Raw genomic sequence first — 144,179 nt, forward strand, 5'->3', positions numbered from 1 at the left:
AACGAAGAAAAGGAGATTGGCAATGGAGAGGGCGTGATGGTAGGTACCAGGAAACAAGGAAGGAAAAATATGGAGGTGCCTTGCCACAGAAGCACTTAAAGACGGTAGAAAGAACATGGTATTGGAGGTGATCTCCAACTGATAGACTGTGAAGAGAGTTGAAAGAGTCAGCATTAGAGCTGTGATGATTGAGGGAGCATATGAGACATACAGATGAGTGATAGATAGACCGAAGACGGGCAAGAGAAAATAGGGGAGACCGAGACAATGAAAAAAAAATGGAGACAAGAAGGGATAATACTAGAGGCTAAATGTTTTGTTCCTCTAAAAGTTAAGACGGTGCTAGCTTTACATGTATATTGAAAAGATGAAAGTGAAAGGATTGCACAATGATAAGAATGTGGGAGGAGAAAGACAAGGAGGAATCGAAAGGGATACCAAGATTATGAGCTTAGGTAGATAAAGTTAGATGAGATGGAGAGCAGAGAATAGAAGGGGGAGAAATAGGAGGAGGAATTTGGGAAGAGTAGTCTGTCTTGTAAGTAAGTTAAGATGTAGAGAGTGGAAAGACATTCAAGACTGCATAGAGGAAAGACAGAGAGTTGTGTATGCAGGGACTCTGAAAAAGAAGAAAAGGAGACAAAATGTCACCTTAATATAAATGATAGAAATTATAAGAAGGGATGATAGCTGAGAGAGGAATGGCGTAAAGAGAGACGAGTAAGGGGCTGAGAACTGACCCCTGAGAGACCCCAAAAGCAAAGAGCAAGAGAAAGATATCACTGTCCAGCCCAGGAAACAGAGTAGGTACAATGAGATGAATAGAAACAGAACCAGTTGTGAGCAGTACCATCGATACAGAGTGATAGAAGTCTAGTGGATAGAAGCCTAGTGGAAAGAGTGATAGAAGCCTAGAGGAAAGAACATGATGATCGACATTGTCAAAAGCTGTGGGGTAATCTAGTAATACAAAAAGAGAAGAGAGCTTAGTATATCAGGTAGAGAGAAGAGAATCAGTTACTGAAAGCAAAGCCATTTCAGTTGAGTGGACAGGTTGAAAGCCAGATGTCATAGGAGGGAGTAAAGAGAGGTAGTTTAAGAAAAGAAGAGGCTTGAGAGTACATTATGTTTTCAAGAATTTTAGACAGAAACAGTAAGAGAGAAATTGGGTGAAAATTAGTGGGATTGGAAGAATTCTGAGAGGGTTTTTTAACATAGGAATGACTTTGGCATTTTCAAAGGAAGTAGGAAAAATAGCAGAAAAGAGGGAATAGTTAAATAAGGAGGTAAGAAAAGGAATAAGAAGAGGAAAAACTTGAGGAACAAGAGAAGATAGGACTGGGTCTTTAGGAGCGGAAACAGGATTAGCACAAGCAAGAAAGAGCATAGCATCATTGTCAGTGGGAGAGGAGAAGGAAGAAAAAGAATAAGAGGGAGAGGAGGGGGCCAGGGAAGAGAGTTTCCAGAACTGGTGAACAGGATGATTGAAGATTGACTACTTTAGTAGTAAAGTAGGAGGCAAAGTCATCATGAGAGATCGAAGAGGATAAGGAGAGATCACGTGGGGGTGAGAGAAGGTGGTTGAGTTCATTTAACAGCCTGCGCGGGGGGAATAAAGATTAGTAAGAAGATTAGAGTAATGGAGTTCCTTAGCAGAGCATAGAGAATGATCATATAATGTGTAAAGAAAGAAGAGAGACAGAAGTTCAAGAAACAAATTTGTTTTTTTTCCATCAACGTTTGACCCACCGAAGCAGTGTTCAAAACGAATGAAGGGAAGAATGGAGTCAGTGTTGGAATCTTACGAGAAGGAGAAAAGGAATGTGAGGAGTAAAAGAGATCTAATGTAGATTGAACACCAGAGGATACAGTGTCTGTAGCACTCTCTGTGGAGATGGATGAGAAATGGGTGAGAGAGAGAGAGAAGAAAATGGTACAAAGAAGGGAGAGGAATTGTGGAAATAGTGGAGCAACTGGGAATCCAAAGAGGAGCCAGATTGATGAGATGGGGGAGTCGATGATTGAAAAAGATTGTAAAATTCAATTATTGGAATAAAAGGACAAGAATTATGATATAGATTGAAATCACCAAGTATGGTGTTGGGGTAGAATATGGGACTAAACAGGAAAGACGTGCATCCAGGTCATCACAAAAAGATGAAATGGGTTCATAGGGATGATAGATAACAAGTAGATTCAAAGAAAACAGGAGACTTAAACAAATTAAAGTGATATTCAAAGCTAGAAAAGGATGGTAAATCTGGGCCAGAAAGAGATAGCGAACAGAACAGTGTGCAAGAAGTCCATCTAGAAAGAGGGGTGGACAGAGCAGCAACAGAGGCGTATTAGAGGGGGAAAGTCAGGTTTCAGTTTAACAAAGGAAGTGTAGATTTAGCCAACTAAATAGATCCAGAATGGAATGGGTTTTTGTGTATATTGAACATGCATCCCAAAGGGGAATAGAGATATAAAGCTCAAGGTGAGAAGTAACAGGAGGATTGAGTAGGTTTCAGAAATTTCAAGAGCTAGGAGAGGAGGAATAGATTGGGTGCCGCAGAGAATAATACACAGGTAGTGCAGAAAAAAGCACACGGAAGAAATAAGCGGAAAATAGCAAGGTAGAATAGGTAGAACTGTGCAAAGGATTGATGTGATAGCTGTGGGCAGCCAGACATAGATGTAACCTACTCTCTAATGGATGGATACAGAGTGTCAAGGAGTTTAAACAGTAGCAGGGGAAGGGGCGTGGCAGCAAGGACACCTGCCCAAGGAGGGAGGACAAGTCAAAGGCATTGTCTAAAAGAGGATGGTAATGATACCGTATCTGTTGGAAGGAAGAGGAGGGGACGCTGTACTTCACCAGACAGCAGTGACTTTGCTGGGCTTTGCCCCAGGAACAGACCTTATTTTCTCCGGATCCCGTTGCAGAAGGGGAGAGCTCTGATGTCAAAGGTGCATGGGGCTCTTGATCTGAGCAAGGCTGGAGGGTAGGAGATATTCCTTCAGATCAGATTTGGCTCCAGTTGTCGGAAATAGTAAGCACCTCACCCAGTCCAGGCACAAGAGGGAGCATTTCAGGTGACAGGGTCTATGGGATGGAGAAATGGGAGCAAGGTAGATCTTCTGTCCCTCTTCACACTGCAGATAGCAGTGACTTTGCCGTGGCTTCGGCATGACACAGAATCTACTGCATGCTTGGCAAAAGGAAAGGGGGGCACAGCAGCCTCCCACCACCCTGCAGGCGATGGAACAATTCTGACCACCATCTGCCACCACTGCACTCGAAAATCTTGCTGATTTACAGAAGTCCTGTTATAACAATTACTTTCTCTGCAGATTTCACAGCACACTGACAATGTAGTTCCCCCTCAATGAGTCAGCTCACTATTGCAGAGGCTTTTCAGAAATTATCATTAACGATACAGAAACTTGCTTTGTTGTGATGTTGGCAAAAGATTTTCTGGCTTGTTCCATTGTAGAAAACCATTGATTCAGATAGCTGCTTGGTCTTGTTGATCCCGGCTAGGAATTTCCAGGTTGGCACTAGTTCACTGGAACTTCAGTACTTGCCTCTGCTTCCCTATTGTGCAAGCAGTGGTTATGCTACTGAAAACCTCCCATCTTTTAGTAGTCATCTATCTTCATGTAAGCTGTACATTTTTAAGACCGGCGCTCAGATGCTGTTTAGTCTGCCCGGTTCTTCCCCACAATAGGAGAATATGTGCATGATAAATACATCAAATCAGATCTGCACCCAAAAGAAAATTCTTCAATTCAGTGCTTTGTTCTGGAATGCTGCATTGCTTATGCAGCAAGTGGCTGTAATGCACATTTCGTTAAGAAGTTTTTATTGTACTAGTAGCAGGTTAACAGCTACAGTTTACTCCTCCTGTCTCAGGAACCTGCTGTTGCAGGCAGAAATGTCTGTTTTAAATTAACATTATGCGACATGGATTTAAATAGCAGAGAGGTTTTTCCTTGGGTAATGTGCCTTGTATAGATATATGCTTCAACACATGCTAGAAAAAAGTGCTTAAGCCACCCTTATGAGTCCAACGTAAAACATTGTTTTTTTTTTCAAATGGAAGACATTCTTGTAAAAAGATGTACTGACACTGTACTATAGCATATTTTGTTTCCAAGCCATTTTTTCAAAATCACTTGGTGAAATCCTATGAAATATCAGAAACCGATGCATCCCTGTGATTCTAATTTCTCTAAAAATGTGTAGGGATTCATGTTAACATCTCCTCATAACTCATTGAAGTGCATACTTGAACATCATGGATTTGATTGATGGACTACAATTGTAAGAGAAGGATGACTACTCTATATTACACTAAGCTTCCTTAATTACATTGAACGTTTGGAAAAGAAAGACCTGTTTTTTCCCCAAACTTTTGTCTTCAATTCTACTTTCCTGAAAAGTAGAAGTCATGAGTTGTCACCAAAAGTTACAGCCCTAATCTCTTTCCACTAAATACAAATCGCATTGCTATTTGAAGACAACCGCCCTGATTTTGGCTGTAATTTACACACATCACCCATATATTGCGTGTGCAATCCTAAAATGTTATCATTGATTGCAATGTTCCATGGTTAAATAACATGTATGATAGGGGAAACATTTGTATGTCTTAGTTTGTCCCGATGTTTCTTTTTGTTGGTTTAGTTGACAGGCCTTGGCCAAGACAAAATAACACAAACCATACTTAAAATACACTGCAGTAATGATGAGAAAAAATAAGCAAAAGCATTGCTCTGCTCTAAAGCAGTGGTGTGCAAAGTAGTGGGATGGGACTTCACTATATATAAATCAAAGGATCGTGTCTTTCAGGTGTTGTTTAAGGGAACATTTTATTCCTCGGATAGTTTTGACAAAAGCAAGTTTTGCAAATATTTGTGACACAAGATGAAGGGTGCGCTACAGTTCTCAGTAAACATGGCAACTCAGGTGGTGTTCTCCTTCAAGCTCCTTCAAGCACTTTCAATCCTCATGCGTCTCTTGTAGTTGTAAGGTGCTGGGAAAAAACACTCCCCCATTACTGTAGTAGCAGAACCTGAGGGGGACTGACAGTGCAGCATTCCTTAGTGAGGTAGAGTGACCCTGTTGCTGCCCCTCTGGAGTCTGGTTCTCCCTAAATTAAATGTAACACAAAATGAAGAGCAGACTCCAGTTTTCAGAATACCTAGTAAATCAGGTGGTGTTCTCCTTCAAGCTGTTTCAAGCATCATGATCTCTTCAGGAAGGCAGTCCCAGATGTTGATGATTAATCAATCACCCATCAGTATCAGTACAGGGAATTCTGGTCCTTGTAGTTGCAAGGTGCTGAGTGGTAGGACAGTTTTTCTGAAGTCCAATTAAGGGCCTAGCAAAACCATTCTACTGAGGCAGTACAAGACTCCACTCTTAGTATAAGGCTGTACCACCTGAGTTCGGGGTAGCGTAGACAGAGCAGCCAGGCTTATCTTAGGAGGGAGAGAGGGCAGTAGATACAGTACAAATGAAATTGTCATACAAATGATCCAAAGAAACACTGAAACACTATGTATTGTAAAAATAAAGGATTTATTTAAATACAGGTAGGCCCAGATAAATCTAGGGGTTAAGTAAGTACTAACACATTATATGAAATCACAATATAAAACACAACACTATACTTGAAAGTACACAGACCCAAGTATAGACCTTATTTGGAACACCTAACAGTAGTTCTAGGGAAGTCAAAACATTGTTATACACATTTAGTATAGGTCAAGCCTATTCTTTGGCAGTAAAAGACCAACGGTTACTTTTAGATTACTTTTGGTAATACAAGGACAGTATGCCCTTCCAGTTGTATAGTAACTCTTGGAACAAATCACATAAACAGTCAACTGGACAATATACTTTTGGTGAATAGTGAAACTTATTCTAGGTGCAGTAAACACCTATAACTACTTTTGTCATAACACACAGTTATACCAGGTGAGTAAAAACCTTAGGATGTAATATACAATTACAGATGCTTTGGAAATCAGGGAACCCCAGATTGAGGTAAGCAATAACTCTGGTAACTTGTTTTGGATGGCACACTGCCAACACAAGGTAAGTAAAACCCACTTACTTTAACTTCACAAAGAAGGGGAAAGTAAAACCCAATGTCACATTTTACTGAATAGTTATTATAGGTAGGCAACAACCTAATGTAGACTTATTAAGGAAAGGCTAGCAGCAAGTCAGGGGAAGCAAGATCCGGTTGGGGGACACTCATACTGCATTCACTGCAGGCAGCCGGCGCGAGGTGAGGAAGCCCATCCGGGCACGCCGCCTATTTTTCGGGCGCCAACTGGGCCCCCAGGCCCTCCGAGCGTCCCTCTCCCACCCGCACCCTCTTCCTGATTCCCGCCTCCCAACCCGCCCATCCCCGCTCTGATTGGGCCGTGAGCCCAAGTTGAAAGGGTCTAGCGACCCTCCTCGCACCGGCCCCTGCATTCACTGCAGGCAGCCGGCGCGAGGTGAGGAAGCCCATCCGGGCACGCCGCCTATTCTTCGGGCGCCAACTGGGCCCCCAGGCCCTCCGAGCGTCCCTCTCCCACCCGCACCCTCTTCCTGATTCCCGCCTCCCAACCCGCCCATCCCCGCTCTGATTGGGCCGTGAGCCCAGGTTGAAAGGGTCTAGCGACCCTCCTCGCACCGGCCCCTGCATTCACTGCAGGCAGCTGGCGCGAGGTGAGGAAGCCCATCCGGGCACGCCGCCTATTTTTCGGGCGCCAACTGGGCCCCCAGGCCCTCCGAGCGTCCCTCTCCCACCCGCACCCTCTTCCTGATTCCCGCCTCCCAACCCACCCATCCCCGCTCTGATTGGGCCGTGAGCCCAGGTTGAAAGGGTCTAGCAACCCTCCTCGCACCGGCCCCTACATTCACTGCAGGCAGCCGGCGCGAGGTGAGGAAGCCCATCCGGGCACGCCGCCTATTTTCGGGCGCCAACTGGGCCCCCAGGCCCTCCGAGCGTCCCTCTCCCACCCGCACCCTCTTCCTGATTCCCGCCTCCCAACCCGCCCATCCCCGCTCTGATTGGGCCGTGAGCCCAAGTTGAAAGGGTCTAGCGACCCTCCTCGCACCGGCCCCTGCATTCACTGCAGGCAGCCGGCGCGAGGTGAGGAAGCCCATCCGGGCACGCCGCCTATTTTTCGGGCGCCAACTGGGCCCCCAGGCCCTCCGAGCGTCCCTCTCCCACCCGCACCCTCTTCCTGATTCCCGCCTCCCAACCCGCCCATCCCCGCTCTGATTGGGCCGTGAGCCCAAGTTGAAAGGGTCTAGCGACCCTCCTCGCACCGGCCCCTGCATTCACTGCAGGCAGCTGGCGCGAGGTGAGGAAGCCCATCCGGGCACGCCGCCTATTTTTCGGGCGCCAACTGGGCCCCCAGGCCCTCCGAGCGTCCCTCTCCCACCCGCACCCTCTTCCTGATTCCCGCCTCCCAACCCGCCCATCCCCGCTCTGATTGGGCCGTGAGCCCAGGTTGAAAGGGTCTAGCGACCCTCCTCGCACCGGCCCCTGCATTCACTGCAGGCAGCTGGCGCGAGGTGAGGAAGCCCATCCGGGCACGCCGCCTATTCTTCGGGCGCCAACTGGGCCCCCAGGCCCTCCGAGCGTCCCTCTCCCACCCGCACCCTCTTCCTGATTCCCGCCTCCCAACCCGCCCATCCCCGCTCTGATTGGGCCGTGAGCCCAGGTTGAAAGGGTCTAGCGACCCTCCTCGCACCGGCCCCTGCATTCACTGCAGGCAGCTGGCGCGAGGTGAGGAAGCCCATCCGGGCACGCCGCCTATTTTTCGGGCGCCAACTGGGCCCCCAGGCCCTCCGAGCGTCCCTCTCCCACCCGCACCCTCTTCCTGATTCCCGCCTCCCAACCCGCCCATCCCCGCTCTGATTGGGCCGTGAGCCCTTCATCACTTGTCCTCCCAGGGCAGCCCTCTGCCCGGCAGCCCCAGCGGCTAAGGGCCCCGAGGCCAAGGGCGGCTCCAACAGAGGCGGCTCCAGAAAGTGTCTGCAGGTGTCCGCAGGGGACGCCAAGGAAGCCAGCAACCAACTGACACCAACAAAAACCGTGAGTGTGGCATGGGTGGGGAGTAGAGCAATCACTCTACTCCAGAAAGTTCCTGCCACTCTAACTTACCTATCAATGGCCTAGACTGCTACAGACCTGCACCATGCATTATTAGAGAGATGTGACCACCAGCCCAAACCTATTAATGGCGGGACATCAAACACTGCCCGCAGTATAATGCTAACCATACCACGAGTGAACCACAAAGACGAGCCCGCGCCAAATCTAGACAGAAACATGATTGTTAGCATGGATTCTCAAGTTTTATGAATCCTAGCATGTCCACACTTAGATAGAATTGTGATTGTTAGCATGTCCACATTTGGATAGAATTGTGAATGTTAGCATGCCCGCTCTCAGATGGAATTGTGAATACTGGCATATCCACACCTAGATAGAATTGTGAATGTTGGCATGTCCACTCTTGGATGGAGTTGTGAAAATTAGCATGTCCTCATTTGGATAGAATTGTGAATGTTAGCATTGTCCACACTTGGATATAATTGTGAATGTTAGCATGTCCACACTTAGACAGAATTGTGATTGTTAGCATGTCCACATTTGGATAGAATTGTGAATGTTAGCATGCCCGCGCTCAGATGGAATTGTGAATACTGGCTTATCCACACCTAGATAGAATTGTGAATGTTTGCATGTACACACTTAGACAGAATTGTGAATGTTGGCATGTCCACTCTTGGATGGAGTTGTGAAAGTTAGCATGTCCTCATCTGAATAGAATTGTGAAAGTTAGCATGTCCACACTTGGATAGAATTGCGAATACTGGCATGTCCACACCTAGATAGAATTGTGAATGTTAGCATGTCCACACTTAGACAGAATTGTAAATGTTAGCATGCCCACTCTCAAATGGAATTGTGAATGTTAGCTTGTCCACACTTGGATAGAATTGTGAATGTTAGCATATCCACACTTAGATGGAGTTGTTAATATCCGCCTGCGTCGCATCTAGATGGAATTATAAATGTTAACATGTGAAAGATGCATTAAGAAAGCGTGCCCTATAGCCTCTCCATAAATTTAGAAATGTGCCCAATAGCCTGTCTGGTAAACTGAATTTAGAAATGTACCCAAGATCCTCTGTGACAGTTGCATTTAGAAGTGTGCCCAATAGACACTCTGGAAAGTTGCATCTAGAAGTGTGCCCAATAACCTCGGTATGAATTTAGTAGGGTTCCCAATAGACACTCTATGAAAGTTGCATTTAGAAGTATGTCCATTATCCCCTCAGTGAAATTTAGAAGTGTACCCATAGCCTCCCTGAGAGTTGCATTTAGAAATGTGCCCAATAGTCTCTCTAGTAAATTGAATTTAGAAGTGTTCCCAACACCCTCTCTGGAAAAGCCTCTCTGAAAAACTGACTTAATAGTGCGCCCAGTAGCCTCTCCGTAGAAAATGGAATTTAGAAATGCGCCCAATAGCATCGCTGTGAAGGTTGCATTTTAGAAGTGTAACCAATACCCTCTGTGAAAGTTGATTATAGAAGTGCATCCAATAGACGCTCTGTAAAGTTGAATTTAGAAGTATTCCCAATTACATCTATGAAAGTTGACTATAGAAATGCATCCTATAGACACTCTTGAAAGTTGCATTTAGAAGTGTGCCCAATAGTCTCTCTGTTAATTTGAATTTAGAAGTGTTCCCAACACCCTCTCTGGAAAAGCCTCTCTGAAAATTGACTTAATAGTGCGCCCAGAATCCACTACGTAGAAAATTGAATTTAGAATTGCGCCCAATAGCGTCGCTATGAAGGTTGCATTTAGAAGTGCAACCAATACCCTCTGTGAAAGTTGATTATAGAAGTGTATCCAATAGACGCTCTGTAAAGTTGAATTTAGAAGTGTCCCCAATAGCATCTGTGAAAGTTGACTATAGAACTGTATCCTATAGACACTCTGGAAAGTTTCATTTATAAGTGTGCCCAATAGCCTCTAGTAAACTGAATCTAGAAGTGTGCCCAATTAGCCTCTCTGTGGAAAACTGTATTTAGAAATACGCCCAGTACCCTCTCTGGGAAAGTTGCAATTAGAAGTGTGCTCAGTGAAAGAGCATATAACCGATCATACCACACCACCATGCTTACTCTCTCCTTACATCACCACTCAACTAGAACACAGAGATACTATGACACCATTCGGTATAACTGTTCTCATACCAACATTCCGCCGCTTACTCCACATCATTCTATGTAATCACTGCTGGTTCCACACCCCCAGCCAGGCGTTTTATTCAGGCCTAACGCAGCCACATCCGTTCCGGATAAATCCTGCCAGAACGAACACATTCTCCTGATCTCTCAACCACCACACCTACCGCTAAGAAGCAGCTATTACACGAGTACCGCACGAGCTGCACACATACCCAGTGCTCACACGCACCTTTTGACTCTCCCTACTCTCTCTACTGATCTGAACTTCGGTTCCCAAGGGCGTTCAACCTACAAGCGCCTTCAGACCATACCAATGGTATATAAGGCGCTATATAAATGCAAAATAACATAACATAACATAACATACAGTTATCCTAACAGGACTATCCTGGTGATACCAACAGTTGGAGGACACTCATACAATTACCGTACAGGAATAATCTGGTGAAACCAACACATTACTTTTGTAAAGAGGCACAACCTAATCATAGGAGAGTAAAATACCTTTACATCTACTTTCTTTTAGACTGGTAAAACAGTGGCTAAGGAAGAAAATATGTTAACCATACTTTTAAGAATAGTGCATCACGCATTCAAGATCAGTAAGAACTTTTGTAACTGTTCAATCTGAGAATTACAGTTACCCACCAACTCTTTACAAGTAAGTAAAACACTTGATTTCTTTTCTAGGCAGAAGTCCCAATCCCTTCAAAGTCTTTCCCTTAGAGCATGAGTGTTCTCAGTGGCAGAAGGTGGGGTCACTAAGACTAGGACTAGTGACCAACAGGCAGTGTTATAATACGTTCTTAAGTAGCAAAAGTCAGAGTTCCTTAGGAAAACTGGGCAAACAGGTGAGTACTTTACTTCTAGGGTTAGAAGAGGGTCCGGGGGCTTCACAGAAGTCACCCCAGCAGGATTCTAGCAGTGGGACTGGGTGTACTGGATGAGGGACCTCCCAATCACAGAAAACACCCCAAGACTACACAGAAATCCCAACAGGCTTAAGGTAAGTATATACCCAAGCCAACACAGTACCTCAGCAATAAAGAAGAGATTGCAGCAGGAGAACTTCAGGGACTGCAGTCAAATACCCCGTCAGTGGATTCCTTGTCCTGGAGACTCAACACAAGACCTCAGAAGGGACTTTGCAGCAGGGATCGATGAAGAAGGCTCTAGGCAACATTTCTCTTGTGGCTGAATGCGATTCTGTGGGGTTGGCTTCTTTTCAAGGAGCAAAGAAGAAGACTGAAAGTCGTGGTTGAATTCTCATTGTTACAAAGGTCCAGCACTCCTGTGAGGGGAAATTTTAGACTCGATTAGTGTCTCTAGAGACAAAAGAGGATGCCCACGAAGTTTCAGCGAGATTCGGAATTCAGAAGACCGGGCACTGCACAGTGGCTGGAGGTCCCAGGGTATTGGGGTATTGCAGGAACGCAAGGTCGCAGCAACCCGTGGAATGGCTCAAAATGCAGGTCTTCTTGAGTCTAGTGGGTCTCACCAGGCTCTGGGTTCAGGTCCTCGTTTTTGGAGACCCCAGGTCGATCAGAACGAAGGGCTGCAGCCGGCTCCGGTTACACAGCAGGCTCTACGGTCGCTGGAAATCATTCCCGCCGCTTTTCCTTTGTTATCCTCTTCGGTTCTCTGTTCCAGTGGTCGACACGACTTCAGATTCCAGGTTTCCAGTATTTATCAGGAACTACAACTCAACATCTGCATTCTCTCCCCGCATTTTACAAGAAAGGGGCGTTTGGCTGTCCCATCAGGACAGCCAACCCCCCACTGGGATTTGGCCCAGTTGAAGGAAGGCATAAGACAAAGGAGGGGGAAGTTTTGGACTCCTCCCCCACTTCCTGTGCTTACAGACTGACTGGAGCCTGGGTGGGGTGTCCAGGGGACTCCCGCTAAAGACAAAACTCAAACAAAGGAATTTCCCACCCTGGATGTCAGGGGAAGGAACAGGAAATGACAAGAAACACTAAAATGGCAGAAAAAGAAGACAGGGGCCATTTTGGTAAAATGAGCACCTTAGGTGCCTTTACTGCAGCTGTGATTACAGCCCGCGGTAAAGGTGCACCAAATTAGTAAAAGGTATCACTGCCAACAGCCATTAAAGGTAAGCTTGTCACTGTAACAGAATGGTTAAAGTTTTAATGTGAAAGGGGATACATTGTATCTCCCCAGCACTCCACATAAGGTTGGGTGTGTTGGTTTCACAGAATAAAATGTAAAAGGGATCCAAATATCCTTTCTACCCTTGGGAACTGTAGTTCACTCAAGGTTAGCACAAGAAGTTAAATGGGGAGCCCCTAGGGCAACCCAGCAACAACAGGCACTTATTGCCAATAAGTTGTTAGACATGATAACTTTAAAAAGACACTATGGAGAGTCTTAAAAATGACAACCATAAAAAAGAGTTAAAGATTTGGTGAGTGTGGAAAAAGGTTCCCACTCACTGAGGTATTAATGAAAAATATCCCACTAGAAAAGCAAAAATGTCTGGAGTTGAACCAGGAAAGGAAGATTTACCAGCTCTGTAGAAATCTTCCCTAACACTGAGAACAGACTCTCCCCATTACTGCAGTAGCAAAACCTCAGTGGGCAGAATGTGGGGCTGACAATGCACAATTCCTCAGTGGGGTAGAGAGACCCAGGTACTGCCCATCTGGAGTCCGGTTCTCCCAGAACAAAATATTTGCAAAATCACTTGCATGAGGCGGAAGCCATAATCCATTACTGGCATTGAAGGATTGTGGCCGCAGCCTCATGCAAGTGATCTCCAGTGACCATTACTGGCATAGGCTGTGGGGATCTGCCCAGACCTTCATGAAAGTGGTTTAAAGCTATGCCCAGTGGCACAGATGGATTGTGGCTGCAGCCTAATGCAAGTGATTTACAGGGGTGATTACTGGCATACATTGATTGTGGCCGCAATTTCATGAAAGTCATTTACAGAGTCTTAACCACTTTCATGCCCTGCAGCCCAAATCCATCAATGTCAATAATGGTAACTGGTATAGTGAGATAGTGGCTGGGGTCTCCTGCAGGTAATTTACAGTACCGTTACTAGTATAGATTGTTTGTCATCACAGCCTCATGTAAGTGATTTGAGGTGACCATTACTTCTATGGCCACAGCCTCATTCAAGCGCTGTACAATGACCAATCCTGCCATAGACATATTCTGCCTGCAACTTCATGTAAGTGATTTACAATAACCATTACTGGCATGAAGAGATTTTGGCTGCAACTTCGCGCAAGTGATTTAAAAAGCTGCTGAATATTTTTACTAATTATTGTCATATGTTACCCCGGAGAACCATTTGTAAATTGTATGTCTTTTCATCCCATTTATTTTAAATGCTGCACAATGTACCATTTTAACACATTAGTAAACACATTTTCCTGGTAGGACAGCACCCCCAAATGCCTGTACATAATTTGAGGCTCCATCGCTACGCTTTTCACTCAGGCCAATTTGAGGATATATTTAGGCACCTTCACTGAAAATGTTCATTGGCCCTGTTTGACTGTGAATCATTTTGAATCCCTTTGCCTCGTTGGTAGAGACCTGCCTTGTGGCACCAAAGACTGCCTCCCGAGGGTGCCCTTGACACTGTGATAGTCAGGGACGTATACAAAATGTAGACAACTTAATTAGGACACCCACACTCTGTTGGAACTGTTGAGAAGAGACTATCCTGACACCTTATGATTTCTTTTTGACCCAAGAGAGAACTTTTCGAGTGTTCAATGGAATGTGTTTTAACCTACAATTTGTGCTTGGCCACAATGTGGATACATTCAGCTATATGACAAAATCCTTACAAGTCATATGCTTTGCGTGACCACAAAGCTCTTGGTCGCCCACTATTTAGAGGTTTGGGTGTAGTCCTGGGCCTCTAATATTTGGAATTCATAGGTGAAGCAATAAAGGCTAATGAAAGCATGGTGATTGGCATGCTCCAGAGTTTAGAAACAAGTGTCAGCACAGACATAGTTGCTTGTGATCAGTTTATTAGTGCCACAACTCTAAACCCATGCTAAAGATCACAATTGCACTGAACTGCAGTGCATGAAATGGAGAGGTTGCGCTTGCAACCCCCAGAAAATAAACTGGAGAAAGATTCACACAAAACCTCACAAACTCATCAAGTTGTCAAGTTTTTCACAGGCACCATTACATTCCAGCAAAAACAGATTATGTGGACATTCAAGTAATTCAGATGTGATAATTAGCATGATAAATGGTGTATATCACTGCAAACAGCTGTAACCAAAAATCTAATTCTGCTAACCTATACCCTTTGAAACAAGGAAGAGGGTCTACAGAAACATTCCTGCAACACATTATTTGCTGAAAATATTTCTCATAAACCCATCACTTTCAGGTCAAGAAAGTGTGATAGACGCTAGCATGCCCGGAACTGCATGCAGCAGGGTACACATTATACCAGTTCCAACATCCTGTTTTTCTCTCAATGCTGACCTGGGAATTATGATGACTACGTTCTCATGACAGGATGTAGCTGGATGCTTCCTTTGGTCTACATTGTGAACATCATATGCTTTCATAACATACATGTAATTACTAGTCAAATTTAGTATAAATAATGAGTCCATTTTTAGTGAGCTTTGTTTACATTTGTGTGGGATGGACGGAACCATCCAAACAGGATGCAAATATGGCTCTGTATTTACTTTTCTGATCTGATGCATGCACTTTAGGAAATATGGCTATAGCCTCCTTTTCCTCTGAGACTACCCCCCCCGGCCTGCGATTGATTGTCTTTGCACTCTGGTTTCTTTGTTATGTTAGCGCCATCATGCCTCCGGGTCCATTGCTGCGCTATACAAATCACTTAAAGTAAAATAAAGTAAAACAGTGACAAATTTGGCAATTCGTCCCTTCTTCCCAAGGGTGAGCCACCAACCTTCGTGGCTTGAGAGGTGAACCTGCTAAGCAAGACCCTCCCTAGGGGTCAGAGAAAGAGGGACCTCACTGGGAGTGACTCCCCTCTAGAGGACAAGGGCTCCTATTCATACAAGGAATGCCCCGTGAAGTATACTATGTCTGTATGTATGGGAATAGAAGAGACTGATGTTACTTCTGTTTTGCATCCAAAAATTACTGACATTGATTTTATATAATTTGTTCAAGTTAATGCTGGACTCCCCTTGAACTCAGCAACTGATTAAAAGCAACACACCAGTCTGAAGTACAGCAGCAGGAATGAAAATATGAGGATCTTTGAATGGTGGGGAAAGAATCCTACATTGAGGCAAGTCTCTGGCATGCAGACTTCCTATAGAGGCAGAGCCACACTACACCGTGGAGACAGCGGTAGCCAGTAGTAGCGTGGAGAGAAGGCAGAGATGCCGGAAAGGCCAGCACTGAGAAAGGCGATACAGATGAGAAAAAGAAGGGGACGGAAGAACCATTTTACCTGGTGGTGTGACCACGTTGCAACCATGGTTGGTCTGGGACCCGCAAACTGATGCCAAGACCAGGTTACAATGGAGGAGCAAATCCTCAGCATGGAACGTGAGGACCACAGACTGTTAAATCAGGCAGAATCAAAGAAGCAGACACTTACATGCCGGCGTCGCCGAGGAGTGGGGGTGAGCAGCAACATCCGTGCTGAGACTCCATCCCGCTGGAGCACACCCGACAGTAGAGAAGGTACCAGGATTGCCTAGGATGGCAGGAAGCGAGCAGAGCCAAACAAAGAGAAGAAAACTGACAAGGAGGTTTATGTAAACCCTAGAAATCTGAGTACTAAAAGCCAGAGGGTCCTGGAGAGCCCTCAAGATTTCTGCCTAATGCACAAACTATGGCAGTGATAAAAACACTGTTGGCAGTGATAACAATTCACTAGCATTTGGATCATTCTAAGCATCCAAGTGGCCCAAAACTCTCTTAAATGTAATCCTTCTAGTTCTTTTATATAGATAGCTTTTAAAACACTCAGCATTTTCCATTTTACATTCTATAAAAATGTCACACTTTCTTGCTGCAGCCCTGTTAGGCATACTTATCATGGGACCAACAGCACCATTAACCAACAGAGCCAGTGCTCCCATGTCCCCATTCTCGTAGGGTCTTATGGGACTCAGCGGGAATAGGGGCTAACAGTTTCCGTAACCTGACTGTCCAGGCCAACCAGACTAGCAATGTCCTGCTTGCACCGGGAAGCTAGGTGCCAAAAAATAATTAGGAACCCATCTACAGCACCGCCAGGGTTACCAACATAATAAGGGCCAGTTTTATTAAGTCTTCTTTCCAATAACTCCTCCTACATTCATAGAAATGCTTCACAAATACCATATATGGGCACTCATTTTCTTCTTTCGCAATTACAGTGATCAACAACCTCCAGGAAGACAACGATCTGAAGGAAAATACTCGTCACATCCTACAAAGTAAGTGCATTACTGCAGTAGTATTCTTTCTGTTACTCGTACAGTATAGTTTTGCTGCACAGTAACCTACAAAATTATTTTTCTAAAACAACAACAATTATTTGGCTGTTGCTCACTACACCTCATGTACACTCTTTCTATTGTCACCTAAACACCATTATTATAACACCCACTATTATCCTGAAAACATTGTAATGTCCTCGCTTATTCATTGACACTACCACTGTCGTATGCACTTATGCAAGCTCTTCACAGATCTACACACACAGCTACTCTTACAATCATCCCAACCACAAGTATCAACCCATTACACAATCAGACAACCCTCTATTTATGTCTGCCATCATATTCTCACACTCATTCACAATACACACATATATATTTCACAACTTTCAAACCCATCCTTTCCCTTTTCTTTCCAACAGACAGAACGGGATGCCTACTAAAAACCAACTCCGTAGAAATAAATTAAAAAATAGAGCCAATACAAAATAAAAGCATGTCAAATACCATCCACCTCTAGCAGAATGTATAGCAAACATTGAAACAAAACTGGTGATACAATCAGTCAACAAAACTAAACCAGCAGCCAGTAAAAGAAAAAACTAGGGAACCGCTCTTCGAAAAAAGGAAAACACAAAAATGTGTAAAGAACAAGAAAACTGCTAATGACCCTACCTCTATATCTAACAATGTTAACATAGCCACAGAAAAGGATTCCAAAAAATGTATTTTTACAAAAGAAATTCCACCACAGAGTACTTGACAATCATAGCTGAGACTTCACGCTCCACCCTTAAAAATGACTGCAGAAGACTAATCCTGGAAGCTCTAATTGACAGCGCAATTCTGCTGAAAAGAACATTGTTTATATTACTTTTAAATAGAATTAAACCACTAACAAAATGAATCAGTAAATTACAAAAAGTACTTATAAACATGTGCAATGTCAAGATGCCTTTTCAAACTTCTGTGAAGGTAAATGGATTCACACAAGCAGCACAGAACCATATTTCAATGAAGAGGCTTATAAACAAGAAGAGAAAAACCCAATTGCCAAACATAGTAAGGCTGAGGGTATGAACTGCTAGAAAACACGTTATGGCACAAGAAACCCGTATCGAAAGCAAAACACCAACAAACTTCAAATCAACTGTTCCTTTCACCCAACCAATCCATCCAGTCTACAAATGCCCATGCAGCTCAATATGTAACATATGCCAAAAATCCTTCAAATCTTTATGACAATTCCTCAATCACTATGTGAAAGTGAAAGACAAAATTAGAATAAAAACTTTACAAACCATGGACTCCTGCCCAGTGCCCAAATACACTTGACTGCGAGGACATTCATTAGCCTGCATTTCGGAATTGCTTGCAAAAGCACCTTCCAACACATCAAAATGTTTGTAACACACCATTCCACTATACAGAATCTTCTGCAGAGACTGTACTGTGCAAAAAAGTCCTGCTTTGCAACTGCGACATTTTAATAACATTCTCCTACATGGAACAGCCAAAGAACTCCTTCAACAAATAGAACACATGGAAAGTAAATATTTTCAGTAACTTTAGAGAACATTAGCGAACAACATACAGACACCAAACTTCTAACAAACACATACAAAAAAGAAATAACAAAGTTTAAAAGCACATCTGCTGAAATACCAAACCAAGTATGTGTGTGTTGTCATAGAACTTTTTATAAAAAAAGCACAAAATTGTAGATATGACTTACAAAATAGATGACAATGAGGAATCCTAATAGTTCCAAGTATGTGTGCTTACGGCCTGCTCATTGGCACATATCTGTGCCCCATGAGCTGACACCAAACCCTAACGAAAGTACTCCTACAAAAAACAACAAGGTTAAATTATTCTACATATATAGCAACTTTTCCAATAAAAAATTCTTACCATCAGTGAATAAAACCTGTCAGCTTTCATATTTCAGTCAACAAAACCAAGTGGCCCAGATTCCTGATGTCATCAGTGATGTCATTAGTGAAAATTGTGATGTTATCTTTGATATCCTTGGTGTTATTCTTAGCAGTGGTGGCGCGAGTTATGGTTGCTTACCTTACCATGACTGGAAAATTTCTGGGGTTTTTCGATTTTACTTGCAACCATAATATCCCTTTAACCAAGTTTTTCCACTGAATTTGTTAGGTTGTTACGATGGCAACTTAACCATAATGGGCCCGATTCATGGAATGATTTGCGCAGATAATAGGGGGCTTGAACGCGAAATCGCGCACAAGCGCCAGTTTGTGTATTCATAGAACACAATGCAAGGGCTACCAGGGACTTGCGAGGAATCTAGGCTGGTCCAAAACGTCACTGCGAGACCACAAACGCCTTGCATGAGACTCATAGCAAAGGGGCGCTGGGTTCTGCGCAGTCACCTAAAATGGGGGCAGAACACATGGAATGGGGAAAAACAAGCAAAATATGGGCGTAACTAGGGATGTACCAAAGTAAAATCCTCACAACGCCCATACGTGTGCTAAAAACTTGCATCCATGGAATTGAACAATGCTCGCCAGAGTGTGGTAAAATACGTGCAAATCCTGAAGCACATATGCCACGCGATAGCTGGCGGATACGTCAACGTTGCCAAAAAAAAATGCATAAAAAGCCAGCGCGATCAACAAACGCGCGCATAGAGCTACAATGAATGTACCATTTGTCGCAGCAGTGATTGTGGGACACCGCAGGAGGAGGAGGATGGCCAGGGCCCAGATTGTTCTACATAGACCTGTCTTTTTGAGATGCCTGATGACCCAGTCTGTGGCAGGCATCATATCATATTAGACATGGTCACGGAGTGGGAGGATGACCTCTCATCACCCTCCCTGTGCTCCCAAGCACTGAGCCTCTTGGAAAAGGTGCTCAATGTTCTGCATTTTTTGGCCACTGGGTCATTTCAGCAGACAAATGCCATAATTGGGGTCATTTCACGGCCCACGCAGTCACGCTGCCTACACGAGGTGTTGGCAATAATGACTGCACCCCCCACAGCGCAGGCACATCTACATGCCCAGAACACCTGCAGAAAGGCATGCCGTGGTCCAGGATTTCTATGGGGTGCCGCACTTCCCTAGAGTGCTTGGTGCCATTGATTGCACCCATGTGGCTCTATGTCCACCTAGGGTGACAGTGCACATTTATTGCAATCGCAAGCACTGGCAATCCATCAACGTGCAGGTTGTATGTGATGTCAAGGGTATCATTACTTCTGTATATGTAAACTATCCAGGGTCCACCCATGATAGTTTCATATTCAGATTGTCACCCCTACACCAGGCCCTGGAAGCTGGGAGGCATGGCAACACATGACTCCTTGGTGAGTATAAATGCCTGTGCAGATGCATGCATGTCAGACACACACAAATACACACCAATGACAAGCATTTTTGCCTGTACAGGGGACAGTGACTACCCTCTGAGCACCCACATGATGACGCCAATATGGAACCCTGCCACACACCCCAGGTAAGATACAACACAGCCCATATTGCAACTCAGGGCATAGTGGAGCGCACATTCAGAGTGCTCAAGTCACATTTCCACTCCCTTGACCACTGTGCTGGTGAGTTGCTATATCCATCGCCACTAGTGTGCAGGATAATTGTGGCAGCATGTGTCCTGCACAATGTTGCAACACGGTGTGGCGTACCAGTGGACATGTTGGTGCCCCCACACCCACAATCACATGCACGCCACTTGCGGAAGGTAGGTCAAAGTGCATGTGGCGAGGCTGCCCATACCCAGTTTACGGCTACATTTTTCAGCTAAAATCCAACCCCTGTGGAGTGCACACGGCCCTGGCACATTCCAGGTACCATTCAATGATGACAAAGGGCCAATCGTCTATGCTAACATTGTGTGCATCCCATAGAACTAAAACTAATTTCATTTTGGATTTCCAAAAGAAACATATATAAGAGGGACTATGTCACTACCACCATGCCAAAATAGACATCCAATCACCTGTGTGTCACATAAACTGTCCAATATGTCATGTGAAATTATCAGCAGACTGTGCTATGGTATGTAATTTCAAAGGAGACAGATAAATGGCCAATATATAATACAGGTGTCTCAATGCGCTCAACAAAGTATGGAACAAGTACAAAAATAGCACCCGCTCATAGAGATCCATAATATTCTGGACAGGAACAGTAATTGCATACTAAACTATACTACTCTATCAACAGTGCATGTAACAGTGAATCTGTCGGACAGTGATTCATCATATTTTCACAAGTGCATCAATATTCCATTATGCAGGGACAGAGGACAGGGTGGACCAGACAGACACCGTACCTGCATGGTGCAATCAGAAGAAGCAAGTGCACAGATGTTCAGAGGGAGTGGTATTTGGAGGGTGGTAACACGTTCAGGGGGGGTTCAAGTACAACCAGTCAGTGGATTCTTGGGTAAGTGCAGTGAGATGCAACTCTCTGGGGTGATTCCCCAAGTGCAGTGATGATGACACTAGTCCACTTCATGGGGGCAACTACCCCCCAAATTTCTGGGGTTGACAGGGGCGTGTGAGACCTTGAGGCACATCGAACAGACAGTCATCAAGCAGCCAGGACAAAAGGAATGGAGAGAGTGAGAGAGAAGAGGGTTTGCTTAGCAGGGAAGAGGGAGAGAAAATGAAGAGTTTAAGATGAAACACATGGTTAGGTCATGGAAAGCAAAGAAATGAGTCACCATACAGAGGGCGGCAGGATGTGTATCCTAGAGGTTGGCCCTGCTGATGATAAAGATCCCCTGCAAAACATCTCCATTAATAACTGACTCACCTGAAGAAGGTCAGAGTAACATGATGAAATGGCTTTGGAGGGACAGCATTGAGGAATGAACATTAGCATATAGGAGGTAAGCACACACCAATAGTTGAACCATACATTTGGCACACCGAATCTGAGAAACATTCCTAATTCCACAAACCCTGATAGGGATCAGATATGCCACTCATTAGACCTGATAAAAGTTGAATGAGGCACACCTCAGCTCAAACATCTTCCCCTGCCACAGTCCACAATCAGTTGACAATGCTACACACTCACAACCAACCATGAAAGGTGTACACACAGTCAGAAAGCACAGTTATCACAATCAGTAAACAGTGTCCCCAGAAATCCATCAGATTAACAAGACCATAACCATCATTGGCATCACCCCTGGGTGAGTAAAACATCCCTCGAGCAATAGTGACAGAGTAAACGTTAGTAAAGCCAGAGTGAACACACACAGTGCCCCATTCCCATACAAACACCACCAAAGTGTCAGCAAATGCCATGCACTCACCTGTCCGTGGAACGCACCTGCCTTGCATACAATGCACACCATCGGGAGACACTCTACCTACATGGAATGCAATGCAGAGTAACAGCACAAAATACATGCACATACATGATCACAGTTGACACCAGAAAGAAAATATGCATACAACACAGAGTGCGGGAGCAACACAGGGTGACACAGGGTGAATGGCCATTGATATTGATGTGTACAGGAGTACAGTGTACCACAACAGAGAGAGGGAGAGAGAGAGTGGCACAGAGAGTGAATAACAAGTAAATGCCAGATCAAGGAGTCCATGACCTGGTTTACCGATGTACAATGACATGCTGCACAGCACAGTCGGTGCACCCATTCAGGTATCCACATAGGTAGCTTCCACAGTCACATGAGCTCCAATCAAATTAAGGAAATATAAGAGAACTGACACATGCAGCAAAGATGACCAAAAATAAAGCATGTCCAACATGCAAGACAGTGCAAATGCTTACAACGTAACTGTGTCTGCATGTTGTAAATCCCACATGACCTTCACCAGTAAGTGTGTTTCCTAATTTGTTAAAGGAACTACATTGTCTGGTGGAGGGGATGAGGAGTGTGGACTTTGAATGTGCAGGATTTCTCACCCGGGACAGCAGTCACAGCCACATCACGGATTACTGGAACAACATGGGCGAACATATTAAAAAAAACCATAGTGCAGTATAATTGACAAAGCACACACGTGCCATGGAAAAACAAAGCTATGATTACCTGCACATGTCATCCGGTGCACCGCCATGCAAACATGCTAGATTACATCACTAAGCATGCCTGCACGTACATCACTGCACATGTATGGTCCCTGAGGAGTAAATGGCACACCTCAAGGGCAGTCAATGCAAAAAATAACAAAGACCACAAACAGGAAAGGGAAAAAAAATGACATGCTAACATTTGGACAGGGAGAGTGGAAAAAAAGAATAAATGTCCATCTTGGACCACGGAGGGAGGAGTCCACCCTGGAGGGGATAGGGGCAGGGTGCATGTCAACACCCAAATGTGTGGATGTTGAAAAAACTATTCCCTCCATGGGTACATGGACTGCATGGCTAACATGGATTGGGAGGGCTGTCGCCACCTTCCTGTGTAGAATGTGAACGTGGTAGTGGCAAGGGAGGTTTTACTCCATGGCAGCAGCCAGGTGGGACCCAGATGAATGCATCTGCAACATGAAGCCTCAGAGGTCTGCATGCAGCACCTCACGGGATGCACAGAATTCCTCCAAGATGGTATGAGTCCACAGTTGCCTCTAGCACTTCCATTGAAGCTCTGAGGACCAGAAACTCTTGCCTCAGGGCTTGCCTGTTGCCCCGATCCTCTGCAAGCAGGGATGCCTGCAGAGACCTCAGTTTGGCTTGTTGGCTCCTGTTGCTGGACTCCATGTGCAGCGGCATGTGGACTGCAATGCCTGCAGCTGGTGCTCTACCTGTGTCTGTCAGGAGAACATGGAATTGACCACCCTATCCATGTCCTGAGCCAAAGTCCCATAGGAAGCACCCTGTTGCGGTTCAACACGCAACATTGACTGCTTCCACACTGTCTCCCCAGCAGTGACACATTCACCATGCGTGCATGCCCCACACCTGACGGACCCAAGGGCAAGGGAGCATGGGCCTTGATGTGAAGCCACTGTCTGTGGCTGCAGAACTGCATCCCTCCTTTGGTCATCCATCCCAGGACCGGAAGCCAATACAGTGGAGCTTGGCCTTGCAGCCGTAACCACCAGAGATAGACGTGGCCGCACTAACTAGCCCCGTGAGGGGATGTGACCCCCTGCAGACGCACGGGCTACAAGAGCTCCAACATTTGATGCACTCACCTCCGACAGCATAGAGGAATGGACATTCGGTTCACCACCAGAGCTACTGATATCATTGAAGTCGTACTCATACTGAGTCATGGCCCGGATGGACCGTAGCACCAGTGCATTCTCCTGGGCTGCCACAACATGTTCTCCACTGGTGCTCTGTCAGGGCTCTGGCTCCCGTTCCTCCTCAACCGCCTCTCCTGAATCAGGTGGCTCATCACCTGCACATGGACACATAAATGAATGAATATTCATGTTAATTGCATCTACTACATGCATGTCCTGCAACACATTGCCATGCATGTTAACATGCCATAATTTGCATACACACACTATGCACAAAAATACCTGAGATCATGGTGTATGCAGACTTGCCACCCCATCCCATGTCCCTGACCATGTAGGCACTGCACACATTGCCAACAGAGATGTATCTGTGGATGCACACCCTGTCCCATGGCACAGAAAACAGTAAACTAAAACATGACATTTGTGACTCATCAAGTGAATATGCAACATGACATTCACCTACAGGAGAACATGTGCACACCTAATTACAGCCAAATCCACTGCAATTACATCTAGCACCAGTGTACCACTGGCACAAGGAGTGCACACGATATGTAAATGCACTGCGTGTGGAGTCCCAGTTGTGTGATGTGGAGAGAGTGATTAAATGTTCTGGGAGATAGGAAGAGGGGACAGTGACACACAAGAGGGACAGGGCCATGCACCCATGGGGTGTGTGTTGAGTCTGTCATATCAACATGGAAGACTCCAGACAAATATCTTACAAGGGGCTCAGTGCCATAGCTGCGGCAGGGATTTGCACAGTGTAGTAAAATGCTATGTCACTCATGGCACAATGTCCTGCCCACTGACAGTGTTCATGGACGGTATGGGTAGCATGAAACCACCTATGGACATGTGTGGATGGAATTTCTACTACATGCAGTGCATGATGTGTAGCACGTGCTTCAGACACAAGCACTTGACTGGCATAGCTGAGTCATTAACATCACTGATTGGCATGCCGTAAATGTCTTTTAGTGTCTGACGGTTGTGGGTGACTACTGTCCGAAAGCCATGTTCAGCCGATATGTGCAGCACACGGGTTATATGCACTCTGCAGTACACTAAGCATGGGTCAGTACACCATGACGTGGTTCACTCATGGCAGTCATACAAATGCAAGCAGAAGTGCTACACAATCGTACACATTTATTTAATCTACATACACATATTCAGGATGCACATGCTTCATCACTCATCAGATGTTTCCTCGTAATCTAGCAGGCCTCCTAGGCCTTGCAGCTGATCCACATGAATTAAGTCACTCATGGCCTCTTCATGTGGCGTGAGATCCTGCTCCTGTGGTGACCCACCTCCGGTCACCAGAGCAGAAGCAAGGTTGGCACCCAGCTCCAATTTGGTTCAATGGTGGAGGTCATTCCACCACTTCAGGACCTCACAAGCGGTGCTCCTCTCATTCCCCAAGGTGTTGCTGCCATCCGTGACTCGCTGCCAGTCGACCATACACTCAGCAGGTGTATGTGTGCTCCCTGGCCACGTGCACATGTCACATTGGTGGTCGCGCATGTAGTCTACGAGGATCTTGTGTTCATCATCATCGAAGCTCCTCCTCCTCGACATGGCGGTCTCCTTTGCCGTGCTTTGGGATTGAGCATTTCTCTGTTATGCATGCTTCTGCCTCTTGGAAGGTGGTGCAGACCCTGTGTGGCTGGTACCACTCAGGGCATTAGGGGCTGGACCATGCCATCACCCACGATGTTGGGTCGGTTACTGGCCCTGCAGGTTCCTCAACATGGGACCTGGGGCCAGGGCCTTTAACTTAACATCCCTTCCCCTTGGACACACGGACTTAAGCTGCCCCTGCATGTCCGTGTACCTATGGGGGGCACTACAACAGATACTGCAATATCTCCCTGACCCAGGCAGTTGGGGGCAGCAGCTGCATCTGCAGGTGCCTCAACCTGGGTGCTCGGTAGAGCATATGACCCTGCAGATCCCTGACCCAGGCTGCTGGGTCCGGTGTTTTGCGGGGTCGTCCCTTCCCTTTGGACACGGACATCAGCTGCCCCTACTTGTTCGTGTACCTGAGGGGGACGACAACAGATACTGCTGTATCTCCCTGACCCTGGTTGTTGGGGACAGGAGCTGCCCCTGCAGCTCCCTGACCATGGGTGGTGGGGAGAGAAGCAACACCTGCAGCTCCCTGACCCTGGGTGCAGGGGACAGCAGCATCACCAGCAGCTCCCTGACCCCAAATATCAAAGATGCATGTACGCCACCCCAAGGTAGCTCCTGTGAAAAGAAAAAGCATTATGCGATACACTGTGACACCCAGCAAAACAATAAATGCATATGCAAAGTCCATGAAAGCCACTGTGATATTAATAATGGGGGTACGTGATACACAGGGGCACCCGGAGTTAGCCTCAGAAAAAAAAATACACATGCCTGTGTGCAGTGGCAAATCCCCCACCAAAATAAGAAGTTTGCACCTTCACAATAGTGAATATATTGCGTGGCACCCCAAAAATCTTCGAAATCCACACGTCCGTCTGCTCCAACTTGCATGTGCGGTGTAATATTCTTCTATGCACTCCTTTATCCCAAATCTGAACGCCAATGGCCAATGGACAGTGCGTGTCACGTAACTTACACAATTAGGCCCTTTCCTCTGAATTCACGTGTACCTTCTCATTTGCCAAGCGCAGAGGAACCGTCACTCTGTTTTCGGCTGCCCACGTGAGAAACACGGAAGACACACGCTCCTGCCTGTGAGCCTTTTTACCTGCCTCCTACTACCCTGAGATGCCTACTACGAGCTATCTGCTGCTGCCTGCCCACTATGTGTGCCTGCTGCCAACCTGCCTTGCAATTTGAGTGCCTGCTGTCAAGCCATTGTCAGTGCTCCTGTCATTGGCCCTGTGATCACCTTAGCTGATCCCGAACTCTACCAACATGCCATTCCATCACCATCGCTCCACAGCCCAGTCACAGGACCACTTTGCCCACCCACACCTTCCTCAGGGATTGCCATGTCTTAACCAACATCTTCCGAGGTTAGTGGAAACCCAATGTCAGTAAGGCAGAGGGCTGTCAACTTCACAGCTAGGGAAGTTGACATCCTGGTGGAGCATGTCCTAGGGCATTATAATGCCCTCTTCCACGGACCAACGCAAGAAGGCAAGGAAGAAAGGAAGCTGATCTGGGACCAGATTGTCGGTGCCATGAATAGGCAGCGGGTGGCACCCCATGTCTACCACCACGTGCACAAGCGCTGTGAGGACCTCAAATCCAGGACCCACAGCAAGGCCCTGCGCTTCCACCAGGCTGTGGGGCACCCCAAAGCACCTGGGAATTATTTAATGGGAAGGGGTGGTGGCCCTCTGCCCCCCCACCCAAAATGGAGTGGGGGCCATGTCGTGCAGCACTCCCTGGGGGCAGATATCTGCTCCTAGGAAGGGACCCCTGACTCCAGGCAGGAGTACATGGCAGGCAGCCCGCGTATATGCTCCCCAGGAGGGCTACATGCAAAGGCCCACCCCTCCATTTGGGGTGGGGGTAGAGAGGTTACCCATCTTTACATTATAAAATTCCCTGACAGTTTAGGGTGTCCCTCAGCCCCCCTAAAGTGCATCCTACCATTTTCAATGTTTTTCTTTGTTTACCAAACTTCCCTTGGCACAGAAGGGCACATTGGTGTGCCAATCTGCCTTCAAGGTGTCCAAACCTTACTGCCCCACCCACCGGGGGCCTGTCCCACATTTTTTGGTGGCCCTCACCCCAACCCCAAATGGAGGGGGGGCACTGTATGCAGCCGTTCGATGGAGCCACAGGGAGGCCTGCATGAGGTGCCCCCTCCATATGTTTGGGGTGGGCTAGTAGGGTTTGGGCACCCTGGGGCAGAATGGCACACTATTGTGCCCAACTGCACCAAGAGGAGTTGGGTAAACAAAGCAAAAAAGTGAACATGGTAGACAGCATTTTATGGGGGGCTGTGGGGCACCCCAATGCGCTGGGTAATTTTGTAATGGGAAGGGGTGGTGGCCCCCTGCACCCAAAATGGAGTGGGGGCCATGTTAGGGAGAATTCTAAAGAATGTGCTAATTTCCCTTACCTTTTGAGACCCACAGCAAATTTGCTGGATTTCTAGGATTTAAATGTTTACCTGGAATGAGTGTGAGCTTTTTTCCCACTTTTTCATGTATTTTGATGTGTGTTTTACTTTTGTGTTCTTTGGATATGGTGTTTTTAGACAAACTCTCTAGGCATCATCTTTTTCTTGTGTGTCACACAGCACTTCAGTGCAGTGGCACAGAGGTGTCTTACAGACTCCCCAAGTTTTAAATACCTTCTCTGGGACTGACTACCATCTGCCAGAGCATGTGAAGTTAAATTGACTTTACTAGTCCTTTTAAATTCATAGACCCAGCACACACTATCTTCCTATGGAGTGTTGGAGGGGTTGCCTAGCATCCCGTGTGTCTAAACACGCATGTAACAGTCACATGTTACCCTTTCCTCTTAAAATGGCTGGTGGCAGTGGTTTTAGAACAAACTATCTTGGCAGTCAGGTAGTTGCACCCACACATGTGCGGTACTGTTTTCGTCGGGACACCTGTGGGAAAGTGGGAAGGTAGGCCATGTGTTGTTGGTGGCGTGTTTCGTTGGGCGAGCTGAATGAAATGTGCGGAACTTGTGTTTTTTCCCCCACATTTCAGACTTTGCCGGGGGCTCTGGGTAATATATTCTCAGACGATTTGTGCAAGTCAGACCTCTGCGGAGTCCCATGGGTGTCCTCTTTTCGGGAATGCATGGGGTTCCCTGTTCTCCTTGGTGGCTTGGAGATCCTAGGCCCAGATCTGTATGGTGTGCACTTCAGCAGCATTCCACAAATTCTGCTGTCCGAAAAGACTTGGGGTTTGCCAAATCTTCGGCTTTCCTCGTGGCTCCCAGGGAGCTGCACCCACACATGTGAGGTACGGCTTTCGTCGGTACACCTGTGGGAATGAGGGAAGGTAGGCCATGTGTTGTTGGCGGCGTGTTTTGGTGGGTGAGCCGAATGAAATGTGTGGAAATTGTGTTTTTTTCACCACATTTCGGACTTGCCCAGGGGTTCTGGGTAATACATTCTGGGCTGATTTGTGCAAGTTGACCTCCGCGGAATCCCAGGGGTGTCCTCTTTTTAGAATGTATGTGGTTTGCTGTTTTCCTTGGTGGCTTGGACACCCTAGGCCCATATCTGTATGGTGGGCGCTTCAGCAGAATTCCACAAATTCTACTGTCCGAAAAGACATGGGGTTAGCCGCGTTTTTGGCTTTCCCCTTGGTGCCCAGGTAGCTGCACCCACACATGTGAGGTACCGTTTTCGTTGGGACATCTGTGGAAACACGGGAAGGTAGACCATGTGTTGTTGGCGGCTTGTTTCGGTGGGTGAGCCGAATGAAATGTGTGGAAATTGTGTTTTTTTCACCACATTTTGGAATTTGCTGAGGGTTCTGGGTAATACATTCTAGGCAGATTTGCGCAAGTCAGACCTTTGAGGATTCCCACGGGTGTCCTCTTTTCGGTAATGCATGGGGTTCACTGTTTTCCTTGGTGGCTTGTACACCCTAGGCCCATATCTGTATGGAGTGCGCTTCAGCAGAATTCCACAAATTCTCTGTCCGAAAATACTCAGGGTTAGCCGTGTTTTCGGCTTTCCCCGTGGCTCCCACGTAGCTGCACCCTCACATGTGAGGTACCGTTTTGTTGGGACACCGGTGGGAACATGGGAAGGTAGGCCATGTGTTGTTGGTGGCGTGTTTAAGTGGGTGAGCCGAGTGAAATGTGCGGAAATTGTGTTTTTTTTGCTACATTTGGACTTTGCCAGGGGTTCTGAGTAATGCATTCTGGGCCGAGTCGCGCGAGTCAGACCTCTGCGGATTTCCAGTGGTGTCCTCTTTTCAGAAATGCATGTGGTTCCCTGTTTTCCTTGGTGGCTTGGACACCCTAGGCCCATATCTGTATGGTGTGCACTGAAAAGACTTGGGGATAGCCGTGTTTTTGGCTTTCCCCATGGAGCCCAGGTAGCTGCACCCACACATGTTAGGTACTGTTTTCATCGGTACACCTGTGGAAACGCAGGAAGGTAGGCCATGTGTTGTTGGCGGCGTGTTTCGGTGGGTGATCCGAGTGAAATGTGAGGAAATTGGATTTTTTTACCACATTTCAGACTTTGCCGGGGGCTCTGGGTAAAAAATTCTGGGCGGATTTGCACAAGTCAGACCTCTATGGATTCCCAGGGGTGTCCTCTTTTCAGAAATGCATGGGGTTCCCTGTTTTCCTTGGTGGTTTGGCTACCCTAGTTCCATATCTTTACGGTGTGCGCTTAAGCAACATTCCACAAATTCTGCTGTCCGAAAAGACCTTGGGTTAGCCACATTTTTGGCTTTTCCCTTGGCGCCCACGTAGCTGCACCCACACATGTGAGGTAACATTTTTGTCGGGACAACGGTAGGAACACGGGAAGGTAGGCCATGTGTTGTTGGCGGCGTGTTTTAGTGGGTGAGCTGAGTGAAATGTGCGGGAATTATTTTTTTTTCGCCACATTTCGGACTTTGCCGGGGCTTCTGGGTACAACATTCTGGGCCGATTTGGGTAAGTCCGATGTCTGCGGATTCCCACGGGTGTCCTCTTTTTGGAAATACATGGGGTTGCAAGTCGTCCTTGGTGGCTTGGACACCCTAGGCCCAAATCTGTATGGTGTGCACATGAGTAAAAAATCCTGCAATTCTACTCTGCGAAAAGACTTGGGGTTACCTGTGTTTTTGGCTTCTCCCTTTGCACCCAGGTAGCTGCACTCACACATGTGAGGTACTGTTTTTGTCGCGACACCTTTGGGAATGTGTGAAGATTGGCCATGTTTTGTTGGCTGCGTTTTTCAGTGGGTGAGCCGTGTGAAATGTGCAGAAATCGTGCTTTTTTGCCACATTTTGGATTTTTCCGAGGGTTGTGGGTAAAAAGTTCTGGGCCAATTTGCGCAAGTCAGACCTCTGTGTATTCCCACCGGTGTCCTCTTTTCGGAAATGCATGGGTTTCCCTATTTTCCTTGGGGGCTTGGACACCCTAGGCCCATACCTCTATGGTGTGCACTTGAACAACATTCTACAAATTCTGCTGTCCGAAAAGACTTGGGGTTAGCCGCGTTTTCGGCTTTCCCCTTGCCGCCCAGGTAGCTGCACCCACACATGTGAGGTACCGGTTTCGTCGGGACACCTGTGGGAAAACTGGAAGGTAGACCATGTGTTGTTGGCAGCGTGTTTCGGTGGATGAGTCGAGTGAAATGTGCAGAATGTTTTTTTTTTCGCCACATTTTGGACTTTGCCGAGGGTTCTGGGTAATACATTCTGGTAATACATTCTTGGCCGAGTTGCGCAAGTCAGACCTTTGCGGATTCCCACGGGTGTCCTCTTTAACGTAATGTATGGGGTTCACTGTTTTCTTTGGTGTCTTGGACACCCTAGGCCCATATCTGTATGGTGTGCCCTTAAACAACATTCCACAAATTCTGCTGACCGAAAAGACGTGGGGTTAGGCGCGTTTTTGTCTTTCCTCTTGGTGCCCAGGTAGCTGCACCCACACATGTGAGGTAACGTTTTCGTCGGGACATCTGTGGGAACACAGGAAGGTAGACCATGTGTTGTTGGCGGTGTTTTTCGGTGGGTGAGCTGAGTGAAATGTGCGGAAATTGTGTTTTTTTTGCCACATTTTGGAATTTGCCAGGGGTTCTGAGTAATACATTCTGGGCCGAGTTGCACGAGTCAGACCTCTGCGGATTTCAACCGGTGTCCTCTTTTCAGAAATGCATGGGGTTCCATGTTTTCGTTGTTGGCTTGGACACCCTAGGCCCATATCTGTATGGTGTGCACCGAAAAGACTTGGGGATAGCCGTGTTTTTGGCTTTCCCTATGGCGCCCAGGTAGCTGCACCCACACATGTTAGGTACCGCTTTCATCGGTACACCTCTGGAAACGTGGGAAGGTTGGCCATGTGTTGTTGGCGGTGTGTTTCGGTGGGTGAGCCGAGTGAAATGTGAGGAAATTGCATTTATTTTACCACATTTCAGACTTTGCCGGGGGCTCTGGGTAAAAAATTCTGGGCCGATTTGCACAAGTCAGACCTCTGTGGATTCCCAAAGGTGTCCCTTTTTCAGAAATGCATTGGGTTCCCTGTTTTCCTTGGTGGTTTGCACACCCTAGGCCCATAGCTGTATGGTGTGCGCTTAAGCAACATTCCACAAATTCTGCTGTCTGAAAAGACTTGGGGTTAGCCGCATTTTTGGCTTTCCCTTTGGCGCCCAAGTAGCTGCACCCACACATGTGAGGTACCATTTTTGTCGGGACAACAGTAGGAACACGGGAAGGTAGGCCATGTGTTGTTGGCCATGTGTTTCGGTGGGTGAGCCGAGTGAAATGTGCGGGAATTGAATTCTTTTTGCCACATTTCGGACTTTGCCGGGGCATCTGGGTACAAAATTCTGGGCCGATTTGGGTAAGTCCGATGTCTGCGGATTCCCACGGGTGTCCTCTTTTTGGAAATACATGGGTTTCAAGTTTTCGTTGGTGGCTTGGACACCATAGGCCCAAATCTGTATGGTGTGCACATGAGTCAAAAATTCTGCTATTCTACTCTGCATAAAGACTTGGGGTTACCCTTGTTTTTGGCTTCTCCCTTTGCACTCAGGTAACTGCACTCACACATGTGAGGTACCGTTTTTGTCGGGACACCTTTGGGAATGTGGGAAGATTGGCCATGTTTTGTTGGCTGCGTTTTTCAGTGGGTGAGTCGAGTAAAATGTGCAGAAATTGTGTTTTTTTGCCACATTTTGGATTTTTTCGAGGGTTGTGGGTAAAAAGTTATGGGCCAATTTGCACAAGTCAGACCTCTGTGTATTCCCACCGGTGTCCTCTTTTCGGAAATGCATGGGTTTTCCTGTTTTCCTTGGGGGCTTGGACACCCTAGGCCCATACATTTATGGTGTGCACTTGAAAACATTCCACAAATTCTGCTGTCTGAAAAGACTTGGGGTTAGCCGCGTTTTCGGCTTTCCCCTTGGTGCCCAGGTAGCTGCACCCACACATATGAGGTACCGTTTTCGTCGGGACACCTGTGGGAACACGGGAAGGTAGACCATGTGTTGTTGGCAGCGTGTTTCGGTGGATGAGTCGAGTGAAATGTGCAGAATTGTTTTTTTTATGCCACATTTTGGACTTTGCAGAGGGTTCTGGGTAATACATTCTTGGCCGATTTGCGCAAGTCAGACCTTTGCGGATTGAAACGGGTGTCCTCTTTTTGGTAATGCATGGGGTTCACTGTTTTCCTTGGTGGCTTGGACACCCTAGGCCCATATCTGTATGGTGTGCGCTTAAACAACATTCCACAAATTCTGCTGTCCGAAAAGACTTGGGGTTAGGCGCATTTTTGGCTTTCCTCTTGGTGTCCAGGTAGCTGCACCCACACATGTGAGGTACCGTTTTCGTCGGGACATCTGTGGGAATGCAGGAAGGTAGACCATGTGTTCTTGGCTGCATATTTCGGTGGGTGAGCCGAATAAAAGGTACGGAAATTGTGTTTTTTTCACCACATTTCGGACTTTGCCGGGAGTTGCCGGTAGAGAATTCTGGGCCGATTTGCACATGTCAGACCTCTGAGGATTCCCACCGTCGTCCTCTTTTCAGAAATGTATGGGGTTTCCTGTTTTTCTTGGTGGCTTGGACACCCTAGGCCTATATCTGTATGGTGTGCACCTCAGCAGAATTCCACAAATTATGCTGTCCGAAAAGACATGGCCAAGTTTTCGGATTTCCCCTTGGCGCCCAGGTAGCTGCACCCACACATGTGAGGCACCGTTTTTGTTGCGACACCTGTGGGAATGTGGGAAGGTCGGTCATGTGTTGTTGGTGGAGTGTTTCGGTGTGTGAGCCGAGTGAAATATGCGGAAATTGTGTTTTTCTCGCCACATTTTGGACTTTGCGGGGGATTCGGGGTAATACACTCTGGGCAGCTTTGCTCGAGTCAGACCTCTGCGCATTTCCACGGGTTCCCTCTTTTCAGAAATGCATGGGGTTCCAGTTTTCCTTGGTGGCTTGGACACCCTAGGCCCAAATCTGTATGGTGTGAACATGAGTCAAAAATCCTGCAATTCTGTTGTGTGAAAAGACTTGGGGTTACCCGTGTTTTCGACTTCTCCCTTTGCACCCTGGTAGCTGCACTCACACATATGAGGTAATGTTTATTTGTTTATTTTGGGACACCTGTGGGAACGGGGGAAGGTAGGACATGTGTTGTTGGAGGCGTGTTTCGGTGGGTGAGCGGAGTGAAATGTGCGGAAATTTTGTTTTGTTTGCCACATTTTGGACTTTGCCGGGTGATCTGGTTAAAAGAGTCTGGGAAGATTTGCGCAAGTCAGACCTCTGTGGATTCCCACGGTGTCCTCTTTTTGGAAATGCATGGGGATTCCATGTTTTCCTTTGTGGCTTGGACAAGCTAGGCCCATATCTGTATGGTGTGCGCTTGAGCAACACTCCACAAATTCTGCTATCGAAAAGACTTGGGTCTAGCTGCGTTTTTGGCTTTCCTCTTGTTGCCCAGGTAGCTGCACCCACACAGGTGAGGTACCGTTTTTGTCGGGATAATGGAACAGTAGGAACACGGGAAGGTAGGCCACATGTTGTTGGCGGCGTGTTTCGGTGGGTGAGCCGAGTGAAATGTGCAGGAATTGTGTTTTTTTCACCACATTTTGGAATTTGCTGAGGGTTCTGGGTAATACATTCTTGGCCGATTTGCGCAAGTAAGACCTTTGCAGATTCCCACGGGTGTCCTCTTTTCGGTAATGCATGGGGTTCACTGTTTTCCTTGGTGGCTTGGACACTCTAGGCCCATATCTGTATGGTGTGCGCTTCAGCAGAATTCCACAAATTCTCTGTCCGAAAAGACTTGGGGTTAGCCGCGTTTTCGGCTTTCCCCGTGGCGCCCAGGTAGCTGCACCCACACATGTGAGGTACCGTTTTTGTCGGTACACCTGTGGAAACGCGGGAAGGTAGGCCATGTGTTGTTGGCGGCGTGTTTCGGTGGGTGAGCCGAGTGAAATGTGAGGAAATTGGATTTTTCTTACGACATTTCAGACTTTGCCGGGGGCTCTGGGTAAAAGATTTTGGGCCGATTTGCACAAGTCAGACCTCTGTGGATTCCCAGGGATGTCCTCTTTTCAGAAATGCATAGGGTTCCCTGTTTTCCTTGGTGGTTTGGACACCCCAGGCCCATACCTATATGGTGTGCGCTTCAGCAGAATTCCACAAATTCTCTGTCCGAAAAGACTTGGGCTTAGCCGCGTTTTCGGCTTTCCCGTGGCGCCCTGGCAGCTGCACCCACACATGTGAGGTCCCGTGTTTGTCGTGACACCTGTGGGAACAAGGGAAGGTAGGCCATGTGTTGTTGGCGGCGTTTTTCGGTGGGTGAGCTGAGAGAAATATGCGGAAATTGTGTTTTTTTTGCCACATTTTGGACTTTGCCAGGGGTTCTGAGTAATACATTTTGGGCCGAGTTGCGCAAGTCAGACCTCTGCAGATTTCCACTGGTGTCCTCTTTTCAGAAATGCATGGGGTTCCCTGTTTACCTTGGTGGCTTGGACACCCTAGGCCCATATCTGTATGGTGTGCACCGAAAAGACTTGGGGATAGCCGTATTTACGGCTTTCCCCATGGAGCCCAGGTAGCTGCACCCACACATGTTAGGTACCGCTTTCATCGGTACACCCGTGGAAACACAGGAAGGTAGGCCATGTGTTGTTGGCGGTGTGTTTCAGTGGGTGAGTCGAGTGAAATGTGAGGAAATTGCATTTTTTTTACGACATTTCAGACTTTGCCGGGGGCTCTGGGTAAAAAATTCTGGGCCGATTTGCACAAGTCAGACCTCTGTGGATTCCCAGGGATGTCCTCTTTTCAGAAATGCATAGGGTTCCCTGTTTTCCTTGGTGGTTTGGACACCCCAGGCCCATACCTATATGGTGTGCGTTTGAGCAACATTCCACAAATTCTGCTGTCCGAAAAGACTTGGGGTTAGCCGCGTTTTTGGCTTTCCTCTTGTTGCCCAGGTAGCTGCACCCACACATGCGAGGTACCATTTTCGTTGGGACATTTGTGGAAACGCAGGAAGGTAGGCCATGTGTTGTTGGCGGCGTGTTTCGGTGGGTGAGTCGAGTGAAATGTGAGGAAATTGCATTTTTTTTACGACATTTCAGACTTTGCCGGGGGCTCTGGGTAAAACATACAGGGCCTATTTGCACAAGTCAGACCTCTATGGATTCCCAGGGAGGTCCTCTTTTCAGAAATGCATGGGGTTCCCTGTTTTCCTTGGTGGTTTGGACACCCTAGGCCCATATCTGTATGGTGTGCGTTTGAGCAACATTCCACAAATTCTGCTGTCCGAAAAGACTTGGGGTTAGCCACGTTTTTGGCTTTCCTCTTGTTGCCCAGGTAGCTGCACCCACACAGGTGAGGTACCGTTTTTGTCGGGACAACGGTAGGAACACGGTAAGGTAGGCCATGTGTTGTTGGCGGCGTGTTTCGGTGGGTGAGCCGAGTGAAATGTGCGGGAATTGTGCTTTTTTTGCCACATTTTGGAATTTGCTGAGGGTTCTGGGTAATACATTCTTAGCCGATTTGCACAAGTTAGACCTTTGCACATTCCCACGGGTGTCCTCTTTTCGGTAATGCATGGGGTTCACTGTTTTCCCTGGTGGTTTGGACACCCTAGGCACATATCTGTATGGTGTGCGCTTCAGCAGAATTCCACAAATTCTCTGTCTGAAAAGACTTGGGGTTAGCCGCGTTTTCGGCTTTCCCCGTGGCGCCCAGGTAGCTGCACCCACACATGTGAGGTACCATTTTTGTCGGGACACCTGTGGGAACAAGGGTGTCCTCGTTTCAGAAATGCATGGGGTTCACTGTTTTCCTTGGTGGCTTGGACACCCTAGGCCCATATCTGTATGGTGTGCACCGAAAAGACTTGGGGATAGCCGTGTTTTCAGCTTTCCCCATGGCGCCCAGATATCTGCACCCCCACATGTTAGGTACCGCTTTCATCGGTACACATGTGGAAACCTGGAAGGTAGGCCATGTGTTGTTGGCGGCGTGTTTCGGTGGGTGAGCCGAGTGAAAAGTGAGGAAATTGCATTTTTTTTACGACATTTCAGACTTTGCCGGGGGCTCTGGGTAAAACATACTGGACCGATTTGCACAAGTCAGACCTCTGTGGATTCCCAGGGGTGTTCTCTTTTCAGAAATGCATGGGGTTCCCTGTTTTCCTTGGTGGTTTGGACACCTTAGGCCCATATCTGTATGGTGTGCGCTTGAGCAACATTCCACAAATTCTGCTGTCCGAAAAGACTTTGGGTTAGCCGCGTTTTTGGCTTTCCCCTTGGCGCCCACGTAGCTGCACCCACACATGTGAGGTACCATTTTTTTTGGGACAACGGTAGGAACACGGGAATGTAGGACATGTCTGGTTGGCGGCGTGTTTCGGTGGGTGAGCGTTGTGAAATGTGCAAGAATTGTGGTTTTTTTACCACATTTCGGACTTTGCCGGGGCTTCTGGGTACAAAATTCTGGGCCGATTTGGGCAAGTCCAACGTCTGAGGATTCCAACGGGTGTCCTCTTTTTGGAAATACATGGGGTTCCAAGTTTTCCTTGGTGGCTTGGACACCCTAGGCCCAAATCTGTATGGTGTGCACATGAGTCAAAAATCCTGCAATTCTACTCTTCGAAAAGACTTGGGGTTACCCGTGTTTTTGTCTTCTGCCGTTGCACCCAGGTAGCTGCACTCACACATGTGAGGTACCGTTTTCGTTGGGACACCTTTGGGAATGCGGGAAGGTAGGTCATGTTTTGTTGGCTGCATGTTTCAGTGGGTGAGCCGAGTGAAATGTACGGAAATTGTGTTTTTTTTGCCACGTTTTGTATTTTGCCGAGGGTTGTGGTTAAAAAGTTATGGGCCAATTTGCGCAAGTCAGACCATTGTGTATTCCCACCGGTGTCCTCTTTTCGGAAATGCATGGGTTTCCCTGTTTTCCTTGGGGGTTTGGATACCCTAGGCCCATACCTGATTGGTGTGCACTTGAGCAACATTCCACAAATTCTGCTGTCCGAAAAGACTTGGTGTTAGCTGTGTTTTTCGGTTTTCCCCTTGGCGCCCAGGTAGCTCCGCCCAGGTAGCTGCACCCAAACATGTGAGGTACCATTTTCGTCGGGACACCTGTGGGAACACGGGAAGGTAGACCATGTGTTGTTGGCGGCGTGTTTTGGTTGTTGAGCCTAGTGAAATGTGCGGAAATTGTGTTTTGGAATTTGCTGAGGGTCCTGGGTAATACATTCTTGGCCGATTTGCGCAAGTCAGACCATTGCAGATTCCCATGGGTGTCCTCTTTTCAGAAATGCATGGGGTTCCCTGTTTTCCTTGGTGGTTTGGACACCCTAGGCCCATATCTGTATGGTGTGCGTTTGAGCAACATTCCACAAATTCTGCTGTCCGAAAAGACTTGGGGTTAGCCACGTTTTTGGCTTTCCTCTTGTTGCCCAGGTAGCTGCACCCACACAGGTGAGGTACCGTTTTTGTCGGGACAACGGTAGGAACACGGTAAGGTAGGCCATGTGTTGTTGGCGGCGTGTTTCGGTGGGTGAGCCGAGTGAAATGTGCGGGAATTGTGCTTTTTTCGCCACATTTTGGAATTTTCTGAGGGTTCTGGGTAATACATTCTTAGCCGATTTGCACAAGTTAGACCTTTGCACATTCCCACGGGTGTCCTCTTTTCGGTAATGCATGGGGTTCACTGTTTTCCCTGGTGGTTTGGACACCCTAGGCACATATCTGTATGGTGTGCGCTTCAGCAGAATTCCACAAATTCTCTGTCTGAAAAGACTTGGGGTTAGCCGCGTTTTCGACTTTCCCCGTGGCGCCCAGGTAGCTGCACCCACACATGTGAGGTACCATTTTTGTCGGGACACCTGTGGGAACAAGGGTGTCCTCGTTTCAGAAATGCATGGGGTTCACTGTTTTCCTTGGTGGCTTGGACACCCTAGGCCCATATCTGTATGGTGTGCACCGAAAAGACTTGGGGATAGCCGTGTTTTCAGCTTTCCCCATGGCGCCCAGATATCTGCACCCCCACATGTTAGGTACCGCTTTCATCGGTACACATGTGGAAACCTGGAAGGTAGGCCATGTGTTGTTGGCGGCGTGTTTCGGTGGGTGAGCCGAGTGAAAAGTGAGGAAATTGCATTTTTTTTACGACATTTCAGACTTTGCCGGGGGCTCTGGGTAAAACATACTGGACCGATTTGCACAAGTCAGACCTCTGTGGATTCCCAGGGGTGTTCTCTTTTCAGAAATGCATGGGGTTCCCTGTTTTCCTTGGTGGTTTGGACACCTTAGGCCCATATCTGTATGGTGTGCGCTTGAGCAACATTCCACAAATTCTGCTGTCCGAAAAGACTTTGGGTTAGCCGCGTTTTTGGCTTTCCCCTTGGCGCCCACGTAGCTGCACCCACACATGTGAGGTACCATTTTTGTTGGGACAACGGTAGGAACACGGGAATGTAGGACATGTCTGGTTGGCGGCGTGTTTCGGTGGGTGAGCGTTGTGAAATGTGCAAGAATTGTGGTTTTTTTACCACATTTCGGACTTTGCCGGGGCTTCTGGGTACAAAATTCTGGGCCGATTTGGGCAAGTCCAACGTCTGAGGATTCCAACGGGTGTCCTCTTTTTGGAAATACATGGGGTTCCAAGTTTTCCTTGGTGGCTTGGACACCCTAGGCCCAAATCTGTATGGTGTGCACATGAGTCAAAAATCCTGCAATTCTACTCTTCGAAAAGACTTGGGGTTACCCGTGTTTTTGTCTTCTGCCGTTGCACCCAGGTAGCTGCACTCACACATGTGAGGTACCGTTTTCGTTGGGACACCTTTGGGAATGCGGGAAGGTAGGTCATGTTTTGTTGGCTGCATGTTTCAGTGGGTGAGCCGAGTGAAATGTACGGAAATTGTGTTTTTTTTGCCACGTTTTGTATTTTGCCGAGGGTTGTGGTTAAAAAGTTATGGGCCAATTTGCGCAAGTCAGACCATTGTGTATTCCCACCGGTGTCCTCTTTTCGGAAATGCATGGGTTTCCCTGTTTTCCTTGGGGGTTTGGATACCCTGGGCCCATACCTGATTGGTGTGCACTTGAGCAACATTCCACAAATTCTGCTGTCCGAAAAGACTTGGTGTTAGCTGTGTTTTTCGGTTTTCCCCTTGGCGCCCAGGTAGCTCCGCCCAGGTAGCTGCACCCAAACATGTGAGGTACCATTTTCGTCGGGACACCTGTGGGAACACGGGAAGGTAGACCATGTGTTGTTGGCGGCGTGTTTTGGTGGTTGAGCCTAGTGAAATGTGCGGAAATTGTGTTTTGGAATTTGCTGAGGGTCCTGGGTAATACATTCTTGGCCGATTTGCGCAAGTCAGACCATTGCAGATTCCCATGGGTGTCCTCTTTTCGGTAATGCATGGGGTTCACTGTTTTCCTTGGTGGCTTGGACACCCTAGGCCCATATCTGTATGGTGTGCTCTTCAGCAGAATTCCACAAATTCTCTGTCTGAAAAGACTTGGGGTTAGCCACGTTTTCGGCTTTCCCCGTGGCGCCCAGGTAGCTGCAGATAGAATTTGCCGCGGGATCTGGTTAATAAAGTCTGTGCTGATTTGTGCAAGTCAGACCTTTTCCTTGGTGCTGGAAACTCTAGGCCCATATCTGTATGGTGTGTGCTTGAACAACATTCCACAAATTCTGCTGTCCGAAAAGACTTGGGGTTAGCCGCGTTTTTGGCTTTCCTCTTGTTGCCCAGGTAGCTGCACCCACACATGCGAGGTACCATTTTCGTTGGGACATCTGTGGAAACGCAGTAAGGTAGGCCATGTGTTGTTGGCGGCGTGTTTCGGTGGGTGAGCCGAGTGAAATGTGAGGAAATTGCATTTTTTTACGACATTTCAGACTTTGCCGGGGGCTCTGGGTAAAAAATCCTGGGCCGATTTGCACAAGTCAGACCTCTGTGGATTCCCAGGGATGTCCTCTTTTCAGAAATGCATAGGGTTCCCTGTTTTCCTTGGTGGTTTGGACACCCCAGGCCCATACCTATATGGTGTACGTTTGAGCAACATTCCACAAATTCTGCTGTCCGAAAAGACTCGGGGTTAGCCGCGTTTTTGGCTTTCCTCTTGTTGCCCAGGTAGCTGCACCCACACAGGTGAGGTACCGTTTTTGTCGGGATAATGGTAGGAACACGGGAAGGTAGGCCATTTGTTGTTGGCGGCTTATTTCGGTGGGTGAGCTGAGTGAAATTTGCGGGAATTGTGTTTTTTATCGCCACATTTTTGAATTTGCTGAGGGTTCTGGGTAATACATTCTTGGCCTATTTGCACAAGTTAGACCTTTGCAGATTCCCACGGGTGTCCTCTTTTCGGTAATGCATGGGGTTCACTGTTTTCCTTGGTGGCTTGGACACCCTAGGCACATATCTGTATGGTGTGCGCTTCAGCAGAATTCCACAAATTCTCTGACCGAAAAGACTTGGGGTTAGCCGTGTTTTCGGCTTTCCCCGTGGCGCCCTGGTAGCTGCACCCACACATATGAGGTACCGTGTTTGTCGTGACACCTGTGGGAACAAGGGAAGGTAGGCCATGTGTTGTTGGCGGTGTTTTTCGTTGGGTGAGCTGAGAGAAATATGCGGAAATTGTGGTTTTTTTGCCACCTTTTGGACTTTGCCAGGGGTTCTGAGTAATACATTTTTGGCCGAGTTGCGCAAGTCAGACCTCTGCAGATTTCCACTGGTGTCCTCTTTTCAGAAAATGCATGGGGTTCCCTGTTTTCCTTGGTGGCTTGGACACCCTAGGCCCATATCTGTATGGTGTGCACCGAAAAGACTTGGGGATAGCCGTATTTACGGCTTTCCCCATGGAGCCCAGGTAGCTGCACCCACACATGTTAGGTACCGCTTTCATCGGTACACCTGTGGAAACACAGGAAGGTAGGCCATGTGTTGTTGGCGGCGTGTTTCAGTGGGTGAGTCGAGTGAAATGTGAGGAAATTGATTTTTTTTTTACGACATTTCAGACTTTGCCGGGGGCTCTGGGTAAAACATACTGGGCCTATTTGCACAAGTCAGACCTCTATGGATTCCCAGGGATGTCCTCTTTTCAGAAATGCATGGGGTTCCCTGTTTTCCTTGGTGGTTTGGACACCCTAGGCCCATATCTGTATGGTGTGCGTTTGAGCAACATTCCACAAATTCCTCTGTCCGAAAAGACTTGGGGTTAGCCACGTTTTTGGCTTTCCTCTTGTTGCCCAGGTAGCTGCACCCACACAGGTGAGGTACCGTTTCTGTCGGGACAACGGTAGGAACACGGTAAGGTAGGCCAAGTGTTGTTGGTGGCGTGTTTCGGTGGGTGAGCCGAGTGAAATGTGCGGGAATTGTGCTTTTTTCGCCACATTTTGGAATTTGCTGAGGGTTCTGGGTAATACATTCTTAGCCGATTTGCACAAGTTAGACCTTTGCACATTCCCACGGGTATCCTATTTTCGGTAATGCATGGGGTTCACTGTTTTCCTGGTGGTTTGGACACCCTAGGCACATATCTGTATGGTGTGCGCTTCAGCAGAATTCCACAAATTCTCTGTCCGAAAAGACTTGGGGTTAGCCGCGTTTTCGGCTTTCCCCGTGGTGCCCAGGTAGCTGCACCCACACATGTGAGGTACCATTTTTGTCGGGACACCTGTGGGAACAAGGGTGTCCTCTTTTCAGAAATGCATGGGGTTCACTGTTTTCCTTGGTGGCTTGGAACCCTAGGCCCATATCTGTATGGTGTGCACCGAAAAGACTTGGGGATAGCCGTGTTTTCAGCTTTCCCCATGGCGCCCAGGTATCTGCACCCACACATGTTAGGTACCGCTTTCATCGGTACACCTGTGGAAACGCGGGAAGGTAGGCCATGTGTTGTTGGCAGCGTTTTTCGGTGGGTGAGCCGAGTGAAATGTGAGGAAATTGCATTTTTTTTACGACATTTCAGACATTGCCGGGGGCTCTGGGTAAAACATACTGGACCGATTTGCACAAGTCAGACCTCTGTGGATTCCCACGGGTGTCCTCTTTTCAGAAATGCATGGGGTTCCCTGTTTTCCTTGGTGGTTTGGACACCTTAGGCCCATATCTATATGGTGTGCGCTTGAGCAACATTCCACAAATTCTGCTGTCCGAAAAGACTTTGGGTTAGCCGCGTTTTTGGCTTTCCCCTTGGCGCCCACGTAGCTGCACCCACACATGTGAGGTACCATTTTTGTTGGGACAACGGTAGGAACACGGGAATGTAGGACATGTCTTGTTGGCGGCGTGTTTCGGTGGGTGAGCGTTGTGAAATGTGCAATAATTGTGGTTTTTTTGCCACATTTCGGACTTTGCCGGGGCTTGTGGGTACAAAACTCTGGGCCGATTTGGGCAAGTCCGACGTCTGAGGATTCCAACGGGTGTCCGCTTTTTGGAAATACGTGGGGTTCCAAGTTTTCCTTGGTGGCTTGGACACCCTAGGCCCAAATCTGTATGGTGTGCACATGAGTCAAAAATCCTGCAATTCTACTCTGCGAAAAGACTTGGGGTTACCCGTGTTTTTGTCTTCTGCCTTTGCACCCAGGTAGCTGCACTCACACATGTGAGGTACCGTTTTCGTTGGGACACCTTTGGGAATGCGGGAAGGTAGGTCATGTTTTGTTGGCTGCATGTTTCAGTGGGTGAGCCGAGTGAAATGTACGGAAATTGTGTTTTCTTTGCCACGTTTTGTATTTTGCCGAGGGTTGTGGTTAAAAAGTTATGGGCCAATTTGCGCAAGTCAGACCATTGTGTATTCCCACCGGTGTCCTCTTTTCGGAAATGCATGGGTTTCCCTGTTTTCCTTGGGGATTTGGATACCCTAGGCCCATACCTCATTGGTGTGCACTTGAGCAACATTCCACAAATTCTGCTGTCCGAAAAGACTTGGTGTTAGCTGCGTTTTTCGGCTTTCCCCTTGGCGCCCAGGTAGCTCCGCCCAGGTAGCTGCACCCACACATGTGAGGTACCATTTTCGTCGGGACACCTGTGGGAACACGGGAAGGTAGACCATGTGTTGTTCGCGGCGTGTTTTGGTGGTTGAACCTAGTGAAATGTGCGGAAATTGTGGTTTTTTTGCTACATTTTGGAATTTGCTGAGGGTTCTGGGTAATACATTCTTGGCCGATTTGCGCAAGTCAGACCATTGCAGATTCCCATGGGTGTCCTCTTTTCGGTAATGCATGGGGTTCACTGTTTTCCTTGGCGGCTTGGACACCCTAGGCCCATATCTGTATGGTGTGCGCTTCAGCAGAATTCCACAAATTCTCTGTCTGAAAAGACTTGGGGTTAGTCAGGTTTTCGGCTTTCCCCGTGGCGCCCAGGTAGCTGCACCCACACATGAGAGGTACCGTTTTCATCGGGACACCTGTGGGAACATGGAAAAGTAGGCCATGTGTTGTTGGCGGCGTGTTTCGGTGGGTTAAGCCGAGTGAAATGTGAGGAAATTGCATTTTTTTACCACATTTCAGACTTTGCCGCGGGATCAGGTTAATAAAGTCTGTGCTGATTTGTGCAAGTCAGACCGCTGTGGATTCCCACAGGTGTCCTCTTTTTGGAAATGCATGGGGTTCCATGTTTTCCTTGGTGCTGGAAACTCTAGGCCCATATCTGTATGGTGTGTGCTTGAACAACATTCCACAAATTCTGCTGTCCGAACAGACATGGGGTTAACCGCATTTTTGGCTTTCCTCTTGGCGCCCAGGTAGCTGCACCCACACATGCGAGGTACCATTTTCGTTGGGACATCTGTGGAAATGCAGGAAGGTAGGCCATGTGTTGTTGGCGGCGTGTTTCGGTGGGTGAGCCGAGTGAAATGTGAGGAAATTGAATTTTTTTTACGACATTTCAGACTTTGCCGAGGGCTCTGGGTAAAAAATTCTGGGCCGATTTGCACAAGTCAGACCTCTGTGGATTCCCAGGGGTGTCCTCTTTTCAGAAATGCATGGGGTTCACTGTTTTTCTTAGTGGCTTGGACACCCTAGGCCCATATCTGTATGGTGTGCACCGAAAAGACTTGGGGATAGCCGTGTTTTCAGCTTTCCCCATGGCGCCCAGGTATCTGCACCCACACATGTTAGGTACCGCTTTCATCGGTACACCTGTGGAAACGCGGGAAGGTAGGCCATGTGTTGTTGGCGGCGTGTTTCGGTGGGTGAGCCGAGTGAAATGTGAGGAAATTGCATTTTTTTTACGACATTTCAGACTTTGCCGGGGCCTCTGGGTAAAACATACTGGGCCGATTTGCACAAGTCAGACCTCTGTGGATTCCCAGGGGTGTCCTCTTTTCAGAAATGCATGGGGTTCCCAGTTTTCCTTGGTGGCTTGGACACCCTACGCCTAAATCTGTATGGTGTGCACATTAGTCAAAAATCCTGCAATTATGCTGTGCGAAAAGACTTGGGGTTACCCGTGTTTTTGTCTTCTGCCTTTGCACCCAGGTAGCTGCACTCACACATGTGAGGTACCGTTTTCGTTGGGACACCTTTGGGAATGCGGGAAGGTAAGTCATGTTTTGTTGGCTGCATGTTTCAGTGGGTGAGCCGAGTGAAATGTACGGAAATTGTGTTTTTTTTGCCACGTTTTGTATTTTGCCGAGGGTTGTGGTTAAAAAGTTATGGGCCAATTTGCGCAAGTCAGACCATTGTGTATTCCCACCGGTGTCCTCTTTTCGGAAATGCATGGGTTTCCCTTTTTTCCTTGGGGGTTTGGATACCCTAGGCCCATACCTGATTGGTGTGCACTTGAGCAACATTCCACAAATTCTGCTGTCCGAAAAGACTTGGTGTTAGCTGCGTTTTTCGGCTTTCCCCTTGGCGCCCAGGTAGCTCCGCCCAGGTAGCTACACCCACACATGTGAGGTACCATTTTCGTCGGGACACCTGTGGGAACACGGGAAGGTAGACCATGTGTTGTTGGCGGCGTATTTTGGTGGGTGAGCCGAGTAAAATGTGTGGAAATTGTGGTTTTTTTCACCACATTTTGGAGTTTGCCGGGGGTTCTGGGAAGAGAATTCTTGGCCGATTTGCGCAAGTCAGACCTCTGAGGATTCCCCCGGTTGTCCTATTTTCGGAAATGTATAGGGTTCACTGTTTTCCTTGGTGGCTTGAACACCCTAGGCACATATCTGTATGGTGTGCGCTTCAGCAGAATTCCACAAATTCTCTGTCCGAAAAGACTTGGGGTTAGCCACGTTTTCGGCTTTCCTCGTGGCGCCCAGGTAGCTGCACCCACACATGTGAGGTACTGTTTTTGTCGGGACACCTGTGGGAACAAGGGAAGGTAGGCCATGTGTTGCTGGCGGCGTGTTTCGGTGGGTGAGCTGAGTGAAATATGCGGAAATTGTGTTTTTTTTTGCCACATTTTGGACTTTGCCAGGGGTTCTGAGTAATACATTCTGGGCCGAGTTGCGCGAGTCAGACCTCTGCAGATTTCCAATGGTGTCCTCTTTTCAGAAATGCATGGGGTTCCCTGTTTTCCTTGGTGGCTTGGACACCCTAGGCCCATATCTGTTTGGTGTGCACCGAAAAGACTTGGGGATAGCCATGTTTTCAGCTTTCCCCATGGCAGCCAGGTATCTGCACCCACACATGTTAGGTACCGCTTTCATCGGTACACCTGTGGAAACATGGGAATGTAGGCCATGTGTTGATGGTGGCGTGTTTCGGTGGGTGAGCCGAGTGAAATGTGAGGAAATTGCATTTTTCTTATGACATTTCAGACTTTGCCGGGGGCTCTGGGTAAAACATACTTGGCCGATTTGCACAAGTCAGACCTCTGTGGATTCCCAGAGGTGTCCTCTTTTCAGAAATGCATGGGGTTCCCAGTTTTCCTTGGTGGCTTGGACACCCTACGGCTAAATCTGTATGGTGTGCACATGAGTCAAAAATCCTGCAATTATGCTGTGCGAAAAGACTTGGGGTTACCCTTGTTTTCGACTTCTCCCTTTGCACCCTGGTAGCTGCACCCACACATGTGAGGTACTGTTTTTGTTGGGACACCTGTGGGAATGGGGGAAGGTAGGACATGTGTTGTTGGAGGCGTGTTTCGGTGGGTGAGCCGAGTGAAATGGCGGAAATTGAGTTTTTTTTGCCATATTATTTTCCGGGTGATCTGGTTAGAAGAGTCTGGGAAGATTTGCGGAAGTCAGACCTCTGTGGATTCCCACGGGTGCACTCTTTTCAGAAATGCATGGGGGTTCCATGTTTTCCTTTGTGGCTTGGACACCCTCGGCCCATATCTGTATGGTGTGCGCTTGAGCAACACTCCTCAAATTCTGGTGTCCGAAAAGACTTGGGGTTAGCCGCGTTTTTGGCTTTCCTCTTGTTGCCCAGGTAGCTGCACCCACACATGCGAGGTACCATTTTCGTTGGGACATCTGTGGAAACGCAGTAAGGTAGGCCATGTGTTGTTGGCGGCGTGTTTCGGTGGGTGAGCCGAGTGAAATGTGAGGAAATTGCATTTTTTTTACGACATTTCAGACTTTGCCGGGGGCTCTGGGTAAAAAATCCTGGGCCGATTTGCACAAGTCAGACCTCTGTGGATTCCCAGGGATGTCCTCTTTTCAGAAATGCATAGGGTTCCCTGTTTTCCTTGGTGGTTTGGACACCCCAGGCCCATACCTATATGGTGTACGTTTGAGCAACATTCCACAAATTCTGCTGTCCGAAAAGACTCGGGGTTAGCCGCGTTTTTGGCTTTCCTCTTGTTGCCCAGGTAGCTGCACCCACACAGGTGAGGTACCGTTTTTGTCGGGATAATGGTAGGAACACGGGAAGGTAGGCCATTTGTTGTTGGCGGCTTATTTCGGTGGGTGAGCTGAGTGAAATTTGCGGGAATTGTGTTTTTTATCGCCACATTTTTGAATTTGCTGAGGGTTCTGGGTAATACATTCTTGGCCTATTTGCACAAGTTAGACCTTTGCAGATTCCCACGGGTGTCCTCTTTTCGGTAATGCATGGGGTTCACTGTTTTCCTTGGTGGCTTGGACACCCTAGGCACATATCTGTATGGTGTGCGCTTCAGCAGAATTCCACAAATTCTCTGACCGAAAAGACTTGGGGTTAGCCGTGTTTTCGGCTTTCCCCGTGGCGCCCTGGTAGCTGCACCCACACATATGAGGTACCGTGTTTGTCGTGACACCTGTGGGAACAAGGGAAGGTAGGCCATGTGTTGTTGGCGGTGTTTTTCGTTGGGTGAGCTGAGAGAAATATGCGGAAATTGTGGTTTTTTTGCCACCTTTTGGACTTTGCCAGGGGTTCTGAGTAATACATTTTTGGCCGAGTTGCGCAAGTCAGACCTCTGCAGATTTCCACTGGTGTCCTCTTTTCAGAAAATGCATGGGGTTCCCTGTTTTCCTTGGTGGCTTGGACACCCTAGGCCCATATCTGTATGGTGTGCACCGAAAAGACTTGGGGATAGCCGTATTTACGGCTTTCCCCATGGAGCCCAGGTAGCTGCACCCACACATGTTAGGTACCGCTTTCATCGGTACACCTGTGGAAACACAGGAAGGTAGGCCATGTGTTGTTGGCGGCGTGTTTCAGTGGGTGAGTCGAGTGAAATGTGAGGAAATTGATTTTTTTTTTACGACATTTCAGACTTTGCCGGGGGCTCTGGGTAAAACATACTGGGCCTATTTGCACAAGTCAGACCTCTATGGATTCCCAGGGATGTCCTCTTTTCAGAAATGCATGGGGTTCCCTGTTTTCCTTGGTGGTTTGGACACCCTAGGCCCATATCTGTATGGTGTGCGTTTGAGCAACATTCCACAAATTCCTCTGTCCGAAAAGACTTGGGGTTAGCCACGTTTTTGGCTTTCCTCTTGTTGCCCAGGTAGCTGCACCCACACAGGTGAGGTACCGTTTCTGTCGGGACAACGGTAGGAACACGGTAAGGTAGGCCAAGTGTTGTTGGTGGCGTGTTTCGGTGGGTGAGCCGAGTGAAATGTGCGGGAATTGTGCTTTTTTCGCCACATTTTGGAATTTGCTGAGGGTTCTGGGTAATACATTCTTAGCCGATTTGCACAAGTTAGACCTTTGCACATTCCCACGGGTATCCTATTTTCGGTAATGCATGGGGTTCACTGTTTTCCTGGTGGTTTGGACACCCTAGGCACATATCTGTATGGTGTGCGCTTCAGCAGAATTCCACAAATTCTCTGTCCGAAAAGACTTGGGGTTAGCCGCGTTTTTCGGCTTTCCCCGTGGTGCCCAGGTAGCTGCACCCACACATGTGAGGTACCATTTTTGTCGGGACACCTGTGGGAACAAGGGTGTCCTCTTTTCAGAAATGCATGGGGTTCACTGTTTTCCTTGGTGGCTTGGAACCCTAGGCCCATATCTGTATGGTGTGCACCGAAAAGACTTGGGGATAGCCGTGTTTTCAGCTTTCCCCATGGCGCCCAGGTATCTGCACCCACACATGTTAGGTACCGCTTTCATCGGTACACCTGTGGAAACGCGGGAAGGTAGGCCATGTGTTGTTGGCAGCGTTTTTCGGTGGGTGAGCCGAGTGAAATGTGAGGAAATTGCATTTTTTTTACGACATTTCAGACATTGCCGGGGGCTCTGGGTAAAACATACTGGACCGATTTGCACAAGTCAGACCTCTGTGGATTCCCACGGGTGTCCTCTTTTCAGAAATGCATGGGGTTCCCTGTTTTCCTTGGTGGTTTGGACACCTTAGGCCCATATCTATATGGTTTGCGCTTGAGCAACATTCCACAAATTCTGCTGTCCGAAAAGACTTTGGGTTAGCCGCGTTTTTGGCTTTCCCCTTGGCGCCCACGTAGCTGCACCCACACATGTGAGGTACCATTTTTGTTGGGACAACGGTAGGAACACGGGAATGTAGGACATGTCTTGTTGGCGGCGTGTTTCGGTGGGTGAGCGTTGTGAAATGTGCAATAATTGTGGTTTTTTTGCCACATTTCGGACTTTGCCGGGGCTTGTGGGTACAAAATTCTGGGCCGATTTGGGCAAGTCCGACGTCTGAGGATTCCAACGGGTGTCCGCTTTTTGGAAATACATGGGGTTCCAAGTTTTCCTTGGTGGCTTGGACACCCTAGGCCCAAATCTGTATGGTGTGCACATGAGTCAAAAATCCTGCAATTCTACTCTGCGAAAAGACTTGGGGTTACCCGTGTTTTTGTCTTCTGCCTTTGCACCCAGGTAGCTGCACTCACACATGTGAGGTACCGTTTTCGTTGGGACACCTTTGGGAATGCGGGAAGGTAGGTCATGTTTTGTTGGCTGCATGTTTCAGTGGGTGAGCCGAGTGAAATGTACGGAAATTGTGTTTTCTTTGCCACGTTTTGTATTTTGCCGAGGGTTGTGGTTAAAAAGTTATGGGCCAATTTGCGCAAGTCAGACCATTGTGTATTCCCACCGGTGTCCTCTTTTCGGAAATGCATGGGTTTCCCTGTTTTCCTTGGGGATTTGGATACCCTAGGCCCATACCTCATTGGTGTGCACTTGAGCAACATTCCACAAATTCTGCTGTCCGAAAAGACTTGGTGTTAGCTGTGTTTTTCGGCTTTCCCCTTGGCGCCCAGGTAGCTCCGCCCAGGTAGCTGCACCCACACATGTGAGGTACCATTTTCGTCGGGACACCTGTGGGAACACGGGAAGGTAGACCATGTGTTGTTCGCGGCGTGTTTTGGTGGTTGAACCTAGTGAAATGTGCGGAAATTGTGGTTTTTTTGCTACATTTTGGAATTTGCTGAGGGTTCTGGGTAATACATTCTTGGCCGATTTGCGCAAGTCAGACCATTGCAGATTCCCATGGGTGTCCTCTTTTCGGTAATGCATGGGGTTCACTGTTTTCCTTGGCGGCTTGGACACCCTAGGCCCATATCTGTATGGTGTGCGCTTCAGCAGAATTCCACAAATTCTCTGTCTGAAAAGACTTGGGGTTAGTCAGGTTTTCGGCTTTCCCCGTGGCGCCCAGGTAGCTGCACCCACACATGAGAGGTACCGTTTTCATCGGGACACCTGTGGGAACATGGAAAAGTAGGCCATGTGTTGTTGGCGGCGTGTTTCGGTGGGTTAAGCCGAGTGAAATGTGAGGAAATTGCATTTTTTTACCACATTTCAGACTTTGCCGCGGGATCAGGTTAATAAAGTCTGTGCTGATTTGTGCAAGTCAGACCGCTGTGGATTCCCACAGGTGTCCTCTTTTTGGAAATGCATGGGGTTCCATGTTTTCCTTGGTGCTGGAAACTCTAGGCCCATATCTGTATGGTGTGTGCTTGAACAACATTCCACAAATTCTGCTGTCCGAACAGACATGGGGTTAACCGCATTTTTGGCTTTCCTCTTGGCGCCCAGGTAGCTGCACCCACACATGCGAGGTACCATTTTCGTTGGGACATCTGTGGAAATGCAGGAAGGTAGGCCATGTGTTGTTGGCGGCGTGTTTCGGTGGGTGAGCCGAGTGAAATGTGAGGAAATTGAATTTTTTTTACGACATTTCAGACTTTGCCGAGGGCTCTGGGTAAAAAATTCTGGGCCGATTTGCACAAGTCAGACCTCTGTGGATTCCCAGGGGTGTCCTCTTTTCAGAAATGCATGGGGTTCACTGTTTTTCCTAGTGGCTTGGACACCCTAGGCCCATATCTGTATGGTGTGCACCGAAAAGACTTGGGGATAGCTGTGTTTTCAGCTTTCCCCATGGCGCCCAGGTATCTGCACCCACACATGTTAGGTACCGCTTTCATCGGTACACCTGTGGAAACGCGGGAAGGTAGGCCATGTGTTGTTGGCGGCGTGTTTCGGTGGGTGAGCCGAGTGAAATATGAGGAAATTGCATTTTTTTTACGACATTTCAGACTTTGCCGGGGCCTCTGGGTAAAACATACTGGGCCGATTTGCACAAGTCAGACCTCTGTGGATTCCCAGGGGTGTCCTCTTTTCAGAAATGCATGGGGTTCCCAGTTTTCCTTGGTGGCTTGGACACCCTACGCCTAAATCTGTATGGTGTGCACATTAGTCAAAAATCCTGCAATTATGCTGTGCGAAAAGACTTGGGGTTACCCGTGTTTTTGTCTTCTGCCTTTGCACCCAGGTAGCTGCACTCACACATGTGAGGTACCGTTTTCGTTGGGACACCTTTGGGAATGCGGGAAGGTAAGTCATGTTTTGTTGGCTGCATGTTTCAGTGGGTGAGCCGAGTGAAATGTACGGAAATTGTGTTTTTTTTGCCACGTTTTGTATTTTGCCGAGGGTTGTGGTTAAAAAGTTATGGGCCAATTTGCGCACGTCAGACCATTGTGTATTCCCACCGGTGTCCTCTTTTCGGAAATGCATGGGTTTCCCTTTTTTCCTTGGGGGTTTGGATATCCTAGGCCCATACCTGATTGGTGTGCACTTGAGCAACATTCCACAAATTCTGCTGTCCGAAAAGACTTGGTGTTAGCTGCGTTTTTCGGCTTTCCCCTTGGCGCCCAGGTAGCTCCGCCCAGGTAGCTACACCCACACATGTGAGGTACCATTTTCGTCGGGACACCTGTGGGAACACGGGAAGGTAGACCATGTGTTGTTGGCGGCGTATTTTGGTGGGTGAGCCGAGTAAAATGTGTGGAAATTGTGGTTTTTTTCACCACATTTTGGAGTTTGCCGGGGGTTCTGGGAAGAGAATTCTTGGCCGATTTGCGCAAGTCAGACCTCTGAGGATTCCCCCGGTTGTCCTATTTTCGGAAATGTATAGGGTTCACTGTTTTCCTTGGTGGCTTGAACACCCTAGGCACATATCTGTATGGTGTGCGCTTCAGCAGAATTCCACAAATTCTCTGTCCGAAAAGACTTGGGGTTAGCCACGTTTTCGGCTTTCCTCGTGGCGCCCAGGTAGCTGCACCCACACATGTGAGGTACTGTTTTTGTCGGGACACCTGTGGGAACAAGGGAAGGTAGGCCATGTGTTGCTGGCGGCGTGTTTCGGTGGGTGAGCTGAGTGAAATATGCGGAAATTGTGTTTTTTTTTGCCACATTTTGGACTTTGCCAGGGGTTCTGAGTAATACATTCTGGGCCGAGTTGCGCGAGTCAGACCTCTGCAGATTTCCAATGGTGTCCTCTTTTCAGAAATGCATGGGGTTCCCTGTTTTCCTTGGTGGCTTGGACACCCTAGGCCCATATCTGTTTGGTGTGCACCGAAAAGACTTGGGGATAGCCATGTTTTCAGCTTTCCCCATGGCAGCCAGGTATCTGCACCCACACATGTTAGGTACCGCTTTCATCGGTACACCTGTGGAAACATGGGAATGTAGGCCATGTGTTGATGGTGGCGTGTTTCGGTGGGTGAGCCGAGTGAAATGTGAGGAAATTGCATTTTTCTTATGACATTTCAGACTTTGCCGGGGGCTCTGGGTAAAACATACTTGGCCGATTTGCACAAGTCAGACCTCTGTGGATTCCCAGAGGTGTCCTCTTTTCAGAAATGCATGGGGTTCCCAGTTTTCCTTAGTGGCTTGGACACCCTACGGCTAAATCTGTATGGTGTGCACATGAGTCAAAAATCCTGCAATTATGCTGTGCGAAAAGACTTGGGGTTACCCTTGTTTTCGACTTCTCCCTTTGCACCCTGGTAGCTGCACCCACACATGTGAGGTACTGTTTTTGTTGGGACACCTGTGGGAATGGGGGAAGGTAGGACATGTGTTGTTGGAGGCGTGTTTCGGTGGGTGAGCCGAGTGAAATGGCGGAAATTGAGTTTTTTTTGCCATATTATTTTCCGGGTGATCTGGTTAGAAGAGTCTGGGAAGATTTGCGGAAGTCAGACCTCTGTGGATTCCCACGGGTGCACTCTTTTCAGAAATGCATGGGGGTTCCATGTTTTCCTTTGTGGCTTGGACACCCTCGGCCCATATCTGTATGGTGTGCGCTTGAGCAACACTCCTCAAATTCTGGTGTCCGAAAAGACTTGGGGTTAGCCGCGTTTTTGGCTTTCCTCTTGTTGCCCAGGTAGCTGCACCCACACAGGTGAGGTACCATTTTTGTCGAGACATCTGTGGGAACACGAGAAGGTAGACCATGTGTTGTTGGCGGCGTGTTACGGTGGGTGAGCAAAGTGAAATGTCCGGAAATTATGGTTTTTTCGCCACATTTTGGACTTTACCAGGGGTTCTGAGTAATACATTCTGGGCCGAGTTTCGCGAGTCAAACCTCTGTGGATTTCCACCGGTGTCCTCTTTTTAGAAATGTATGGGGTTCCCGGTTTTCCTTGTTGGGTTGGACACCCTAGGCCCATATTTGTATGTTGTGTGCTTCAGCAGATTTCCACAAATTCTGCTGTCCGAAAAGAAAAGGGGTTAGCTGCATTTTCGGCTTTCCCCTTGGCGCCCTGGTATCTGCACCCACACATGTGAGGTACGGTTTTCATCGGGACACCTTTGGGAATGTGGGAAGGTAGGCCATGTTTTGTCGGCTGCGTGTTTCAGTGGGTGAGCCGAGTGAAATGAGCAGAAATTGTGGCTTTTTTTCATCACATTTAGGACTTTGCCGGTGGTTCCGGGTAAAAAATTCTGGGCCGATTTGCGCCTGTCAGACCTCTGCGGATTCGCACGGCCGTTCTCTTTTCAGAAATGTATGGGGTTCCCTGTTTTCCTTGGTGGCTTGGACACCCTAAGCCCATATCTGTATGCTGTGCGCTTCAGCAGAATTCCACAAATTCTGCTTCCCGAAAAGACATGGGGTTAGCCAAGTTTTCGGCTTTCCTCTTGGCGCCCAGGAAGCTGCACCCACACATGTGAGGTACCGTTTTTGTCAGGACACCTGTTGGAACGTGAGAAGGTAGGTCATGTGTTGTTGGCGGCGTGTTTGGGTGGGTGAACCGAGTGAAATGTGTGGAAATCGCGTTTTTGTTCGCATCATGTTGGACTTTGCCAGGGGTTCTGAGTAATACATTTTGGGCCGAGTTGCGCGAGTCAGACCTCTGCGGATTTCCACCGGTGTCCTCTTTTCAGAAATGCATGGGATTCCCTGTTTTCCTTGGTAACTTGGACACCCTAGGCCCATATCTGTATGTTCTGTGCTTCAGCAGATTTCCACAAATTCTGCTGTCCGAAATGAAAAGGGGTTAGCTGCATTCTCGGCTTTCCCCTTGGCGCCCAGGTAGCTGCACCCAGACATGTGAGGTACCTTTTTCATCGGGACACCTGTGGGAACGCGAGAAGGTAAGCCATGTGTTGTTGGCGGCGTGTTTTGGTGGGTGAACCGAGTGAAATGTGCGGAAATTGTGTTTTTTCGCCACATTTTGGATTTTGCCGGGGGTTCTGGCTAATACATTCTGGGCCGAGTTGCACAAGTCAGACCTCTGCGGATTTCCACAGGTGTCCTCTTTTCGAAAATGCATTGGGTTCCCCGTCTTCCTGGGTGGCTTGGACACCCTAGGCCCATATCTGTATGTTGTGCGCTTCAGCAGAATTCCACAAATTCTGCTTTCCGAAAAGACTAGGGATTTGCCGCGTTTTCGGCTTTCCCCTTGGCGCCCAGGAAGCTGCACCGACACATGTGAGGTACCGTTTTTCTCGGGATACCTGTGGAAATGTGGCAAGGTATGACATTTGTTGGCTTGCATTGGTTTTCATTACATTTTGACCCATTTACTGCTGCCCTTGGTCACACAACCCTTTAATTTCCCAAATGTGACCTACATTTAGTCGCTGCTTTAGGCACCATACACTTTTGTAACCTGCACAAGTTGCCACCCTTGAAAAGTTCTGCCTGTGCTCTTTCAGAAAATGTAAGCTTGCCCTTCCTCCCCAAATTGGTTTACCTGATTTAAACATGCTAAGTATGCCTGTTCAGGCTGTAAGCATAAAACTCCTGTGTTCCAAGGCTCAGTTTTTGGCTTGTGGTATTGCTTGTTTTGTGAAACATTACAAAGAATGTGTGATTTCCTAACTGCAAGTGTCGGGGGAATGTAGCGGAGCATTGTTTTCTCAAAAACCATAGAAGCCATTGCCGTACCAGGCCAACCATGTCCACCACATACCTTTTTTCTGTCATGTTCCTGCTTTTTCCCCAAACTATGGAATTTTTCCCTACCTAGTTGTTGCCTGACCTGCACACATCACCCTTTCCTAAACTTGGAATATTGTCTAATTTTCAGAAATATATGCCTTTCTGTCATCGAATTCGGCGTTCCTACCCTTTTCTTCCATTCCGTCCACGCATGTCCAATTGGCAAAAATGTCCAAAATCGCATACCTCTCACAAAACGGGTGATAACCACATCAAAATTATTTTTTCTTGTTTGCACTCAACCTATTATTGAAAGGCAGGAAATTGTGGAATTCAGCACAGCAAACCATTTGGTCCTAGCTCTTACAAGGAAAAAGACACAGGCTTCTTTGTGTATAATTTTTTGCCATTTTTTGAAATAACCCAAAATGTTTTCCCTTTTTGGTGATTTTCTCTCACCACCCTACAGAAACCTAGGATTCCTGGATGACGTTACGACCGCCTCCATGTGGGAAAAAAGGGGCCAAATTTGCCCGAGATATCTCATGTAACAAAAAAGTTACAAGGCATTGAATGGCAACATACTGAAATCACCAAAAAAGGCCTTGGCACTTGGGGGGGAAATCCATGCCAGTTAAAGGGTAAAGACTTTACAAGAAAATATATCAAAATTGCACACACTACTGGACGTCCGTAACTCAAGTTGCCTTTTAGGTTTTATTCTAGACTGACCTAAACTTTCAATTTCTGTATTATCAGACCTTTGGATTTCTTCTTTTTAGACTTCATACCTACGTCCACTCTCATAAATCGCAAGGGGCACATTCTTTCCTTGAATGTAAATCTCCACATTCTGTATGAGAAGTGTGTTTCCACTATACACCAAACACGTCACAACTATTGTCACGAATCAGTACATTAACTGTTTCTATATTTCTATGGAATGGTGTAGTCACCTTAAGTAATTTCTTAAGTTAATTCAATACGAAAATGAACATTTTTATTTTCATATGACAACATTTTTAATTATTACTGCTACATTTTTCTTTTGCAAACAACGCTTTATAACATATTTAGATTTTCGTTTTGCACTTCTCCAAGGATTTGAAAAACTTGAGAGTGGAACATTTTTCGATATATATCTTTATTCCTCTGTTTTAAATTGATAGCATATTTGCTTTGTTTTCTTCTAAATATCTTCAATTTTTTACTAGTTACTAACAGATTTGACACATTTTTTCTTTTATTACTTTCACTGTTAATATTGTGGGATCCATCAATGTGTTCAGTTGGCACATCTCCTATCTGAAATTGCACATTTTCTAAAGTATATCAATTACAGGTATTGTTGTATTACCTGCACTATGATAAGTGTACACATTTGGCGACACATGTTTTAAAATGTTATATTCAAAAAGCTTACTTCCATGAACGCAATTCTTCTTTTGAGCACATTGTTGTTGCTTTGTTGATGGCATTGTAGGAAAAAACTGTAAACAAAAACATATAATTACTACATACACACCTAGTCTTGTAAAATACAAAAACTGTTAAATGTGCTCTACAATGTAATCCTGAAAAACATATTGTACTTCATTATGTAGCAAAGTCTCACAAAAAAATAATGGGGACTGTTTTACATAATCAGAAATGGCACTACTGAAACCATTCTAATGCTTGTTATCTGTCCATGTTTAACTAATACACACATGTCGATATACATTACATATGAGAAATGTAATCGATCACTGGCCCCTTGGTTAAATCCCCAAGTCCAAGTGAGTGACTTTGCCTTGCATTAGAACTGAACAAATGTAATCAATAGCTGAACCCTATGGAAGAACTGAAGAACCTTAAAAGATGACTTTTGGGGTTTCAGGACAAATGCAACAGGTAAATGGCTACTGAAAAAATGTGAATCAAAGTGAAGCAGTTCAATTCACAGTCGCTAAGCCCTCGTACTTTGCATTTCAGCTTTTCTGCAGTAATCTATCAAATGTCCTTGCTTCTTTTTGTATAGGTATGACCTGGCAAATCCCACAGTGAGTGCATTTCTTTCACTTCACATGTGCATCCTTTATCATGAATTTTTAGGCTGTGAAACAAATGGTCACTGTGATCTATAGAATTAGCTCATGTTTCATTCAGGCTAAGCATCTTGACAATGTACTATGCCAACCACAAATGCATCACAAACTGAGAAACTTAGTTGCCACCTCAGTTTATTCAGAACTTGTCTTTCACTTATTGTCAGATTATCATATCCCATTATTTACCAGAAATAAAAGAATGGAATTGTATTCAAACAAGCTGTCAAGGGAGGCAATATTGTAGTGATGAATTGTGAAGACTGTTTTACAATGGCTAATATATTTTTGTCTACACCTGGATGTTACAATAAACTTAGCGCCACCTCCATCAAAGGAATATAAAAAGAGGCTGATGAATGAAAAAGTGGATGGATGAGTACAGGTTTATTAACTGAAGAGGACAACAAATATTTAACAGTAACTAACCCCTGAATACTGACAAAATATTTTTTGCCAAAAGTGCATTCACAATTTGAAGGGATACCGGAAGGAAGACCAATAGTGAGTGGAATTGGCTAACTGAGAAATTATCCAAATACATTGATGCTATTATAGCTAAAGATATTCCTAAAATACCAGAATACTTGAATGATACCATGCATTTATTACAATTAGATACATTTAAGTGGGATGAAAGCTTTTATTTTGTGACTCTTAATGTAAAAGCACTGTACACTTTGATTGAACATCAATTAGCATTGAAGACAATTGACTTTACATAAACCCAAAGATCGGCGTCATATTTGCTTCACATTTTGATGGTGAAAGACATTTTGGGATTTACGTTAAAAAATAATGTCTTTTTATTCATTGGCAATATGTATAGACAGGTGAGTGGGGTGGCCATGGGAGCTATTTTTGCCTCCTCACTTGAGAACTTGTTCATGGCCTTTTATGAACATGATTATGTATACCCGGATCATTCATTTACATCAAAGATTAAACTATGGACGAGATACATAGATGACGTGTTACTAATTTGGGAAGGTAATCAAAGTAATCTATCAGAATTTGTCAAATATCTTAACTTGAATGCAATTTACATGTAATAGTCATCAACAGGAAATAGAATTTTTGGATGTAAGGTTATGTGTGAAGGAGAACATGATCTTTTCGAGAACATTTAGAAAACCTACTCAGGTTAACTCTGTCCTATAAGGCATCCAGTTGCCACAAATCAAGTGTCATAAAGAACATACCAACTGGAGAATATATCAAGGCACGTTGAAACTGTAAAGAAATGGAAGAGTTTGAGAAAGAATGTGAATTATTGGATGCTAGATTTAAGCAATGTGGTTATAATGATGAGGTACTGTCAAGTGCTAGGAAGAAAAGTCAGAAGTTGATAAGAATAGATTTGTTGTAACCTAAGGAGAGAGATAAGATAGGCAACCAACAATTGAGAATGGTAACATAATTTTCAACAGATAGTAAGAGGTTGCATGGTCTAATATGTAAACATTAGAAAAGCCTAACACTATCCCCTGACCTTATAGACTATATTGACAGCAAACCAAACATTGTGTATACAAAAGCATCATCATTCAAAAATGCATTGTGTCGATCTTTCTTAAAAGCTATTGAGATTAATAAAACATGGTTACAACAAGAGTTGATTGGTTTCCACAAATGTGGGAATTGCAACATGTGTGTTTACACCAAAGAATGTTAAAATCTGAGTATTATCATTAATTAAGAGTTGAACATTCCAGGCTTCATTAATTGTAAGACAAAGTATGTTGTTTATGGAATTATTTGTGTGTGCAGACTAGTCTATATTGGAAGTACAATGCAAGAACTTTGTGTAAGAATTAGGGAGCACATGAATGCATTACAAAAACAGATATGAGATTACTACTAGCGGTACATTGTCAGGAGTGCCATCGTCTGGAGGACAAAGCTGAAATCAGGTTTACAGGCCTTAAGATAGCAACTAAAGACACAAGGGGGGGGACAGAGAGAAGGCACTAAGGAGACTAGAAGCAAAAATGATTTGCAAGTACAGAACAATATTGAGGGGTTTGAACATGGATCATGAAATGGGCCACTTTCTGTGATGAACTGAAGTGGATACTGATCAATGAGTAATGGTGTTGGTGAGGATTGACTTTGATCCAAATTAACATATCACAATATGGTGTTGAGTATGAAATGTGCTATAATTAATGAGCCGAGCATTAAAATGTAGCATTAATATTTCTAATGTTTACACTTGAAAGTATGGAATTATTTGTGTGAAAATGCATTGGTTGCAGTGCTTGTTTCATCGCTGGTGACATTGGGTGCAGCATGGCTATTAAATGAGAAGGTTAATCATTGAGCAAATCTGATTTGCACACATTGGCCAGGATTTAACAAAAAGGAGTCTAATTAGTGATGAACATAGCCACATGTTGGGCTGATCAAAATAAATATGCAACTGAAGTTTGAGGGCTCGCAAGATATGGGAATTAACTGATTGTGTGTAATGATTAAATTGTTATTGATGAGTTGAGGAGTGGGGAGATGGTCAGTGACACTATGGATTGTGAATAGAATCGTTTTTTGGAATAAAGTCGTACTGCATAATCAGAAAATCATTAGTGCATTGTGTATAAGATTATAATGTCTACAATGACGCAAGATGTTTCTGACGCAGCACGCCATTGTCTGACATTCATGGGAACTATTGTAAGGTTAGAAAACTAAGCAACACAAAAGATTTTTTTTAAAACGCCGGACGCGGCTGTTTCGTGTTACGGGAATGTGTAATCTTCTAAATTAAAATCTATGGACATGGTTTCAAACCCAGATGAATGTAAACAATGACATCAGAAGCCTCTGATGTAGGACATTAACATCCAATGTCATTAGTATGACATTAAGATTAGAAATCCAAGATGGCGCCCTCGCGCCACACAGATTGCTGCATTTCACTGTTAAGAGAGGGCAAACAAGCATAATCATGCATTATTTATGCCTCAAAAGTAAGGATTCATTGAAACTAATAAAAATAATTTTCTATGAACATGTGTATCGTTAGTGTGCTAGCTGTGAGATAATGAATGACAATTGATGATTGTAGATATTGACGAACGGGGAGACTATTCTGATGAATAAGAGCTACAAAAAACACTAGGCTGGTGCAGAGCATATAAGTAAGCAAAGAGATATTAAGATGGTATTGTTGCATGTTGTTGGATAAGATGTTATTGTTACAACCATGATCATGTTCTAATTTGAAATAGGTGAATTGGAAACATACAAATGGCAAGGATTTGAGAAAGGTATAATATATTAATACGAATCACGGAGGGTGGTTTGAATAAATGAATCAAGCAGAGGATTTGTCATAATTGTAGTAAGCAAATGCGACACCCGATTTCTGTTTGGACCTGTTTGGACCAGGAGGATCCAGGGCCCAAACCCCTGCTCAGATGGCAGGTAAGCATGCACCTACATGTGCTTACTCCCTCTGTCCCCACAGCTCATCCCCTCCCATATGGTCCTCCCGTGATGTCTCCTTGTGCCCCCCCCTTCTCGCACACAGGAGATGTCTGTTTTGCTTGTTTCTCTACCCTGCTCCTCCTCCCCCTCCTTCACCCTACTTCTGCAGGAGTCTGTCCTGATACATTCTGGTTTCACCATCACCGTCTTGTTACCAATGCTGGATTTGAATTTTATGGACTACATTGATTCACAGTGCATCACCCTTTCTGATGGTAGCCCTGAATCATGCTGTTCTCATCTTCATCTTGCATCCAGGTTTGCAACATTATGTGTTACTATTGACTTCTCAAATGGTATCCGCTCTCTCCACTTGCTTCTCCACTCTTTTTGACTGCTTACTCTCTGTTCTCTCTTCCTCTCCCTTTCTCCCTTTTCCTATCTCCTCCCCTTACTGTCTTCTATGCACTTATCAGAATTGTCCCTGGAACAAGTATGATAGCAACCTCGTCTGTCTCCTACTCCATCCCCATACCCCCCCAAACTCCTCCAGCACAATCTGAAATGTCATCAAGCCTAGTACATTAGTCGCCTGTCTGTTTCCATTTTCTTCCCATTCTCCCCCTCCCTTCCTTATCTATGTTTTAGCTCTTGCACTATCTGAAATGTCGGCAGGCCGAGTATGATAGTTAATTTCACATCCTTACTGTTCATGGCTTGTAAGAATGTCATTGTATTTTCGCTTGGTCCCACCCTGGTATGCGGTAAGGGATTACCGGCACCGGTAAGGGCACCGGTGCCGGTAATCCCTTACCGCCCTACTACGAGGTTCCTTAGCGGGTCCCTTCCTCAACGCCTGGTTTTACCAGGCGTTGAGGAAGGAACCCGTTGAGGGACTTCAGAGCTAATAACGGGCCCGCTAAAAGTGGGCCCGTTATTAGCTCCTTCCCCATTCCCATTGATCCCTATGGGGGCTCAAATGGGAATGGGGAATGTTTCCCAGAATGGGGACGTACCGGTCCATCCATGGTCGGAATTACCTGGTAAGTCCCCATTCTGGGAACACGGACCCAGAATGCGGTACGGGGGTAGCCATGGCGCTTCTAGCACCATGGCTACCGCCTACCGTGTAATGAGGCCCATTGTGTATAGGCGCTATATAAATAAACTATCATATTATATCATATCATATCAATTGATTATTGGTGGTGGAATTAAGCTGCACCGGTTCATTAATAGAAAGGTTTAATGCTAATAATGAGTCTCACAGATAGATAAATGGATTTATAATGGATCACGTTAAGCTGTATGTGCAATATGTATATGAGAATATCCAAGTGCTGGAATTGTCAATTAATTTGATGATTATTCTTGTTTTCTTATACAAAAATATTTCATTTTTCCTTCCCTGTTTTCTTTGTGAATCGTCGGTGACCTGGCGGTTGGTTTGTTCCAATATACTATTGTTGATTCATTTCATTCAAAATTATTCTTTGTCTGATATTTTATATTGTTTGTTATTGGTACAGTGGTCCTGGGGAAGACCAGAAGTTGAAGGTTGAAACATGTGTAGGCAGGAACTGTACACAAGATTTATGGCAATAATATTGTTGTAACAAACAATTTTTGTGATGTATAACAAAATTCATAATGTGAGAATTTGACTCATAAATGTAATATGATGAATAAATGGTACAACAAACCAAAAGGTATCTGGCGCATTGGTAAGTGTCGAATAATAGAACTAAAACTTTTTGTGACATCAGGCCGAGGGTCACATACTGAATAGACTGATGCAACCAGTTGATTATTAAATGATAATGGAAGTGAGTTAGTAACATCTAGTATTTGGGTAGAGAGAGCAGGGAAGTACCAAGCCCCTGTTGATATTATATTGAACCCCAAGTTTAGTCTTCAGAAGGGCTCAGTTCTGAAAGGAGGCAGCAATGAATGAAGCCTTTAAGGATGAGGAGAGAGAAATGTTTAACTTTGGAATAGGATTCAAAACCCTGCCATTGCCAACACAACCCCACATCCATGCTAGATTGATAAGTGTAACTACCATCAAATCCAGCAACAAACAGGAGGTAAATCTGACACTTTTTCTGCACAATTCGGTGCATTTACCACACAGTAAACACACCAGCGTCAAATCAATTAAAAATCCCATGCACTACAGAAATGGAGAATTGCCACCACGTGTAATCTTCTGGTAAACCCTCCGGTCCAAGCGGAAGGTAATGGTAATCAAGTTTGGTGGTAATTTGGTGGATTTACTGCTGAATTACCACCAAACACGTAATGACACACTTTGTCACATTACAAAGTAGTAAATCTCGTCAAGCACTAAAAATTAAAAGGCTAGCTATAGACCATTCTTTGTGAATGCAGTGTTGTTTGTTCTGTCATGTTTGACAACACAAGATTGAGATGTTTTTTCTTCAACTTTGTCTAACTATTGGTTGCATTTAACCTGCATAATTAATGCTGCATTAGCAGTGCTCGGGCTTTAAGGGCCCACTTCTCTTTACTGCCAATGTACTGTTAGGGGAACTTAACGTGTGTAAAGCAAAATAAAAACTTGAATACTATTGAAGCATCTGGACCGCTCACCTCACTTGCCATCTACAGATCTTCCCTCTGTGTTTTGCTGTGTGCCTAGCATCAATATGCATGGCTGATTGAAGTAGGAGAAGGCCCATGATTTTAAAATCTTTCAAGTTTATATGGGGGATTTGGAACCTTTTAATTTAAAATGTTTTTGGCAGTCCGACTTGTTTTTCCACTCTGCTTCAAATCGATGTTAGTGGCAAAAATTGTCGGGCCATGCATTTTGTATTACCCCTTATCTCTAACAAAAGCACAGTCAGTGGCTTACCAAAGCACTGTAAATGAAGCAGCAGTGTTTTCAGAACCTGAATAGACGTGAAACATCACAGCCTGAAACCCCCACAAAGGCATTTCTGATCTCCCGCTTGCTCATTACACTTGATGTGCAGCAGGCGCATGCATGTATCTAACAGTCCAGACTTGACAATACATTCACCTGCATGGTCTTGTCTAGTATGCAAGCATTCTGGCATGCTTTAGCAGCACCTGCACCTGGTGACACCCACAAAAGGGAGGATTGCCACGAGTTAATAAATGCAAATATCCAGCTGAATCCCAGCCCACTCTCTGCAATTAGCAGTACGTGGCTTATGTGCAGATTGATACACATTCTGTGCATGTGGAGGCCAGACCTCCATATGCACACAATTCCTTACTCGCCCGAGTCTAATTTTTCCTAGACAATCTCAAGTGGCGAGTGCACATTTTGCAGCCAGTTATATGTGAAATTGGGTCTACCATTTCTGTCACAGACCCTCTTAATTTCACATTCCTAGGTTAAACTGTTTGAACTGGGCATTGATGAGTCCGTCAGGATTTCTTCTTCTATATATATAGACTAGCTGTTGCCTGCAGCTTTACTCGCATGGATTTGGGGATTTAGTACAATAGTGGTTCTCCCTTTAGGTTGTAGGATTACCAGAGAGTTAGGAGAGCTCACTCTGGAACAGGCCACGTAAAACTGCCCATGCGAGAAGCAGTCTTCCCTTAGGTCAGTCCGCCCTACCTTCAAGGTCTGCACCTGAGATTTGCTGAAAGTCATGGCGAAACAAACCTTTAAAGGGAACTGAAGTCTTGAGAATTGAAATGGGTATTCTGAAGTTATAAGAGGTATCTGTGGTATGAACACAGACTCCGCCTGGTCAGAACTGATTAGCACCGTAGCCTCAATGACATTTCTGTGGAGAGCTTCCACTCGCAATCTGATGCCATTACAGAGCTTAGGTGGGTTGAGGTTACGAAATAATATAAACCATGCTCCCACTTTGAGAAGTTTGTGTTCAGGAAGACCAGGAGTATTTAAAGTGTTCAAGAACTCAACAGGGTTGTGGACTGCGACATCACTTTGAAACACTGAGTTTACAGATTTGTAGTCCAATTGGACTTATTGATTATGGCAGCCATGTTGTTCATTGGTGTTAAAATGACACGCTCAAATTCTGTAGATTTCTCCATTAGATTTTTTATGCCAGGGCAAATTTGGGATGTGAGGTGGTGGAGTACAAACAGCCCAGTTGCAGCTGGGAAGGGCAGTTAGTCAGGAAAACAGATGATCCAGTTCAGTGTCACGTCCATGATGCTAAAGGTATCATGTAACCTTTTAATAATGATACAATGGTTCATCGTATGAAAGGTGGACGAGACATCAAGAAGCACTAGCCTCAAATGTAGTACAATCATAAATAATATATACACTTTAATGATATCATTCCACCATATTACAAACACTGTATACTCCCCTGCATTACCTATAACTACTATACATATATTACTATACTATGTGTTGCCAGTGGCCAGATTTTTGGAGCATGGCCTAAGGCCATGCCCCAATCACCACAATAGATTTCAACCATACAATACATGTTAAAATAACAAAACTCACCCAGAACCCCCCGCCATCCATTTACTGTCCGTGGACAGTAAGAGGTGACCGGGGACTCAGTGGCACCAGCTTTTTTCACCTAGAAAAACAGATCCATATCATCTTTATTCTACCCTCTCAGCCCTACAGACCATCATCTGACCACCAAATAACCCCAAATGTATTTTCCATTTACACCGGTGGCTATCCGCGGATCAAACATGGCGACCATTTAAAAACGTATGATGCAACTCACGCTTTGACCATTCAATCAGCGGGCGCGTCCGATGTCCTCGAACATCACGCCAGACCCTCATTGGTCCAGAGGGATCTGTAAGAGGATTCAATTCAACACTACAGCTAAGTCCACGCCTAGTCTAGAATACTGAATGAAAACCCTTATTGATATATCTTTATGTCCAGTTCATGCGTTCTGGATGACTACCCCTATATAACACCCCTCTCTTGGAATCCTCCTGACCCCACTGAGCCAAGAAGTAGTTCTGTTTTGCAAGTTAAAAGGTTTATTTGATAATTTAAACAATAGATATATATATCACACTTTATAATAAATTAATAATTGAATATCACACTTAATCTGATATGATAAATATTAACAACGGAGAATCTGGCACTAGCACACTTCTTTATAATCACTGAGGAGTTGAGATGAAATGGATAAGGTAGCACACTGGTAAATAGGTACAGAAGTATAATGTGGTAGAGAATGCTTTATAGGGTTCAAGGAAATGCAAGGTTGAATGAATGAAATGCAGTATAGAAAATACTCAATATGATTTCAACAAACAATGTAATCACTTTTCTCTGGCAATCCCCTCCCCCCCTTGATGCAAGGCAAGGAAATGGAAGGAAAACACACAGTTCTCAGAAATGCAATAAAATGTGATTCAGTTCACCCCAGCAAGCTTAGACTACAGAAGTTGAAAACACAGGCAAAATGCTTTGATATGTGCTGGCAATGAAGAAAAAAAATATACTAAAATGCTTTTAATTCCCTGTAGAGGTTCAGGGTGAGTGGTATCTAGTTAATATTAGTCCAGGCTCACACTAGCAATGATTCAGGGATGATTAGCAGGTTAAACGAATTTCTGGCAAATGGAAGCAAGAAGCTTCTGTTTTCACACGTGGAGAAATTTGAAAATCGCGGCAAAATTCGCGAGTGCGTTTTTCACGATTACGGCAAAACTATAGGGGGTAGGAATGCGGTTCTAGGTTCGTAGGAAAGCCACGATTCTCAGCTTTCAGGGGAAAGTTTGCGGAGATATGAGCGATTAAATAAAGGTCGTTTTTCAGATTTGAAATTTTAAAGTTCAAAAAGACAAGTGCAGCTTGAAACTAGAAAATGACAAGTGACAGCTTTGCAAATGACAGGCGACGGTTAAGAGACAGTTCTACTTAGATTAAAATAGGATTGAATTATATTATTTTAACTAAGAGATTGGTTCTGCACAGTTTTGCTAGGTACTCACACTATATTCTTGAGTGAAATGGGCCTCGTCATGGATCTGGTCAGGTTTTAAACTGGACTCTGGTCTCTGCACTTCACAGTGATCTGGGTTAGCTCTCTCTGGTTCTGAAGATTGAGGGATTTAAAGTCTGGATCTTTCTGCACAGCTTTCTCTGGAGATTGATGGAGGTAAAGTATGGATTTTCCCGGCAGAGCTTCCAGCTGCAAATGGATTTGAAGGTCCCTATCTGTCCTGTCTGTTTGCTTTTATGTGTTTAGAATGTGGGTGTGTTCTAGCATCACTGACCCTACCTCTCTCTCAGCTTCTAATTGGTCAAACTTCCATTTCTCATTTGATTGGGGGAGCTAAGTTGTGTCAGAGTGAACACATTTTATGGCTTGCAGAGAGGACACTCCCCAGTCAAATTGCACACAAATCTAGATTTGAACCCAAATACATATTTGCAGAGGTACATATTGTTTTAAAATCATCTGCACCCCTCACATATCACAGGAGGTATCTCCTGTTCAAACTCTGCTCTTCCTGGGAGCTTGCATTCAGAAATGGCAATATTTTGCACTTTTTAACTGGTTTGCAATACCGGACATTGACCCAAATTTACACACATGTGCGCAAGGAGTATGGACATTAGTTGATGAAGTGTCAGATTTTTCACATGCACACATTTTGAGTAATATCCTCTTTTCCGCTAAAACCCCCCTGAACATGCCACCGGTTCTAAAAACCTCTTAAAATGTGGGCAAAAAAATCACAAGAATTATGGTGTCATTTATACAATTTTCACATGTCCGCTCTATGAGTTATTCATCTTTTTCTAAAACCATATTCTGGCTATAGAGGTGTGTCTTTTCAGGTCACATGGTACAGAAACCAGTCTTTCCAGTTTCTGCCAAGCTCAGAGACCCTGCCCCTCCCAGCTTCTGCCAAGAGGAAGCTCCATTTACGACTCCCGCCAATAAAACATTTGCCTGAGTCAGGACAGGGCTTTGTTCAATTTCCTGCAGAGCCCAGGTAATTCAATCAGGGAAGTGTCATATCCCTTTTGGTGTGAGCAGCAAAAGGGCAGCTATGCCTGGGAACACAGCTGTGACTCAAGTTTCACTCCTGATGGGGGTAGTTGCCAGGCAGAATTCAGTTCCTTAAGCCAGGTTACAGATAAAATGTCACTTTTTGTTCCCCAGTTTAAGTCAAGACATTTTTTTTTACATATGCAGCTAGAATGCTGATTCTAAGTTTAAAACTATGACATTTAAACAATTGCAACCTATGTGACACTCAGAAGTAGGTCACTCAGTCAATTTAAACACTTAGATTTATTAGTGTCTTTCAGTCCACATTTACTTAAACTGCTGAAATCCAAAGCGCAGCCAGTCTTGTTATAAACCTTCAAGTCACTTCAGAATATAACTTTACATTGGATCCACCTCTCAGTAAGTCTTTCTTTGGCTTGCTTTGGGTTCATTTATTCAGTTTTCTACAAAATCTGGTGGTTTTAAAATGCCGGCTTTTGGATAGTGGTGAGTACTAGTACTGCACCCCTTTTTGGGATTAAAGAAAATGAATTCCCAACAGTTATGGGTTTGCTTTTGGCAATCAGCATTGTCATTCCCAATGGTTTCAGACTACTGTGTGGGTAGTCCAATGGTGGTTTTAGGCAGTGTCCTTCTGTGCCCATAACATCGGCAAAAATGAGTGGCAGCCTATTCTTCATGCATTTCCCTGTGCATTTTCTGGGAAGCTCTGGCCATCATGATGTTTTCCATGTCAGTACTGCACAGTTTTGAGGTAGGGCTCGGATGCATGGGTAAATACATCCCACAAGCCCCCCTTCTTGCGGTGGCCATCTGATCCTTCACTGGTGGGAACCGCAAGATCTGGGATGTAGTTCTCATCTTCTTCCGGTGGATGGCCAGTTCAGCATCTCTTCCTCCATCCGGTACTGGTCGATCGGTTCTCCTCGCCGGTCCTGATGGGAATATTGGGCGGTACCCCGGGCCCCCTTGCGTCATCCTCTCGGTCTCCGGATCGTCCTCCTTGGCCCGTCTCCAGGTTTTCTTTCTCCTAGGACGACAAAGGAAGAGCGGCAATACCTACTCATAGACGTTTTTGCACCACTGTTGAGATAGTGGGGCAGCATATGCATTTCATCATAACGAAACATTACATTCTTATTTTGATAAAAAACAGTATAACTAAGAGACAGTTTCATGCAAATCACAATATTTTAGAGACTATATGTGGTATGTTTTATGGTTGGAACTGAATTAATCTGAGACAGTACCCGCTAGGATTCCAGAGGATTCCTCCAGTTGTTGCAGAGTGTGCCTGGGATGGCAACATTTCAACTGGTTTATGTGGACCCACTTGTCTTCCCCCGCTGCCAAAGGACCTTTGGGGATGTGGATTTTGTAGGCCACCGGAGAGATCTTGTCGATGATCTCAAAGGGTCCTTTCCATGTAGGCAAAGATTTGCGCTGCTTGGCCTGGTTCCTTTGGAAGTTGTATAGATAGACCCGGTCCCCCACCTGATATTCCTTCCTGGAAGTTTTCAGGTCATAATGGGTCTTCATGCTATCAGCTGATCTTTCTAGATTCCGCTGAGCATAAGCAAAAGCATGTTGGAGGTGTTTCCTTAAATTCTCTACATACTCATGAGTAGTGGAGGCATTTATTAGTGTCTGCTCGTGGGTCCTGTAGAGCAAATGCTGCGGGAGCACCATCTTGCGCCCAGTCATCAACTCAAATGGTGACATTTTGGTTGCAGATGAAGGGGTAGATCTAATGGCCATTAGGACCAGAGGTAATCGGATATCCCAACTTGGCCCAGAATCTGCCACAAACTTCTTTAATATGCTCACAATGGTTCGGTTATATCTCTCTACTGCCCCAGAAGAAGCTGGTCGATAAGCAATATGCAGCTTTCTCTTGACCCCCAGTATCTCCCACATCTTTGTCATTACTTCACTGGTGAAGTGGCTACCTCTGTCTGACTCAATCCTTTGAGGTAGACCAAAACGGGAAAAGATGTGGTTAATCATCAAGGCAGCTGCCGTTTCTGCCTTGCAGTTTGGGGCTGGGAGACATTCCACCCACTTGGTAAACAAGCATGTGACGGTCAACATGTACTTATTCCCCCTAGCAGAGCGAATCACGGGGCCTACAAAGTCGATTTGTAAATCTGACCATGGCAGTGTCATCCCCCTCTTTTGGAGAGGCGCACGGTGCGTGAGGGAGGATGGCTGAAATTGTGCACACACAAGACACCCCTTCAAGTATTGGTCGAGGTCCTGCCCCATGTGTGGCCAGTATGCAACCTCTCTTAAGATTTCCAATGTTGTGTGAAACCCCCTATGACCGGCAGTAGCCGCATCATGGGCGTGACTTAACATCAGGCTTCGGAATGAGGTAGGAACCACCCACTGATCGTGGCCAGCTTTGGATTTCCTTACCGGCAAACCGTCTTGGATTCGGAACATTTTTGGACATTTCATCAACACTCTTAGGTCCTCTTTCCCAATGTAATCGGTATCCGTCAGGGGAAAGTTCTCAGGGTCCTCAAGGTGCTGGTAAAATTTACCAATTATTGGATCCCCCTTCTGAGCGGTAATCAAATCAGCATCAGGGGTCTCCTTACTCCATTGTGCAATTGAAAGGTCGTTGTGAGCATTTGTCTGGGACCTAGTGATAGCAGTGACCTGGATTTCCCCCAACAGGGACTCAATCTCAATTAGATCCCCTTGGATGGCCCCGGTTTTGGCCAGCTGATCAGCTAAGTCATTTCCAGTTTTGTCTGGTCCCTCTACTTTGGAATGACCCTTGATCTTTTTCCAATAGATGGTCATCTCATTCGAGGTGACCAGATCATCAATGTTTTGGATCAACTTCCCATGTTTCAAGGGTTTGTTGTTAGCACATAACATGCCTCTGGTTTTCCAATTAACCAGGTGCTCCACGAACCCGTTCTGTACATAATCCGAATCTGTGATTATGACCAGTTCGTGGAGTTGATGCTGGACAGCAGTGAGGATGGCCTGATGCACATCCATCAATTATGCCACCTGACTACTTCGGGGACCAATTTTGTATCCAGCGGAGGGTTCTGGGGACTCATTCACCCATGCATTCCCTACGCCAGCCACCAGTTCTTTCTCCCCGTTGTTGTCAACATGGTAAGAGCATCCATCCACATAGACAGTGGGCATTCCCTCACACTTGTCCTCTTCAAAGACTTTGTGTGGGGAATTAAGGTATGCCTCCGTGTTGTCCTTGATTTTTAGACTTTCGTCCTCGAGACAGTTTTCTCTGGCACAATCATGCAAGTCAGCCAGACCTTGCGCGAGTGGACTCTTCTTGTTTTGGCCATATCTGACCTCCACAGGAAAGCCTTGCATTGACAGAATCCAGGAAGTAATTCGGGAATTACTCACATTTCCGGCCCGGATTCTGTCACTTTGGAGATATTGCAGAGGCTGGTGTGGAGTCTCCACTATGATGTGCTCCCCCTGGATAAACGGGCGGTAATTCTTCAATGCCCACACCGTCGCCAGGAGTGCCTTCTCACAATCGTTGAATTTCTCCTCCACAGAGGATAAAGTTTTGCTCGCATATGAGATTACTTTATTGACCTTGTCATGCTTTTGGTATAATACTGCCGTCAAGCACGTATTAGAGAACCCCGCTCCAGGAAGAACTCCTTGTTTCTGACAGGGTAAGCTAGGCAAGGCGCTTGTGAGAGGCTTCTTTTGAGTTGTTTTACTGCCTCAGCTTGTTCTGGACCCCATTCCCACTTGACCCCCCCCCCCCTTCAGGAGATGAATCAGGGGTCTGGTGATCTCTGCGTAGCCCTCAATGAACTTTCTGCTGTAATTGGTCAGTCCAAGGAGGCTCCTTAGTTCCCGCAGAGTTGTGGGGTCTTTCAGTTTCTGAAGTGCTTCCACTTTCTTTTCCTGGGGACAGAGACCCTGAGGAGTAATCTCATGCCCCAAGAAATTAACACGGGTTCTACACCACTGTGCTTTCTGAAAGGAAAGTTTTGCTCCGGCGGCCCTCAACTGCGTCAGAACATAACGGATCTCCGCTATGTGTTCCTCCACAGATGAACTTTTGATGAGGACATCATCTACATAAACCAGGTTACCCCTCGCACCCAGGTCGGGCATGGCCTTATGTAGGAAAATGTTGAATTCATTGCCGGAGTTGAGGTATCCGAAGGGAGTCCGGGTCCATGTGTACTGCTGGCCCCCAAAGGTAAAAGCCAGTTTGTATTGGTCCTCCCTGCTGACAGGCACGGTCCAGTATCCATTGGTCAGGTCTATTGCAGTGAATACCTCTGACCCCTGGATCTGGGCCAGCCCTTGGTCAATGTAGGGCAGAGGCCATCGGGAAGTATGGACCCGTTTGTTGAGCTCCCTGAGGTCAGCACAGAGTCTCCACTGGCCGTTTGGTTTCAATATTCCCAGCACCGGATTATTGAAGGTGCTGTGGATGGGACGGATTATTCCCCTGGACTCAAGGTTCTTAATTATTTCAGTAAGGGACTCCATGGATGCGAGAGGCAAGCGATATTGCTTCACAAACACTGGAGTCATGCCAGGGTCTGTGGGGATTGTTGTTGTGTGGATGTCGGTGCGGCCACAGTCATATGAGTCTACCGCAAAGAGATCTTGGAAATCCAAGAAAACTTATTTCAACTTTTGCTTTTGTTCCAGAGTCACACAGGCATCAGCTAGGTTGACTCTCTCTTCCACCATCTGCCTGAAGCCTGGAAAAACTTCTGGTTTGGCTATCTCAGCGGCCTCCTCCAGCTGGGTGGAGAAGTCCCTGGTCAGAGTGCTGATTTGGACTGGAGGCTTCAGGTGGGAAAGGCAGCCCTCATGGACCTGGAAAATCACCTCATCCCTCCTGAAGTCACAAGTCACATCTTCCTTACCATAAGGGCAAGAAGTGTACACCAGGAAGTTCCCCCCATGCCGGGTAAAAATTCTGTCTGGTGTTGCGTTGTCATCACTGCCACTGTCAAAACAGTCCTTGGGGATTGGTCCTAACAGTTCATTTCCAAGATCAATGGAGAAATGTCGGTCATCAACCGCAATTCCAATAATGGTGCCTGCGGCTAGAGTAATACTCTTTAAGTCGCTGTTATCCACCTCTATTGGAATGGTGTCATGTTCTATGTTGACTAATGGAGTTGGGTTTACCCCCAACCCTTGCTGTTGGAGAGAAGCATTTAGATGTATGTAAGCATCAGGGTTTTTCAACTCTTGTCCCCTTTTAACTTTCACTTCCAGGGAGAATTGTCGGGTCCTTTCTGGGATGGTGACTTCCTCTTTAATCTGAATTTCAACTGCATAAGGTAGCAATTGAGCTGACCTAAATGCTTTTTCTGGATCATCAAAGCCCATGGGATTATCCGCTAATCGGGACCAAGCTTTGAAGTTTATTAGGTCCAAACTAATGGCAAAGCGATTGAGAATGTCACTGCCTAAGTAAAAGGCGGCAGGGACGTCTCGCACGACCCAACAATTGTGGACTATGCTCTTGTTGCCAATGGAGATTTTGAGCATACACCTGCTTGGCAGGAGATGTTTGGAATTAGGTGCTTCCAGGTCCATTTCCCATTTGTCTATCAGTTTGAATGTGGGAATGGCTGGATCTTTTGGGAGTTGGCGAAACATGGCTTCGCTGATGAAGCTCTTACCGTTGCTCACACACACTCGAGCGAGAACAGAGTCCTTCCCATCATTTAACTGAACAGGGATGAACAACTGCTCTCCAATTTGCTGAATATCAGCCAGGCTCTGAGCTGATTTCACATCTTTCTGGACTATAGGAGTGGGAGTTTCTGATTGTGCATTAGTATAGAATTTCAGAGTGTTTCCTTCCAGCCTGGATTACCACCTTAGACTGGAAGGAAGGTTGATTTTCAGAAATAGAGAGGACCCCCCATCACCAGTCTGTTGTCCTACTGCTATTACTGTCACGTCTGGAATCTGGTTGTTCTGGAAGTGAAATTCTACTTGGTCAGATTTTTGTTCAACCATGTGGCAGGTGCCATTTAAACTAACATGGTTAACACTCTGTTTTAATTTTATTGGTCGGCTAGTCTGGGTCCAGAGGACCTTGTTTATGCAATCTATTAGGGGTGACAACCTTCTCAGGAGGTCATTCCCTAGTAAACAAGGGGTGCCCTCTGGGGTCACAACTATGACCGGGTGTTTCAACTTATGTCGCCCAATTTTAATGTCCAAGTCTGCCGTCCCCTCAACGGGAATTTCCTTCCCGTCAAAGTTCTGGAGTTGTCCAGGAAGAGAGGTGAGAGGAATTTGGTAATTCTCTCCCCTTCCTGCATTCAGTTCGTCAAAGGCCCTTCTGGACAGAAGGGTAGCTTGAGATCCAGTGTCCACCAGTGCCGAGATTGTACCCTGCCCCTGTACTTGTACCGGGGCATAATATCTTCCCTCCTTCTCCTCAAGGGGGCACAGATAATGTACATTTTTGGACAACTGGTGGGCTAATTTTCTGGTTTTGGACATCGCTAGCGAAGAGATTTGGGCAGAATTCTGTGGAGAGCCTTGGGAATCTGAAAGAAAAATTTGGCAACTGGAGATCGGAGCCATTGTGGGTTCCCCTGGCTCCGGTTCTGGGCCGCCCCCCCCTTTTTGGAGGCAGTCCCCAGGGTGGGTTTGAACCAGGGGATTTTCTTGCTGTTGGTTCTGGGATGAGATGGTGGGCGGCGGTAGCTCAGTCTCCACATCTCCCCAGTCTGGATTTGCATCCCTAGGGACCCATTTTTCTTTGGGAGGAGTTCCCCCCTCTCTGAAGGAGAAGATCCTTTTCCCAGGATCCTCTGAGGATCCCTCTCCCTCAAATTGGAAGATCTGTACCTCCTCCTCAAACTGAGTCTGTTTGGGTCTTTTGTTTCTCTTACCCCCCCTCTGCTCCTTAGGAGGCAAACTTTCCGGGGCAAGAGATTTTGTTTCCGGTTCCTGGGTTTCCAGGGGCTGTTTACAAGTGAGGAAGGAAGCTTCCTCCAATGCTTTACACCCCCCTTCCCCTTGTGCCTCCTCCCTGGGGACCGGTGTGTTATCGGGGTGCTGCCCCCGTCATTGTTCTGGAGCACCAGGTCCAGAGTTGGGTGCGTTCTGCGCCGGCATGCCAATCTGAGGGTTCTGCTGAGCCCTCAGTATGTACCCAGATCCCGCGCCATGTTTTGAACCTGGCGCTCTAACTGGGAAACCCGCTCAGGCTGATACGGGGCCCTGTTTTCTCCCCTGGGCTGATCCCGGGAAGGGTAGCTGTCCCTCCTCTGGTAATACCCCGGGTTGGGAAGATTTGGGTACCCCTCCACCCTTGGCCTCCCCTCTCCCGGATTCAGTGGTCTGGGCTCAGGGAATTGGGGAAAGAAGGATGGATGGTTTTGGGGCTGAAAGTCGGGTGGATATCTGGGGAAAAAGTTCTGCCCAGGGTTTGGTAAATTTCTGCCCTCCTGTGGGAAGTTTGGAGGGAAGTTCCCTGGGTTAGGTGCTTGGCTGGATCCCCCCCCTTGGGCTGGAGGAGTCCACACATAACCCAGGATGGGTCGATTTCCCTTGTAACGGGGACTTACATAATCAGGAGAGCGAGGGACCCCATTTGTGGGGCTGCCTCCTTGGCTCCCTGTCTGTGACTGACCCGAGGACCTCCTGGGCCTAGCATTATTAGGTGCAGGTAGGTTTTTAGGCCCCCCCATCTCCAAATCCAAAACGGGAGTGACCTTTACCTCTGCCACCTTGGCAGCAGCAGGGGTGCTGTTGGCTTTGGGGTTTTTCTGGGCATTACTTTTGCTATCTATCGGTTTCTGCACCTCATAGATCCGGGTAGCCTGTTCAATGACCCAGTCTAAAGATCTTTTCTCGTGAAAATCCCTCACGAGCTGGGTCATGATATATTTGGGCAAGGCATGGAAAAACGTATTTATAAATTCTCTGCTATCCGCGCGCACCCTTCTTGTGGTCTGTGCAAAAGCACGCTTTAACTCCTGCACAAATTCTTGTGGGGCCTGATCCTCCCCACATTGCAAATTGTAGGCTGCCTTGCGAGCCTCTTGAGGATTTCTGTGAACAGAAAAATGTTTCAAGATGGCCGCCTTATAGGTGGACCATCTTAAATGATTTTGGTCCTCCAGCCCCGCAAAGAAACTGGAGTATACCGGGGAGAAGGTCCACTTTACATATTGAATGCAGCTTTGGCCGTACTTCAAATGGAAAGTCTCCATCATTTGTTCAAACAACTCTAAGTGCTCCCAAACAGAATACTTAGCGTTCTTATGGTAAGGCGTGATGACGCTCCTGATCGCCTTAATCTGCTTTAAGGGGTCCTTAAGCAAGGCCCTTTTTGCCTTATTGGCCTTTTTGGTTCGGGTAACCCTTGTCCATTCGTCCTCGGACTCAGAGGCACTGCTCCCAGAGGTTCCCGTCTGTTCTTCCAGGTTTTCCCGGATTCTGCGAGCCTGGGAATGGCTGGCAGAATGTGGGGACCTGGTCTCCTGTGTCCTGCGCAGTTCAGAGGAGTCTTCAGATTCCTCCTTGCTGCCAGGATTTGATGGGTACCCCCTCCACTGACCTAACTGGGCAGAGGTTTTCAGGATGCCCTTAATGGGCCTACTCTCCTGGGGTTCCCCATTGAACTGTACTGTACTTGGGTGCCCATACCCGGATGCCCACCCCTCCATTCCTGAGTGGTACTGGCCTATGAGCCCCATACTCTTAGCTGGATAGTAATCTGCCATCCCTGTGGCCCTGTGCTCATGTGCGCCAGGGGACATGGGGGTGGTAGAGTCCAGGGACTGGGGGAGATGAAGGCCCCTGATGTTAGGGCTCCTGCGGTTATGGTCAGGAGTCTCTCTTTCCCAGCGGACCTCATCTCTATCCGCCCCTGCTCCCTGTTGCAATGCAAGAGCCTGCATTTGTGCTTTCAGTTCCTCAGTCAAGGCCTTACTAGACTCTATCAGTCTCTCCTGCATCGCTACCTGTTGTTGGAGCCTATCATTGTGTTGAAAGAGGGCCTCATTTTCCCTCTGTGCTTCCGGGTTGGTCCTGGAGAACTGGGCCAGTCTTTGCTGCAGGAGGTTTACCTCCTGAGTCCCATCCCTACCGGCCTGCTCCTTTCTTGCCAGAGCATCTTCCACCCTTCTGGTGTGCTCTACCAAGTTCTGGTTTTCTTTATGGAGGTCACCCAGCCCCTGGAGGGCCAGGTGATTTTCTTCAATTTCCTTTTTTAAGTGGCAGACTTCCTGGCCTAAAGTGTCTCTTTCCTGACTGAGAGCCTGCATCTGTGCTGCCAGGTCGTCCCTCTGCCTTTGAAGGGCACCAGCTTTCCGGCACTCTTCATCAAACTCTGCCTGGGTATCCAGGTCTTTCAGAATCAGTTTATTGCTTTCTGCCTTTTCCCTATCTAGGTGGCCTTGCAGGGTGACTACCTGCTCAGCACATACCCTGTTGAAGTCCAGTTGTTGCTCCAGCTTTTTCTGGCTTTGCAGTAGGGAGTCCAAACCTTCTTGGTGTTCCTTCTGCAAGGCCCGAAATCTGGTATCCTGTTCTGACTTTTCCTTTTGCAGCACATCCATATCCTCCTTTATTTTAGTGATGTACTGTCTGGTCTCATTTTCTGACTCCTGGCTTCTGTGCAGCCTTTGCTCAGAAGAGTCCAGATCAGATTGGGCCTTCTCTAACGCCATCTGTTGCCTTTTTGCCAGATCATGGCCTTCAGCACATTTATTCTGTATGGCTCCCATATATAAATATAAATATGCCGCTATCCTAACAATCTTGTCGTGTTCATCTTTGGCCTTAGGAGCCATATATAGTTCACTCAGGGCCACATGTAATGGACCCTGATCTCTCCATGAGTCTGACCCTGTTTCAGTGACCTGTTGTGTGATTGCCTGCAACCACGCATCCTGGCCCTGTTCGGTCCATTCACCTCTCACAAATAGCTTATGTAAGAGGTGCTCTCTGGCTATTTTCATGTCCACGAGTGTCGTCATTCTGGAAATTTGATTTCCTTCCTGACTTACAAGAGTTAGTATTTTATTCTTGCAAAACAGACCGTTTCCTTGGAGCGTTCCTATGAGGAGTGCTTTACAGCGTAACACAGCGTGGTGATCCGACCGGATATGTGTATCTGGTCAGCTGGCACGCTGTATTAATCTGCACAAATGGTAGATCTAACCCAAACGTCCGGCCCGAGCCCCCAATTTGTAAGAGGATTCAATTCAACACTACAGCTAAGTCCACGCCTAGTCTAGAATACTGAATGAAAACCCTTATTGATATATCTTTATGTCCAGTTCATGCGTTCTGGATGACTACCCCTATATAACACCCCTCTCTTGGAATCCTCCTGACCCCACTGAGCCAAGAAGTAGTTCTGTTTTGCAAGTTAAAAGGTTTATTTGATAATTTAAACAATAGATATATATATCACACTTTATAATAAATTAATAATTGAATATCACACTTAATCTGATATGATAAATATTAACAACGGAGAATCTGGCACTAGCACACTTCTTTATAATCACTGAGGAGTTGAGATGAAATGGATAAGGTAGCACACTGGTAAATAGGTACAGAAGTATAATGTGGTAGAGAATGCTTTATAGGGTTCAAGGAAATGCAAGGTTGAATGAATGAAATGCAGCATAGAAAATACTCAATATGATTTCAACAAACAATGTAATCACTTTTCTCTGGCAATCCCCTCCCCCCCCTTGATGCAAGGCAAGGAAATGGAAGGAAAACACACAGTTCTCAGAAATGCAATCAAATGTGATTCAGTTCACCCCAGCAAGCTTAGACTACAGAAGTTGAAAACACAGGCAAAATGCTTTGATATGTGCTGGCAATGAAGAAAAAAAATATACTAAAATGCTTTTAATTCCCTGTAGAGGTTCAGGGTGAGTGGTATCTAGTTAATATTAGTCCAGGCTCACACTAGCAATGATTCAGGGATGATTAGCAGGTTAAACGAATTTCTGGCAAATGGAAGCAAGAAGCTTCTGTTTTCACACGTGGAGAAATTTGCAAATCGCGGCAAAATTTGCGAGTGCGTTTTTCACGATTACGGCAAAACTATAGGGGGTAGGAATGCGGTTCTAGGTTCGTAGGAAAACCACGATTCTCAGCTTTCAGGGGAAAGTTTGCGGAGATATGAGCGATTAAATAAAGGTCGTTTTTCAGATTTGAAATTTTAAAGTTCAAAAAGACAAGTGCAGCTTGAAACTAGAAAATGACAAGTGACAGCTTTGCAAATGACAGGTGACGGTTAAGAGACAGTTCTACTTAGATTAAAATAGGATTGAATTATATTATTTTAACTAAGAGATTGGTTCTGCACAGTTTTGCTAGGTACTCACACTATATTCTTGAGTGAAATGGGCCTCGTCATGGATCTGGTCAGGTTTTAAACTGGACTCTGGTCTCTGCACTTCACAGTGATCTGGGTCAGCTCTCTCTGGTTCTGAAGATTGAGGGATTTAAAGTCTGGATCTTTCTGCACAGCTTTCTCTGGAGATTGATGGAGGTAAAGTATGGATTTTCCCGGCAGAGCTTCCAGCTGCAAATGGATTTGAAGGTCCCTATCTGTCCTGTCTGTCTGCTTTTATGTGTTTAGAATGTGGGTGTGTTCTAGCATCACTGACCCTACCTCTCTCTCAGCTTCCAATTGGTCAAACTTCCATTTCTCATTTGATTGGGGGAGCTAAGTTGTGTCAGAGTGATGTCATTTTATGGCTTGCAGAGAGGACACTCCCCAGTCAAATTGCACACAAATCTAGATTTGAACCCAAATACATATTTGCAGAGGTACATGTTGTTTTAAAATCATCTGCACCCCTCACATATCACAGGAGGTATCTCCTGTTCAAACTCTGCTCTTCCTGGGAGCTTGCATTCAGAAATGGCAATATTTTGCACTTTTTAACTGGTTTGCAATACCGGACATTGACCCAAATTTACACACATGTGCGCAAGGAGTATGGACATTAGTTGATGAAGTGTCAGATTTTTCACATGCACACATTTTGAGTAATATCCTCTTTTCCGCTAAAACCCCCCTGAACATGCCACCGGTTCTAAAAACCTCTTAAAATGTGGGCAGAAAAATCACAAGAATTATGGTGTCATTTATACAATTTTCACATGTCCGCTCTATGAGTTATTCATCTTTTTCTAAAACCATATTCTGGCTATAGAGGTGTGTCTTTTCAGGTCACATGGTACAGAAACCAGTCTTTCCAGTTTCTGCCAAGCTCAGAGACCCTGCCCCTCCCAGCTTCTGCCAAGAGGAAGCTCCATTTACGACTCCCGCCAATAAAACATTTGCCTGAGTCAGGACAGGGCTTTGTTCAATTTCCTGCAGCAAAAGGGCAGCTAGGCCTGGGAACACAGCTGTGACTCAAGTTTCACTCCTGATGGGGGTAGTTGCCAGGCAGAATTCAGTTCCTTAAGCCAGGTTACAGATAAAATGTCACTTTTTGTTCCCCAGTTTAAGTCAAGACATTTTTTTTTACATATGCAGCTAGAATGCTGATTCTAAGTTTAAAACTATGACATTTAAACAATTGCAACCTATGTGACACTCAGAAGTAGGTCACTCAGTCAATTTAAACACTTAGATTTATTAGTGTCTTTCAGTCCACATTTACTTAAACTGCTGAAATCCACAGCGCAGCCAGTCTTGTTATAAACCTTCAAGTCACTTCAGAATATAACTTTACATTGGATCCACCTCTCAGTAAGTCTTTCTTTGGCTTGCTTTGGGTTCAATTATTCAGTTTTCTACAAAATCTGGTGGTTTTAAAATGCCGGCTTTTGGATAGTGGTGAGTACTGGTACTGCACCCCTTTTTGGGATTTAAGAAAATGAATTCCCAACAGTTATGGGTTTGCTTTTGGCAATCAGCATTGCCATTCCCAATGGTTTCAGACTACTGTGTGGGTAGTCCAATGGTGGTTTTAGGCAGTGTCCTTCTGTGCCCATAACATCGGCAAAAATGAGTGACAGCCTATTCTTCATGCATTTCCCTGTGCATTTTCTGGGAAGCTCTGGCCATCATGATGTTTTCCATGTCAGTACTGCACAGTTTTGAGGTAGGGCTCGGATGCATGGGTAAATACATTCCACAGATCGCCGCAGACCGAATAGAGAAGTGAGTCTGCGAACCAGAGCCAGATATCACAAATATTTATACCTACTTTTTGGCCGTTTTTAAAGAAAATACGGATTTACACAGAATTTCAAAAAGCACGCTTTCGGGACCAAGCTGCTGCTCCTGGTGCAAAGTTGTTCAAATTCTGTCCAGCGGACTGGGCTGTTTTCTACTGCATTTATGAGGATTTTTTCCACATATTTTGGGACGCCCTATAACTTGCCCCCTTGACGAAACCGCACCAAACTTCACAAAATTTTTCCAAGGGGGCCATATACTTGTTTTGCAAAGTTTGGTGAGAATTCGTCCAGGGGAAAGGCAGCAGGTTATAAGCCACCAAAAAAGTGCTCTTTCTCTGAGTTGAGCAATTTAATCATAACTATAGGGTCGCTTCTGCAGGCCCTGTAATATCATTGATTGGTATTCCTTTATATTTGGACTATTTTACTATTGCATGCATAGATTGCTACTATATCATAGTCACACCCCTCTTAAATGCATAGTCTAGCCTCGTGCCACGTAATCACAAAATGTGATGGAGGTATATCTTTTTACTATGCCTCTTTGACCTTTATCATAGGATCATTGTTGGTTTGTATTAGTGTGAGGGAGGCAGTTTAGCCTCTACTCACCCATGTACTGCTTCAGAGCAGTAGCCATTTTTTCACAAAGGGTGCTTAACTTGGGTGTGATCTCCTCTGCATCTTTAGCCACAAGGGTGCTTAACTTGGGCTTTCTGATTTAAATAATAATGTCTATTATTATTAGTTTGTGTTATTATTATTATTATTATTATTGTTATTATTGTTATTATTTGGTGTTTTATATAGCACTTTGTACTAGAGATTTCATTTTAAGAGTGCTTGGTAACATGTATTGCTAATTACTAAAATTATTACCAACATTTTTGATACTCAATTATCGAACTTGCACTAATCCATCCGTATCATTCACCCACCAAATCAATCAAACCCTTCTACAACGGAAGCACAAAACAAAGGTATATGTGTACATCCTCTACCAGGCGGCCACAGCCCATTGCAGGCTGCTTTCAACTAAGAGCGACCACCACATGGAAGACAAAATCAGACCATCCGTGAAGAGAGCTATCACGCACCGCAATGTCACAGCAGCAGCAAAGGTCACCGGCAGCAATATTCCATCCCCTAATCGGTAAAAAGTGGCAGTAATGACTATTGCCACTTTTACCAAACGTTTACCATCAGGGAGATTGTGTAGGATTTGGCACGCAGGCCTGGGAAACGGGGTGGACTTTTTATGCTGGCAATAAACAAATGTATTTCTATGGAATTTACCTAACTTTGCTAAAAGCGGACAGATCCCTTTGGGATCAGTTGGAAATTACTCCTGCAATGGTCATTTTCAGGCGGTATTATCACTTTTCCAATAGTGAAATAGTGAAGAGAAAAGGGTATTTTGCCTTTTTGTTGTTGGAAAGGATTAACATTGTATGAACCTTAAAGACTATGGGGGTCATTACGAGTTTGGAGGTATGGCTGCCTCCAAACTCCTGTCCGGGTCAGGGTTGCCGGAATAGGGACTTACCGGGTCATTCCAATCTTGGAGGACCCGGTAAGTCCCATTCTGAAAATCATTCCCCATTTCCATTCGGGCGCGTAATTAGCTCCCTGGTCCCTTAGCGGCTCCCCGCTAAGGGGGGCTGGTAAAACCAGCAGGCCTTAGTGGGACCCGCTAAGGGACCTCGGAATGCAGCGGTAGGGGGTTAACGGCACCGGAATCCTTACCGGTGTCGTTAACCCCTTACCGCCGCACTTGTAATGAGGCCCTATATCCCAGAAAGAACCTCCATGAAGTGTCAATGCAGACTCAAGTGGATCAATCAATCTTGGCCTAAATCTTCCATCATGGCAAAGTCGCTAGCCCCATGTTCCCTTGACGTGCATATTTGATCATGGTCACCCTTCCTCCATGTTACCACCCACCATGTTTTGCCTCAAGATCATCACCTTCACTGCAGCAATCATGACATTTAAACCAAATGCACCACAGCCAACATGTGTCTTAGAACTTTGGGTGCCGCAACACGGCTGTGCAATTAGGAGGGTTTCCTAGAGATAAAAGGGAAAATACAGCTTCACCTCCACCTAGAATACTCAGGAAAAAGGTTTCAAGCAATAATGTGTGTGTGCATTCCAGCCAATGCCTTTAAGATGTCTCTTTCGTCTACATAAGTTTGAAAAATTACCTTGTATGATCTGTCCTAATGCCCAGATTACACCTGGTAATTCTCATTACTGAAACTCCCCTCCCTCGTCATCTTACTCAATGGAGTTATTCACTGCCTCATGCATAACTGTGCCCTAGAAATGTCCCTCCTCCCCCAGTTTTCCTCACCATGGCTCCCTGAAGTCCCTCCTCTTTGAGGTACAACAGGGCATCCATACTATAGCTCATCCTGAGTACCCTTAAATGCTTTAGACCTGTCATTGGGCGGTAAGAAAAGTGAGGAGGGAGGGATGCAAGTGCACTAATGAGGACTGCTAGGTGAAATTGGTGCCTTGTGAGAGACAGACCATACATACAGGGTCATAATAAAGGCATTCCCATCCAACTCCCCCCTCTTCAATTTGGCTATATCAAAGAAGACTGATGACGGTCAAATAAAACAAACACACAAGGAGACTAAAATGTCACAAGACCGTGCGACCCCTTTATTTGTCTTTCCCAACACATGTACTCACTCCTGGATAACTGTCCACAGCACAGACCTTTCCATCAATGACTTGTACAAAAACCTCTATCAACAACGGGTAGCGTGTAATGACTGGTGAAGGCAGTGGCCACCAAGCTGCCTTCCGGAAAGTCTGTTAGGTAAAAGGACGAAGGCTGTTTGATGCTGTACGTCGAAAGTTCAACAAGGGGAAGGCTGCTGCAGAATAAGAAGAAAGGGAAGCTAAGGTAGTTCGCTGCAGGTTGCTTGCTGGGCTTTGAAGATATGGGCTTATTTGAGTGAAACTCTGGAGTGCGCTGCGTGTAAGCCCAATGCACGAGACGTGACGAGAAAGCATACTGCATTCCGCATTCTGCCCCATCCCTGCCAGAGCCCAGCTGGTCTGAGCTTGTGTTTGTGCTTGCTCTTTCTCCCCCAAGTGCAGGCGATTCGGCTGATGACTTTATTGTGATTTTTGTAAGGTATAACATGCTTTCGTGCATGCGCAACAGTTTATTTCACTTGTTCCTTTTGCTTCCGCTTCCTGAAGTCAATACAGCACCTTTTCACTTCCTCTACAAGGATAAGCAGAGCGGGAGAGGGGTATGGGGGAGTCGGACTATGGGTGCCCATCGAGCTGTTCGGGCAGACCTCTCTGTCTAAGGATAAGCAGAGCGGGAGAGCGGGTGGGGGAGTCAGACTGTGGGTGCCCATCGAGCTGTTAGGGCATACCTCCTCTGTCTGTGCTCCTGATTCTTAGCAGGCTTTTGTTCGAACTAATTGCAGCTGGCAGCTGATGATAAACGAGATGAACATTAATCCTGCTACATTTGGTGCAGGTTTTGATAAATAACATTTCATTACTTCTCATGTTTATTTGTTTTGATACATGCTTTTGTATGCTGGTTACTGGTATGTTCGTAGACTTTTAATGAGATTTTAACACATTGGTATTGCTTTGAGTAGTTTTTAATCTAGAATATAGTGCAGGAGATTGTATCAATTTTTTCTTAGTTGGATGCAAGTTACCACCATTGACTAAAGGTGTCGCGTAAAGACCTCAACTCCCCCCCATGAGCCATAAGGGGAAAAACATGGCGAAGCTACTTGATCCAATTGACCAGGCAAATGTAATGATTAAGGAAATTGCTCAATATACAATATAGGGCCTGACGACTCGGCCATGAAAGGGACATGAGCATGCAAAGCTCAATAGAGGTCGGAGCCCCGCTCATTTATCATGGAATTGTGTAGTCCTGGACAGTATGTTTTTAGAAAATATTGACACTTTAACGCCAGATCAAAGGCTTGCAGCTCCTCAACCGGCAGTACTCCTTTGAATCATTCTGAGATGCAAGAAAAAGAAAACAGTGTTTCAAATGCAGCCAATGCTCAATTGGCTGCGTTATTGCAACTGGGCACAATTCTGCTGGGCTATGAGTTGCCGAATCCCTGTGCGTTAAGTGAAGGAAAAAGTTATACTATACATGTTTTGATGATCTTGTTCAAGGTAACCTAGAATGTGGGTGAATCTTTTACAGTCTCCTGGTGGTAGTGGCAAAGAGGGAGTACCAACGATAGCATCGGTTCCATTGACTAATAGGTATTCTCCCCTAGACCTGATGAGGGATGGGTTGGGGGGGTTCAAAAAATGATCAGAAGCCTCGGAGGGCGAAAGGAGGGAAGGAAATTGGGAAGGTGGTGGGGGTTGGTGAAATGCATGGGATGAATGTGAGGAAGAACTCCAATGGGTGCGGTCTTCCCTCTGACTCCCAGGCCAAACCCAGGTGTAGGGTAGAGGCCTAAGGGGCGATTTCTAAGAATAAGGTATTTTCAAGGTCAGTAGGAACTCAGTGGATTAGGAGGCCTGGGATATGAGTTTGACGAGGGCTGGGGAAGTTTCCATAAGTAGGGTCAATTCTCTCCCTGGCTGTTCCTGCAAATGAGGGGAGGTTGTGAATATTTTCAGTAGCGTGGAACATGCTAATATTGCTCTATCCCTGTTGAAAAAGGAGGTGGAAGCACTAAACTCTTTAATTGGTGAAACTAACCAAGAATTGGATGTACTTGTAGGTGGGGAACAATTGCCCAGAAAGGAGGGGGTTATTAAGTCCATGGCTGGGTCAGTGGAAAAGTGGTTCTACCCAGCTAGTGGTGCCTTTGTAAACTACCCCCCACCAGATTGGCAAAATCAAAGCGGTCAGCCACGAGGGCAGGGCCAGTTAGAAAACACCCATCACCTTCCACCCCTGCAGAGCCCTAGTTTCCAGCGCTGTAACTCCTACTTTTTTCTGACCAACGTACCCAGAGTCCTTGCTCAATATAAGGAATCCGGGGAAGGACTACCTAATAAAATATGTCATTGACAGAGGTGGAAGAGGGGCTGCTTGACAATTATCAGGAATTACATTGTCCAGTGTAGTCACTCACCTCACTCTTTATCAAAAGACTTAATTAGAGTTCACTTAAACGCCACCTCACTTGTGGGGGGGCTGTTGGCTATGGAACAGCGGACTATGCCTCCACGCCTACTAGAGATAAAGTTTGCCCCAATAGGCAGTGACCCAGCAGTAGACTTGTGTTCAGGTACCTTCCATGTGTGGTTTCAAACTAAAATCAGTGGGGAATTATTGTTGGGACCTACAGTTTTATCCAAACTGTTGCTGGTTCAAAGGCGAATCCGGGGCTCCAGAGTCTACTGCATATACTTCTTAGTAAAAAAGGACCAGGGGCTGGAGGTCCATTCTCGACCTGCGACATCTAAACAAGTACCGCAAGTCCCAAAAATTCAGGATGGTCACGTTGCAACATGTGCTCAGCCAAATGGAGGGAGGGGACTTCCTGATGTTGCTGGATCTAGAGGACGCTTACATCCAGGTCCCCATTCACAAGAAGCATCGGAAGCTCTTGTGCCTCGTCATACAAGGTCAGCACTACCAATTCAAGGACCTCCCCTTCAGACTGAAGCTGGCACCCCGGGTGTTTACGAAGTGCATGGCCCCAGTGGTGGCACATCTACGTCTGCAAGGAATATACGTGTACCCGTTACTCGACGACTAGCTCATCCAGCCAAGTCAAGGAATATCCTTGTTGAACACAGGGACAGGACCATCTGGCTAATGACGGATCTGGGGTTCTCAGTGGCACACCACAATAAACTCACCCACGCTCACCGCCCCGCAGACCCCCGCACCAGAGAGAACAAGAATAAATAGACAAATACACCAGGGAATCCAGCAGCTTTTGTTGTGGCACACTGCAACAAACTCACCCACGCTCACCGTCTGCTCAGACCCTCGCACTAGAGAGACCATGAATAATGAGACCACGCCTACCGCACTGGACAATAATTGCTCCAGCCAAATAACTCCAACGACTACGGTACGTATGACCTTGAAGATTACGGTACGTATACTTTACACCACATCAACGCACCATAGAATGCAGCTATGGCTATACCTTTCTGGTCTAGCAGCACATATAGCCGTCCACACTGAAACACATGCTGTACCTCAACACCTCTGCCACTAGCACACTGCGATTATCAATGAAAAGAAACTTGGTATAGCTTGCCAAACATCGACTCTCTCAACAATAGCGCTCTATCGCAAACCACCAACAGCGCCCACCCACAGGCCTGACCTCTTCTTGGGCTGCTTAGTCGAGCCTAGGCAGCCACCGAAGTTCTAGACCAGCGAAAATGCACACATGCATCTCCTAACCTAAACTTTTATAATTTCCAGCACATTATGGTCACTGAGGGCATTCCAACCACAAAGCACTTTGAGGCCAACAAATGGGGAAAGAGTGCTATATAAATAACCAAATACAATACAATACAATACAAACCAGTCATTGGTGAGAGACTGAGTGTTCTAGCATTTGGATGAACATTTGGAGTACAGGGGGTTCTGAGAAATGTAAGGAAGGGGTGTACAAGCATGAGGGACCCTGCAACTCAGGTTCAGTTAAACCTATCGGTGAAGGGAAGAATGGATTGACAAAAACAGCTTCAGGGGTAGGCCCTTTAATATCTAATAATGAGACCGAACAGGACCTTTCCAACAAGACTGAATCTGCTACTGCTTTGGGTGTATCACCTAGAGTACTGCGATTGATATCCTGGAACATTGCTGGCCTTCAAAAATATATGGTTGGTACTCCTTGGTTAGATCTGGTGCATACTGATGATATGGTGGTTCTCCAAGAAACATGGTCCTTGGCACCGCCTTCCCTCTGGAGTTACTCCACCTTGTTTTATTCCTGCAGTAAAAGAGAGGCGTGGTTGGCCTATGTGTGACCGTATCCTCTGGGTCAGAGTACATTTATTTACATTAATATGTATGTCTCCCACTGACGCAAGGGATTACATGGAAGTTAATTTGAAATGCCATGATGGGACTCACCTCCTGCTTATAAACTTTGACAAGCGAAAGGAAAATGTTGTTGGTAGTCCCTTGTTATTGTTGCTGGAGGAAAGACTCACAAAATGGAGGGTAAATCAAAAAGGTGCCGTAAAAACAATTGTAATGGGTGCTCTCCACGTTCAGTTTGAAACACTTGAAACCATGTTAGGCCAGACTGATGAGGAAATGCAGAAAGGCCCAGGTGACGGCAAGTGTGTTCTGTGCCTAAGTCTTAGGGCATGTAATGGAAGATGTTTGAGTGACCGGCCCGCTAGAACAACCTTTGGCTCGGACCTCAAAAATAGTCTAATTTATTGCATCCTGGTAAACATTGAATCGTGGAAACATATAAAGGATTTCAGAGTGTTGAAAAGCTGAAAGCAACCATAATCCTGTTGTATCAACAGCTAACAGCCTTAGAGTCATTGTTCGGTTCAAGGGGGGTCATTGATTATCAGTGTGTGGTCCCGATTGAGATCAAAGGTGCAGCCAGACATGCCTTCAAGTGGTGTTCAGCTATTTTGAAGCCTAAACCTCTGGCCATTTAGGCAAGTATTCTCCCATTACTTGAGGCTTTTAGCGAGAGCGACGAGAAGCATGTTAAGCATTTGCTATCAGTCTGTGAAGCACTGGTAAAAATATTGGGAGATTGCGTGAGCAGACCTCGGACTGCTGCCAGGGTAAAGGCAGTGCATAAAAATCCATGGTAAGATGCTGAATGTCGTGCTTCAAAGAAGGTATTGGTTGAGCGTGTTAAAGGAGCACAAGTTGGGGGCGTACTGGCTTTGGCTGTGGCTAGAGCCACATATCGTAAACTGTTGAAGCTGAAAAAGGTTGGCTACTCCAACCAGTTATGGGCTAGCATTCTCAAGGCTTCCATTAACTGAGACTCCAGGGGGTTCTGGATATGAGTAGGGGCTGAGAAAAGTAGGGTCCACAATTTTATTTTGGATGCCATTCCAGAGGCTGCCTGGTTCGCGCATTTTAAAAATCTTTATAAAGATGTTAACCAGGACCCAAGTGTGATTGATGGCACTACTGTGAGAGATACCGGGCAGGAGGATTTTACTTCTATGGTGCTTTCCATTAAGGACGTGGAAGTCACATTTTTGTCACAAAAACGGATAAAAGGTTCCAATCCTGATATTGTCCTATTGACTGGTACAGGGAGGAAGTGGCTATATGGATTCCTTATTTGCTGAATCTTTTTAATGCCTTATTAGCGGGACATATAGTCCAACATCCATGGACTCGAGCAATACTTGTACCCATATTCAAGAAGGGAGATAGGAGGTCCCCTTCCAACTATAGACCCATCTTGATGCCGTGGGCAAGTTGTTTGCAAAGGCAGTACTGGCTCATCTGTATGCTTGGACTCTGGAAGAGGAAGCCTTGAATCACCTTCAGGCCGGGTTCCCGCACATTGTTAGCACTTGCTATGAGGCTTTACCTGATCCTGGAGAAGTTAAGGAGCATGAGAGTCTATGCCATATTTGTCGATCTTAAAACTGCTTTGGACAGTGTGCCTAGGGCGAGACTGTGGGAGGTTTTGTCGGGCTTTGGCATTCCGATTAGTAGTCTGTAAACCATCCAATCCTTATATACTAATAATGAGGCAGTAGTTAGATATGCATTGGATGACCAAACAACAGGGAAAATAAAATTGGTGTGGGAGTGAGGCACGGCTGCGTCCTTGTTTCCAGTTTGTTTTGCCTGTCTATTAATGGACTCGCTGCTCGCCGAGTCAAATGATGCACCATCTCCAGCGAATGAAATAATCCCCATGTTACTATTTGCAGATGATGCAGTCTTGTTTCCCTTACCCCCCCCCCCCCAAAGGTCTTCGGAGGAAACTCATTATTTTGGAAACTTTCTGTGCGGCAAATGATTTCACTATAAATGTTAAGAAAACTCAGTCATTGGTGTTTACTAAAAGTAGGGCCAAGGCAAACCACACCTCACAACATGCCTCAGAGATGGTTAAATTGAGGGGGGCAGTCAGTACGATTATTTAGGTGTCAGAATGACAGCCAAATGTGCGTGGAGTGCCCAGGTAAATAGGGCAGCACTTAAGTTGATAGGCATTGTGGTACTGTGTCGAGATTTAATCCAGGATCATGGGGCTGGTCCGGTTAGCTTCACCCTGCAGATTTATAAGAGCCAAGCTAGACAAGTGGCCCTATATGGGGCCGAGCTCTGGGGCATGTGTAACATTAGCATGCTGCAGGTTTTGGACCACAGACTGTTCAACTTTATTTTGGGCCTGCTTGTAAATTGTCCTAATGCCCTGGTTTTTACGGACATTGGATTTATTTGTGGAGCGTGGCCTGTGTTCCTATGGGTTGATTTCTGGACCAATTCTAACTTGTGCAACTATAGAAAAGCAGTAAAAGATGTTCTATCCCAGCCTGGAAGCTCAAACTTGCCTTGGCTGGTGGCCATAAGAAACAAGCTCTTCTCTCTGGGTGGAAAGCTACTGGCTCTACCCTGGTTCAATCCCAAACAATTTTTAAAGAAGATGGGTGAAGGAAATTGGTTTGAAACTAGCAAATTCGATTAATTTAACTTCACATGCATCATGGAAGCCAAAGCCTGACTTTGAATGCTACTTAGACAAAATGCGGGCAAAACTGATGGGAATCCAAAACACACATCTGCGTTTTGGCATTCTGCCTTTAGCCAGTATTAAGCATAAATGGAGGGCAATGAGCCCATGTTGCCCAAATGGTTGTTGAAAGCACAGTGCACTTTATCTTTTTTTTGTCCGGAATATATTTATATTAGAAGGAAATATCGGATTCCTCTCTTTAGATAATCTTGCTTAGACGATTAAGTGAGGCTTTGCTTCTTTCCAGGGGGCGGGGAAGGATGAATTAGCGACCCATTGTATGGGGAATTATGTATACCAGGCATGGAGGAAGAGATTAAAGCATATTAGCTGTGTGACGTCTGGTATTTTAGTCCTGGATAATGAATTGCTTATATTTTAATCCCTTTAAGCATATATGTTATTGTTAATTTTACTCACTGTTGACTGTTTTGTGTGATGCATTTCGTATGTGACTTTTATGATCTTTCGAATCGAAATAAAGTAATATGAAATGAAACATCTGCCATAGTTGGCCTGGGAAACGGCCAAACCTTCTACCCAAGGGGTTGGCCCTCCCCTCTTGTATCTACCCTAAATGAATGAGGGTGCATAGGTTCCATATATTCCTGCATCCACTCTCACCGCATTGGCTGGAATATCCTATGTCACAGATTATAAAGCCCCCACCTTGCTTCTTATGGTAACCTCAACAACATGAGAGTGCTGAGTAGCTCCCTACTTAGATTTGCACCATATAAAACACGAAATACAAATAAAACATACAAATACCTGAGCCACCAATAGTTTGTAGGCTTTAGCTGCCACCCTGCAAACCCATCTATTTAAAGATGAAACAGCTAGTTTAGTAGCCCTTCTGAAAGCCCCAGGTCTAACAAAAAGACTGTCACAGGGTCAAAAATGCCCAGATATGTCTAGATAGAGGAGCCCTGAACTTCTGACATTCCCGAGAGGTAACCCGTTCTCCTACTCTGGCCCCTGCAGGGCCCTTAGTGATGTTAGAACCACGGCATGAGCAATGTGTAAACACAAACAGATTTCAGGGAGGAACCACAGACCTGGCCTCAGTAGCATGGTCTCATCAGACATCGGTAAGTATGGATGGGTTCAGCACAGGGCCCCTATCTCTACTCGATAACTAATGGAAGGCATGGCTGCCAAACAACACTTTCACTGATAAAGCATCTATGTCGACCTAGTCTAGAGGATCATAAGGAGGGTTCAATAAAGACTCCACAACTTGCAGGAGATCTGGGGGGGTGATCCTTTTAGTAGGGGGATTAAGAATGATGAATAATGTTAGCAGATTAGAGACTAATTCGTGTAGTGCCCTCAGCTCTTTCTCAAGGTCTTGATAGCAGCATGCTGAGCCTTCCGGGTGGTCCCTGATAGACCTTTTAGAATCCCTCATTCAGCATTTCTTTTGGGGTGATCACGGCATGGCAGTGGAATACTACACAACCTGCACAAAGAGAGAAAGGACATTCAGTTGTGGGGCGGACCCCTGCTAGTCATGGTCCTCCTTGCTCGCTGCATTGCCACAGCTGCTTCAGTGAACAACCACAGGAGTGCTAACCCAGGTCAACAGTCTGAGCCTGCATGCCATTAGAATCTTCATGGACTCATTCTGAATTGGGGATGCACTCATCAGTGGAATGAACACTTGATTCACTGAAAGCTCCAGTAGGAACAGGAACCGTGTATGCCTGTGCCAAATAGGGGACCGCTGGAATGTAATCTACTTCTTCCAGTCTGGTCTTCTTTAGAACCTTTGGGATCAGGCAAAAGGGAAAAAAGGCTTACAGCAACATTCTTATAGAGGAGATATGACGAGGATCACACACCCATGCTTCCATCTATGGAAACTGGGATTTGGACATAGGGAGCACTGAATTCCATCAGCTAGCATCCAAGTCCATCTTCAGGGATCTGAATGTCCTGAAAATCAAGAAGGAAGCACTTGGGAATGCATCAGTTCCAAGGAAGACAGAATCTTTCGTCTGAGCTTAAGGCACCCTGAATGTGGATCGCCTTGGGGGACATGTTCCATTCTCCTCATGCAAGAGTTTTCCCCACCTATATGCAGGGCATTATGCCCGTGCTGTCTGGATGTAGTAGTGCAACCTTTCCCTGAAGGGTCTGGCAACAGGGCATGCATAGTGTGCATTTTGGCACAGACCTAATTTGCAGCTGTGCCTATCAATATTGGCGATGTTTTTCATCAGCTCACCTGTGCCATCAAGTACCCAGTGCACGTTAGAGCTTGTATTTTTGCGGCGCCTTCTATGTGCATTTCAATGTTCAAGTTCCTCATGCCAAGGATGTAGCCCAGGGGTATGCACAGTGACCCACTTGCACGGGTCTGTCGTATCCTTGGCACTGGCAGTAAATGCTTATTAAAGGTCAGGAAAGGTAGGGTGCATGATGTAGACCCGAGGCCAGTTTGGAAATGAACATAATACAAATAACAAGCATACACACATAACACTGGTTGCAGTTACATAATACAACTTTTAATATACTTTGATATTTTTGCTGGTCATATTTTGCTTTAGGTTTCATTTTTTTTTGCTGACTTTATTAGAACATGCACACGTGCTTGCTCTTTCTCATCAGACGTTATAGGTATGCTGTGAAAATATAGGCCAAACACAAAAGTTTTGTATTTCTCTTTTATTAAAATATTGTACCGTATTACTGGCGATAAAATATGCACACTTCTGAATGGTGCATATTAGTTATAGCCGACAGTTTTCATTTTAAAACAGTGCACCCTATTTTCCATTATTAAAATACAAATTGCCTCTCCAGTGATTACATGTAGACTGCCTGCTGCAGAAATATGAATTACAATTAGATATTTGTATTCAGGCAAATGTTGTGCTTATCACTGGTACAGCTCTTGCAGAATATTAATATGCCTACGTGTGAATGCAGAGGGCTTTTTCTATTGTAGTTTGTTTGGTAACGCACTATTCATAACCTGATGGAGTATTGACAAATAGATCATTGGCAATGCTGCAGCCAGCACCACGCTGGTATGGGGCACATCTGCTGCCGGAATGCCAATAGGGTTTCCTTGATGCCACACAGGGGACGCCTTAGATGCGTGGATTTCTGCGGGGAGTGTGTCCTCGGAAGGTTAGCACTGACCAGCATGAAATCTGCCTTGCATGACAAGGTGGGAGTATTTTATTTTGCGATGACTACACGCATCTAATGTGCGAAGATGTCACGCAAGGTCATATGCATCAAGTAGACACTGCCCTTCAAATAGCCAAAAATACAGGCCCCAGCTTAAAAGAAGACAAGAAACTTCAAACGTGTGAGCCGAAAATGTCCCCAGGTTCGAACACTTAAATCAATTAAAACCTGGTTGTGCCGTTTACTCTCAGGGAACATTTAAATTCATCACTCTGGGGTTCCCTTGCTGTTTTGGGGAAAGCGAATGCCCTATTTCAAACTTTAATTAATTTCTGGCAGAAACAGAGCATAACTTTTCCTGAAATTAAAGTTGAGGCCATCGGTGTCTCTAATGAGGAAATAAATTACCAGGGCAGGTCTTTCCATCAAACGATTAACGCAGGTATTTCAGGAATAATACAAAGGAGTTTCATCCCAGGAGTGCACGTTAGGTTTCTAATTTGCCAGGGCAAGGAATTATTTGAGTTTGTTAACTGCTCGTTTTAACAGCAATTTATTGCACTGAGATTTGAAATTTGCTCGTTTTCTTCTGTACAGTATTGAAGTTTGCATGTTAAAAGGTTCTTACAACTATTTATAGGGTATTCCTGTATTATAGAATAAAATTGTAAGAGATGATTGTTCCGGGAATATGTAGGCACTCAATTCAATTAACGCAGATCTCCATAAACTTTATCAAACACAACATCTTCTAATATTCAGCAAAAATTAGCAAGAGATATACAAGCATATTGCCTCCATGTCCCTCGTCCCAGTACTCACCTGTGAGGTAACATCACCTCTTTCCAGAAACCCCATTTCACTTTCTATTCATTTTTCCTTGGCCCCACCTGCTCTCTATGGGGCATATAAGTCCGCTTGTACTGACTTCAAGCAGTTACATTTCTTTTTCCTGAGGTGTTCCACTGCTGTTTGATCCATTCCTGACTCGACCAGGAGGGCACATTTGTAGGGTTGGGTCGAGTAGTCTCCCGTAAAGCAGATGACTCTTGGCCCACAGACCAACCTCCCAGAGGCCCTGCCGAAAGAGTGTCTGCAGGTTGAGCTTGCAGCCATATTTGGGATTTCCCAGTGTCCACGCTAAGAGATGAGCACCAGTTTAGAGGAGGGATGTATCGCACACACCTCCTGGGCTGAAAAGCCCACTGGATCCGCTGGGTGGTGTTTCAGTGGAGAACCGAAGCCTGGTTTGATCCTGCTCTGGTCAGAGGTAAGGAGCTGGGGGAGAGGCATTGAAGCCTGTCTGTTGAAAGGCAACTCGTTTGTGGCATTCCCGGCCCGCTACAGGCTTACGATTCATTATTTAAGGTGAGAAGGCAGCAATGTTACTTCCCTACTCCCTAGGACAGTGCGTTGGACTGACATAATATGTAAACACATGGAGAAATGGCGTCATCTGAGCCGACATCTCCCTCTTCTTCCAGTACCCCAAAAAAAACACTGAAAGGAAAGAGACATAAGACTGCTAGACATTTTTCACAAAGCCATCAAAGTGGCAAAGCTCTCAACACACACGCTTTTGGTTGGTTTCACCTTCCTCACAATCAGCTGCCTTTCCTGTCAAGTCCACTATACGCACGCCTTGATGTCACAAAAGGTTGAGAGCTATGAACACTTGGGAGAAAAATCCGTAGTTAATGTACTGATCCAGGTAGCCCCTTAAAAGGGTTCCCTCAGATGCTAAATCCCCAGGGCCCACTTCAGGATCCACAAGAGCACCATCACCGTAATTCAAGCAAAGCCCTGTGGTCTGGCCTTCCCCATTTTACTGCAGTTAAAGAGGAAATACTGAAAGAGTGGAAAGAACCAGACAACACATCAGTCCTCAGGTTCCTGTCAAAACAATGCCCCTGAAAAGAGGAAAGAATTTCAATGTCCAATAAGATCCAGGTGGATGATATTGTCAGTGGCCACAGAGGAAGGCATTAAATACCCTACAGATAAAAAGGTGGATGGATGACTAAAGAAGGCCTACGGATGGGAACATCTGGCACTAAGATCAGCCACCATCTCTTTACACATCTCAGATGGGATTGGGAGTCATACAATCCATGGCTAGAGTAGTGGAGGAAGGAGCAGATCAAATTCTATAATCAGTCAAAACTCAAGCAGAGTTAATTTCTGATCTCACTTACAATGGTGTCAAGGCCTCTGCCATGACCATTTGATCCATCATAGCAGGTTGAACGTAGCTACACTTTACACTCACACCAAAAATACATTGCAGTGAAAATGCCTATGAGGGACAGATACTTTTCGATGAATCTCTTGATCATAAGTCCATTGCGTTTTTAAGCCAACAAACCTGGTGGACAATAAGAAGGCACATCTTAGACCCAGATCCAATTTCGCCACCCAATGGTCTACCAAACCCCAGGTTTTAACACAGAGCTCCTGTAAGTGCCTGGGAAATGGACAAAAGTGACAGGCATAATGCCCTTCACCTACAAAGGAACATAAATACTAATGCCTGGACTGCAGGTTGTGCCTTTGATGGTTGTGTGCCAAATGAAGCCAAGTTTCCAGTGAGGCCTCTGTCAACAGACTGGTCCACTGGGGTTAGAAAAGAGAGTTTACCAGTGGTCAAGCAAAGAAGGTAGCCATACATTAGGCATCCAGTTCCTACAACAGAAAAAGACCATCAGAAGGGCACCGGCACAGGAAAGAGGGAAGAGGGAAGGAAGTGTTTTTATTGTTTTCTTAATTGCCAAGCCATCTGGGAAAGTCTGTCTCATCTTCGATTTGAGAAAGCTAAATGGCAGTGTTGTCCCAACACTTAAAATGGAGTGTCTCCAATGCATCATTCCCTTAGTAAAGGAGAAGGACTTCTTGGATTTGTTAAATCTCCAGGATGCCTACTTTCATGTTCCAATCTGGAAACCACACCAACAGTTTCCGAGGTTTGTAATATGCATGGAGTATTTTCAGCTCAGAGCCCTTAGCCCTGGTCTCAAATAAGCCCCAAAAATCTTTGCTAAGGTCATGAGACCAATCGTGGCCTCGCTCCATCTCTAAGGGATCCAGCCGTTTCCATAGCTGGACAACTGGCTCATCAAGGATCCCTCCTTGGATCTTCTCATACGGCATGTGGAGATGACCTGGTATGAGTTCCTCCTCAACAGAGACATACCTCAGCTTCATCCATCACAGGATTTACAAATCATTGGGGCATGGTTATGGTCTTTGAAATGGAAAGAATTGCTAATTGACAGAGCACACAAACTTCAAAATACAGAAGCTGCTATCCCAACACCAGGCTACAGCAAGGGACTTCCTGCAACTACAAAGACATATGGATTCCTGTGTCCTCCTAGCACCTTGGGCCCGCCTACACATAAGGTCACTCCTGATTCACCTCCACAAGTTCTGGAAAAAGAACTCTGGACTGCGATGCCCTGGTCCTGATTATGCCATCACTTTGACAAGAGCTGCTGTGGTGGCTGATGTGGCCCAACCTCCTGAAAAGATTCAAGCTGACTCAATATTTGCAGATGATTCTGACCATGGATGCCAGGACTTGAGCTGAGGAGCAGTGTTACAAGATCAAGTCCATCAGGCATTACGGATGGAACAGTACGCAGGTCATTCCTCCAATTGAGGGGAGCTAGCAGCAGCCTCCAGGGCCCTAAGAACTGGGTCTCCACTCTTCAGAGGGAAGTCAGTTCTCCTGCAGGCAGACAACACTACTTTAGTGTCCTATCTGACAGTGGGGGGAACTCCGCTCAAAATCCATGGGTATTTTGGCTCAAGAATTGGGAACCTGCTACAACAATCTGCATTGCAGATCAGGGTTGTGCACAACCTAGCAGCAGGCAGGTTGAGCTGGGTTTTTCCCTCTGCAGAATGGGAGTTCAGGGCAGAAATTTTCCAGAGCTTTTGCAGAGCACTGGGATCACCAAGTATAGACCTGTTTGCATCTCCAAAGAACGCAAAAGTCCACCCAGTCCTTCTCCTGGTTTCCCACCCCATGCACCTGGAGAGTAGAGGCTATGTTGCTAGCCTAGTTAAAAAGCTTGTTTTATGCATTTCCCCACTCCCACTGATGCTCAAAAGGAGAGATTCAGTGATGGAAGTAATTCTAGTAATCAGGTTCTGGCCCCACAGGGGTTGTTTTCCCTCTCCCCCTGGAGCAAGAAGTAGCTCCAATGATTGCCCTCCACACTAATATGGATTCTTTGAACTCCACTCAGTGGTTGGGCTGAAACTGGAATGGGGGGGCATGGAGATTGAAACAGAAATGCTGCAGCTCAGAGATCTATCTGCAGAAGCGGCCTAGTCCATACAACATTATAAGAAACCCTCTTCCCTAAAAGCATATGAAAGGCACTGGAGGAATTTTGACATCTGAAGTGGGGTTAGGAGTATGACCTTATCCACAAATTAAGGGACGATCATCCAAAAAGTCCTACAGGAGGGATTTAGCTACAGTGGGCTGCCATTCACTCTTTTCTCGGAGTATCCAGGGCAGTGATTCAGAGCTACAGAATCTAGCCCGTAGGCTTTTGAAGATTTTCACCCTATCAAAATTCTCACCTGTGTCACGTGTGCCACCTTAGGATCTCTCTTTGGCCCTCAGAGCCTGGCAATCAACTCCATTTCAGCACCTGTAGGATATCCCCTTCGAATGTTTTTTAGGGGAGTTTTCCTAGAGTCCTATTGGCAGTAAGACTTTTGTAAACTATTCCAGTGGTTTGTAGATCCCCAACTTTTAGTATCAGTCTGTGCTAACTCAGGACCTTGGTAGAGCGGCAGAGCAGTCAGGCTTATGTAAAGAGGAAGATGTGAGCTGTAGGTAAGTACACTGAATCTAGTTTGACAGACCAATCAAAGAGGCACTTACACTTATAAGTTATGTAAAAGTATACATTTATCATATTTACACCAGAATCCCTTTAAATACGTCAGACATTTATACTAGAACACGTAGGAATACACTTCAAATGGCACTTTCACTTTTGTGTTTGTTCGTGGTTACATTTGTAGCAACGTTAGAAAGGGAAAAGAATTGGGCCTTATCACGGGTCTGGCAATAATCGTGCCAGTAAAACTGGCAGGTAGCCGCCGGACACATAATGAATTACCAGTGCCTGACTTCCCAGTGGCACCGGGCTATTCCAAGTCCGGTGGCCGGGAAGTCAGGCACCAGCACTTTTGTTAGTCCCCATTCCCGATAGGACTCCATGGGAATGGGGAAAGGGGAGCACCGGCACTGTTAACAATGGTGCCAGTGCTCCCGTGAAAACTCTGCGAGCAGATGCCGTCCCGTCTGGCAGGTCTGAACATGGCGGGTGGGACGGCACCTGCCTGCACAGTTGTAATGATTCCCAATGTAATTGTGTTATCGGTTATTGCGTACTCATGAGGTTTTCAGTGGTTTATACAGCAATGCATTTTCTCTGCAATCCCATACAGTAAAGTCACCTAAAAGGAGGAAAATGGTTAGTTAGTGTAACATGAGCATGGTTCAAGTTTTTAGAGAGGGTTTCTTTGCATATTAAGTCCTTTAAGTCCAAAATACATCCGTAGCTAAAGGCAGTTAGGAGAGTGCTTGAGGTCTTGACACACAGCAAATTATGACGATTTCCTGTGGATTTCTCTAGGGTTATTGCAGCACCAAATTATCAACTAACTATGGAGACCTTAAAATGGACTTCAGAAGGTACACAAGCAGTGGCTTGGACCTGAGGTAAGAGGGGGTTTCCCTGGACACCTCAATATGCACTCCAATGCTCTGGAGCAACTTCTTGGAATCAGGCAAGCAATACCTGTTTCCTCACAGTACCTTAAATTAAAAGAACATTTTTGTGCTGGATGTTCCGTGATCTTGCAGCTCTTGACCCGACCTCCAGATTCCTAGGTCTAATGCCTGAAGGCAGGACAATGGACGAGTTATCGTAGCAGCAGTCTCATAGTAGAACTGCCAATATGCATTTTTTCATGGTTAAATTAGCATGGGCTTATCCATTAATCCATGCATCCATTTAGTATAAACTGTTTAGCATTATAGTTTGTTCTGAGCTATCATAGATCAATATTTGCTGAGAGCCATGAAGAAAGAATTATGTGCACTTGTTATTTTGTAAAGCGCATATTCTTATTTTTTATTTATTTATTTTATTACATTTGTTATATGCCCAGACCCTGAGGTATCACGGCGTAGTTACAGACAGTTCAAAAGTATACATTCTTCTCAATTGTGGGCATGAGGCGAAATCGCCACTTAGTTACAGGCATTTCAAAATTACATTCTAGATAGATGTGGGCAAGATGCGCCAGGAGGTAGGTATGAGCCAGAAGATAGAGGAGAATGTGGCTGTAAAGACCTATGGAATTTGGGTGTTTAGAATTGGTTGAATAACCAGGTTTTCAGTGATTTTTTAAAAAGTCGGGGAGATTCTTCTTGTTTGATGTTTGTTGGGAGAGCATTTCAGTGTTTGGGGGCTGTTACTTTGAAGCTCCTGCCCCAACTCTAGTGCTTTTGAATCTGGGTATATCAAGGAGGTGGCTGTTGCTGGATCTGAGCTGTCTGGAGGGAGCTTTGTGTGTAATAATGTTGTTGAGATATTTAGGAGATTTATTGGCTATGCATTTGTGTGTGATACATAAGGTTTTTAAAATAATTCTTGCCTTGATGGGAATCCAATGATTATTTTTCCTGTTGGTCGAGATGTGCTCATTTTTCTTTATTCCCAGTGCTGCTCGGGGAGCTTTATTCTGCATGAGTTGGATTTTGGTCAGATTGGCATTGGATGTGCCTCGTAGGAGTATGTTACAATAGTCCAACTTAGAGAGTACAAGGGCTCTATCAAGTGTGATGCAGTTTTTAGGTGTGAGGAATTTACGGCTTAGTGAGATGAGCTTGGTGGTGTATGAGGTGGTTGAAGAGAGGGCATTGACTTGTTTGGTCATTGCTAAGTTAGAATCTAGGTAAACGGCTAGAGTTTTGACCTGTTTAAGAACTGGGATCGTGGTGACATTGATGGTGAAGGAGGCATAAGTGGGCTGAAGGGTTTTTATTCTAGGGGCGGAACCAATTATGAGTAGCTCAGTTTTGTCGTCGTTTAGACAGAGACTATTGTGGGCCATCCAGTTTTGAATGAGAGCATATATTTGGTTGATAAGTAAGGTCTTCTTTTCATAGTTGCCTGATAAGGGGACAAGGATCTAGGTGCCATCAGCGAAGTTGGTATAGAAGACACCCATTGCATCCAAGGCTGCGAATAGTAACTTGGTATAAGCATTGTAGAGGGTGGGGGAGAGGCAGGATCCTTGGGGGACGCCTATGGGAACTGGTATAGGGTCAGCCGAAGCGTTGCCAATGGAAACTTTTGAAGTTCTGTCTGCTAGGAAGGATTTGACCCAGTTTGTGGCATCCTTGGAAAAGTTGAAGTTATTAGCGAGAGTGGCTTCTTGTTTCTAAATGCTAAGATGTGATCGGTTTTTGTCCATTATGAATCAGGCTTTTGCTGAGCGGGATAGGAAATGTGTTTACAGCTGAACACAGTGTAGATGTTTTCATAAAAGAATTCTCTCTTGACAGAGTGTCAGATATAACCTTGACTGAAAGTTTTAATTCTTCAGTAAGACTGTCTCATGAGCAAGAGACAAGAATGTTAGCATGATAAGCTTCTCTGTTCTTAGACATTGTGTTCCAGTACACGGCTATGTTGAAATGTATGCACATGTGTAAGCAAAATGCTCTTGCCATGGACTGCTTTCTACGCATGTAATTGTAAAATGTACATCAAATGCCACTATGTATAACAGTGGTTTTCTGTTCAGAGAGTGTGAGAGTCAGTAGGCGTAGCGAGCTAGAGTAGAGTGCAAGTGGAGAGTGCTGGAGGGAGGGGGCTGGTGAGCTCTTTTACTAGAGGGCCCATTGCTGGGTGCTTTCATTATTAGATCCGCTCTCATTGCTAGATTACAGCTGACTTCTTCTGCCATGCATAATAAACTTGCATTCATTTAATATCCATTCCTGTGCCTTGTGATTTCTCTGTGTCTTGTGATCTTATATTTTGTTTCCATAGTATAGTATTTTTAGTTTCACAAATTGCACCCAATGTGGGACCCTTCCAAAGGATTATCGAGGACGGTATTTGGTACCAGAGGATCCTGCTTGCCAACTAGGACGAAGGTTACTTGCAACAGCTATTCCTCCTGATCCACTTGTTGGTCAAAATCATCTCCGCCGGGGGGTTGAACCACGTTGCAGATATGATGCTGTGTGCATTTTTTAAATCAAGATCACCAGGCATGGAAATCGAGTCAAGTTTGATGGGAGATAGCGTTGACTCTCTTTGATGTTAGGTGAGCTTGCTCCAAGTTTGTTTGAAAAATGTATGCATATATTTTGACAGACTAGAGAAACGTTTTTTTAAAGATGCCTCATGTTAGTAAAATTCATACGTGTTGTGAAGATTTGTTTGTTGAGAAGAAACCCACAGGGTAAGAGAATGAAATAATGACTCCCTACCTTAGTGAACTAAGAGCAATACGAGGGGAGACTGAGGAGTATGTTGGACAATTGGGAAATGGTCCCAGAATCAGTTCACCAGTCAGTGCAAAAGAATGAGGAGATAGGTGTGACCCAGAAAAAGGAGTTACCTAGGGCAGACTCATGTGTGATAGGTACCAAGTCACAAAAATGCTCAATTGACAGCTCACTGGTTCCAGATGTTGCCTTGTCAGGGCAACATAATGTTTATGTAGGGTTTGCATGTACACCAGAAATATTCCCTATGTCACAGTGAGTACCCATTACTATTGGTACCTTTACAGATAAGTGCCACATGCTGACATCCACTTATGAAGAGAACCTATTGGGATATAATGTGTTGAAAGAATGGTACACAGTGATTCATTGCAGCTTGGATGGTGTATACTTAACAGTATCTTTGCAGAGAAATGTTTCCACACAGTTTTAAGCATTATCTTCTGAGTTCGTGAGGAAAGGTGTAATTGTAGATAAATATGACAGCAATTGCAACAGCACAATTTTGCCAGTTTATAGAAAGGGTGACAATGTTTTGCCCGACCATTTTGACATTTATTTAAAGGACACATTGACCATGATTTCTGCTCAAGGGAAAGACTTTTCTATGATTGAGGCATTGCCCTTTGCTAGAATACCACAAGGATACAAAGAGAGTACTAACATTTACAGTAGAGTGCTTAGAGTACAGGTTGAAAGATTACATTTGCCACACTGTTGCACATTGTAACTAGTTGGAACAGCCTGTTGTGAAGTATGTCAGAAGGGCATTATTGGCTTCCTGTAGGTTCTTGCAAATGCAAGTCACAACGTTTTTTTGCAACCAGTCTTGTCAACATGAGGTCGCCTATGTAGGGTACCTCTTGTTGAAGGAGGCTATGAGAATTGCTCCAGAGAGAATACATGTTGCATCACCATTGCCATGGGATACTTACTGTCAGAACTCTTTTGTCACATGGAAATGTGCTGCAGTCTTAGAGATTTCGAATTATGTCAAAACATTGTTTGTGTTTTTATATGTGAAAGATGGATGTGCATGGGGATATTTTTCCTTAACACTAGGTCCTGTTGGTTTTGTGCTACCTGAATATCTTAGAGGAGTAAGAGGAGGTTGGTATATCTGCCAAATAAGCACTGGTAAAGGAAGATGGACGTGGAAGTAATGCTGGGATTATCTTCCAGTAATCTTCATTACTCCTCCTCCTACTCTTCCTTGTCCAACTACCTATGTCCTGTCTCTTCCTCCTGACTCAAACATAACTGTGTGGAGTCTACCGAAGGGAACTAATACACCATGTATGCTGGATGTGGGACCAAGGAAAAAGGAAGAGAGTAATGAAGATTACAGGTAAGTAATCCCAGCATGTGAATGCAGCATCCATGATATGACAGCCAATCAGTGCTGAATAGAGGTGGTCAATGGGTAAAAGGAAGAAAATATGCATGGGTGGTCACCTCTGCTCACTTGAGCTAGATATTTAAGTTTCAGCACAGACTGTATTTCGGCAATTTATGCTGAGGAGTGGGGCTTTACTGGCTGGTAATGGCCTTTGGACCTACGATAGAGTGGGCCATCGGCTGTTATTGGTAAAGCCCACTCCAACGTGTAGCACACCAGATTAGAGAGACACTGAATCCCCTTTAAAATAAAATAAAAACCCTGCATTGATCCGATGAACATGAAGAACCTGTAAGTAGGCAGCAACCCTGTGCAGTTGCGTTAATCGAAGCCAAAACTGTGGACGAGATGCTACTGCAACTCTCAACATACAAAGAGGATTTGAACATAAGTTTAACTGGTGAAGACCTTTACGAAGACCCAAACAGAATGTGCCTGGAAAGCTCCAATGAGCATGTTAAGGCAGCCTCCCCTTACCTCACATTGGAAGAGAGCCAAGCAAAAGCATCTGCGCCAGCAATTGATTCCTCACATCCATCAAATTTGTTGGCGCGGATGATTAGTCACTCACAACAAGAACTCCAACACAGTGATCCAAACAGGAAAGACAAATACAAGAATACCAGAATAATAGAGATGCTCATCCTGTAAAACACATGGCTTTTGATCTACAAAGAAATCTTGATCTTATGCAGTCATTCTTGACAGGGTGTTCAAAGCCAATGATGGCTTAATTCTAAATTGATACAACATCATGTTTCAAAGCTAAGAGTGATACATTCCAATGATATTAAAATTGTGGACTTCCTAAATGAGGATGAAATTGTCAGAGTGGGTCTACATAAGGCCTCTGCTGCCTTGGCCGCTCTGCTTATAGACAAGTGGGATGAGCTACGACCACTTGGCTTTGACATAAAAGATCCAGAGACTCGAAGACACTAAGATTCTGTCAGACAGTCATTAATGGGCAGATTATCTGTTGGCTGAAGACCCCCAATCACAATTGAGGGATTTGCTAAAAACCTGCTGGCTTCAGTTGTATCTAGCAGCTGTAATGGAGGGAAGAAGTTCCAGTTAAGTGACTTGGACTCTCTTAAGATGACCATAAAAGGTTGTAATCCATTACCAGAAATGAATCGAGCAAAACCTAAAGATTTGGCAGAAGCTGTTGTGAGTGTCAATAGACAATCGTGAGACTGGCTCGTGAGAGCCTTGATCTCCACCAAGCAGAAGGAAAGAAGGAAGAATGATGATTGTAGGACACTGGAAATTGGGTCATGTAACATGAGGGGTTTGACCCACCTTCTCCAGGGCTTACCACCTTCGATGTCCAATCGTGGGATCATAGGTCTGCCAGAAACGTGGCTTTTGGAAACACCCTTGCTTAAAACTAGAGGTAATTTGCACATTTTAACCTAATCCATTCATGCAGATTCTGATCATGAGCCTTAACGAGAAACTCTCTAATAACAAACCTAAATATCTTGCTTTTTCAATCTGTACTGGAACATAAGCAGCTCAGAATCATCTGGTTTTGTCGCTACATTGATGGCATGGATTGACAATACCTATGCAATTCTACATTAGCCACTACTGATAATTTGTGGTGACTTGAATATAAACTGCTTGAAATTCAGACATATTAATGTCAAGGCTGTCTCATCTGGGGACAAATCTAACATATACTGATACCAGCAATGTTTTCACGAGACTACCACCAGACACTTGCACATGCTGAATGGAAACCTGCGGGGAGATTTCACAGGAGCAAAAACTTGGTACGACAGAGATCAAAGTGCCACCCTTGACTATTTCTTTGTATCTAATAACATGATGACGAGTCGATTCGCTAAGTGTGATGCCGACTCCAGCAAGTGACCACAAGCCAATAATATAATCATGTTTCCTGAATAGTAAAACCCAGAGTGAACAGTGGTTGCATAAGTTTGAATTAGAACCTGGAAGAAATTGACTGCATTTTAAAGCACGCAATGCCCCAAGATTAACCAAAGTGCTAGCCTGGCAAGCACTTGATGTGGACGGGATAGATTATGAACGTGTGCTGATTGTATTCCGAGAACATTTACAAAGGATCTGCAGATCCCATTTTAAACAAAACATTGTTTTGATGATATGATCTGTGTTCAGACACGTCTGTTATGAAAAGAAGTTAGAGAACTCCAAAAAGCTCCTATGATTGCAAGGGTGCATCTAATTAAAACACAGAAACAGAAATATCGAAACTGGATTGCGTGACACAGATCATTGATGTATCAAAAGGATGCAGAAGCAATGCACCTTGCAATGGGCTCCCAGAACATGAGGAATCTTTGGCAACCCTTGAATGGAGGGAAACCAACCATCTGTTCCTTCCAATTTAACCCCATCCCAGAAAATCTGTGGCTGACCTATTTTGGGAAGCTTTACCAGAACCTCATTCAGTTAAGAGATGACCCTCTAGCTACTAATGGCACTTCATGGAATATCAGTTTTTTAAAGAAGACATTCTATTCATAATCATGAAAGCAAGTAAGTCACAAGCCCCTGGCTAATTAATCGAATCTTAAAAGTCCCTCCTGAAACTTGGGCTTTATTTTGCGAAACTTTATTAATAATAATAATAATAATAATTATTATTATTATTATTATTATTATTATTATTATTATTATTATTATTATTATTTTATTTGTATATAGTAATTAAACTTTTACATACACCAAATCAAATTACAAATTCCATTACTAAGCAAACTTTAAAATCGAAAATCTTTATTCTCTCATAGTATGAGTACTCTATATTCAACACATTAACAGTTACTGTTCCTCACAATTTGTCAAAGGTCTCAAAATTCATTCATTCGTTTACAATTCATTTATTTCAATTTATATTCATAAAATCATAAATAATAAAAATAAAAGAATATCTATATATCATCTTACATAATAAAACCCCACACTTTATCTCCCAGTACCATCCTTAGACAGCCCAGATCCTGTACTGAGCCTTATGAAAATGAAGACTCCCAGAGGCGACAGTAAAATCTACCTTGCATGCATCGATTTAGAACATGCATTTGATCGCATTGCCAGTGAGCATTTGTGGGACTCAAAATGTCCAACAGATTTATTAGCAGCTATCAAAGATGCATATACACTAATGTCTTTGCAGATCGGACTTAGCCAAGAGGGTCATTTAACGGGAAACATCCCTACATCTAAAGGATTAAAACAGGGATGTCCTCCAGCAGCTATTTTATTTAATTTCTTCATCTATGATCGGCGAAAAGTCATTGATCCCTCACCATCCTGTTCCTCAAAGATCAATGGGCATATGATTAGGTGGCTCCTCTCCGCCGACAATCTGGTCTTATTAGATAGAATCCTGAGAGGCCTGCAGAAGAAATTGGATATTCTGCAACATTATGTTGATTCAAATGGTTTAAGCATTAATGCCAACATATCAGAAATACTGATCTTGGGGACAGAAGCTTAGGAAAAATGAACAACATGAGTTGGCTCTTAAATAATCATGCCTCAGACCAGTTCCAACAATAAAATATCTAGGTGCCATAAAAAGTGCGAGCCCAATGAAAGCCCATGGAAAGAGCATTTGGAGTCCAAAATAAAGCAACTTACTGCTCAGGGTGTGATAAATGGACGTAAATACAGAAAATTCTCACTCCTTCCGATTGTCCATTTCTACAACCAGAAAATGATCCCTGCTATCACCTATGCTGACGAATCCTGTCTTGGATTATCTTGGGAAATATGGGACCGACTTGAAGGAAAGTTCTGGAGAGATATTTGGAAACTTCCAAATACCGTTCCTATGGCAGTGATTAGGTATGACATCAGATTGTTGTCTTTACATGTCACAGTGATATGTAAATCGCTACTCTTCTTCAGCAAATTACAATAATCTGACTGCCCTATTCAATTTAGCATTCTGTTGTGTAACCACAGTGCCGCTCCACATTGGCTCTTGAACATGTGGCTGGGAAGATGTAGTGCAATCCTGTGAAATCTGGGGTTAACGGTTGAGACATGAATCAGTAATCTAACACATGTGAAAAGAATATTGTGGGCTCATGACTGAAAAGGCACAGAAATGAGAAGAGCAATTTCTAAGGTGCACTCACGCTCAAAAAATCTGGTATCCTCTTTTAATTTGACACCTTAATACCTAAAAAAGTCACCAAAGTGCTGGACACCGAGACTTGTTCCTCAGATTCAGGTTAAATATACTACACACTAAGACCACCTTATGAAGATATGGCCTGGGTACAGAAAACATCAAATGCAGGTTATGTAATGCTCAAGTTGAATCCCTGCAACATTTGGTTCTGTTTTGTCCAGAGTTAAGAACATACAGAACCTTGTATTTGTACAAGCAAAAACATCAAAGATTTGTAAGTGATGGATCCTGGGATGATCGTGATATGACGGCAAACGTTTGTAATTAACTATATGCCTAAAAATAAAAACAATAGAAATACAAGCCCTCATTACGAGTCAGGCGGAAGCTGTGCCGGTAAAACTGGCAGGCTACCACCGGACTCGTGATGATTTACCACTGCCTGACTTGCCGGAATAACTGGGTCATTACAGCCCCGGCGGACTGGTAAGTCAGCCGCCTCACAAACCTGTAATGAGGCCCAAAATATCCTTTTCAAGAAAGCACAAGGTTATTGAACAATATTGGACTGGGTATAAATGACAACATAAGTTACTCCCTAACTCTTCTTGGCGTCCTGCCAATTATAAAAAAATAAAAAGGGTTACTCACAGTTTAAATGACATCTTCTATGTCCTGCGTTGTCTGAGGTAACCATGCTTGCATCTATATACTACTCTATTCACACCTATTTTGCACCTATCTTGGGAAAATTAGCTACATAATTGAAACACTGTATCTCTAACTGCTTCTTTTTCTGTTACTCACCTGGGTCCTCTTACTCCAAATAATGATCAACAGTGTGTCCACACCCTGTGGTGTGAACACATACTCACCTCTTTTTTTCTCTCCCTATTCACTAGCACTCACCTGTCTCTTCCCTTTTTAAGTTTGCTATATAAAGGGTAAGTTGCCCTCTTTTTTGTTTCGGGTGGGAATGAGGGGGTATAACACAATTGAGAAAAGGGACTAAGGCTACCCCATCTTGCGGCCACCGGCCGTGAAAGGATCCAGCATACTAATGACAGATCACTACTAGTTACGTCCAGATCGAATTATACCAAGCGCACAGAAGGCGCTCGCAGCAAGAGGCCCTTTGTGGCTTCGCCATACCTTGGACACTGCAAACTGCTGGCTCAGGTAGGATACTACCCAGCACCCTATCAGGCACCTTCAGTCCCTGTAGAGACACCCCTTGTTTTTAATTACTAATTTTTTACCTTTAGATGGCCCACATCAGTGAATAATCGGTGACACCATCAAGCCCACTAGAACTGTCCTGAAGATGGCACCAGAACACCAGCAACCCATTCTGTGCCAGAAACACCAATTAGTGTTGACAAGATAGATGTTAGGTCACTCTGACCACATTCTCAGTCACCAATATGTACTAACTCACATTACAAAGTAACTGAATGTACAACTGTCGGTATGAAGTCAATTTGTAAAACCTCAAGGATAAGAAAAAGGTCATGTTAATTTTAGCTATGTTTTGTTAGGCTAAACTGTTTGTTTTTGAAAGTTCATGATATAAATAAAATGTGTATATATGCCACATGTAGCCTGGGTGCTCTCTAGTATACAGACCACTAGTAGTGATCTGTCATTAGTGTGCTGGATCCTTTCATGGCCAGTGTCAGCAAAATGGGGTAGCCTTAGTCCCTTTTCTCAATTGTGTCTTCCCTTTTTAAGGCCATGTAGACATTCCTCCTATGTTCAAGAAAGGTCCATGATCTTCATCTATAAAATGTAAACCAACACCTTTAAATACATTCAAATCATGTTATTTTACTTACCCATGGATGTTCTCTTGAATTCGCTCTGTACACAATTCTCCTTGTACGGTTGACTCAATTTTGGTCAACCATACCCCTTTGGTCCTTTATTAATCCCATCATTCTTTTTATTGAAATGCACAACTTTTTAAAATTTTGGCCATCAACCTTCATGGGTGGCATTTATCTATTTTTAAATCTGATTTGTTTTAATTATTTATGCTATTTATTCTTTTAATATCCAATCATTAATTCATCCATTCATCTATTTATTAATTGCTCCTTTCATTCATTATTTATTTATTTATTTATTTCATCCAAATGACGTACATTTTTTAAACATGAGCTCCTTATTCTTATACTTTTCAAAGAGCATTACTTATTTTCATCTTCTTCTAATTCATTTTTCTGGACCCATGCCAACAAGGCCCTTAGTCCACCTAACATTTTAGCATGCTCTCCAAGTCTTCCTAAAATTATACTGAATGCTGCTACGTTATTGCCATATGCAATAAAATGTTTCCTTTCTTTCTTTTTCATTCTGTGATGTTCCTAAAGAAACAACATTTCATCCTTCTTTAACCCCTATCTAGACATATCTTTATTAGTGACGTTTAACCAACATGAACCTTTCGCTTAAGAACATCAATCTCCTCTGTGGTCCATTCTTATTATTCATTCCTTAATCACTTGCCATTTTTTCTTATACTGTGGCTGTTTCTAATTTTATGGGGGCCATCTGTCCCCCCTCTTTGTTCATAAATATCCGTGGTCTGAGACTAAACCCATCAAATAGTCTCACCACTTTTCCACTAGGTCACATAGCCATCTGCAGCACTGTGCTTTCATTACAACAATAAAAACCTCTGGCTCTACCAGAAATGTCGCATAGTGCCTCTTGTCCTGTACATGCCACAATCAATTCATCCATATTCAAATGTTGTATTCCTAAGAGAAACATACTTTCCCTTAATCGCCTAAATGGAATCATCATGTTTAGGCTTTGTCACTCACTCCCTTCTCGAACATTGGCAGGTGCCTGTTATAAATATAACAAACATTTGTCATATCACACTCTCCTCCAGAGACTATAATTCATCACTAGGTGAGAAAACTCCATTTATTGTCTTCAACAAAAACCTTCAATCTTCTAATACTCATTCAACACCTTTCTGTTTTCACTACATGGACATACAGTCCCAATGTCTACACTAGAACAAAGGTTGTTCTCCCTTTGCCATATTAATTTTCGGCACTCCTTGAGGCTTAGTGCCACTACCAATTTTGGGCACATCAAGTCACCCTATGAGGCTGTTCCACTGTGGCTGCATGCATGCCACTGCTGTTTGTGAAAGCATTTTTCCCTTTCATAATGACACCTTCACTCCTGTGTGTCACTATTTATTTCATGTTTGCATATTGCTGAGTCTGCATGTGGGCTCACTGTACTTGCCCTCTGCATTAAATCAATTTTGCACTTTTCCAAAGCTGCTGTACTTGCTGCCCTCCCAGCGCTTATGGCTGATATAATGTCTGATTCTGGGCCAACCCCTCTCCATTCTGTTGAGTGTATGCAGGCGGGTATGTGGCCCCCCTCTTGAGATTTGCCCATTTTGCACGAACCCTTGACCTCCGCACATGCATGCAATGTGTCCTGTCATTCCACATGTCCAACTTAATTGAGTTCTCCTAATTTGTCCTCCCTGCATGCCTTGATTATCGTTCTGTATGTTTTGAAATCCACTTTGATTATTCTGGAAATGCCCCTGATTTTTCTGGATGCCTCTGCCTCAGAAACCTCCTCTACCTTGTGCTATAACTCCATTATTACATTGATCAAACTGACTTTGGTTATTCACCTGTGGCATGCCTGTAGTTTGCTGCGAACCTGACCCTTCTCGGATAGTCAACATCGCCCCTTCTATGGTGTATTTTGACCATTTTTTCTGCATTCATTTCGCTTCTTCACCTTTCGTAGCATCATCTTTCTGTTGATTCTTCTCCATCAGTAATCTGAAATAATGCGCAATGGTCAGCTGTATTTCTGACCATGGCTTTGCTTCCATGCCCACCAATTCTTTTGAGCTGCTTCTGTACTGGCTCTGGCAACCCTTTACATAATATATGGTAGAACATAGGCATAGATTCTCCCCAAGGTTCGCGAGTCTCTGCGGTACATTATTCCTGAAAATTCTGAATGTAAATTAGACGATCATCCCCTTCCTGCATCTTATTTGTCATTATAGCTCCCATATCTGACATGTCCGGATACAGCACTCTGAGAACTTTCCAAACTGCTGCTCTACAGTTATTAAACAGTGCTCCATCTTAATAGTGTTCTGCATAGTGACACTCAAGTATCCTGCTCTCAACCAAACATTGTCTGCTCTCCCCCTAAGCATAGTGGCTAGAAGACCTTTAGGGGCCGATTCATGGAACAAACGTGCACCGAAAATCCCAGCGCAAGCAGGCGGAAGGAGGCGCAAGCGGGAGAAAGCAAGCGCACACGCACGCGTGCGATTCAAGGAAGGCGCTGCGCTACTTTCCCACTGGTTGTGCGCCAAATCCGTGCATGGCGCACGCTGGCGCACACGTCTCCAAACAGCATGCGCTAAGCGCACAGCGAAAGTGCACATAGCGCAGCGCACACAACAAAAGTGGGCGGAACAGTAGGCGTAACACGCGGAATGGGGAATAATGCGTGAAAAAGAAGGCGTAACTGGGGAAGTACTGCAGGGAACTACACGGAACGCCCACGTGCACGTGAACAACCCGTATTCATGGATTTGAATACTGGAAACCTGCGCACGGCAAAAGACGCGCACAGGCGTCAACACGTCCTCCACACAAAGGCAGGCAGAAGTGTCCCCGTGCACAGCATAAAAGTGCGCTCAAACAACAAACACGTATATACAGCTACGATGAATGCCCCATTTGTCGCAGCACTGATCATGGGACACCGCAGGAGGAGGAGAATAGCCAGGGCACGCATTTTTCACCACGGATAAGCCTTTTTGGGATGCCTGACGACCAGGTCTATGGCAGGTATAGGTTTCCACCCCATATCATCCTAGACCTGGTCAGGGAGTGGGAAGATGACCTAACATCCCCCATCCTCTGCTCCCAAGCATTGAGCCCCTTGGAGAAGGTGCTCAATGTCCTGCATTTTTTGGCCACTAGTTCTTTTGAGCGGACTACCTCTATAGTGGGGGGGGGTCTCAAAGGCCATGCAGTCACGCTGCCTACACCAGGTATTGGCAATCATGACAGCGCGCCCCTCAGTCCGCAGGCACATATACATGCCCAGAACACCCACAGAAAGGCAGGCTGTTGTCCAGGACCTTTACAGGGTGGCACACTTCCCCAAAGTGCTTGGCGCCATAGATTGCACCCATGTGGCCCTATGTCCACCTAGGGCCACTCAGCACATCTACCGAAACCGCAAGCACTGGCATTCCATCAATGTACACGTGGTATGCGATGCAAAGGGAATCATCACCTCTGTCTATGCAAACTACCCTGGCTCCACCCATGACAGTTTCATATACAGTATGTCCGCCCTGTGCCGGGCCCTGGAAGCTGGGCAGCATGGCAACACATGGCTCCTAGGTGAGTACAAATACCCGTGCACATGCATGCATGTCACACACACACACACAAATACGAAAACCCCAATAATCACAACCATTATCACCTCTCCAGGGGACAGTGCCTGCCCTCTGAGCAACCACATGATGACGCCAAACCAGAACCCCACCAGACCACCCCAGGTAAGATACAACGCGGCCCATATTGCATCCAGGGCCATAGTGGAGTGCACATTCGGAGTGCTCAAGTCACGCTTCCGCTCCCTTGACCGTTCTGGCGGGAAGCTACTTTATGCACCCCCAGTAGTGTGCAGGATCATTGTGGCAGCATGTGTCCTGCACAATGTTGCAACACGGCAGGGCATACTGGTGGACATGGTGGTGCCCCCACATCCCCAACCACAGGCACAGGCGCTGCCCATGGGAGGGGATAGGGCACGTGGCGAGGAAGCCCGGACCCAGCTTGGGGCCAGATTTTTCACCTAAACTCCCAACCCTGCGGAGTGCACAGAGGCCTGGCACATACCAGGTGACAATCGATGATGACAAAGAGACAGTCAACTGTCACAACCTTACCACCCTGAGATTGTTGCCATGGAATTGCCACATTGTCTGCATCCCTAGCTACTTAAACACAAGCAATCCTGTGTGACCAAAAGGCAAACATGCAAGGTGTGAATCACACAGACCTGCAAACAGGACATGACTATCACTGGTATGTCACTCAAACCCTCCAAAACCACAACATGACATGGCAAGCAATAGCCATACACCAACACAGTACCAAAAAGGTACACATTGCCATGTGAAAAATTGAAATGGGCATCAGACAATGATGCATGACATGGAATCAGATGAAATGACTGACCAACAACCTCCCACCCAAAATATGTCATACCTAATGCATTCCAAAGTCATATTTTAAACATAACAATGAATGCCTGTCCACATGCACAATGTACATTGCAAAATCAACACTTCAGCTATTGTGTGCCGTGTCCACCTCCTGCAACACACTGCTCAGCGCACAGCACAGTGAACAGCCATTGTGTGTGATGCACACCCTGAGCATCACTTCCAAGCAACAAACTACATAAAAAAAAACAAAATAGGCATGTACAGGATCCACAAATGGTCATAGAACATGTGCTGCAGGGACGCAGTGGGCACCAGAAGGCAAACAGAGTGTACACATGGACATGGAAGGGTGGTTGTACATGTAGTGGATCATAGTGCGAGTGTGTGGGTCAGTAGGGACATGCACTCAACACTTGCATGTGAAATCAAGTGACCATCAGTGTCCTCTACACATCACATGTGAACATTCACCATGTGTATACCCCAGCATGTCAAATCACAACTATCCCCTCACACCTGAAAGGTAAACACAACACATGAACAGGCATTGATCAGCAGAATACATCATGTACATAGGAAAGCACAATTACAATTTCAGGGTGCCCATTACTCTGCAGGGCAAGGCAACTATCAAAACAACCCCCCCCCTCACAAATCACCACAACCCCACTGAACAACTGCATCTGGGTTATTCATCCGACATCCTTGAATTCCACCTGGCCACAGTATCACCCTTCCCCTTTGTCACCATCTCCCACCTTGTGTGTAAAAAGTTGCCAGCACCCTAAGAGTCCACCTAGATTTGCAAAAGCACAAAATCCAACAGAACTCAAAGCAGGACAACACAGAAGCCAAGCAAATAGCGTGCAGGCAGTAAAACAACCAAAACAGCCTCCAGTAGATGACTTGAAGTAGCAGTATGCCACAAAGGCCAAGTACTACCACAATGATGTTAACAACCAAGGTAGCACAGTAAAACAATGTCACAACAGGATCTGAACCATGTGTGGCACATAACATAGAATGATGCACCACAAATGGATGTCTACTGTCACAGCTCTCGTGTACAGGTGCAGGATTGGCACCAAACAACCACCCCCACCGTGGTCTGGGTGCCTGCAAGGTCTAACTCACACAGGCCTCTGAGACCCTGGTGGGGAAGGAGGGTCAGGGATATGCAGTCGGTACAGGCATTGGCATACTGGATAACTGGAATGAGGGGCAGGACAGAGGAGTAGGATTGACACGGGAAAGTAGGGAATGCACAAAAATGTAGTACACACATTCACACATACACAATTAGATCAAACTTGTTCACATGCACATAGCACCAAATTACTCAAATGTAAGTCAAAGAGGAACTTATCTCTGGGGTGAGTGCTGGCCTCCTGCCTGCGCACTCTCAGGTCCAGTAACAGGAGCATTTCAATGCTGCAAAGAGAGCCACAGTTAATAATCTGTGCGTGCCCAAAACACACAAACACACTACCAAATATGCCCCAAAGTAACAAAATACACTACAAACAGACAAACTTGTGTGGATGCTTCATACCCATATGTAACGTTACCCCTCTGATGGTTCATACACAGTCAATGCAGTAAGTTAGGCACCGGTGGGTGCGTGGCGAATGGAACACCAATGTGTCACGATTCACACAACATGCAATGTTCCCTGTGTAAGCAGACAGATGCATAAAGCAAGGTCTGATTTAAGAACAAGTCCTGTATCACCATAACCAAAATAAAGAAGCCAGTGCATGTATCAATTTCTACTTGGAAATGAAATGCACTGCACCCGAGTCTGTCCCTTGCTGTCTGTCCCTGTGAGCTGCTTCATTCCATGTCTTGGAATGCTACATGGCTAATCAAGTGCCTCAATGGACCATGGTGGACCGGAGGGTATGTGCCACTGCAGGTGCCCCAGACAACTTTCACATCAACTAGCCATCAGTCCACTAACACATCTGAGCTGTATTGTGCGCTTCTACACCAATATTTTTCCAAGTTCACCGTCAGTGCTGCTACTAAGCATGCATGTTAAACTGGCCAGGTGGAAGGTTTGCTGTGTTGTGACCCCCCTGTGCTGCTCACCTTACCTGGAGTCCCTTGAAACACATCATCGATTTTCGGATGTATGATCGCAATCCCTGTGCCTCTGCCTGTACACACATGCACATGTCGGCAGCACTAAACGTGTCCTGATTCCAGACGTCCAATGGCCCATGTCTGCTGGCAAAGGTGGTCTTGAGGCTCATCCCCCCGCAGAAAGTGCATGAAACACATGATTAATGCTTAATATTCATCTGTGTGTGTCTCTTCAGGCATTACATGACTGGACCATGTCAGAGACGTACATCAGAAATCACACCATCAGTCCGTCTTTCACAGCAACAGTGTGGAACACACTATCTACGGCATGATTTGCAACAAGCACATGTTCATTAAAGATAAGAAACATACTACACAATGCATAGCAATGAATGTACACATGAATCATTAAACACCCCATCTAGCAAAAGAAGAACAGTGGACAATTAAACCCCAAGCATCCCCACTAGGGGTGTTAACACAAGTTCCACAGCAGCAGACATGCCACAGGTATGACAGTCCATTGCCCTTGTGTAATAGGCTGTTACACCGAACCATCCTTGCAAGCCCATGGATAAGGGAAGCAGGAGTGGCATATGTGAGTCAAGGACCCCAAGCAGCAAACACATACACAAGGCAAGCTTGAAGGGCCCAGCTGGAACAGACAGTGGATGCTTTCAAAATCCACAAAGCACCACACCGTCACATGAAAGCACAATAGACTAGCAATTTTAAACTATATTAACTAATTACACTAACTATGAAAAACCTACTTTACCTATTTAAACTAACTATCAAACAGAAACTTAACTAACTAAACTAAAAGAAAAATCAAAAATGGCCACATAGGACCCAGGGGGGGAGGCACCCAGGAGGGGGGAGGTACAGGGTGCTGTTCAACACCCACATGCGATGATGCTGAGGAAAAAAAAACCCTCCATGGGCTCAACGCCTGCACAGCCCGACCTATATGGGAGATAGATTGTCGTCCGAGTCTGGCTCTGCCTGGAAAGGAGGACGTGGCACAGGAGCATGATCACGCCTAGCTGCAGCTTGCACCTCATCGGCAGCAGGTCTGCCGGACAGGTGAGCCTGGTTCTGTGTGGTGATGACATGTAGGTCTACATGCAGAACCTCCCGTGATACACGTGCTTCCTCTTGCAAGGTAGCACGTGTAACACAGAGTTCCTCTTGCAAGGCCTGGCTTGACAACCGCTGCACCTCCCGGCAAGCATGTAGCTCAGCCGAGATGGTACGCTCAAGCTGTGCAAACCTCTCCTCTGCCCGCTCCCTCTGGGACATCAGATGGACACCCAGAGTGGATCTGAGGGAAGCATGCTCCTCCCTCAGGGCCTTCATGTGTGCCTCTGCATGAGCAGCAATTGCTTGACGCAGAGACGACATTTCAACCTAGCGTGCCCTGTCTGAGGCTGCCATGCCCAGCCTGAGCGAGCGGGCCATGGACCGTGCCACCTGCTGCTGGAGAAGCACCTGCCTAGCAGGGGGGAGCACAGATTGGGCCACATGCTCCATGCTCTCAGCAATGTTCTCCATTGCTGCCCCCTGCCGTTCAGAATTGGCAGTCATGTCTTGCTCCCACTCAGCATACTGTGGTTGCGCGTGGCGACCACTTTGCTGGGCTTGACCCATGCAAGACCGAAGGACCGGGTGTCCTCGTTGTGTTGGCACCACCCCCGGCTGCACGACTACATGCCCCCGTCGACGTGATGTCCCAGGCACACCAGTGACTGGTGTGGAGGGTGACCCTGCGTCTCGATCCACCACGGGCGGAGGTTCCAAGACTGTCTGACCCCTCAGTGCAGGTGTCGTGGACAGAGGAGTGTCCACATCAGAATCGCTCACCCGTGACATATGGACCTGATGCTCATCCAACTTGACATGGTCGTCAGAGTGCTCTTCAGGGCTGGACTCAAAGGCAGCCAGAGACAAGATGGACTGTAGCACTTGGGGGTTTTCGTGGCCTACCACCCCACTACCCCCACTTGTGCTGCGTTGATGGCCAACCCTGTGCCTGGCATGACAACAGCATCCTCCGGCTCCATTGCGTCATCATCTGAAAAATAGAGAGAAAAAAGGTCACTACACATGTTAGAAGCACACAACATACACACACACCGATAACAAACACATCAGGCAGACATGTGACAAACAAAATAGAACCTGGCATGCATGCTGGGTCAACTTGAAATTGCTTCTGTGATTAGACCTGTTGAAAGGTGGCAGTTTGCACTGAAGTGGGTCTATGCAGTGCAGCTAATATCTTTGTTACTCACTACCTACATGTACAAGGATTCCATGGTGTGTGTCAGAAAATGTGAAGGCAGTGCAATGTCAACTTCAGGCATCACGTGCAATGTGCATTCAATGGGTAGCATATCTACAAGCAAAGCACCCCTCCAGCCAAGTGCAAAAGCAGGGATGCCTAGCATAGTATCAAAAGGCTAAGCATAGACCTGTGTATTGACAGATTGTGTTGACTAGCATCAACAGCTTCATGTGAGTCAAGTGACAACACTGCAAATGATGATGGGACAGTAAGCAGGACACATGATGAAACCTCTGGAGTCCACCCACGTGTGAAGAAGACACTACACCAGTTGGACCGAGTAATTGGCCATTAAACAGGCTGAGGCCTGTGACCTTCACAGATTGTCAGACCCTAAACATGTGTGTAACGCAGTACTGAGCCACAGTTGACATGGGAATGCAGATGAAATGCCATGCAATTTAGGTCATCCTGGACTTGTATTACAGTCATCATCCAGTCATGGACACATATGGGCATGCGTAGAATGCACATCGAGCATGAATGGGCACTCATGTCCCTGCAGGGCATATGACCTCTGCACAGTCCAAGTGAGACACCCTGCATTAAGTACTAAGGATGTACCACAAAGGATATGTCTGGCAGATTGGCCGCTGGATGTTAGCATGTACACAGGAGGCATGAACAGGGAAGTACCCAACGGCAATATTTTAACAGACCAGTGCTAAGGTGGAATTGTGGTGCAGAGCAGGGGGTTGAGGGGCAAGGGAGCATGCCTACATTGGGTACCCCCTTGCAGGCAGAGTACACATGCACGTCAGTCATGCTATGCATATTTCCTGGGCTGAGAGGAAGCTCACCCCACGCTACATGCAGAAGTGCCAGTGAGCTGGAACATGGACCGGAGGGGTAAACTGGTAACCAGCATGTGAGTAGGGTGCAACAGTGGTGGTGTGGACAGTCCCCGTCTGCTCCACATGTCCACCATCCAGCAGAGTAGACATGCATCAGGGAAGCATTGCATTACTCACACATCATAACCATGTACACATGACATGTAGTGGCCGTCATGCACATCACATCACACAAGTAAAACACACACGTCCTCCACAAAAACGCATCAACACTCACTGGACTGTGCATCAAAGTCTGGTATCCCTCCCACACCTTCGACCGATTCTGATGGTATGAACTCCACAACGAGTGACTCATACGGAGTGAGGTCTTCCTCCTCCGGTGCAGGCCCACCGCCAGTCACCAGAGTCAAGTTGTTATTTGAGGCACGCTTAGCCTTAGCGCTGCATTTGTGGTCATTCCAACGCTTTTTGCACTCTTGCGCTGTGCGCACCTCATGGCCGAATGCACTCACATGTTCCGCAACTTGCTTCCAGTAGGTATCACGGTGGGCAGCCGTAGTCTGACAATTAGCACCCACTAGCATGTCACAGCTGTGTTCCCGCACGTAGTCCACAAGGGAGTCCAGTTCCTGCACACAGAAAGGCTTCTTCCTTGACGTGCAGGAGGCTGTGGCTGTGTCTGGGGTCCTAGCCTGTGTTGCAGGTGCAACCTTCCTCCTCTTGGGTGGTGGTGCGGAGCCTGGCTGGCGAATGCCACCCTGATCAGTATGGCCAGTGGCACCAGTGGATTGAACCAAGGGAGTGGCAGGTTGAAGGATGACCGAAGGCCTGACTTGCGCCAGTGGCTGCTAGGTGCCCTGGAATGGACCCTGCACAGCAACATCCGCTGTGCCAGGGTCATTGACCGTGACTGTTCTGGTTGGTAGACTCACAACCACGGTGTTGTTGGCTGCATCTGCCCCTGCAGTTGCCAACACCTGGCTGGTCGGGGCAGCAGATGACATTACTGCCCCAGGGACACCTGCCTCAGTCAGGGCAGCCCTGCGTGCACCTACGGTGTTCCTCCTGACCTGCTGGAAATCTTCCTTGGACTCTTCTAGTGCCAACAGAGCCTGCGCTTGCAGACCCTGAGCCTGGGTGGTGGTGGTGGCACCTGCAGCTACCACTACCCTTGGGCCCATGGCAGTTGATGAAATGGACTGACGGGTCACATGGGCGCCAGTGCCAGATGCATGAACTGCATCTCCCGGAGCCGCAGGGGGTGGTGGCATGACGGCACCAACACGTGGCACAACATCGTCCCGAGCTGTCGCACCCCTGCCTCTTCCCCCTCTGCAGCCACCCTGGACACCCTGGAGTCCCCATACTCCCTGGTCACCCTGGCCACGTCCCTGACCACGCCCGCCATGAGGAATATGCCCAGCTGAGGCGGCCATCACCTTTCGTGGCCTCCCAACCATGGCACAGATGAAGTAGTGCCAGCACAGATGGAGTAGTACCAATGGGAGGTGTACACAACATTTGTCCTGGGCAATTGGGGTGAGGTTGGTGGGATACAAGATGTTAAAAGCACCCCTGCACGGCTGTGGTCCCGCACGTAGTCCATGAGGTAGTCCAGTTCCTGGTTGCAGAAAGGCTTCTTCCTCGACGTGCAGGAGGTTGTGGCTGTGTGTGGGGTCCCAGCCTGTGCTGCAGGTGCAACCTTCCTCCTCTTGGATTGTGGCGCAGACCCTGGCTGGCTAATGCCACCCTGATCAGTATGGCCAGTGGGTTCGGTGGATTGAGCCAAGGGAGTGGCAGGTGGAGGGACGACCAAAGGCCTGACTTGTGTCAGTGGCAGCTGGGTGCCCTCTAATGGACCCTGCGTAGCAACATCCGCTGTGGCAGGGTCATTGACCGCAACTGTCCTGGTTGGCAGACTCACAACCGGGGTGTTGTTGGGTGCATCTGCCCCTGCACTTGCCAACACCTGGCTGTTCGGAGCAACAGATGACATAACTGCCCCAGGGACACGTGTTTTGGTCAGGGCAGCTCTGTATGCCCCTACAGTTTCCCTCCTGGCCTGTTGGAAATCTTCCAAGGGCTCTTCAAGTGCCAACGCAGCCTGCGCTGGCAGACCCTGAGCCTGGGTGGTGGTGTCCACAGATGCACCTGCAGCTAACACTACCCTTGGGCCCTTGGCAGTCGATGAAACAGACTGCCGGGTCACACGGGTGCCAGTGCCAGATGCAGAAGCTGCATCTCCCGGAACCACAGGAGGTGGTAGCATGACTGCACCGACACATGGCACAACATCGTGCTCAAGTGGCTCACCCCTGCTTCTCCCCCCTCTGCGGTCTCCCTACTCCCTGGTCAACCCAGCCATGTCCCCAACCACGCCCGCCACAAGGAGAACGCCCAGCTGAGGCGCCCCTCAAGTTTGGTGGCCTCCCAACCATGGCACAGATGTAGTAGTGCCGGCACAGATGGATTAGTGCCAATGGGAGGTATACACCATAATTGACCTGGGCAATTGGGGTGAACGGGGTGGGATGCAAGATGTTAACAGCCCCCCTGCACCTGCAAGGCTGTATGTGACCCCGGTGATGTAGTGACGGGTCACGCTACGCTCAGGCACCCCAAAACTGCAGTAAAACCATGCACGCAACCCTGCAGCCTACGTGCGTGGAATCAACCTCCCGCAGTACGCGGTGGCACCCAGTAACACGAAAATCGCATACACGTGGGACACGCAGGCTACTATGACCTTGAAAATGGGTGCGATACACAGGGGCACCCGCAGTGGGAAAAATAGCGTGCGCGACTCACTGTCTGACTAGCGCGATGCAGAAATACACACATATCCAATACCCCCGCCAAAAGAAGAGATACGTCCTTGATAGCTGTGAAGTTGTGATGGCGCGCAAAAAATCAGGAACAGCAACACACATCGGTCTCCATGAAAGGCACGTACAGTGAACTGCTGGCCCCGCTCACCTTTAACCCGTGCTGAGGGAAATGCCAGCGCGCGTCACGTCACTTATGCGTAGGCCCTTTCCTTGGATTCCACGCATTCACACACGGACGTGCAGTTTTTCATGCGCGCTGAACCACTATGCCCACGTCACGAGGGAAACTCCCACGTGTGTAACATCAGAGAAGCGCTTACGCGCTAAGGGCATTTGGTCCAATGAAAACGCATATGTGTGCTGACGTGCTTACGCGCTGAGGGCCTTTCCTCCAATTACACGCTGACGTGCAATTTTTTCACCGCGGAGGGGCCTGTGCATGTCCCTGTCCTTGACCCTGTGACTGCAGCACCATGCACCTACAGGGAGGCCCCGCCCCAGGCCTGTCCGCAGGTAGGGGAGAGTGCCATGTCATCTGCCTCTCCACTACCTGCGGACGAGGGGTCCCATGAACGTATGGGCTCCGTCCTGATTGGTGTTGCGTTGCGCACGCGTGACATTCGTGATGAAGAGCAGTGTCGCGACGTGGCACTGTTGGGAGGGGCCTGGTTGGTGGGTTCCTACATGTGACGCGCACTCTGACGGACCTCTCCTCCTCTGTGGAGACTATGCGCCAGTTGTTCTCCCTGCCGTCTTCTGGCCCAGATTCTATCAGGGCCCCCTGTGGACCTGGCCTGACCAACACAGCCAGCTTGGTGGAGATCCCATCCCTGCCAGAGTCGGGAGTCGGCAGTCCAGCAGGGGTGGACACCACAACTGGAGACCAGCTGATGGAGGATGTGCAGGCATCATCGGACAGGGCACATGGACAGCATCAGCAGCAGCAGCAGGAACAGGCTCTAGGTGGGAGCAATGATGGCTCTGGGCCATCGACATCAGGGGGGCAGGCATCGGCCAGAGGGCAGGAGGACCCTGGAATGGATGTGTCTTCCGTGTGGCTGCGGTTGGGCCAGCGTATAGGTGCGGTAGCGGCAGCGGGCAGAAGAGGCACGGCTCACCATGGGCAGGGTGGAGTTCTCCATGCGTCGGGCGTTGAGGGGGGCAGAGTGCCTCGAGGCGACTCGCAGGGAGTTGGAACAGGCCATGAGTACCTCCCTGTGAGACCTCGGGGCCAGGGCAGAGGCCCGACTCCGGGACATCGACATGGAGTTCAATGATGGCCTGGCCCGGGACACCACAGAGTGAGCCGCAGGACTTGCCCGCCGCCATTTTATATAGTTAGATAGTGTTAGGTTTCCTTTCCTTTTTTTTTTATTTTGGTTGCACTTGGACAATGCACCACATTTTTGTATATAGTTTTTTATTAGGTAGTATTTTTGGTAGGTTTCATTTCATCAGTTGGGCTCATGGACCCTGGATTGTTCATTTGTACATAGTTCACCATTGGATTATTCTCATTTTTTTTATTTTCACCATGGAGCAATGGATTCCACTTTCTTTTTTCCCTTGGATTTGCTTTGTTGGACTGTGACTTTGGACACCATTTCTTTTGGATTTCTTTGGATTATGATTTCTTGTTTTTTATTCTTTTACGGACATGCAGCATTTCTTTAATTATTCCCATTGTTGTGTGTTTTGTTTTAATTACATTCATGTTGTGTTCAATACATTTTTTTCTTCATACTTCGATGTGTGGTATTATCTCACTGGTTTCATGCATGTCATGATATGGGTTTTCACATTCACTTGCACCCATTGTGTGTGTGTGACGGACATGTGTTCATTTACATACTTGCCTTTGGGGTTGTATCATGTAATTGGCTTTTGTATGTGGGTGGATGCAATACTTGGTTGGGTCTTTGGGCTGGGGAGGCTGGCCATAAGGGCCATGATTGAGGATCGTCATGACGTGGGGGCAGGGGGACATGAGTGGGACATGAGTGGGGGACTGCTGGCAGGTGCCCTGCACTGCTGGGGGTTGCGGGTGCAGGGGGACATGAGTGGGACATGAGTGGGGGCCTGCCGGGAGGTGCCCCGTACTGCTGGGGGGTGGGGGTGCAGGGGGACATGAGTGGGACATGAGTGGGGGCCTGCTGGCAGGTGCCCTGCACTGCTGGGGGGTGGGGGTGCAGGGGGACATGAGTGGGGGCCTGCTGGCAGGTGCCCTGCACTGCTGGAGGGTGGGGGTGCAGGGGGACATGAGTGGGACATGAGTGGGGGCCTGCTGGCAGGTGCACTGCACTGCTGGGGGGTGGCGGTGCAGAGGGACATGAGTGGGGGCCTGCTGGCAGGTGCCCCACACCTCTGGGGGTTGGAGGTGCAGGGAGACATGAGTGGGACATGAGTGGGGGCCTGCTGGCAGGTGCCCTGCACTGCTGGGGGGTGGGGGTTCAGGGGGACATAAGTGGGACATGAGTGGGGGCCTGCTGGCAGGTGCCCTGCAATGCTGTGGGGTGGGGGTGCAGTGGGACATGGGTGGGGGCCTGCTAGCAGGTGCCCTGCACTGCTGGGGGGTGGGGGTGCAGGGGGACATGAGTGGGACATGAGTGGAGGCCTGCTGGCAGGTGCCCCGCACTGCTGGGTGGTGGGGGTGTAGGGGGACATGAGTGGGGGCCTGCTGGCAGGTGACCCGCACTGCTGGGGGGTGGGGGTGCAGGGGGACATGAGTGGGGGCCTGCTGGCAGGTGCCCCGCACTGCTGGGGGGTGGGGGTGCAGGGGGACATGAGTTGGTGATCAGTAGTGCAAGCTGACATGTGGCTTGGCTGGGGGGCATGCCCATGGTGGATGGGCTGCCTGCGGGACATGACCAGGGGTGCAGGGTAGTCCCCTCTGGTGTGGGCTGCCTGCAGGGGCCGTGGAGGATGTAGAGGGAACACCTGGGAGGACCCACACTGCCAATTCACATGTAGGACTTCCCGCGCACCCCAGAAATACACGTACCATGCTCAAATCGCGTGTGAGACTTCACGCGAACCCCAGTTATACACGTACCCCACTCGCACAGGGCCAATTGCGTGTGAAACTTCCTGCGAACCACAGTAATACAGGTACCCCACTCGCACAGGGCCTTTCGCGTGTAAAAGTTCCCGCGAACCCCAGTAATACACGTATCCCACTCGCACAGGGCCAATCGCGTGTGAAACTTCCCGCGAACCCCAGTAATACACGTACCCCACTCGGACAGGGCCCTTTCGCATGTAAAACTTCCCGCGAACCCCAGTAATACACGTACCCCACTCGCACAAGGCCAATCGCGTGTGAAACTTCCTGCGCACCCCAGTAATACACATACCCCACTCGCACAGGGCCAATCGCGTGTGAAACTTCCCGCAAACCCCAGTAATACACGTATCCCACTCGCACAGGGCCCTTCCCGTGTAAAACTTCCCGCAAACCCCAGTAATACACGTACCCCACTCGCACAAGGCCAATCGCGTGTGAAACTTCCCATGCACCCCAGTAATACAAGTACCCCACTCGCACAGGGCCAATCACGTGTGAAACTTCCCGCGAACCCCAGTAATACACGTACCCCACTCGCACAGGGCTCTTTCGCATGTAAAACTTCCCAGGATCCCCAGTAATACACGTACCCCACTCGCACAGGGCCAATCGCATGTGAAACTTCCTGCGCACCCCAGTAATACGCGTTCCCCGCTTGCCGTGTGCTGTGTGGCGGCCATGTATGTTGGTACAGGGTTAGCGCAGCCCTTTGCGCTGGATTGGGGATTTTGATGCCTTTTACCTGCACGAGGGGCGTTCTTGGGGGCGTAACTGGCGCTGCTGCAGGGTCGCTGCTCCACTGTGTGCCACGGCTGGATTTGGTAGCTAAAATCCATGAATACACTGTGCGTGGAAATGGATTTAAGCGCACGCGGCTGGCGCAGAGACTCGCACGCACACACTGTGCGCCAGCCGCGTGTGCCACTTGTGCGCTAAATTCTATGAATTACCCCCTTAATGTCTCCTATAGCTAAAGTGTTTCCTCCTGTAATTTTTTCTAACTCATGTATCCATTTCCCAGCACCAGAAGTTAAACTCAGGAGTTTACTCCTTAAATTATTCTTATCCATTTGTGGCCAAGGTATATACTGTGGTCTAGCTCCTCCTTTCTCTAACAAAGGAAACTGCATACCCCATCATCTGTCTGTCCATATCAGGGACAATGGTTCCACCCCGCCCTTTTACAGGTAGCCATCTTATCCTGCTGACATAAGGTGGCAAGTCCTCCCTCTCTCTTGGGACTGCCCTTTCGGTTGATGTAGTCACCTCAGGGATTCTGATGCCCTCGATTTGGGTAGATCTTGATCTGACCATCTCACTTCTTTGTCTATCTAAGAACACCCCTACCTTCGGAATCACAGGCACTAGCCCCCCTCCTTCTCTTGAAAGGTGTCCCCTTCTTGCACTGGCATATTTTTGTCCCCAAAGGTGTGGCTCTCATCTTTCTAGTCTCTGTTTTAAATCAACCTATCCACAGACAAAGCTCTATGCTTAAGGCATAACAAGCATGTTATGTTTAGATCTGTCCATCCTACATATTATTGGCTTTCATGTGTGTTTACAATGTGCACTCTGTCGTATCTGCATGGGTGAAAGCTGCTGATTGCGAAGCCTGCCGTGTTCACGGTACTTGTGTCTGATGCACCGTCCTTCCCATGCGAACCAGCCTTGGCTTTTGCAGACTTTCCTCGAGGCTGCCCAGAATGTGCGATAACTGCTGCATTCTTCTCTGGCGATCTCACTGCTACTCCCCCTTGCTCACAAAATGATTTCATATCTACTTCAAACAGTTTTTTGCTATAAACCGCAGTCAAATATAATTACTGTTCCTATTCTCGCGTTTCAAAAACATCTCAATATTTAAAAACACGCACATTTCTGCTCTTCCCATTTTTCTCTAAAGATTACTAGCTGTTTGCATTTTCCACATCAGCTGTCATGCTAACTGTAAAAAAACAAGCAACCTGTGTGTGTGTGTGTGTGTGTGTGTGTGTGTGGTGTGTGTGTGTGTGTGTGTGTGTGTTTATGTGTGCATGCGTGCCAGAATGTATTATCCGTAGCGTAGTGATTGCCTTTACTTTCATAAAATCACATGTGGGCATGTGTATGCGCTTAAATGTGTACATGCATTTGTATGTGTGCGTGCATTCTCTCTCATGTCAGTGCATCTACATGGATTACTGCCCATGTTGTTATGGTTTGCTAGCATTTCCTTCAATGCCTTCTGCTTCTTTTATGCTAAAATATAAAAATGTCATTTTCACATATATTTATCATGTTTTTGTCAGCAAACAAAATTTGCCTTATTAATTAATGTATCTGTTAATGTCTCATTCCCTTCTCATTTGCACAGTCAACCTGTGCATGTCTCATGGACATTTCAAAATGTCCTTTCTTTTTGTCACACATAAAATCAATACATTAGGGGCTTTCTCAAAGTGCACCCATCAAAAAAGCATTCATCACCACCCAGCAAATATGGCCAAAGCACTTTCCCCATGATTGGACACATCACATGCAATCCCAAACAATATTTCATTAATCTAAAACCAAACTTTCAACCCTTCAATTTCACTAAAGGGAAACTTGCTCTGTTCATTTCAGTTCACAGACAATGGCTTCCCTCATTTCTTCCGCACACACTGCCTGAGTTGCATTTTACCCAAAAACTGTTACTGTGACCATAAATTACCCCACCTAACTGTGTCGTCTGTTATCTACTAATCCTTTAAGCAAACAGTGTCCACTTTCAGCAGCGCAATCTGTCTTGGCCAACTGCCAAACTACACAATTCTTTTTTTTCTCTTTAAGTAAATATATTTAGTCTCCAGCATTCTCATGTGCTGCGGTCATATTATCTGTACTTTTTTAAACAAGAAAGGAATGAAAGGAATGTATTAGCAGAATTACAGCCCTTTCTTGTAAGCTATGCAACCGGCTGAAAGCAGCTTCAGCCACTATTTTTTTCACATCTTGTCAAATCTTATTTGGGCTTCGTTTTGCAGTAAACTAGTGCGTTTTTGTTGTTGTGTGAAGTTATTTAAGCAGGAGAGAACAGCTCAATGGCACATCCACTGAGCTTTGGAGACGCCTATTTTTGTAGTAAATTCTACTTCAAATGTACTTCCATTTAGAGTTCAGATTTTATAATACTTCCTGTGTAGTCAATCATCCATAGATCAACTCCTATTATTTACTTAGATTTCAATCACTCTAACTCTCTTGTTTTTCAAGTTTGTCTTTACTGTGATCCTTATGGCAGAAGCCCTTGCCGATGCATTTCAGACTATGTCCTTCCTCAGGGCGAGTTTCTAAAAAACATTAACAGCTTGGGGTTAACTTCACCCCAAATGCAATCAACTCAAGATAAACAATACAATTTGCAATTATTATCATTCATAATCATTCTTTTAAAGTTGTTCATGCCACTAGAATAACACATACCTGCCAGCTTTTAGTATGCTTTCCTTATTGCTCAATCTCTTCCATTCACAATTAAGCTTGACACACTGTTTGACTGCAAACTGCTTTTATTGTAGCCTCCTATGCCACATCCCATGAGAATATACAAGGGTTTAATAAGCTTTAAAGATGCCTGCGTTCATACTCATGGTTACTTGTACATGCGTGGATGTCCTGGAAAGAAATCAACAATACCCTTCTTAGCATCCATTTTGAGGTATATGACCTAATTCTCGTGGTTGTCATCTTACGGATTAACACATGTTATAAAAAAAATGAATGAAAAGGCAATTCCATTGCTGGCTTTCTAAACAAGGACACGTGTATTAGTAGGAAACCTTGCGTGTATTTACCAACTATATATATATACAGAAACAGGCGTTTGTAACAATGCTTACTTGTTTGCGCTTCCGTCAAGGAGTGTGTCGAGGGTCCGCAGCGCTGTGGTGTCCAGGGCAACAGAGGTTCTCCCTGGCAACAGAACGCTGCGTGCCACATGGCCTCCTTACATATGATACGTCATTGCATACGCACATGCGATGATACAGTGTGGTAGTCCCTTGATGTTAGGGAATTGTAGTTCAATACCAGATGGTATCTAGGTGCTAATCAATTACAACCATGCTCAAGATCAAAATACGAGGACCCATCGGATACTTTGGATCTGCATCTTACTTTCTGAATTGTGTTTAGACAAAATAGGATCTATTTAATGACTGGTAGTATAACGTGCAATATTTTTTCTCTCTCTAATGTTGTCAGAGCGAGGCAGCACTTTCAATGCACCTTGCATATGGGAATTGCTAGTGTGTGCTTGGCTGAGTCATGGAACTCAGCGGATGTTTCCCATCCTATTGGTGATATATTATTATTAATGGCCTTAAATAAACCACCACATTAATATATCATACCTGATTTGCTGTTAGATGTAATTGGCTCTATACATGTTGTACATACAATTTAGATAGCATAGCATGGTTATTCATTGACAATTGTTTCTATATCGCATCATTGCTCATACACGTTCCCATTCATTATTAGAGCTACAAGTAGGCAACATGTTTTTGGTGATTACTTCTGTGGGTAACCTATTTGCATGATAAGTTCATAGAAAACAAAATAAGTCCACTTCTTCATTCAAGCCTGCAGGATCAACTGTTCCAAGCCTGTCAATCCAAAACGCTTCACGTTGTTCGAGTGTTTTGTTGTGCTCATACGTAAATCTTTGGTTCTGATTACTTCCAGAATTTGAAACCTTATTTGTGATAGCTGGTGTTTACAATCTGGAAAGTGTCTTGCTATGGGTGAATGACGGTTGTTTGTTCTTACATTAGATTTATGTTCATTCCAGCGTATGCATGCTTTGCAACTGGTTTGTCCAAAATATGTGAGACCACATGGCAATTTGATTGCATACACTACATTCTGTGTTTCACATGTAGCGTAATCTTTCAATGGAATTTTTTCACCGGTACATGAGTGAGTTATAATGTTGCCCTTCGTCACATTGTTTCAGTTGTTGCATGAAAGACATAGATAAGTTCCTGTATGTTTACTGCTTTGTTTTTTAATTCAATGTGGGTTAGTATCCACTAATAAGTTATTTAATCAGCTTAGCTTGTCTATTTTTGGCGAATATAAGCATTAACCCCATACTTACTATATTTCAGGGTTCAAAGATGACCACATTTTCAAACATTTTCAAACATTTTCAAACATTTTCTGCATTATCTCGCTTAATATTTTGTTTGTCATAAGTTAAACGACAAACACATATGCATTCTCACCAGAAGCACATTTTATCATCCTTTTTTCTCCATTATTGATTGGATTGGTGCCAATTTTTCCTCAACTAAATAAACATATCTTTTCTTAAGTTTTTATCATAAAAACTTCATACAAATACATAACACATAATACACAAAACAATTTGACAAACTTGATAGACTGGCCAGCACATAAATCTTAGTCTACATTCCTTGAGGCTAACCTCACCCCTAATAAATTCTCCTCCGGAGTTTGAGTCATTGGGCATCATTACGAGTTTGGAGGTAGCCATGCCGTTTTTAGCGGCATGGCTACCCCCAAACTCGGGCCCAGCTCCCGCAAAATGTGAATAACCGGGCCATTCTGACCTTTGCGGGCCCGGTAATTCCCATTTGCGGGACCCGGTACGTCCCCATTCCCATTTGAGCCCCCATAGGGCTCAATGAGAATGGGGAGGATAATAACAACGGACCCATTAATGACGGGTCCGTTGTTAGCATCCTGTTCTGTTAGTGGGTGCCGCTCTGCACATCTAGTCTGGCCAGGCGTACAGAGCAGGAGCAAAAACAAAGAGGTGATGGCTGGAAGGTTTAGACTGAATCTTAACCACTGGCATTGCTCGGGGCAACCCTCCAGACCATCGTTCTTCGCCTGCCAAGCCATTACAGAAGGGGAAAGACCATATGCAAATCAGGCTTGGCCCCACCCCAAAAGGGGCAGTCCATCCCGAACTGCTAGGTCACATCCCTTCTGCACGAGACCACAAGCATCCCCAAACATGTTTCGCCCTTGTTGGGGCTCATCAGTGAGGAGTAGCTTGGGTCTCTGGGCCCAGCAGGCACGGGACCCACGTCTGGGCATACCCGTCCCACTCGGGGTGACAAAGCAAAAACAAAGAGGTGATGGCTGGAAGGTTTAGACTGAATCTTAACCACTGGCATTGCTCGGGGCAACCCTCCAGACCATCGTTCTTCGCCTGCCAAGCCATTACAGAAGGGGAAAGACCATATGCAAATCAGGCTTGGCCCCACCCCAAAAGGGGCAGTCCATCCCGAACTGCTAGGTCACATCCCTTCTGCACGAGACCACAAGCATCCCCAAACATGTTTCGCCCTTGTTGGGGCTCATCAGTGAGGAGTAGCTTGGGTCTCTGGGCCCAGCAGGCACGGGACCCACGTCTGGGCATACCCGTCCCACTCGGGGTGACAAAGCAAAAACAAAGAGGTGATGGCTGGAAGGTTTAGACTGAATCTTAACCACTGGCATTGCTCGGGGCAACCCTCCAGACCATCGTTCTTCGCCTGCCAAGCCATTACAGAAGGGGAAAGACCATATGCAAATCAGGCTTGGCCCCACCCCAAAAGGGGCAGTCCATCCCGAACTGCTAGGTCACATCCCTTCTGCACGAGACCACAAGCATCCCCAAACATGTTTCGCCCTTGTTGGGGCTCATCAGTGAGGAGTAGCTTGGGTCTCTGGGCCCAGCAGGCACGGGACCCACGTCTGGGCATACCCGTCCCACTCGGGGTGACAAAGCAAAAACAAAGAGGTGATGGCTGGAAGGTTTAGACTGAATCTTAACCACTGGCATTGCTCGGGGCAACCCTCCAGACCATCGTTCTTCGCCTGCCAAGCCATTACAGAAGGGGAAAGACCATATGCAAATCAGGCTTGGCCCCACCCCAAAAGGGGCAGTCCATCCCGAACTGCTAGGTCACATCCCTTCTGCACGAGACCACAAGCATCCCCAAACATGTTTCGCCCTTGTTGGGGCTCATCAGTGAGGAGTAGCTTGGGTCTCTGGGCCCAGCAGGCACGGGACCCACGTCTGGGCATACCCGTCCCACTCGGGGTGACAAAGCAAAAACAAAGAGGTGATGGCTGGAAGGTTTAGACTGAATCTTAACCACTGGCATTGCTCGGGGCAACCCTCCAGACCATCGTTCTTCGCCTGCCAAGCCATTACAGAAGGGGAAAGACCATATGCAAATCAGGCTTGGCCCCACCCCAAAAGGGGCAGTCCATCCCGAACTGCTAGGTCACATCCCTTCTGCACGAGACCACAAGCATCCCCAAACATGTTTCGCCCTTGTTGGGGCTCATCAGTGAGGAGTAGCTTGGGTCTCTGGGCCCAGCAGGCACGGGACCCACGTCTGGGCATACCCGTCCTACTCGGGGTGACAAAGCAAAAACAAAGAGGTGATGGCTGGAAGGTTTAGACTGAATCTTAACCACTGGCATTGCTCGGGGCAACCCTCCAGACCATCGTTCTTCGCCTGCCAAGCCATTACAGAAGGGGAAAGACCATATGCAAATCAGGCTTGGCCCCACCCCAAAAGGGGCAGTCCATCCCGAACTGCTAGGTCACATCCCTTCTGCACGAGACCACAAGCATCCCCAAACATGTTTCGCCCTTGTTGGGGCTCATCAGTGAGGAGTAGCTTGGGTCTCTGGGCCCAGCAGGCACGGGACCCACGTCTGGGCATACCCGTCCCACTCGGGGTGACAAAGCAAAAACAAAGAGGTGATGGCTGGAAGGTTTAGACTGAATCTTAACCACTGGCATTGCTCGGGGCAACCCTCCAGACCATCGTTCTTCGCCTGCCAAGCCATTACAGAAGGGGAAAGACCATATGCAAATCAGGCTTGGCCCCACCCCAAAAGGGGCAGTCCATCCCGAACTGCTAGGTCACATCCCTTCTGCACGAGACCACAAGCATCCCCAAACATGTTTCGCCCTTGTTGGGGCTCATCAGTGAGGAGTAGCTTGGGTCTCTGGGCCCAGCAGGCACGGGACCCACGTCTGGGCATACCCGTCCCACTCGGGGTGACAAAGCAAAAACAAAGAGGTGATGGCTGGAAGGTTTAGACTGAATCTTAACCACTGGCATTGCTCGGGGCAACCCTCCAGACCATCGTTCTTCGCCTGCCAAGCCATTACAGAAGGGGAAAGACCATATGCAAATCAGGCTTGGCCCCACCCCAAAAGGGGCAGTCCATCCCGAACTGCTAGGTCACATCCCTTCTGCACGAGACCACAAGCATCCCCAAACATGTTTCGCCCTTGTTGGGGCTCATCAGTGAGGAGTAGCTCACTGCAGAAGGACCCACTGCAGAACTCATAATGTGGCGGCCCGGTATGAACGGTGCCGGTCCCTTACTGGCACGGTTCATACCGTGGCCACCACAGTCGGAATGAGGCCCAGTCTCTTTAGACACGTCTTTAACCATGTCCGTCGTCTATGTCACCCACTATTAGGGCTCTAGATATGACTCCTTATGACGTCCCTATGACGCAGGATCTGGGCTTAAACTAACTGTGACGCTCCTCGTCTCACAGTCCTTAATTGCTTGACATTCATCGTCTTTAGTCAATTACTTAATAACTCGATGCTAATCGTCTCTAGTTATTCACTTACTAACTAGACAATCATCATCTCAAGTTAATTACCCCAACTTCCTGTTACTTCTTCTGAGCTACTTTTTCTTTTAATCATTGGTTTACCAAGAATAAAAACAATTTTCTAAAGACACCCACCCAAAATACTTATGGAACACTATCCAAAAATAACTCAAAATAATTTTTCTTGGAAGACTTCCAAAAATAGCACCCCAATCCATAGGTGCCAGGGTGCCCGCCCATGCTATCATGTCTAGGAGCCCCAGCTCCATGATGTCTCGGCATCTGTACTTGCCCCCCCATCTCTCTCTTCTCCCTCTCCCAGTCCTATTAGCATGTATCTGTATTCCATATTCACTTCATAGTCCTGCAGAAGATCATCTCAGGACTCCTAGGCTGGCTCGCCATGCGAAGAGAAGGTCCCGTCCCCTCTCTCTGGGCCTTGGCACCCCTGTATCAGGAAAGGCAGGCTTAAACACATCAGGACACTCAGGCTAGATTTCAAAAGCCATCTGTGTATTCTTTTCAGCAGACCAGGCTACAGCATACAGCACACAGAAGAAAAATCTGCAACGCCCAATTTCACTCAGATTTCAGCCCCTTATATACTATTTTAAACAGTGAGGTAATGCAATGATCAATATAAAACATCCTGATTGGCTTTGGTACTTGAAGACAATCCCTTTTCCAATCCCTGGTTAGTTGCCTTATCTGCCACTCAGAACTAGTTTAAATAGGTTCCAGCAAGCTCATTCTACACCAGAGGACTCTTCATGAACTTCTATGAAAAAATTGATCCCTGACATCGTCATGACTGTGTACAAATTGACCATTTTGTATCTGGTAAACATCCATCTTAGAGTTGCCTGACTTGTTTTAACAAAAATGGACGATCAAATTACGAAATTCCTGACCAATCTATTTTTCCTTATAGCTTAGTCCCTACTCAGGTTTGAATCTGGATTATTCGATAATGTATGATAAACATGTACTACTTGACATATTATGTACTGTGCAAGACATTCTGACCCCACAAAATAGATTGCCCTTCAAAGTGCTTTTCCAAAAGGCACTACATTTCTGATTTTCACAGTATTTGAGTCATTGATCAACCCGACAAGTTATCTACATTCATTTTGAGGGGGTGGGGTCTATCTTCTATACATTCAGTTTGAGGGGGAGGGAGGGCCACCTTCTATACACAGGCCTTTTAGATCTAAAATTAATCTGATTTTCCTGAAGGGTATTTGTACCAAAAACACCCAAGAGTAGATCCCCTGACTCTGCTGATCTTTGCGAACCCTCGCATTTGGCCTCTTGTCAAGCAGCTCTTAGATGGCTCTGGAAATGGTTTTCATTTTGGGCCTGTTTTGTGAAATATATCTGATATCGCCATTGGACAGTCTGAAGTGCCCAGATGTCTGCAGACCACTTGTCCCAGATCAGAACAAAGGGCTGGTGTCTTCCTCCCACCAGCATACTGTGGTTGTCAGGATTTCTGGTACTTTAAAGGAGATTTTGTCATTCCAGGTTTTGACAGAAACCCCTATGCTTCATGAAAGGGTCTGGTTGTGCCTCCTCAAGACTATACATGAGACTTGAACCCCACCAACTTGTGTCTGGAGGTAGAGGAGGAGCATTTCCTTCTTAACTTGTCCGCATGTTTGTCAGATCAAAAATCTTTATGAACCTTGTCATCTAAGGAATCTCTGAATAGTTTTTCCCCCCAAACTGGATATTCAAGGCCCTAGATTTCTGAGACTCTTTAATTTTTCAGTCGCTCAAATGAATTTGCTATCTGGCTGAGATGCCTGTCACCTCTGCCATGGCTATCGCCCGGACACTTTCATAAGATAAATCAGGAAGGAGCTCAACCTCATTCTGCATCTGTTCCAGGATAGGTGGACAATCATTTACATTTTCCATGGCCTTACACAACCATTTTATTAGTCCTAGGACTGTTTCAGCAATCTAGGACCCATGGGTATTTGCCCTAAGTCCTGGATGGACACCTAAACGGATGTTCTGTAGGGCTGCATTTGATTTTTGGTCCAACAGGTTATGCGCCACCATTTCCTCAGCTGCCCTAGAAGACCTTCCCACAAGGCTGGCGAAGATGTCCTCAGTCGTGATCATTTCTGGGAGAAAGAATTACGTGCCTTTCAGGGGGTATAATTTATCCATGAAGTGAGGCATAGAACTGTGTTCTGAATCCTTCCATTCTTCAGGATCGTAACCTTAATATATGAGATTAGATTCAGAGCAATTTTATGGGTGTGCTTATACTGTCTGATTTTTGTGTCTGCCTGACCTCCCTGTACTGCTGGCTGAGAGGAAACATTGCCATCCCAGACCTAGGCTATCACAGCCTGCACCTCCTCCTGTCTAGTTATTTAATTTCTGTTTCAAACTGAAGAGGAGGGAGATGAGGAGAAGCGTGGAGGTGAACTTTTTCTCTTCTTTGTTCTTTGATGTTCCAGGAAAGCCTGCTTCATAATGCTCTTGGTTTTATTTTGTGAAAGGGATTATTTGAGTTACATGTTCTTCTTAACTGTTTGTTTTTTGTTCTTGGCTCTCTGGAATGGAACAATATTCAGTATGTTTATGCTCTTTGTGTTTCCTCATCTTATTGAAGGGGATTTCAGTCAGCTGCACTTATAATTCTGTGTACCTCTACAGAGAATAGAGACTAAGGGGTTGATTCATGGAAGAAATGTGCGCCGGAAATCTCAGCGCAAGCTGGCGCAAGCATGAAAAAGCAAGCGCACCCCCCGCGTGCTATTCAAGGAAGGGCCTGCGCGTGTTTTCCCCAGGATGTGTGCCAAATCCGTGCGTGGTGCACACTGGTGCACACGTCATTGTAACATCCCGAATGCTGTGCGCGATGCGCACAGGGAAAACGCACAACATCGGCGCACACACCAAAAAGGGGGAGGGACACGGGGTGTAACAAGCGGAATGGGGAACAACGCGTGAAAACTGGGGAAGTACTGCAGGAAAATACACGGAATGCCCACACGCACGTGAACAACACGTATTCATGGAATCGAATACGGGAAACCCATGCACGCCAAAAGACGCGCATAGGCGTCAACACGTCCGCCACACGAAGGCAGGCAAAAGTGTCCCTGCGCACAGTATAAAGGTGCGCGCAAACAAACAACCACGTATATCCAGCTACAATGAATGCCCCATTTGTCGCAGCACTGTTCGTGGGACACCGCAGGAGGAGGAAAATAGCCAGGGCGCGCATATTTTTTCCCCGGATTAGCCTTTTTGGGATACCTGACGAGCAGGTCTATGGAAGGTATAGGTTTCCACCCCGTATCATCCTAGACCTGGTCAGGGAGTGGGAAGATGACCTTACATCACCCACCCTGTGCTCCCAAGCATTGAGCCCCTTGGAGAAGGTGCTCAATGTCTTGCATTTTTTGGCCACTGGGTCATTTCAGCAGACAACTGCCTTAGTGGGAGGGAGGGGGTCTCACAGGCCATGCAGTCACGCTGCCTACACCAGGTGTTGGCAATCATGACTGCGCACCCCTCAGTCCACAGGCACATATACATGCCCAGAACACCCGCAGAAAGGCAGGCCATGGTCCAGGATTTTTACAGGGTGGCACACTTCCCCAAAGTGCTCAGTGCCATAGATTGCACCCATGTGGCCCTATGTCCACCTAGGGCCACTGAGCACATCTATCAAACCGCAAGCACTGGCATTTCATCAACGTGCAGGTTGTATGCGATGCCAAGGGAATCATCACCTCTGTCTATGCAAACTACCCTGGATCTACCCATGACAGTTTCATATACAGAATGTCTGCCCTGAGCCAGGCCCTGGAAGCTGGGCAGCATGGCAACACATGGCTCCTAGGTGAGTACAAATGCCTTTGCACATGCATGCATGTCACACACAGCCAAATACACAAACCCCAATAATCACAACCATTATCACCTCCCCAGGGGACAATGCCTACCCTCTGAGCAACCACATGATGATGCCAATCCGGAACCCCAACACACCACCCCAGGTAAGATACAACGCTGCCCATATTGCAACCAGGGGCATAGTGGTGCGCACATTCGGAGTGCTCAAGTCACGCTTCCGCTCCCTTGACCGCTCTGGCGGCCAGCTACTATATGCACCCCCAGTAGTGTGCAGGATCATTGTGGCAGTATGTGTCCTGCACAATGTTGCAACATGGCAGGACGTACCGGTGGACATGGTGGTGCCCCCAGATCCCCAACCACAGGCACAGGCCGTGCCCATGGGAGGGGAAAGGGCATGTGGCTAGGCACCCCGGACCCAGATTGTGTCCACATTTTTCACCTAAACTCCCACCCCTGCGGAGTGCACACAGGCCTGGCACATACCAGGTGACAATCGATGATGACAAAGAGACAGTCAACTGTCACAACCTTGCCACCCGGAGAATGTTGCCACAGAAGTGTTACATTATGTGCATCCCTAGCTACTGAAACATAACCAATCCTGTGTGACCAAAAGGAACACATGCAAGGTGTGTATAACCCCCCCACCCCTGCAAAACAGACCTTCACAATACCTGGTATGTCACCCAAATCCTCCCAACCCACATCACCATTGTCTGCCACACCATGACATGGCATGCAATAGGAAAAGGCCAACACATGACCAATAAGATACGAAGTGGCATGTCATAAATGAAAACTGGCAGGAGACTATGATGCCTGACAAAGAATCAGATGAAATGACTAACCAACAACCTCCCACACATACAAAGTCAGACACAAATGCTTTCCACCAGTCGTAGCATAAACACAACACTGAATGCCTGTTCACATGCACATTGGGCATGGCAAAATCCCTACTCCCAAACCTGTGTGTTGTGTGTGTCTCCTGCAACACACTGCTCAGCACACAGCACATTGATCAGCCATTGTGTTGCAGATACACCTTGAGCATCACATGAAAATGACAAATCAAATCAATAACCAAATGACGCATGTACAGGTTACCCACATGGTAATAGATCATGTGCTGCAGGGACACAGCGGCCCGAGAATGTAATCTGTGTGCACCTGTGGCCATGGAAGGGTGGTTGTATGTGTGGTGGATCATTGTGCAACTGTGTGTGTCATTAGGGACATGCACTCAATATATGCATGTGAAATAAAGTGACCCTCAATGTCCTGTACACATCACATGTGAACATTGCCCATGTGAACACGCCAGCATGCCAAACGACACCAATCCCCTGACACCTGAAAAGTAAAGACAACAAAGGAACAGGCATTGACCAGCACAACACATCATGTACATAGTACCCCACAATTACAATGTCAGAGTGCCCAAAACACTCTAGCCCAAGCCAACTGTCCAACAACAAAAGGCCCTCCCTCATTTACATATCACCGTGACCTTCTGAAAAACTGTGTCTGGGGTATGTAGCCTTCTTTCTTCAAGTCTAACTGGCTACAGGATCACCCTACCCCTTGGTCTCCAAGTTCCAACTTGCGTGTAAATAGGGTCCAGCCCCCTCAGAGGCCACCTTGACTGGTAAAAAAAACAAATCGCAGAGAACTCCAAGGAGCCAAACCCACAAACCAGGGAAAAAGCCTCTAGGCACCAAAAAACCCAGGAAGAGTCCACAGTAGATGACTTGAAGTAGCAGGAAATGTCAAAGCACATGTACAAGCACAATGATAGAACAACTAAGGTAGCACAGTTGAAAAATGGTCCTATGGGATGGGTACCATTTACGGTACATAACATACAATGAGGATGCAACAACTGATGGGTTGTGTCCACGTGCAGGAGTGGCACGAACCAACCACCCCCTCTGTGGTCTGGGCACCTGCAAGGTCACACTCACACACGCCTCTGAGACCCCGGCGGGGAAGGTGGGTCAGGGATATGTTGTTTGGACAGGCATTGATATGCAGGATAACCGGAAAGAGGGCAGGAGAGGGGAGTCGGATTGGCAAGGTGAAGTAGTCAAAGTAGTAAAAACTACTATTCACAATAACACATATTCAATCTGAGAAAACATGTTCATCATGCACATTGTACCAAATGAGTCAAATGCAACCCAAAGAAAGACTTATCTCTGGGGTGAGTGCTGGCCTCCTGCCTGCGCACTCTCAGGTCTGGTAACAGGAGCAGTTCAATGATGCAAAGAGAGCGTGAGTTACTAATGTGAATGTGTGTTAACAACACACACACACAACACCATCCATGCCCCAAAGTAAGTGACTCCTCCACAAACAAACACTCCTGTCTGCTGCTTTGTACCCATACGTTAGCTTGGCCCCCTCATGGGCCATACACTGTCAATTCAGTAAGGCAGGCGCATGTGGGTGCGCGGGAAATGGAAGACCAATGTGTCAAGAATCACACATGATGCAATGGTCCCTGGGTGAGCTGCTACACGCATATAGCAAGTGGCAACTTCAGTACAAGTTGTGTTCTGGCAACCGCAGATTTCAATAGGTAGTGCAGGTGGCAATTTGCACATGCAAATGATATGCACTGCACACGGGTCTGTGCCTCGCAAGGTGTCCCTGTGCACTTTATCAGTTTCTGGCTAGGAACGCTACTGCTCTAATAACTGTGCTTCAGTGGAGCAGGGGGTACTCGAGGATATGTTCGATGGCCCTTGCGTGTGCCCCTGACAACTTGTAAAGCCACTTTGCATTTGGCCCTCAACGCATGTCAGCTGTACTGTGCGCTTCTCCAACAATTCCTGGCAAAGCTCCCCAGCAATGGTGCTACTTAGCATGCATGTGCAAGTGGCCTGGTGGAAGGTTGGCTGTGGTGTGGGCCCTTGTGCTGCTCACCTTGCCTGGAGCTCCTGGAAACACATCTGCTTCTGTCGGAGGTCTGAGCACAAGCCCTGTGCTTCTGCTTGTGCACACATGCACACGTCTGCACCACCGAACGTGGCTAGTCATCAGGATTACTCATCCCTGTGTCTGCAGGCAAAGGTAGTGTGGATGCTAATTTCCCTGCAGAAAGGGCATAAAAGATTTTAATAAGGCTTGAAAGTTCCCTGTGTGTGTGTCTTCATGCTGGTTGTCACTGGGCCCAGTTACAGACCTACATCCAAACTCCTCCCACCATCAGTGTGACTTTGACAGGCCAAGGGTGCAGGCTACTGTCTACAGCATGAAGGGCATCAAGCACATATACAGGCAAGAAAATAACATACATCACAATCCACATCAATTAATGGAGAGATCAATCACGTACTCACCCAAATTGATTACAGACATGGGGTGGATAAATTGCTACAAATCCCCACTAGGTGTATTAGCACAAGTAGTACAGCAGCAGACAGGCCACTGTTATGATAAAAGTCCAAAGCCCTTATGTAAATGTTTGTTACACCAAACCATCATAGCAAGCCCATGGATAAGGGAAGCAGGAGTGGCCTATGTGAGTCAGGACCCCAAGCTGCTAACACATACATGAGACAAGCTTGAAGGGCCCAGCTGGAACAGACAGTGGATGCTTTCAAAAGCCACAAAGCACCACACCGTCACATGAATGCACAATAGACAAACAATATTAAGCTATATTAACTAATTAAACTAACAATGAACAACCTACATAACCTAATTAAAATAACTATCAAATAGTCAATATTAACTAACTAAACTAAAATCAAAAATCAAAAATGTCCACATACTACCTGGGGGGGGCACCCAGGAGGGGGGAGGTACAGGGTGCACCTCAACACCCACATGCGATGATGTAGAGACAAAAAAATGTGGGAGATATCTTGTCATCCGAGTCTGGCTCATCCTGAAAAGGAGGACGTGGCACAGGAGCTTGACCACGCCTAGCCGTAGCTTGCCCCTCGTCTGCAGCAAGTCTTCCAGACGGGTGAGCCTGGTTCTGTGTGGCGATGACATGTAGGTCTGCTTCCTCTTGCAAGGTAACACGTGTAACACGGAGTTCTTCCTGCAAGGCCTGGCTGGACAACTGATGCACCTCCCGGCAAGCACGTAGCTCATCTCCCTCTGGGTCATTATGAGCACACCCAGAGTGGATCTGAGGGAAGCATACTCAACCTCCATGGCCTCCATGTTTGCCTCTGCGTGAGCAGCAATTGCTTGATGGAAAGACACCATTTCAGCCTGGCGTGCCCTGTCTGAGGCCGCCATGCCATGCCTGAGCTAGCGGGCCGTGGACCGTGCTGCCTGCTGCTCGAGAAACACCTGCCTAGCAGGGGGAGCACGGATTGGGCCACATGTTCCATGCTCACAGCGATGTTATCAAGTGCTGCCCCCTGCCGTTCTGAATTGGCAGTCATGTCTTACTCTCACTCAGTATACCTTGGTGGCCCGCGGCAACCGCGTTGCTGGGCTTGACACCTGCAGGACCCAAGGACCGGCCGTCCTCGTTGGGTTCGCACTGCCCGCGGCTGCACGACTACATGCCCCTTTCAATGTGATGGCCCAGGCACATCAGCGACTGGTGTGGAGGGTGACCCTGCGTCCCGATCCACCACAGGCGAAGGTCCCACCACTGTCTGGCCACTCAGTGCAGGTGTCGCAGACAGAGGAGTGTCCATATCAGAATCACTCACCCCTGACGTATGGACCTGATGCACATCCAACTCGACATGGATGTCAGAGTGGTCAACTGGGCTGAAGTCATTGCCAGCCAAAGACAAGATGTCTTTAGCACATGTAGGTTCTCATGGTCACCCCACGACCCCCACTTGTGCCGGTTGCTGTTGTGATAACAACCCTGTGCCTAGCATGACAACATCCATTGCACCATCATCTGAAAAGTTTAGAGAAAAAAACATTAGTACACATGTTAGAACCACATAACACACACACACATACACATCACACAGACAGTCAACACATGAAGGAGGCATGTCACACAAAAGAGAACCTGCCATGCATGCCAGGTCAATTTGACATTGCATCAGTGAGTAGGCATGTAGAATGGTGTAGCAGATGATGATGGGACAGTAAGCAGGATGCATGATGAACCCTCAGTAGTAAAACCATGTGTGCAGAAGTCACTACACCAGTTGGACAGAGTCAGTGGGGCTGAAACAGGGGGATGACTGTGCTTCACACAGACTATGACACCCTAAACATGTCTGTGATGCAGGACTGAGCCAGAGTGGGCATGGGATGGCTGAAGAAATGCCATGAAATGTAGCTCATCCTGGACAGGTACTACAATGATCATCCAGTCAAGGACACATAGGGGCATGCATGGAATGCACATGGAGCATGAATGGGCACTCATGTCCCTGCGGAGCATCTGCCATCTGCACAGTCCAAGTAAGGCACCCTGCATGAAGGGCAGAGGATGTACACCACTGCATGTGTCTGACAGGTTGCCTGGTGGAAGTTAGCATGTACACAGGAGGCTTGAACAGGCCATTGCAGTATGCCAAAATGATGCACACATGTGCAATGTTGAAATTGGGGTGAAGGGGGGGTGGAGGGTCAAGGGGGCATGCCTACGTAGACTACCCGCATGCAGGCAGAGGACACATGCACATCAGTCATGCAAT

Source organism: Ambystoma mexicanum, chromosome 6q, assembly GCF_040938575.1.
Source record: "Ambystoma mexicanum isolate Mex_15411 chromosome 6q, UKY_AmexF1_1, whole genome shotgun sequence".
Lineage (NCBI taxonomy): Eukaryota > Metazoa > Chordata > Amphibia > Caudata > Ambystomatidae > Ambystoma > Ambystoma mexicanum.